The sequence below is a fragment of the Anabas testudineus genome, chromosome 2 (assembly GCF_900324465.2).
Source record: "Anabas testudineus chromosome 2, fAnaTes1.2, whole genome shotgun sequence".
NCBI lineage: Eukaryota > Metazoa > Chordata > Actinopteri > Anabantiformes > Anabantidae > Anabas > Anabas testudineus.
The window spans coordinates 25,771,154-25,914,687 of NC_046611.1; the positions used below are offsets into that span (position 1 = coordinate 25,771,154).

A 143,534-nucleotide genomic window follows, 5' to 3' on the forward strand; every position below is an offset into this window, starting at 1 on the left:
AAACAGACCTAGAGAAGGCTTTATTTGATCGTGATGTAATGATCATGAGGTATCTCTACTGTCATAAACAGTAGTGACATTTCAACACTATATAAATACTAGAAATGATGGTACTATCAGAACTGTAAGCAGAAAGAGAGAGAAAGTAGAAGATACATGGACTAGTGACAGCTCATCAATATGGCTACTAACAGAACAGGAGAAAATGAAGAAAAGAGAAGGTGTCCCCCTCTCTAAGACACCTTTGCCTAATTACACTGCACTTTAAAACATAGCCATAAAAATGCTCCAATGTGCGTTTACACAGAACATGATCATGCATGAGTATGGCCAGCAACTCAGTTTCCTGCGGCAACATGTAGATAATGAAAAACTGGAGGAGAAATGCTACTGAATGCAATGCAAGTTCTAATTGAGGAAAGACTGGGATATGGTAAATCATAATGTTACATGACTGGTTGGGTTATGTCAAATAACTGATCACCTTCTTCTGCTGCTTTCATCAAACTACTTGGACATTGTAGCAGTGCTTTAAGTCTCTTCTTCTCCTGTTAGTTTGCAGCATATGGTGTGTAGACACGCCTGTGACTTTTGTAAACCCTGAATAGCAGCTGAGTTAAACTAAGGTATAACTGTTTTAGATAAGCATGCTACTTAACCAGCACTCAATCCACCAGAGCCATAAAAATAGTTTCACCCAATATCTCTAAACTTTCCTGACTGTCTCACCCTGTAATTGGCCTGAAAATTGGCCTGTTTTGGAGTGTGAGAGAGGCTAACTTTAGCCACCATTTAGTTAGAGCCTGTTATCCTAAAATTTCATTTCACATTTGTTTCTGAGATTATGAATATCTCAGTTTTGAAGTGCCCTCATTGGCGTGAAGTAATTCAAGTGAGGATGGGAGAGTGTAGGTCTGTCTACTGCTCCAGTGTGACTGTTAGTATTAATGGTGGTGTCAGACAGTTAACCAGCACTTGTTGGGATTTTTTTCAGTAGCTGTGTCCTAAATACTTGTTGCCCTGATAAGCCAGCTGCACACTGACAACGTATAAATGCATGTCATTTGTCATTGCCTCAGTCTTCATCAACCTGCCACATCATCATCATCCATACCCGCTTCTCACCTGCCATGACCCTGCCACAAGTTTCCTGGTTCTGTGTTCCCCCCAGGCCTTGCCCTTGCCTTCCCATATTTTAGATTCTTGCCTAACAATATATTTGCTTTCTCACAGATGTTTGCATCATAAGGCAAATCTCACTGTGCACTTATGTTTCTGCCAGTTTCTTGACCAGAAGCCCATTCTTTGTCTGTCAAAACGCAAAGAACCAATTATTTGCTGCTATAAAACAAAGTACTATGCTGATTAACAAAATCAGCTGAGCTTTGTTGTAAAGAAAGATTTATTACAGTAGTTCAAGTACCGGTACTACAGTACAATACTACAATGTGACTGATAAAATAAAGCTAAATCTATTTAGCTAGCTTGCTCTAATTAGCGTCACATCAAAATGAGCAGTGAATATGTGGTGACCCAGCAGTGTTTAGATTAGAGTGGAGGCGTTCAAAGTCAGGAGATAAACATATAGCAGGTGAAATACTACAGACATATATGATGTAGTGGCTCAGTGGTGGTTCTCTAGCCTATTTACTGGTTCTGAAAATGTTGCTAAGTGAAAACTATTTTAAACCAGCGCTAGCACAAGCCCGGAACTGCATGTGTATTAGTTTAAGTACCTGCCATACGCCTCGCCTTACCTATACATACTCAACTGCTTACCTAGCTCAGTTCTTATTATTTGAGTGAACTTCCTTCATCTCTTGACCTCTGTGTTATGAATCTGCATTTGTGTGCTTATTTCTGTTACAGTTTGCACCACATTTTTTGCATAAAAAAGAAAGATGCCATGTCTAGAGCCAAGATTGAATATTAAACTCTGTTTTATCCTTTCTGAACATCAGCTTGTTGTTATAAAGAACAACAAGCTGTTGTTATAAAGAACAACAAGCGGAATCCAACTCTAAACAACATAGCTCCAACTCAGGCATGCTATAATGGTTAATATTTAGCTTGTTCAGCTTGTTCAGTGTGTGGAGTGCAGGATGTTTAGACAGTCTTCCTCCGTTGTTAGTCAAAATTTTATTTGTGATAGGCGTGTGTTAGGTAGCACTCTGACAGAGGAGATCTCAGCATTAGAGGGGGGTATCCAGACTTTAGGGAGTGTTAGAGAGCATTAGAGCCCTCACAGCGGGGCGAGTGGGTGATGGCCACAGGTAGAAAGAACCTCCTGTGGCGTTCTTTGGAGCATTAAATGTTAATGTGTCTTTGGCTGAACGTGCTCCTCTGTCCAGCCAACACAGTGGAGAGGGTGGGAGAGATTGTTCAGGATTAATTGATTGGGACAGAATTTTTCTCTCAGCTACAACATGTAGAGGGTCCAGCTGCACCCCCAGAACAGAGCCGGCCCTCCTGATCAGTTTGTTCAGCCTGTTGGTATCCTTCATGTTGCGGCCCAGCAGAACATAGCATAGAAGATGACACTGGACCCACAGACTCTTAGAACATCCTCAGCATGGTGCTGCAGACGTTGAAGGACCTGAGTCTTCTCAGAAAGTACATCCGGCTCTGCACCTTTTTGTACAATGCTGCTGAGTTCTTAGTCCAGTCTGCTGTCCAAGTATACTACCAGGAGAGAGATGACAGATTTTCTGAAGTCCGTCACCAGCTCATTTGTTATATTGATGTTTAGTTGAAAATGGTTGAGTCCACACCAGTCAACAAAACTTTCCACCACTTCCCAGTACTCTGTGACATCTCCACCCTTAATACATCCTACAGAGTCATCAGAGAACTTCTGAAGATGACAGGAGGGTTACGGTCTGTTCTACAGACCACTGTGGGTGTAACTGTTACACTGTGGTGTAACTGTGTCATACACACAGTTCTGCAGGCGGACGTCCTGTGGGCGGTTAGTGAGGTAGTGTCTGTTCTCTATTTTACTTCGTGTAGTTTATCGTCCACCCTGCATGGCTAACACCAAACATTGTTGTAGTCATGGAGAGAAGGAGGAAGGAGAACAAAAAAAACACCTGTATCCTCAACCAGCTGATTCCACCACTGCCACCATATGTGAGGGACTAAGCAGGCAGGCAAGGGGAAACACAGAACTGTTGATGCATTTTTTCTCCATAGTACACGCTTGCACAAACGCGGTCTGGTTTTGCAAATGAGAAGGGATTATTTTTTTGTACACCACATGCTTCCCTCTTGATCACAAGCAGGGTTATTGCACTGAGCAGTTCAAGGCTCAACATAAGGGCAAATGTTTTGCCCCGAAGTTTATTGTTAATTCTGCTTATAACCTGGATTATCACAAATGCTTGCGCAGAATTTGCTCAACTTGTGTTGTTGAAATGTCCAGTGCATTTTTGTTTAGGAGTGAAACTTGTGCAAATGTCACTCTGAGAAGCGCGTTATAGACCGGTGGCCTTTCATATATTGTCAGAGTTTGAACTCTGGAGGCTGCTGTCTATTCCAGGTGCTGGTAGACAAGCTACGTGTCATGTGGGAAGGGTATGGTTGGTCTGGAGTGTTTTTAATATGGTGTTTAAAATTCACTCTAAATAGGCAAAGGCACCTTAAGGGCCCACTTTCTTACACTTTCTTAAGAGGGGGGTTTTGTGTTGAAATGACTATTGAAGCTTCAGATTCCACAGAAATGCCATCATCAACTGACCTTTATGACAGGAATCCTTCAGGAAGTAACCTCTACCATTAAATATATCAGTGACTCCACTCAAAGGATGGAAACTCTCACTTCAGGCTATTACAAACGCTATTTGACACCAAATTAACTTAACCATTTCATCTATATAAAACTGTGAAGCCATAGCATTTTAGGCTTGTATGTTACATCAGCATACAGCATAAAGGGATTATTAACAATCATGCATAATTTTGTCTTGTCAATTGAGTAAAATAAGTATATTTATCTTTAATAACTTCTTATGAATGCAGATATACATGTGAGTATAGTAGATTGTAAATAGCATCTGAAATATCTAGGATGAGAAAGAGAAGGGGAACAATTGTTTCATAAAGGAACAGGCCAAAACTATGTGGGGGAGACACATTATCAAGCTGAAGTGCAGAAAACCTTTTCTTGTAACCATGTCCTCGTCCAGCATTTTTAAAAATGTTTACCAACTACAGTATTCTTAGTAGCATCTACACTCAATTTAATATGTGCACTAATTTAAAAACTGTACATACATTTTCGTATAACATATGGATGATGATGATGTTTAACGCACATAAATTATTTATACATATATTTTTAAATGTAATAATTAAGTGAACTTCAGCTTTTGTCAAAAAGTTTTGTTTGGATACTGCTTAACTGGATCCATACTGTCTGTGTCTGTGTGGAGGCTCACAGCCAGAGCAGCAGCCACTGAGCGGGGGAGGGGAGCTCAACTGAACACCTGCACCTCCAAACCTCTCTCAGCTTTTATGATGCCTTTACTAGAACTTGTGAATTGCAGATTTCTGGGTTGTGGCTGAACATGTTTCTTGTTAAAATGGTAAATTACTACATGTCTTAAGCTGTATTAAAAAAAAAAAAAGTATAGCAAAATTTTTAAATGATTTTTTACATGGATGAAAAGAAAATATGAGTCCAATATATCAATATCTTTTAGACTTTTTAAATACATAAGTAATGCATGTAGACTTTCCTTAAAACATCATTATTATAATGTATTAATTTCTATTATTCTAAATGAGAGACACTACTTTATTTCAGGTTGAAATGTATTTTAAAAGGTGGAGGGAATTGAAATTGAAGTGAAAAACACTAATAGTTCTGCACTCTTCTGATGAACCTGAATGCTTCAACAATGAGCAGCAGCTGTGTGGTCTACACTCAGAGTGGGGGAGGGGAAGGAGGCGAACAAGTTATCAAGCTGAACTGCACCAATCTGTCTCCAAATGAACTTGATCAGGTTTTCTGTTCTACAATGTACTAGTTCAGCAATGGGGAGAAATCAACAACATCAAAACCACAGTATCAGAATTTTTTTTATGTTAAAAAGTTAAAAAAAAAAGAAAATTAAAAATCAAATAAAATTATATTAAGTGCATGTATATTATAAATGACAATGATTAAATTTAATAATACGTACAGAAAGGTAAAGTGTAATTGTGCTTTCACCAGAAGTTGTGTGGGCTCAGTTTCCCTGATTTCATACTGACTGTGTCTCTAAAGGTCAGAGAGGACATCAGGCCACTGAGTGGGGGAGGGGAGACAGACACAGGGTGATCAAATAAACACCTGCACCTCCGAACTTGTGATGCCTTCAATGGAACGTGGGAAATTTATACGCTCACTGAACCTGTTTTATGTTAAATGTAAAATGTACATATGGATATAAACTGTACTCAAAAACAGCGACTTTAACTTAATGGGATTAATTAATTCTTTGGCATGGACAATGTAAAATATCACTAAAATGTCAAATAAATCAATTTATATTAGGCTTTTTGAAAAGATAAGTACAACAAATATGTAACTTGCCTTAAATTACTATCATTATAAAGTCATATTTGTGCTTATTACTAATGAGAGAGATTAAATTCATTTTAAATTGAAAGATATTTTATAAAATCCATTTTACCACAAAAAAACACAAATAGGTCTGCTCTATCCCGGTGAACCTGAATGCGTCATCAGAAGCATGCAGCGCATGTTACGGAGACTGCAGAGACTGAGGGAGCACCACCAGCGGTGTAGTGAGAGGTACGAGGAGGAGGTGAAGCAGGAGAACGACAGAGAACATAAAAGAACTCTGCAGTTGATTGAGGTAAGATATGTACAGTTTTTATTAAACAACTTTTGGCAATTTTTGGTAAAAGAAAAAAGTGTTGGGTTAGCTAATGCTAATCTTCGATTTAGCTAGCTAGAAAGCTAACCTAGTGCTGCTTAGCTAACATTTTAATATCTGTTTCAATCGACATTGTTGAAGAAATATGTAAAAATATTCTTTCTTAATTTTACTCTTATTCCTTTAAACGTTTTACCTAGCGTTCAGACTGGATAAGTAAATGTACAGTTTAGGTTTAGGTTGAGGTTAATTGTGGAGTATTTAAATGCTACAGCTCCTCAAGGCCAAGCTAACATTTAACATCTTCGATCTGTTCAGTCAACACACCACAAACTTTATGTACATTATTAAAATCATTCATACTAGAAATACTACAGTGCTACCAAATAAACATATTTACTGCAATTTCTTAATTATATTTAATATACAATTTTATAAACATTGTGGAAGTTTTCTCTGGTTTTCTAGTGGCTTAGTGACCTTGCTGTCATTAGTAAAAAAAAACATGTAATGACTAGGCAGATTTTTTATGAGGATGGTGACTTTGCATTTAGGAAGGCAAATATAGTCAGGTATTAGATGGCAGCTGTGGAGTTAAGTAAATAAAACCTTTTTGTTCTTCATTACTTCTTTTGAATATTTCATGTTACACATGTTGCCATGTACAGGTGTTAACTCTTTTGATCACTGAGTGCATAGTGATGGTATTATGATGGTAATTATATATGGAGGTGTTCCTTAAATTCTGAATTTACACATTTATGACAGTGTCAAAAACACTTAATTGGTAATAGCACAATTATGAATTCCTGTAAATTTACAAATGTACCTAATACAATACTCACTAAGTATATGTTTGCTTTACTTCTGATTGTTTGTTAGTTTGTAACATTGCTTGTTTATTTTAAATTGTGCTCTTAGGTGATGGACAGACAAAAGAAGCCACAAGACGAATTGGTATGTAGACCTGTTTATATTATTGTAGGCAAGTTTATAAATTATTTTTGGATAAAGGCAAGTACCATATCTATAGCATACAACCTTTAAATCCTTAAGAAACATGATTTTTAAATTTAAGTGCAAAACTAAATGATTTCTTGTTCAGATTTAGCTTTTTCTCAAAATGTTTCTGCACACTCTGCTTTGCTCTGTTCCGTTTAAATTCATATGAATATGCAATATTAATATGCATGCCTGCAACAGCTGTGCTCAGATTTTGCTGGCCTGAAAAGGCTCGTTAGATGAAACCATGGAAGGGGAGGTTGTGAAGGATGTAATACTCACACCTTGGCCAACCCCTCCTGCCCCCTAAAGTGGTAGGAGTTTGGTGTGTCCAACCTGGTGCAATCAACACTCACTCAGTTAACAGAGGTGGAGGCCTTAAAACCTTAAAAATCTCTTTATTCAAATGTGACAGCAAAACAGCACCGACAGCCTAATGCATTTTCAGTATATTGTTACCACGCTTTTTCTGTGTCAAAACTTAAGTGAAAATGCAATCTGTCAGTCCTCTTATCAAGGCGGAACCACACCTGCATCTGCCATCTCTTATTAGCTAACTCAACCTAACAACTACCAGCCATTAAGCCACTTGCAAAGTGCATTGTAAATTGCATGACAAAATCACACATTAAATTGCCATCTGACAAATTAATTGCCATGTTAATAATTACACTTAAAAACATCCATATTAAATAACTAAGTTATGTTCTTATAGTCAAGCTTGTCATGATGATGTTATATTTAGTGTTTTGAAGGGTCTTCGAAGATTTTCAAGTCAGCGCAAGATTCAGATGGTATGAAAATAACTTGAGGTTTTGTTCATCCATTACATTATCTACTGTATATGGTTTACTGTACAAAATATTGAGGTGACATCCTATTTTGTTGTAGAAGAACCAGACATTTTTACTCAGGAAATTTCAATTACACAACCATCCAACAAATGCAAAAGGATTGCGAAAAAAGGTAAATCTTACATTAATTGTTTGCTTTACCATCTGTGTTGTAACAATCTTGTAGTGTCCAGTCCTGCATTACATATGTCTAGAGTAATGGTTACCAGCTGAAGTGTGGTGTGAAAGATGGTGAATAAGGAGAATAGAGGACATGCACACCAGCAGACTGAGTTCTAGTCCAGATCATGTCTGCAAGTTAAGTTTTTTGTATTAACCCATAGTAACAAAGAACACTGCTGTTTTGATAAGTTGTGTGAAGACAGTAAGACAGGATCAGTGAAATGATTAAATCCTGTATTATGTAAATGTCAGTCCCACATGAAGAGGGCACATCTTGTGGACATTTCAACATTTACAGGGCTTTAGATGAGATATTCACCTTGTCTTTACTGACCCTGCTGAACAAAATAAATGTCCAGAATCACCTGATCCATCTCTAACTATAAGCTTTACATAAAAGGAAAGTTTTAGGTCTAGTCTTAAATGTAGAGAGGGTGTCTGCCTCCAGAACCTGAACTGGGAGCTGGTTCCGCAGGAGGGGCGCTTGATAGCTAAAGGCTCTGCCTCCCATTTTACATTTTGGAAACTCTAGGAACCAAGTAAACCTGCACACTGAGAACAAAGTGTTTTGATTGGAAAATATGGAATTATGAGGTCTTGAAGATGTGACAGGGCTTGATTATTAAGTGCGTTAAATGTGACGAGAATAATATCTTCTATTTTTAATCTGCTTTAAATAATAATGGGCTACAATAGAAAGTTAACATAGGTCGGAGTGACCTGCTTTGGGGGTTGTAATATTATAAAAAGAAATTGTGTAGAAGCTTGTTGTATCCAAGACGAGGATACTCTCTCTTCACATGTGACGTCAACATAAGTAATTTAATAACTCTACTAATCCTATGCTGTCTTACTGTTACATATACTGCCAACGAACGTTGTCTTATGGTCCCTTCCCTTCACCTTAAAAGATCCAAGGCTAAGTTTTTCACCTCAGTGGTTCAATGATCGTGGAATGACCTACTCACCTTTGCACTCTCAGGAGCCTTAGTCCCAATTTTCAAAAATCTGAAACTCGTCTAAAACTTTCTCTGCTCTTAAATCTTTAAATCTTAAAATATAATAACAATTTAAGTGGTTTTCGAAAAAATAACTTTAAATAATTTAATGTATCATAACACCAGTGTTTTGTTATAATGGTTTAATATAGAAAAACACTAAAAACAACATCAGTGGACAGGTTTGATAACTGGAACTCAGTGTGCTGGTATAAAAGTTCTAAAAACTACTCCTTCAACAGCATCCACAACGCTCTTTAACAGATTTTTATTTGTAAAGCTTCGTTCATTAACAAAATTACTTACATCTTAATAAAATCCAACAATTACATGTTTCGTAGTCATAGTAGAATGAACTAGTACAAAACAGGTTTAATCCCAACTACCAGAAGACTCACAGAAACAGAAGAGGCAATTATTTCAGGGACTTACAGTACTGGATTATTGAGGTTTAAAAGATGTTTAACTGTGTTTTGGTATCATACAGTAGTTGTATCATAATAAATATGTTGAGAATTCATAAGCCAACTAGACTTTACTGTATGTGTATTTACACATTATACCTTTAAATATAACCTGTTTTTTCTCATGGGTTAATGCCTGGTGTTTTTATTCTCTTCTCTTCTCTTCTAGGGTCTTCCAAAGAAAAGATACCAAAGAGAGTTTTGAAGTCTCCTAAAGATTCAGATGGTATGAATATAGCTACAGGGTTATCATAGGAGAACTGCAAGAATTACCACAATATATGTCAGTATACTCTGAGCTCTAGAATGCAGACACATATAAAAAGTGAACATTATATCTTATAAATGTGAAAAGTTAATGATGGAGTTCCTAGCTATGTGTCTCAGTTTTTAAAGTGCATTATATCTGTTTTTGACAAGGTAAAAGAGATTAGTATAATCCAAAACATGCTGCTGCCTCTTTTCTCTGCTTGTCTTTGCTTGGTGTCTGATAAAGGGTGGGGCTCCACTATTCTACACTAAGAGTGGACAACAGTCGGCAGAGAAAAACATTAGATTGCATTAAAAAAAAGTAAAACCTATTACTTGTTACTAGTGTATTTGTGTTCACAACTATGTTACAGTAAATGAAAGAAAATGTTGTGAGCGAAAACCTAATAAGAGTAATTAGTCATAGTTTGAGTGAGTTAAACAAGCATAAACACAGAGAAAAACAATATTTTAAGCCTCTCATCTGCCACTTGTATGGTGGTAGTTGCTGTGATATGAACGTGCTAAATCAAAAGCTGACTGTAGGACTGTGTAGCCAAGATCTTCAGTTAGACTCAAACTACGGACAGTGGGTTATGTGGTTTTTGCTGTGACCATTTGGTTACCAAGGACTTCATCTTTATTTTGTAATTTGGTAACCTCATATATTGTAACATATCCTGATAATGATATTGTCTGTTGTTGGTTTTCTTCTCCTCCACAGGAAAGAGGTCAAAAGAGCCAGCTCAAGATTCAGATGGTATGAGTAGTTTTCTTAGTTTATAGAGACACTGTGAGATTAAATATTAAAGCATCTGTCTGTATATGCTAAGATTACATTGTCTTTTGCTGTAGAAGAAGCAGACATTTTGAGTCAGAGAACCTCAACTCCACGATCAACCAAGAAGCTAAAAAAGATGGAGAAAACAAGTAAGTTTCTTTTCTGTCCGCTTGCTTCTAGTTCCTCTTGCTCCTATGCATTACAGCAAATGTAATGTGGCTTGTTAGTGTAGTGGTAACATCACCACCTCCCATGTGGGAGACTGGGGTTCAAATCCCAGCCGTGGCCTACTACCAGTAGGGGTCCTTAGGCAAGACCTCCTCATGCTTACCCTGTCTATCCTTGTACCCTACTTGTAAGTGGCTTTGGATAAAAGCGTCTGCTAAATGTAAATGTTTAGTTTTCAGTCAAGCTTTTTATTAAGGTGTATGTTATTTTTGTCTCTTGTAGGGTCTTTCAAAAAAAAGTGCCTAAAGAAGAACTTTGAGCCAGCTCAAGATTCAGATGGTAGGAAAATAACTTAAGGAGCTCTTTAAGGTTAAATATTATTATATTTTTGTGTATAAGTTTTTGTTATGTTCTTTTGTTGTAGAAGGACCAGAAGTTTTGGCTGAGGTGACCAACAGAGATGATTAAAGAAACAGAGATAACAGGTAATGCAATAATGGACAAAAATGTTGGTACCGCTCTGTTACTGGAAAAAAAGCTCACAAAGGTCACTGAAATAACTTAAAACTGACAAAAATAATAATAAATCAAGATTTACCAAAAATTAATTAATGAAAATCAGACATAGATTTTGAGCAGTGGTTCAAGTTTACGTTTAACAAAGACAAAACAAAAAACTAATGAAACTGGCCTGGACAGCAATTGTGGTATTCCTGTACCTCAGTTGTTTGTGATTAGAGAGAAAAACGTAGACAAACGTGCTGTAAAACTATCTCCAAGCAGCTTGATGTTCCTGTGACTACAGTTTATTATTTATTTTATTATTTAGAAGTTTAAGGTCCATGGGACTATAGCCAACCTCATAGGACGTGGCCATAAGAGGAAAATTGATGACAAATTAAGTAGACAGGAAGTATAAATGGTAAAGAACCCAGAACAACTTCCAAGGTCAGGATACATCGGAGTCAGATCACACCATCAGTAACTGATTAAGCCACAGTGGACATAATACAAGAAAACCGAGGAGGACCATTGTGGGTTTTTCCTTTATTAACCGAGGGTTACCAACAATTTTTTCCATGTGTGTAGGCAGTATTCAGAGTCTGAATGACTATGAATTACAGTTGCTGTGAATTAGTAGTTTAATACTTTGGGAATACAGGTGATCAGCTGTATTTTAAGATGACTTAAAACATTACATTATGTATCAATTAATAAGTAGGGGGGAACTGATCAGATTTTCAGTATTAAAATATCCATATTTTGTCCAATATTGGACAAAATCTGTAGATATCTGAACAACTTTTTAGACTCTCAGGTATAGGGGTCCTGCATGTGCAGGTGCCGTCATTCTCCGAAAGGATTTGTTAGTTCTCACATTCTATATGTTATATATTATTATATTTTATATGCAATTCACAAATTATCTTGCATTATTATATAGCCTAGCAGTCTCATATGTTTCCTACAAGACAAATTTGCAGTTGTAGTTTGGTTGCACAGGAAAATTGCAGGTACAGGTATCTTATCTTCTGTTGGATGCAATATTGCAAAGCAGCTGCAAATATTGCTTAGCAAAATTAAAATGTATATGCTTTTGGATCAATGTGGTAAATAACTGTCTATATGTATTTATTCATGGTATTGGCCAAAAAATTCTTATGATTGGCATACAGAAACAAATATAGTATTGGCTCTAACTGTAAAGTTAGATAATCTTTGTCACATTTGTGATTTCTGTTTTAGCTGTGGAGCTACAACCTCTCGACCTCTCAAGACAAAACGGATGTCATCGCAGACCTTGAAGTTCAGCAGAAAAAGCAGCAGTTTGGCAACAGCTGGGGCAGTATATCACTCACATCACAAAGAGATGTTGGTAAAGAGTTGTCTCAGAGCACACTACTTCACAGTCACAGTTGGAAAGATGCACCAATTACACCAAAGATACACCAAGTAGTTGTTACATGTTGGTTTTGTTTGTTTTTGAAATACTTGTTGGAGTGACCATAATTAGTATGTTAGAATTTGTGGATTAGTGGACTTTAAGGATTGTTTAGACTTAGTGTTGTGTCAGCAGGACTGGTGAGCCTGAAACGGAGCATTGCATGATCAGATTAAGCATAACTGGTGAACTTGCATGCCATGTTACCTAAAACAATATAGACTACAGTGGAAAATTGTTCAAAGATCAGTTTTGTAATTAAGCTGATTAATGTGTTGTTAAAATAAAGTCATTTTGGAATAAGAAATATCATCAAGACTTGATATTTAAAAAGACATGGTTGCATTGTTGGCTCCTCCTGTCATATCTCTAAGTGACAGTGGGCAAGAGACTTTTAAATAGGACTAAATGGAAAAGAACGTTTGTCACCTAATCTGCCTAGCAACAAGGGCTGGTCCACACAACTACACAAGAAAAAGATTTTTTTTACTTTGAGTTTTCTTACATTTGAAGTGACTTTCTAGCTCTTTACTCCCCCCTAGTGATAGCTTTGAATGGCCCACCATTGTAGCTATAGTGGAAGTGGTGGCCCTCACAAAGAACTTAAGGATCGTGGTCCTCACAGAGAAGTAAAGACATGTATGTGTGTGTGTGTGTGTGTCTATCCGCCGTTAAGCTATAACCTTACGGAGTTAATGACCTCCATGTCAGTTTTTCAGGGAGAGTCAATAGTGACTTGTTAAAAACCAAACAAGTGTAACCTCTGCAAGGCCACTGCAGCCACAGTTTCACTGAAGACCTTGAAGACCGTCATGAAACAGTGAGCACTGATTCTGAACAGGAACATCAGTGTCAGTCTGAAATCCATCTTGGCAACTTCAGTGTGATCAGGTGACCGATTTTTGGAGTTTGACTATTTGTTTTGTGTTTGAATCCAAAAGAACTTTGATCTGAAAGTCTGCTGTACAGTTGAAAATCAGACGGTGCTTATGTCCCAAGCACAACTGCAGTGTGCTGAGTGTTTTTAACATCATCTTAACAGTTTGTACCTTTTAAACCAATGACTTGTTCCAAATGTACACAGAAAAATAAAAATTTAAACAACGTGTAGCGTCTTTTGAAAGGTGAAACGTTCCAATAAACAGCTTCTTAATAAAGCTGAGCTGTGTCTCAGGTTTGCTCTGTAGATTCAAAGGTTTCTATCAATTTCATAACTTGGGCCAGTCGTGACAAGATGCTTCTGATGCATCCGAGAAGTGTCTCAATGTAGCCAGAAACAACAGCCAAGTCACCGAGGCTTGATTGAAATGTCTGGTCAAACAGACGCAGATCACACAGTGCAACACAAAAAAAAAGTTACTACTATCCTAGCTGACACACTGTGCACTCATCCTCCTTGCCTTTATGCAGTATGCTACAAAAGGTGTATTAGCTTACGCAAACCTGTGTCCTTGTTTTTATGCCCCACAAACATATTAGTCATTCCTTATGTGTGTCTGCACATGCAGCGCCAGGATAAATGGATTTAATAGCTGAGCATAGCAGAAAACAAAGGTGGTAAAGTTATGTTAACCTCTGAAAGCCTGTAAGAGGAGGAGGACGAGTTGTTCCAGGACCAAAAGAAAGAGGTTCACTGAAATCGAAGAAGGTTAGAGCCGGTTCTCATCAGCGTTGGAGAAAAACCTAATGAACTGCTCTAATGAAAGCTGGCTTGAATTCAGCGATGCCTTGAATCTCTATACAGGCCTCTCAGTGTTGTGGAAAATTATTCAAATGGAGCCAAGGGCGCAAAAAGATTTGCTGCTGGTGCCTCACATGATCACAACCCTGCACATGTTACCATGGGAATGGGGGGCATGTGATGTAAGTGTCTATGTTGTCCACAGGCTGGGGTCCTAGCTCCCTCCAGCACTCACACACACACACACACACACACACACACACCTAATGCTGTTCAGCTGCACCACCTCCCTCCTCCCTTGTGTTACTGTGTTAAATCCTCACTGTTAGTCTGGGACCCTCATATGACAGGAGCAGGTTATAAAACCCCCTCAGAGAGACCCAGAGGAGGTCTTTCAGATACTTCATCGGTGCACCACTGTGGGTCCAGGGGACAGCTCGGAGGACAAGGACGTCTCGTAGCCCTCCCTCTCCTGGCAGCCTACCCTCACATCTGTTGCAGGCGAGGACAGGCTCGATTGTGAAAACGAGGAGACACTTGAGGCAATGAGAGGACTTCACCGTCCAATGACAGCAGGGAGGAGGCGTGTCCTGGATTTGAAGCGTGTAAGAGACACGGGAGACAGAGATCAGTCTGTGGGAAGCCTGTAGACTTTTGAGCAGGAGAGCTGCAGGGGACACCTGGACTTGGTGGCATTAAGCGGAGCTGAGAGATCACTGGAAGTTGCACTCGTGTAAATCCGTCAACAGCAGCCAGCATGAATAATGGATCCAACAGAAGCACCGAGCAGAGCTGCCCGGCTCAGCCTCCTCTGGCCATGGACATCATCCTCCGTGAGTAGACTCACTACTTCCAACACATCTCCCGGTGTTTTCCCTCAAGGAGCCCAGCTGATGCCCTTCATTAGAGGGGGTGCACTTAGTGTGGTAACAGTAGGAAAGAGAAACGGATCGTGGTAAACACGAGAGGAGTCCATCTGGTCCTGTGAGGCTGGGACCTGATGGACTCCTGGAAGCTGTGGGTTCACTGGACGTCTCATCTTAACCCTTCACACTTTCACAGAGAGAAACTAAACTCTAAATGCACACAGGCTGGAAGGGATTTTCTGTTTTAACGAGGACACATGTGCTGGGTCGTCTGATCCCAGGTGTATATGAGTGATATCAGAGCAGCAAACTGATCCATCTCCATATAAAACAGAACTAATACTAGTTCCAACTTTTCAACAAGCAAAACTCAGCACACAGCAAACTGAAGTGGACTCAACATGAATAGAGTCAGTCTGCAGATAGAAAGTCGACTTCAATAGATTTATGCAACATTTTAATGACTTAAATTCTGTTTACACCGTGCTAAATGTGTTTCTATGAAACCTGTAGAACCGGTGTTGTGGAGTAAGTAACCCTTTGTTGACAACTTGTAAAGTTGTAATATAGTGTTTTCACTTTCCGCACTTTCCTTTTTTGTTTCTGTTCATTTCCTTTTTTCAAAATCTCTTTTTAAAATCTTCATCAATCATGCTTAAGGCTAAGATTAAACAATACTGTGAAAAAAACTGTGAACTCTAGAAACAGTCGAGTAATATGTTTTTCGTACTACTCGGATCACAGTGACACAACATCTTCAAGAGTTATAAGACCAATGTTCACATTTAGTTTTTCGACACTTTATGCATTTTCCACATCACACAACTGAAATGTTTACTATCAGCACACGTAAAGCCTAAAAGTCACACACAGAAAAACCAACAATAACAGTATTTGTTTATTTGAGTTAGTTTGTTTGTTTTAAACAAATACATTTTTTCAGCTCCTAATACTTGTTGTAGTGTCAGTTTATGTGTAATATGTCATTTTCCAAGAGGAAAAACTAAATGAAATGCTAATTACTCCATTGACCCATAAAATAATCCAGTGCTCTGTAGATTTAGTTGGAATATGTGGAAACCAAAGCAGCACTGTGGACCATTGGCTGTCATTAGAAATGCTGTTGTCCAGTGGAGATGCAGATCAGTAACTACTGCCTATACAAAGGTCTGCGCATCAGAACTGACAAATGTGGCGCTGAGAGATCGTAATCATAAACTCTGGATCAGTCTTGTCAGTTAAACAATCAAAGCTCAGTGTGTCGCTCAGATCACCGAAGGGTGGACATATTTAATTCATGTTGATGAAGGAAACATTACAAAACACTATTAGCTTATTCATTTAAATGTAACTATTGAAATGTCACGTTTTTGACCCACAAGCAGTAAAAAATACAAATAATTGAATTAATATGAAGAGGCCATAGTGAGGACCTTGAGGGAGACGTTGATTTGACGGATAGTTACTGGTGGAGACCCGAGAATAAAAAGCTCGGACTGCCAAAGTACTTTCACTTACAGGCAACATCTTGAAACCATTTGCTCCGGCCTTTTTTTCTGAGTCTGATTGCAAACGAGAATGGAGTTTGGTCATCACTTGTCTTCCTTTGTCTGACACATGTGTTTGAGCAATCTGCTGGTTATCGCATGTGTTTTCTGGTGGATTTCCAGGAATCGCCCTCTGATGGCTACTTTTTTTTTACACTGTGCGTAATCTCACCCACACATGAAGGTGATTTACAGCCAGATTTAGATTCATCAGACCTATCGGAGGTTTGGAGAAACACAACTAATGCTGTTTCAGGATGCAAAACCAATTACCTTTTCCATCTTGCTCAGGTCTGTTTGCTTCACATGGCACGAGGGAAACAGTAAAGTTAAAGGATTTATCCATCCTCTAACTTATTTTCTTTTGTCAACATCTCTATGACAACAGTCTGCCCTTGATTTCCTGCATTCCTGTTTTCACTTAAAGTGAACATTGATTCATTGTTGACTCTGTTTCCGTCATAGAAACACAATCAAGGAGAACAAAAGAACCTACACTGAGACCTTGGCCGGTTATCACAACTGTACCTCCTCAGTGTTTTTTTTTCCTGTTGTATTGTTAGTTCAATCTATTGTCCAAATAATGATGTTTTCTTATGAGGACAATGCTCCAGGTATTATTAGTTTGTACTTTCTAAATGATACTCGATAAATACAGTTATGATTTAGAGGTAGTGAGATAAATAATATGTTTACCTTATATTTAGCTTCCCATCACTTTCCCTGTAGCTCCTTTTCTTATTAATGCAACATTTTTATTAAACCTGCCAAACATCTCAAGGGCTTGTTGAAGGCTATAACAGCACATGTACTCATTACACTTATATATTATCTGGCTTCAGTTTGCAGTTTTTTTTTTGTCAAATAATATTAAAAAAATATTTTTTGTAAATGAATGTATCTAATGAGGTCTTGTTGGAGTTGTTCTTGTCATATACACTGTACAGTGTTTATTTGCTGTTTTAACTACTGTTTCTAACAGTATTGTATTCACACTGCCCGAACAACAACCTAAATACCTCCTCATAATAACAGAGATAGATCATATCAAGTTTCTGAAAAACTACTTTTAGGTCCAGAATTCCAGCTCCAAGAAAAAAAACAAACAAAACAAAAAATGGCTCATTTGTTGTAATTAACTTTCTTTCCTTCCAGAGTTGGACACATTTGGTATCATCCTGTACTCCCTCCTCACCTTCATGGCGGCGGTGTCCATGCTGGTCTTCATAGAAGAATGTATTTACATCTATAGGAAGGTGCCCAACAATAAGAAGAGTGTGATCATCTGGGTGAATGGGGCGGCACCGGTAAGAAAAACACAGTGCTGAGACAACACTGACGTGTCCAGGTCAGCTCAAAACGCCCCAGCGTTAGTCCCGTCTGTAACTTCACATGGACCATATTGTTTCTTTTTTCAGGTGATTGGCGCCATGTCGTGTTTAGGGATGTGGATCCCCAGATCCACCATGTTTACTGATATGACTTCTAATTGGTGATTTTTTTTTTCTTCTCTCATTATGCTTTGTGTTTTTCCAAGTCTAAAAGTGTGTGTGTGTGTGTGGACGTTTCCGTTTTCATGTTCACTGTTTTTCTACAGATTCTTTCTGAACCGTCTTTTTTTTTTTTCATGCTTCTCTTCTTCTTCCTGCCTCCTGCACTTTCTTTCCCTCATTTCTTATTCTTTCCATTCAATTATCTTCTTATCTCTTCGTAGCTACTTTGCAATTGTGGTGTTCAAGTTCCTGATCCTGATGCTGGAGGAGGTGGGTGGTGACGAGGTGTTCCTGAAGCGAGCAGGAAAACATCAACTTAAGATCAGCACAGGACCGTGCTGCTGCTGCTGCCTCTGCCTGCCACATGTGGCCATCACACGGTAAACACTCCAGTAATATACGCCCTGTGGTTTCCATAATAATCTGCCTTTTCCTGGCTTGAGAGCCAAAATGTACGCTGTTGATTTCTGTCAACACCCTGGGCATGAACAACATCTGAGGAATGTTTAGCGGTTCGTTAGTTTGATACCAGCAGAAACGTCTTATCTTTGCCGGGAAGATGTTTTTTTAAAGTAAAGTGGAGGAAAATCTGTATTGTTGTACGGAGCCTCAAGATGATGGAAACTAGAAACTAGAAAAGAAGCCCACAAGAGTTTTGATTACTGTGCACTACATAGAGGTAGAGAACATAAGAGTTACCTAACAAACAAAGAAGCCTAGACTCTATAAAGCTCACTAATTATTACCATACATCGTGTTTGTTCAGAAATACAAATACGACATAAAACTCCCTGAGACACTGCTTCATTCATTGTTTTGTAAAGATTAAATCCTCATGTCATTTAGTGAGTTTTAGAGGTGGTCTGAGAGCAGTATGAACCTCATGAATTAACTCTCGTCAAGAAAACATTCCCCAGACCTCTAACTGTTCCTGTCTGTATTTAAAAGCTGCTGTGACCAGAGTCTCTTTTCAGAGGATTCGAAAGAAGAACGCTAATGGAGCGCAGATCCTGTGCAGCTTCTGGTTGCAGCCACGTGTTCTTTGAGGGCACAGGCTGGTGCACAGGTGGCTTTGATGGAATCTTTGGTTTGTTTGAACACTGTTTAATAGTCACACATCCTCTGAACAGAAAGTATTGAACTCTAGACGCTACAGTTATTCCTCTGGTCTGTACAAGTTGAACACACTCTTGGTCGTTCAACTCTGTCAGGGGCTGGACAGCACACCGTGCACAGCAGGGTGATGCACCCAGTGCGACTGTGTGTCACAGTTGGTTTATCTGTCCAATATAAATAAAGTCTCCAGTCAATACAGTTTTTTTTACACGCATGACGTTGTAGCAGAGGCAGGTACACTTTCATTTCAGGTTGGAGCAAAAAATAAGTGAGCTTATCTTTAAGGCTATGCTACGCTTATAATGATTGGTGTGTTAATGATACGGAAAATCCTTTGGCATGAACTGGGGTGTGGAATAGACAGCCACACCACGATGATGATGATGATGATGATGATGATATGCAACCCAGCACAAGCTCCAACCTGTCGCTTTGATTGTCAGTTTACATAAAACCAGGGTGTGACAGTTTGTGCAGTGTTCCGAACATCTGAATGAATCGACTAACTTTTTGATAAAAACGTGAAGCGTCTGTCCAATGAACCTCTGAGGAACAGTCATGTTTGTTGTTTTGCATGCAAGGACAATCAAGCATAGACCTTCCTAAACCCAATAAAGATGTGCCCAAGGCTGTTTAAAATAGTTCGAAACATCTTGTACCAATAATTCAGGATGGGGTCATGCCAATGGGGAATTCCACAATGGACTTTTAATAGTTTTTGAATTGAGACTAAACCATGTTTCTCATCAGCAGCTACTGTTAAATAGTTTCCTCTGTTCCACCTCCAGGCGCTCTCTCTTCCTGCTCAAACTTGGCTCCTTCCAGTTTGCCCTCCTGAAGATTGTCTTTACCATCCTTTCTATTGTTCTGTCGACCAACGGGAACTTCGACCTGAACGATGTGAGTTGACATCTTGGAAATGAAGTCTTTTGTACTTTTTCTTTTGTTCGTTTTATGTGAGTCATAAAACTTAGCGTGTCAGTGCTACTGTTTGGTTATTTCCTCACATGCTCTCAGTTGGATATATACTTTTAGTTATATAGATTGTATCATGTTCAAACATGTCCACGAGTCATTCGCAGTGACATTGGCTCTCTTGTCAGATGCAAAATAATTTAGTTTGTAAAAGTGCTGTAGACAAAGACTGTCAAGCAGCAACATATAGATATTTGCATCTAATATCTTTATATTTACTTCTTATTCCTGTGGATTCTAGCCGGTTCAGTGATGTATACATTAATGCAGAAATGTGACTGTGAGTTCAAAATCAACAACAGATGAGCCATTATTCAGTGCATACAGTGTTGTACACCCCACATTACATCATGCATTCAGTCATTGTATGATTTATACATTTGCATTACTAAAGCTGGTGTTTGTACCCTTGTTATAGAGGATTACATATATCCCCATTCATCATGTACTGCACATGCTCTCTCTCAGACTTATTTTCTCTGTTTTCTCCTCTGACCCTGCGTGTGACCACACTTCAGCTGACTATTAGTGGCGCCGTCATGTGGATCAACCCAATTGTGGGCATCTTAACAATCATAGCTCTGTGGCCTGTAGCAATATTGTTCATGCACCTGAAGGTTGCCCTGCGGACGCTTAAGATCGTCCCCAAATATGCCATGTACCAGGTAAGACGTAGGAAGAATGTTTGCACACAAACAGACTGAACTATACGTGGCTAAAAGTTTCTCCAGAAATTTCTAAAAAGGTCAGAAAATGGTCAGAAATCTTAGTCATATTTGTGGTAAATGCTAAGTCACAGCTGGTTCAAATAAGAACTCAGCTGAGAGACCTTAACTCCTGTTGCATATGAATGAATGTTGAACTTTTTCAGGATCAGAACAAGAAGCAGCAAGAAATAAGCATTTGCTTTTTCACTTTTAACAGGGTTGCTTTTAGGTCTCTTACAAGGTTTTCCAGCATTGTGGTTAACGGTATACTTATGTGTGTGTGTCTGTGTGTCTGTGTCTGTGTGTGTGTCTATAGCTGGTACTAATCCTGAGCCAGCTACAAACAGCTATCATCAACATCTTGGCTTTAAACAGAATCATCCCTTGTTCTCCACCTTTCTCTTCTACAGCCAGAGGATACAGTGAGTCAACATCCATGTATTCATTCATGTCAATCCATGGTTTTATCTGTTCGATAAGCAGTGAGTCAGTCTATTCCCGCGTTTGTTTGCCATGACCGACTCCTTAACGTTAATCCTCATTTATCAGTGCTTCTATTGTGCTCTGCCCCACAGTGATCAATCAGCAGGTGTTAATCTTGGAGATGTTCATCATAACTCTGATAACACGTATGCTGTATCGGCGACAGTACGACCCCCTACCTGAAGAAGAGCCTGACGATAATGAAAACACCAAGATGGTTGCAATCCCATATTCTGCATGAGAACTACGTGCGTTTGAGTGTGTGAGTGTGTTTGAATGAGTCATTTATATTTTTCTTGCATCTATTTGATTAATTGATTAAGTCAATACGAATAAATATAAATATGAATTGTATGTAAATTATTCTTGTGGATGTTCTTTAAGAGTCGCAGACACAGTTGATCGTTGACTGACAGGACGCTGGGGTCACACTTCCATCCATTGGGATAAATTTTTGATTTATTGTTCCCACTTTGTGTCCTCTCTGTCTTTTCAAGTCATTTTTTTTTTTTACTGTGAATGAGACTAACAGCAAGAAGTACATATACTGTACTATATATAGTACAGCTTTAATTTACAAGTCTGTAACTTGCTTATAATTCCCAAGGAACGCTCCTGGAAAGAAGTTACTGTACATACTTTAGCTCTAGTGGCTCTAGTCCAATTTGAATTCAAACATGAAACTAACCAACAGCGCACTGATTACAGAATGGAACTTCTTTGTTTCATTTTTTTCATCATAGCTAATTTTGCTTTTCATTAACAAGCTTCTCCATTTAAAACCAAAGTAGTAATCTCTTCTCTACCCGTTTGTCATGTGTCGCCACGGAAAAATGTATTTTCCGTATATGTTGATGTGTGTGCCTGGTGGTAAACACACTTTGTGCACTGTGCATTGTGCACTGACTGAATTATTTCATCAGACGTTTATCCTACCATTTTAAAAGTCTTAATTGTTTAACGTTAATTGTAATACACAGCACTTTCCAAGAGTGTTCCCTAAAACAAATATAGAGCATTTTCCTAAAATGCGAGAACCAAAAATGAGACTTTTATCATGTATTTATATATATTTCTATTTTATAAGATGATGACAAAGTGTGTTTTTGTCTCTGTATATGCCTTCTGTATTGCAGCTTATGGACCTGTATCGTCTCTATTATCCATGTGCACCATGTCAGTACTTTAAAGATGCTCAGATGAATTGTCAAACACTGAATGTTTCTCTGGTCTCGTTTGTTTCCCTGTGTTCAGTCACACTGGTTCGTTTGGATCTTGGGCCACTAGGTGGCAGGAGAGAGCTGCAGACAAGTTAAGACTGTGGGAGCCTGATCATAAGCTCTTACTGTAACAGTTATCACCTACAAACAGTCAGAAAATGTGTGGCCTACAATAATATCGTTATTTCGTATATTTTCACATGTAAACACGCTGCCTGTGTACCACACACACGGTATGACACCGTGTGCTTTACAGTAAATGGCTGCTGATAAACAAGCTAACGCAAACGGCGTTGATTGACACGCCTCCATCCAATCGCGTTGTTGTTTCGTGTCACTTCCGCGTTTCGGACCAATCACCGCAGAGCATCAAGCAGCCTGACACAAGTGCGGTTGAGTGGAGACTTTCGAACGTGTGTACGTCAGAAGACGTCAAGTCTCCGCAAACAGAGCGGAAGTCCGGGCAGCATCTTTCAAAATAAAGTTTTTTTTTAGCGTTAATACTTTATTAATTTACTGTTAAGCTTGACCCAGCTCTTTTCCTTGCTCAAAGGTTTCATAAGGATTTATTAAACAACCAGAGATTGTCACAGTTCCAATTATTTAAATAAGTATAGGGTATGACTTCTCTTCTCAACATATACACGCTTTTAATTTACATAATTAATTTCAACAGTTGTGAAACCTACACACACATATAACTGATGTGGGTAGTCTTAGAGAAAATGAAAGAAGAGTAAAAAAGTTTCGTATTGGGTCCTACTTTCCCCCACAACTGTATAAACCAGCTGCATGTTCTTGGTTTTTTCTTCACAGGAAACACAGAGTTTAATATGATCATTTACCTATTAATGATCACTATAATAAAGTTTACTCTAGGAGATGTTGTCAGCTGAGTTAATAAGTACTATTGTATTTACTAAGTCACAAAGGCTCAGAGCTTTCTCAGTATTATAAGACACTAGTTACTACCTGCATTTAATAAATCAACCCTATGTCATTTTCATCTTATCCATCCAGTTGTCTTGGATTCATTTGGCCATTTTTTGTCACCTTTCATATAGATATGAAGTGTAAGACCTAGATGATAGTGGGTTTGCGTCTTTATGGTCGGGTCAAATCTCTGCATCTCAGTAAAAACTTAATTATAAGCCTTTTATCAAGGTTATATCTGATTAAAAAGTGTTGCTTCGTTTGATCTGTCGAGTGGCAACGACAACAAGTGTTGTTTTATTTTGAAAAATCCCAACAGAAAGCCGCGGGTTGACTGTGACAGCTCGACGTCTGAGTTGCTCTGGTTGTCCAACGATGTAGTCAGATCCAGGAAGCCCTGATCAGGGCATGATGTTTCTATGTTATCATATAAGCGCATGGACATTTATTTATCGCGTCGCTTGGTTTCCACCGGAGCTCTGCGGGCTGGGACGCATGTGGACTCCGCCGACAGAGGACTGTCCGAGCGTCTGGCAGCGTCACCGGGGATAAAATGCTGTTGTTCCTCCCGACTCTCATTCAAACGTTCACATCCCGGCAGCATCATTAAACTTTCAAAATGAGGATCTTGACGTGTCTGCTGAAAAACACTAACCCCAAAATCGAGTATTACTCGAAGTTCTCTCCGTCTCCTCTGTCCATCAAGCAGTTTCTGGATTTCGGTAAGTCGCAGTAACGTAGGCCTTACAGGACTTCCAGATGTGTCACCTGGACTAATGGCAAGGATGCCAGCACCAGGGCCTGTCGTTGCCCTTGAGTTACTCACTTTATTCGCTGTGTCTGTGGGTTTGAAGTGTCACGGGCAGAGCTCTTATTAATAGAGCAGCCCTGAAACCGGACACTGAGCTGGGATCGGACGGCCCTGCTTGGATTTAGTGTTTACTTCTAGTACAGGATCAGGAAAGTGGGTGACTGTGCATCTGTTGCAGCCTTGTTTACTACGGGAACAGGTGGCACACACACACACACACACACACACACACACACACACACACACACACACACCTGCCCACGCTGCGTGCAGGTGTGTTTATCCACACGTAGATGGACACAGGGTGGGTTTTACTTTTCTTATTACTCAGCAGGGCGTACACCTGTGTTGGCATAAGTGATTGTGCAGTAGTTTAATGGGAAAAGTGAAATGGAGGGCATCCAGCCAATATGTTGTGCTACAGCCTCTGTTATAAGACTTGACATGCAGGATGACAGTGTTGGTAGCTACACTTGGGACTTCTGTTACGCCTTTGTCAGCAGTAATTGTTCATGTCAAGAGGGCAATAGGGCGAAATATATCAGTGTTTCCAAGGGGGAAACGGAGGAATCATCCAAGGTTCACCAGCAGCAGATGCAGAGTGCGTCTTTCCAGGGCTGAGTCAGTTTCACTACCTCTATTTTTAAAGTTTAACAGGCCTCTCCTCATATTGCTGAATCAGGGCTGCTGTCCATTGAGCTGAGATGATGGGACACTTCCTGTAATTCTGGATGAGAGTCAATTTTTTACCCGCATGACAATAAAATAACATAATTGCCTCTACTCTTCTGGTGTGTTGAGACTCCCAGGACATTACAATACCCGACACAAGCTGTGATTGTGTCTCTGTGTGGTGCGATTTACTGGGACTTTACTATTTTCCCCTTTCTGGTGACTGGAAGAACCTGGAAGCATTTTCTTCAGCAGAGTTTCAATGTGTTCAGTGGTTTTCTGTGCTGAGAGTTAATAGGGTTCACATGCTTCTGTGGGCATAATTGCATGCACGCACAAGAGGCAGAGGTGTTTTGCACATTGTGTAAATAACATTTTGGTTGAGTCAAGTATGTAAAAATGCACAACTGGCTTCATTTTCAAGAAAGTCTTTTAGAATAAATTGCAGTAATTCTGTTTTCATTGTTTAGATCTAAAACATAAATCCCCATGACCTTCCCATGACTCCCTCCCCCTGCACTGGAAGCAAGATTCATGATTTCCTTGTATACAGTTCCTAAGCTTTTGAACAGGGACACAGTTGTCTTTATTTAAGCTCAGTTCGCCGCCACGTTTTGGATTTTAAATGAAACACAACAAGGTGTGTTGACTGTCAACTTTAGTTTTGCCAAAAATATTGTGTCAGGTACCTCACGTTACCTTGGTTTTCACATAACATGATTACAGCAGAAGGTTTTTAAAACCAGGGCTTTGATAAATACCATTTTTCTCTTAGGCAGGGACAATGCGTGTGAGAAAACATCCTATGTCTTCCTGCGTAAGGAACTTCCTGTGCGGCTGGCCAACACCATGAGAGAAGTCAACCTGCTGCCTGACAAGCTGCTCAGTCAGCCCTCCGTCAGACTGGTTCAGAAATGGTGAGCCACTTCCTCTTCATGTTGCCGCCAGATGATAAGGTTTATTGTAGCAATAGTGCTAAGATGTGCCTTTTGTCCCTCGGTTTTGCTTTCCTAGGTACATGCAGAGTTTTGTTGAGCTGCTGGATTATGAGAATCGAAAGCCAGAGGACCCTCACGCTCTGAACGAGTGAGTGAATAGTGGCCTTGATTAATGATTCATAAATGAAGTTACAGTATATCTACAGACAGTACAACACCCAGCCGCTATGCACTGTCTTTATGACCACAGTTAATCCCTTTAGTAGAGATAGATGCTGACTGTACAGGTAACACGTACAGGAGTGAGTATTTATACCAAAACTATGCCTTCGTGATAAACGGCCCCACATAACTAATAAACACAGACAGGAATTTGGATTATCTCTTATCTGTTCAGAGAACACCTTCTCAGCGGTTGAACTAAAGAAAAGGTCGTTATTATTTATCATTATTAGTGTAAGATAAGAACGATCGCGCTATCAGTGTCCAAATGTCATCCAGTGATTTTGACTTCTTCTAGTTTCCTGGAGCTGTTGATTGAGATCCGTAACCGCCACAACGATGTGGTTCCCACCATGGCTCAGGGAGTCATAGAGTACAAGGAGAAGTTCGGCTTCGACCCCTTCATCAGCAGCAACGTCCAGTATTTCCTCGACCGCTTTTACACCAACCGCATCTCCTTCCGCATGCTAATCAACCAGCACAGTGAGTCCCAAAACTTGTCTACATTAGAAACTCTGAACAATACTGTGAGTCCTGTTGGGTTTTGTTACTCACGATTTGTCACTGTGTTTCTGTTCAGCTCTCCTGTTTGGTAATGACACCAACCCTGCTCATCCGAAACACATAGGGAGTATAGACCCTAACTGTAACGTGGCTGAAGTCGTCAATGGTGAGTCAAAGAAGGTCAAACTGACACTCGTGTTTTAACACAGTCCTTACAGTTTCCATTCATGTGACTGTATACGGAGCACTGTATGCTTTAGGTGTGAATAGTTTTGTATTGGTTGAAATGTTTCGCTATTCTGCAAACATTTGCATAGTTAACTCCTGTCCTGACCTGTGCCTCGTAGTACGACAGTCGTCCTCAGCCGCGCCACAAATGCACCACAACTCATACTTCACATGTACACATGACGACATAGTTTAGAAGAATTCCAGCAGTGTATATCCAACGCTGCACTCTCAGTGACCCTATGAACCACAGCTGCTACAATAGTGACCTGTAATTGTCACAAATCTAAATATAAACAATGTTCTTATTCACTTGCTCTGCCCTGACTTGTGTTGCTTTGTCTCCTCCATCAGATGCCTATGACACAGCCAAGATGCTGTGTGAGAAGTACTACTTGGCTGCTCCCGAGCTCAAGATTGAAGAGTTCAACAGTAAGAAATGCTTGACTTGTGCGCAACAAGCCATCCATCCATGCGTTTAACAATTTCGCCCTGTAATTTGTTATACAGCTGTGAATGTGTTGTGTTAACCAGCTATTTAGAGCTTGTCGGTGCAGCTTGGGGATCCAGATTTAGTCCTGTAATGACAACAATGTCTACCATCTCATTAACTTCAAAATAACTAGCTATTGGTGTGTGCACGTTGCATTTTGTCTTCCAGTGAAGGCCCCTAAAAAGCCCATCCAAGCGGTGTATGTGCCCTCTCATCTGTTCCACATGCTGTTTGAGCTCTTCAAGGTAAACAGTGCGCAATCGTTTAAGCCAGACTAGTTCAGCGCTCTGTAAATGTAATTAATCGGTAATGCGACTAATAAATCTGTAATGATTCATGCCGAGCTGAGTTAATTAATTCTGTGTTTGCAGAACTCAATGAGAGCAACCGTGGAGCTTCATGAGAATAATAAAGAAGGATTGCCTCCCATAAAGGCAAAAGTCACTCTGGGTAAAGAGGATCTCTCAATAAAGGTATAGCAGACACAAATACACAACATAGTTATGAAAACAAAAACATGGTATTTAAATGCTGGGTTTTCTTTTTCTTCTCTCCCACTTTCTTCCTTCAGATCAGTGACAGAGGGGGAGGAGTTCCCCTGAGGAAGATAGACCGTCTGTTTAACTACATGTACTCCACTGCCCCTACACCAAGCCTGGAGCCAGGAGCTGTCCCACTGGTACACCCTTTCATTAAATCAAATCTAATCATTATTGACCTTGTTGACCACTGTTTGTCATATATGACACACACACACACACACACATCTGGGAAAGAGAGTCTGCAGTGTTTCTTATCTGCTCATGTGCAGGCTGGTTTTGGCTATGGCTTGCCCATTTCCAGGCTCTATGCCCGATACTTCCAGGGGGATTTAAAACTTTACTCCATGGAGGGCGTTGGCACAGATGCTGTCATCTATTTGAAGGTAAAGTGAAAAAGTCAAGCGAATGGAATGGTATAATGACTTTTCTCTCTCCTAAATATTATTATAAATTAATGATGAGTAGTTTGACATTCTTGCCAGGAGTGAAATTAGAAGAGCAATGGCATTTACACAGAAGACCAAGGAGAGAGTTAGTTTAGCTTAAAGACTGGAAGACTGTTCAAATGTTAAAACATCAACAACAAGTATGACAAGTTCATATTACAGGTGTTACCAGGTTGTTTTGCTGAGTAGCCTTAATTTCTTTTATTTATTTAAGATCACAAGACAAGCACACAACACACACACATCTCTGCAACAATGCAGTAAATCTTGTTAATCAAGCTGCCACGTTAATCACATGTAGAAAGGTGACTAACCAGGACTTGCTGCTGTGATTCAGAGGCAACACGTTTTAATTGTCACAATGACTTTGAAAAATCTGATGCACATGTTGGGACTGATGTTGGTAGAAGAGAACATTAGGTGACGTTAATTAAAGGTTGTTTTCCTCGTAGAAACTGTCAACAGCCTGTGGACACATGGTACTTCAGGTTTTGTTTCGTTTTTTTTAATTTGAGCTATTAAATGTGCAGACATTGCCTCGCGCCTCCTTTTAAAGGAAGCAACCGTTCTGTTTCCCAACTTCACAGTGTTGGTAAAGAGCAGATGATACAACCACACAATGTGATAATCTAAAAGCACTACCACCGCAACATGAAGTCCACACAATGAGTAGAGAACATTTCATAATTCTCTTAAACGTAGCTTTAGCAGAGCTACGCTTCTGGTACCTTGATACACCTGTTATGTAGATCCAAGCAGCCAGAAAGTGCGAGTTGACTAGCCGAGCAAAGGATGAAGACTGGAAACAGGGAGAAGCCCAAACCGTTTTCCTTTAATGATCAATGTCTATGAGTTCTCCCTGACTAGTGTTTCGTTCCTCCATTTAAAGGCCCTGTCCAGTGAGTCCTTCGAGCGCCTGCCTGTGTTTAACAAGTCAGCGTGGCGTCATTACAAGACCAGCGCCGAGGCTGACGACTGGAGCAACCCCAGCAAGGAGCCGCGTGATGCCAGCAAGTCCAAATACAAAGCCAACAGATAACTCTGCTTAGCACATTAGCCCAGCCCTGTGCTGGGACCTGATCGCCTGCAGTCTGCCTAGAGCATGAACGATGAAATGTTGCCCTTGGGAAAACACTTGGTGTAGGCAAAATGGCTTTTACATTCCAGTGGGTAAAGCTTTTGGAGAAGACGAATAACCTCGACTCAAATCTGAACCCAATGGCAATGACCTTCATCAGCGTAGCTTTCATTGTTGTGACATTAGCAGTGGCTCTCCCACGACGGGGTTTAACGCCATCCCTGTTATAGAAACCCGTTTAGAAGTAACTGGTTATTTCGGTAAATAGTTACTAGTGTAGATTCCATTTTCTCCTCCTTCTAATCATTCCTTCAACCTAAACTCACTGCATCACTGTTATCTCTCCCTCTGTCTCGTGCACAGTGTGGCTTGCATCATGCTTGCTGCCTAGACTGCTGCTCCCTGTGGCTGAATAAGCCATGCACTGTTGACTGAGTGTTTTTCTCACCATCAGTGACGGCTTGTATTCGGTTTCTCCCTCTCAAACACAAACAGAGTCAGGGGGTTTGGGTTTCGGTGCAAATGGGAAGAGGAGGAGGTTCAATTTCCTTCCTTTGAGAGACACTTTTGAGTGAACGCACAATTAGGCCAGTGTGTCATTGGCATAGTAAAGACTTGTTTTGGTTGCACTCTGTTTAAATTTGGGAAAATGAAAGAGAGCATTGCCTATAGGAGCAAGAATATTATAACTCTTTTGGAAGAATAATAGGAAGTGACAGAAAGACACGTTATTCAAAAGACAAAGAAGTCAGGGTTTACATTTTATGCCACTGAGAGAAATAGTTACTTCTAGAAACATATAACTGTTTTTTTAAAATCTGCCTTCAGGGCTTTTTTTTTATTTTTATCTTTTTCTACTTTACTCTTAGAAGTTAACCAACTGCCCACTTACAGACTGTTAACAGGCAATGCGTATTCTCAGACATTTCTGCTTGCAAGAAAACTCTACGCCCTTTTTTTGCGATTTACTAAAGTATCCAAGGCACAGCTGTAGGATGCTTATGTAGTGCCACCATGCCACCTTGTCTGTTAAGTAGCTTACTCCACACCAGCAAAATGTATTGAATGAATCCTCACAGACAGGAATAGACCTGATCCATCTAGTACGGTCTTTAAATGTGGGATCAGATTATTACATCTTACACCCTTTTTGTACACCGGTGTATTTGGAGATGGTGCTTTTATTTTATAATGTTGAGTGAAAAAATCCTTTATCCATGAACAAAGTCTCAGTTAAGTTACTTCTTAAGCACTGAGCATTGTTTTCTTTGACTTTCCCAGTTGAATAGAATTCATTTTAAGGACGTTTTTCTGATTATTTCTCTATTTCTCTTTATTTATATAACAGGAAGCACTAAATTTTTACTTTTTGGCAAAGTTAGCAGAGGAAATTCTAGTTAAAGGAGCTGAGCTCCAAACTGTAACAGTGCACTTTACCAAGTCTACACACATATGTTCCCCCTAAATAACTTCGCATCAGATCCCAGAATAGCACTTTATTATTATTTTGGAGCTACTGACAAAGATTAAACTTTAATCTAAAATGGCCCAAATCTGGAACTGTTTCTTAAGACTGGAAGGTGGGGAATTTCAGTAATCTGAAGTGACTTCCTTTTCTCGTCTCTTTTAGCTCTGCCTGATGTGAAAAGAGTGTAGATGAAGAATTTTGAAGGGATGCTTCCGTATGGAGAATTTCCTCATCCTGTAGCTTCTTCGCTTTACAGGCACACTGTAAGATTTTCCCCATCCCAATGCCTTTGTGACCTGCCAGTCTCACTGAGTGATGATCAGTGACGAACCTGCTGTAAATCACCTATAACATGTTGTGTTATAGGCTAAAGACAGTTGTCTTCATTGTTCTTGTTCAGGCCTCAGTTCAGCATCTTTTGTATGTGGTCTATCTGTAAACTAGTCACATTGAACTGCTAATGATCAGTTTAGATTTCCATGATTCAGAGACCAGAGGAACTTCCACCTTTAGTAGTTGTAAACCTTTTCTGTTAAAGACTGTCTCTGTACTGATCTGTATTTTAGAAAATACAGTTTGTATAACTGTGTAAGATGTACATACAGCCACTGTGGAGTGATTGTTCTGTTTTCCATCGTACTGTACCTCCAGCTTAAAGTGTTTGCATGTATTGAACTCCTCTGTGTGGAGGCATTCATGCAAACATATCCAAATAATGCATCAGCATCACCAAAAAGGTAATAGAGCAGTCTAATAATTTGATTCAGCATGAGATCAACTTTCAGTACTTACAGTATTGTCAAAGCTGACAATAAAGAGAATTGCTGTTGTGTGTGATTTGTCAGATTTTTTTTTTTTTTTTTTACACATCTTAAAATTAGAAAATGTTGACTTTTAAATCACATTCAGTTATCCTTTTGTTTTATTTACATATCAAGCCAGTTTAACATTAAGATTTAAAAAATAAAAAAAAGACACATTCCCAAAGTTTGTACATATAGTGCAGATTAACATGTAGTGCGTACAGGACATTATCTCTACATTGCATTATATATTGTATTGTTGGGGTGGAAGAGAGGTTTGCTCCAGCCTGGACTGGGTCAGCAGACCTGAGCAAAAACAGTTGTTACATACATTTATAATAATAGCAAATTAAACATTGGGGCTGTGTTTCTGCGTTTGAAGACCTGACACCTCGCCTGGAGGATCCAGCTGTCATATGTATGTATATATATATATATATATATATATATATGTGTATATATATATATATTTCAAGTATCATCAGTGTCCTGGAGAAAGGCTTTATCAGCAGGGTTACCAAGTTTCACTAACAGTTGACATCATATCCAAAAGAGTAAAATGTCTGATATAACATGAAAAACGCATTTTAAGGTGAAAATCCATGTGTTTTTACTAAACATGGCTGTTTGATGGATTTGAATTTGAAGGATTTGTGTTTGGCATGTGACTACAAATTCGAGTCATCACATTTACTCTCTCCCAGATTTCTCTTATATTCTAGAAAAGCGTCAGGTGTCCGGGTTATTTTAGAGGCGTTTTACAGATTAGGTGCAGGCAAAAGTTTGGATGTTTATGTGTTTCTTTTACCATTTGTAACTTGGAACAACTTTATTAAGATAAGTGAAGATTTTAAAAAATGTTCAGTCTCCATACTCAATATTTTATTTTTTATTGCCAATCATTTATGCTAAAATGGTGCAAACTATAAGCGACTATGTGTTTGTGAGCCAAGAGGTTGTGCAAAGCTTCACCTCCACTATTCTAGGAGTGCAGTGTCTCTCGTTTGATACCTAACTCTCACTTCAACAAGTGCACAATAAATTAATCCAGGTCCTGTCAGTTCACACAACCAGTTGAACTATTGTGCCTATTCACCCCTAATGATCACAAGTCACAGATAGTATTGACATCGTAAAAAGAAAATGCTAAACTAAACAGAACAGGACAAAAAACAATGAGGTGATATTATGAGCACGCTCTGTCAGTGCCGGACACTTCAAATTAAATCTTCTTGAATGATGCTGGAGAGGAATCTGGACTGTCTTACAGTATGTAACACTGTGTACATGAATCCACATCCCTTTTAATCTGTCTGCTTTGTTGCCCAGACAACAGAGACAGATGGCTTACAACTACATTCCCCATGATCACACTTTGCAGCATCAACATCCTTAAGGGTAACAGTTTCAGTATCCAGTCGGTGTTTGTAGGAGGAGTATATCCATGTGCATGTGTGTGTGAGCAGTCCCCAGGCAATGTACTGTGAGGGAAGTGTGTGTGTGAGTGTGTGTGTGTGTGTGTGTGTGTGTGAGTGTGTTCAACAGTCTGTTTACTTCTCATCCTCATCGCCTTCACTCATGCTGCTTATAGAGGCAGTTGCACCTTTCGGGGAGCTTGGAGGCGAGATCGGGGGCCGTGCATTGTGCCAGCGGGCGAGGGGAGAGGGGGGAGAGGGGGGTGAGGGAGAGCGCAGAGGCGACAGTTCGCGGGGAGGGCTGTTGCAAGGTGACTCTCTAGGAGACAGAGCGTAGGACAGCATGCGACCACTGCGCTCCTGAAACACCTGTTTCTGTACAGAAATAAAGGTTGGGGGGCGGAGGGTGTTGGATATGAAAAGACATTAGAAATTAGATTTTTAATGGCATCATATCATCAATCAGCATATAAAGCTGGAGTCTTTTAAGCTACCTTTAAATATCAGTTCTCGTTTACAGTTTAAGTAGACACTGTTAATGACGATGGCTGTTTTTACTTTATGACAGCATAGAGTTTCTTACCCAAGTCCCGTCTGGTCCAAAAAGTTCCAAAAAGTTGCCGATAAATTCCCTGGATTTCTCTTCCCACTTTTGAATAAGGTCGTGACTCTTCTCCTCCACACGGTAAACAAAATGCTTGCTCTTCTCCTCAACGTTGCGAACCTTCTCCTTCATACGATCCACTTGGTTTTGCAGCCGGTACTTTTTCTCCTGAGGACTCAAAAATTGAGGAAAAGCCAATAAAGACAACCATTAAAGAACAACAATCTCTACAGTTGCACCACGACTCCTGCAATTCATGCATTGCATGATGGATTATATCTAAATAAATGTGGTCCTGCAGGTCTGGGGACCTTTTTACATGTCACATCACTTTTGTAAAACTCTGGTATCAAGAAAAATATGTGCACATAATCTTAATGGAGTAAAATAACATTTCTTTAGATTTCTTATGTATTTGGCATTGTGTAGTTGCAAACTGCATTCAGAGCTGTCTGTAATCTCATTTCTATCCTCTCTGGTGTTTCTTGACACTTAGCTTTACGTGATTTTAAAACAAACCAGGTTGCATATAGACAATCATAGAGTATTATGTAATCTATAGCTAGATTAATGTAATAAAACCTTATTAAGATAATGTTAACGCAGTAGCTATGGTTACATGTGTTGAACGTGCTCTTACATTAATGTAGCTGACATTAAGCTCCTTGGCTGTGTAGCCACGTTGGAGGTTGCGTCGAGCGTAGACGTCGTAGTCTCTGACAATTCTGGTGATTATGTCAGATGTGGAGATTCCCTCTGTCCGTTGTGTGGGCACGAACATCCCTGATGTACACACACAAATCCACACAGAGTGTGAAATCTGCTTGTGAAATCCAAAAGGTTCTTATGGACAAATCTTCCGGCGGCATTACATACTGACCTGCCTCCTTGATGTGTTTATAAACGTCCTCACTTCCTGCTGAGGAGTATGGGATATCATCGTGAGCCACAAAATCGATCTGAGGAAAAATCAAAGAACACGTTCTGTATGGCAGAAAACACTGCACTGGCACAAAGATGTGAGGTAAAAAAGTTAGATATGATAAAATATCGATAACGAAGCATAAACACGTCACATAGACCTGGGACCGTATCCACAGAGAGGAGCACAGAATCTCTTTAGACCTTTTTCATAGGGACTGTTTTTCTGAATTCACTCACCGCATGGTGATGTGTGATTAAAAGAAATTAGACTAGAGTTAGAGTTAGAGAGATTGGTCACATTGAATTAGATTAAAAATGAACAATCCATTTAAACTAATTACATTTAGTTTCAAGAAGGAGTCATTCATTTAATAACCATTTTAATTCAGAAAATGTTAAAAAAAAATATTTATTTATTTTATTTATATAGAGTTACATTTAAAATGGTTGTAAATTAAATGTTCAATTGATTTAAGTTTAATTAAGTCAGAAAGTAAGAAGTAAAATAAGAAACCATATGAATATGCTTATTAATTAAAACAGATCCTCTAAATTGTGCCACAACTGACTGAACAAACCTTCATCCTTAGGTTCATCCTTAGTTTATTCTATATTTAGCACATATTCCTCTGATAATCAACATGAGACTATCTGGCCATGTCTATTTAATATGCACTTAATGTACCGTCAAACAGCTGTGAACCCATTTTGGTTTTTGACTAGATCAGAACCACAAACTACATTTTTCCAGTGTCTGAGAATTGGAGCGTAACCTCTGGTGTTACTAGAGTCTGTTTGCTGGTGAGCTGACTCCATTCTGCCGTCAAAATATGCTTTTAGAAGTACATTATTGGTGCAATTAGCTAAAACCTTGGCACAGTGAGATACATTACCTGCAGCATTTAGCTGAGTGTGAGCAGATGTTTGTGACAGATTCTTCTTGACAGATTTAGGTCAGATTTAGATTTAATAATGAAATGCTTTATAAACATTACTGGACTGGAAATATAAACTAAAGACTTTCATGTAACTCGCACTGTTATGAGTTACTTTAAGTGTTAGGTTATTTATGAATAAGGCCCCTGGATGTTTCACGTTTACCTCCCGAAAGTGTAAAGACCTACGTACCTTGTGCTTCTCTAGGAACTCAGGCGTCAGAGTCCAGGGTGCGTCTCTTAAAACCTCATCAACATAGCGGCAGTGCCTCAGCGCTTCATAACGTTCAACCTCCGTCATGACTGTGAATCCCTTGTACTTATGGGTCAGCTCGTCACTGCACACTGTTCCATGCACAAAAAACACATTGAAAACAGAGTCAGAGAAGTTCTTCTGGGTTATTTTGAACAGGCATTTGACTCTGCAGGTGTTCTCGGTGGGTTTGTCTTACCTCCTACTATGAGGTAAGTGTTGGGGAAGAGGTTCTTTGCCTGCATGAGAGCACGAGCGTGTCCAGAGTGGAACAGGTCAAAGATACCATCTGCATACACTCTGACTGGACGGTCCACTGAAAACATGCAGAAATACAGTCACACGTGAGCAAAACCTGTGGCTTTACTGTATACTACTCTTTTTACAGCTGTAAACTAATGTGGGTGTGTGTTAGTGAAGTTCCCCTAATATCACAAGCATGGCTGGACCACTCTGATAGATAGTACTGATATTAATAATACATTCATAATAGTAGTAATGGGTTTGGAGTACACAACTATACTACAACACTATCAAGGTTTGGCTACATAATAATACTTAGTTGTGGGTCACTTGTGTGGTGTGTAACAATAATGCCACTACAATCCACCCCACTGCCATGTTGAAATTAAAAATAGATAGATAAAAAAAGAGGATTCTCATAAATAAATTAAACAGAAAACACAAATAAAACTAGGTAGTAGGTATCTGTGTGCAGAAAATTGTAGGAATAAAATACACTATAGCAATGTAAATAACTTCCAAAAATAGCAATAATAATGATAATAGTTTACCTCTTTAGTCATAATTTTGTATTATGCTGGTTCTGTTGCAGTGGCAGTTGCAGTAGTAACAGCAATGCAATACTAGGAATAGCAGAAGTAGTACTACTTCTCACTACTTACATGTACTGTAAGTAGTGAGACTGGCACTAGCAATAGTACAATCTAGTAGTACAAGAAGTAGCCTTAATACTACCACAAACAGTAATAATAATAAATAATTAAATGGAAAAGCTGGAAGAGAAGAAAATAGAGAAACCAAGCAGGAAGACCTGGGGTGCCTCTGCGAGCCTGAGCAATGGTGAGTTTCTCATGAGGGGCGCGACAATCACAGCTGGCCTCTCTGGCAAAGATGGCAGGCTCTGTCAGAGTCTGTGACAAAGAGAAAGAGAGAAGGACTGAGGTATAGAGAAAATAAGGCACATGTAGTTTATTCTGGAAGAGGACTGAATGATAGAGAGGGACAGCATGGAAGGAAGTCACCCACTCCACAGTAGGTCTCCCTGCCCAGGTTTACGTTACAGCTGTAGTAACCTCTATTAAGTTATCGACCACAGCTGGTGTCTGCTTCGTATTAGGATGGTGGATTGAGAGAGACAGAGCTGCACTCAGTGTTATTGATCGCAGACGTGTACAGCACTTCTCTGTATGTAATCAATGGGAGTATGTGCGCTCATGTCTGTGTATGCATCAAAATGTATTCTCCAAAATTTGGAGAACTGTGTGAGGCGAGTTAACCAGGAAATAAAAAACACACCTCTTTCAAATTTTCAGACAATCAAAATGTAATTTAAGCTGATAAAGAAAGACTAAAAGATAATAGGATGCGGAAAGGCAGAGCAAGAAGTGAGACCTGATTAAGTGACATCAAGGTTAAAGCGTTGTAGCCCGACTTAAAAATGTGTCTGTGTGTGCCATCTGTTGACTGCAGGGAATACACGCTGAATCTCATTCACACTAATAAAAGAGAATCTGAGTCAGAGCAGAGCAGAAAGCTGTGGGAGTGTGAGAGGAGGATGAAATAATGGAAACAGATCTCTGAGGACCAGACGAGAAACTGACGTCAACGTGTCCTCTAGGAACGGCAACCAAGCCTGGCATGACAACATCCTCCATGAACATGGACGGGGACAGAGTGAGGAACATGACTATCAGCGGTTTTGAAGAAATGCAGGTTTGGAGAGGGAGACTGAAATAAACTCCAACCCATAGCTGAAAGGAAGCGACTGAACTAAATCAGTGCATCAGACGTTTATATGACCTAACACCAAGTGGTTTGTAGTAATGCAGATAGGTTGGGTTTTATTTACGCAGGTTTTTACATATCTAAGATTTACTATGTCTCTCAGCCCGAATGCAATTCCTTAGAAGCATTGAAGAAAAAAATATATTTAAAGATATGGTAAAACATTTGTGGGCTTTTACAACAACAACAACAATCTATTTAAACATGTTCACAATCTAACTAAAAAAAATATTTCCAAAATGTGACCTATGAAATGAATACATATTGACCATCATTTCACAAAATAAAGCTTTAATCACCAGTAGCTCTGTTCACACAAAGTGTTTCCAAGAATGAGGATGAAGAAGATGAATTTCCAATTCATTTTCATGTCATTATATGAATCACTGAAGAGATGTGGGCAGATATTTAGATATCTGGAAACAGGCTATTTACAGTAGCGTGGACAAGTGTATTTTTATAACCATGTGTGCAACTCTAAGTCTAAGACCAGGATTCATAAAATCAGGCAACACAAAAGCAGGTTGAGATTTACAGCTAGGTGAGGAATAGAAATAAATCATTTTCAACACTGCCTTAGATGGAAGATCAGTTAGTGTCTATTTCCCCTTTACTTAAACATTATTCAATAATTTGTTAGCTGACATTTCAGCTTCTCAGAAACGCTCCTGTCAGCAGTCAAAACAGTAACAATGTGCTGATCACCCATGATTCCTTGGGCACAGCGAGAGGCAGCTTCCAAACAGACACAGCACAGAGCAGGTGGTAACGCTTCAACTAACTGACCAGCAGCAGACGGGACTATTAGGACCGGTGCTGTGAGCATGCTCAGTAGAGGACACCCTGGCACAAGCAAAGAACATCTGGCATAAGAAGGATTAAAGCTGTGGAAAAAAAAAAGGATAAACACAGGACCACAGGGGCATGAGAAACCAACAGCAACAAAGATGAGACCCCCCTCACAAGATGAGTGAGGACAGAATAGGCGGCGATGGAGAGTTTGGAGGAGGAAAACAAGGATGCCAGGAGGAAGAACTGCACCAAAGAAGAATAAAGCAGAGTATCCAAGCGCAGGAGGCTCACGGTCCTCGCTGCTGCAATGTCCTCTCACCAGGACATTTACACTACGCTGTCCTCTGTGTAAACCTCCAGCTTCTTTCTTTGGCAGCGCACAGACACACACAGACCAACACTGTCCACTCAGCATTCTGAGCATCTCCCACAGCTACATGTTATAGGGGATCGCCTTCATCACGGGGGAGGAGGCAGGACCCTTTGTCTTCCTCTGACTCCCTCTGTCACACACGCCAGACATCTGTAAACAGCAAAGCACACAGATTCCCTACCGTCCGAGGATGGGGGCAGGTATGTTCAAGCTCCTCCATTATTCCCAAAGACTCATGGGATGCGGCTGTGGTCCCTCAGTTATGTGACTCAGCATCAGTTAGATGATGCCAGGCTCCTAAGTGCTCGCTCTTTCTCTTTTCCTCTGTTCCCCCGCCCACTCCCTGTTCTGTCTCCCTGTCCTCCCCTCTCTTCCTCCTCTCTGATCCCCCTGCTGCAGAGAAAGGAAGGCAATGAAGAGGTCTCACTCTGAACTATTTCTTGGTAATTGAGTACTGATTCAACCTAATAAAAAATAGTGTTTAGATCCTTCCGCAAGGGTGTATATAGCCTCGTGTGGCTGGCAGTGGAAGCAAAGAGAGCCATCAAGTTGAATTGATGTAGATAAATACAGTATGTATAACTTTACATTCAGTAAAGACAAAATACAGGCTTCAAATTAACCATCTGAGAAACAACAAAGCATTATGGTTTGTTTATATGTCCATGATTTGCTTGTCACGCTTTTGGAGAGATGTGAGTGAGTCATTGTGTCAATAGACGATCTGTGCACGTCCACCGACTCTCTGCTGAGCTCTCGCCATGGCGACGGAAAAGAGGAGAGAGGTCCGAGAAGCAGCCAATCAGAGAAGAGCTACGGCCGCTCAGCAGTACAGACGCTGAGGATTGGTGGAGTGGTCCATAGCACCATCAGTGAAAGATGGCTCATGGTACAGAGTAGATGTAGCTGTCTTCTCACTACACATGGATTCAGTGCAACAAGAGAGCTACCAGATTATTAACATATATCAATAAAGTAGCATATGTTCAGTACAACCATACATTATCTACACATATGAGCAGGTCTGTGGACAATTCTGGCAGGAAGAGACAAGACAACCGCGCCTTGCAGAGCTTCACTTCAAACTTCAGTGGTACATTTTCAAATGCACTTCACTAAAAAAGGATTTCTTCTATCGAGCTGAACAAGTCGTCGTAGTTTTGAAACTTGCGATTAAATACTTTTTGATGGGATGCTTGCTTACCTTCACAAGTCCTTTTCCACAGCAAAGAGGCGCAGCAACTGTGCAACATGACCGCGCTTTGCGTCGCTGTCTCACCATAGTGTCCACAAATAAAGCAGGAAAGTACGCACAGTATGAAGGTGAGTCGGTTTCTCACTTGCTTTCTAGGCTGCTGACTCCAGGAGTGGAGCTCCTGTCTCTGCTCCAGCACAGCGGGCAAGTGAAACGGGGACGAGGACCGCCCGTCTCTCCACTAGGTTCAAAAGACAGATGCTGATGAGCGGCGACAGCTGTGGGCCACAGCAGGCCACACATCTAACGTGACGCCTCCAACGTGGGGGGGTCGTATTCATGCAACTGGTGGCTACACTCATCATAAAAGGTGAATAATAATAATAATAATAATAATAATAATAATAATTATTATTATTATTATATAAAGTTACAGACCTGCATCACATTAAGTGTCTCTACTGTACACAAACAGCCTCGGTTTGATATCATTTTGTTTGTAGTCTATCCTACCTGATATGATCAAAACTGTGGCCCAAACCCCCACTACACACTCCAGGCCTACTCTATGAATGATCACAGTGATTTATAGTATAAAATGCCAAAATAGGCTGTGAGCATGAAGGACAAAACATCCTTTGTGCTCTGATTGTTGGATGTACACTGTAGTGTCTCTGTGGCCCCCAAATCTGGGACAGGATCTATTGTGTCCTCCATAGTCCCGCTGGTCGCTATGGAAACGGGCTTCATATGGAGTCACACATTGAAACTGTAATCCTATCGTTTGAGGATCACTGTAGTGTCACTGTGATCCCCAGGAAAAAAAAACAAACACAATACACTCGCTATTCAGAAGCTCAGACTATATTTGACTTGTTTAAACGAGGGTCAGCTAAATAACAGGGGCACCTCTAAGAATGATGGTTCATAATGATCAACAGCACCAGAGAAACTACAACCTCCAAAATCACCATGAAGTTCAATCAGAGTTTCTGAACGTTAACGATTGTGCACTGATATGAAATACTGAGTAATCTACTGTTTCCTACCTGTCAGATACATGTACCGATTTATAAGCTAATAAAGTTACACAGCACTTCCCTGCTGATCCCATGTAAACAACTCTACATGGTCCAGCAGCGCCACCTTGTGGACAGAGTGGACACAGCGCCGCATTCTATTGGCTGATAGCGCCGTGATGTCACTTCCTGCATATGACTTTTCCCGGGAAGGAGAATTGGCGCGGATTGTCGAGCAGTGTTGACCCTCCGCCTTGAGCAGCTGTCAATAAACACACGTTAGAGTTAAAGTTAGAAATATGGCTCCGGTGTCAAACCCAGAGAAAGACATGGACGGTCCGGACGGCGGTGGGTTTTTCTTTTGTGTTGCTTTTTCGCTGAATTAAGCGGAGGTGTACTAGGAAAGAGTATATGTTAGCTAACATATCTCGATGGGGATTAGCTAACATGTTAGCTAGCTTTCATTGTCATGGTTCAGCTGGGAACAGGCTTAGGCTCATATAACTGCATGTGTTCAAGTTCGTCGACTAGCTAACAGATTATTAAGGCTGTTTGAGTTCAGTGTTAAAGCTCAAGAGAGGTGAACATACAACATAAAGACAGTAACATTGGCTGTATCCAGTGCGCCGCCTTCGTTGTTTGTCATCTTCTGATATAGATTAGAAATTAGCACATCACTGTGGGCCCTGTGATAGACTCTTCACTAAAATCATAACAGTGGAAAAAAAAAACACGAAATCACAAAATGTCTGAAATTAGCAAGAGCAGAGTTTCCTTAATGTTAAAAAATAAAGAGTGAGATCAAACCGAAGAAAAGGCAGTGCACCTGCGCTGGTCAAAGGATTTATTCAAATATAACTATCTACATCACGTTCAGACCTGCCACTGGTTCGTCATGTCGATGTGTTCCTCTTCTCAGATGATGGAGGGGACGCCTGTGGTCTGGCGAAGTCTCGCTCCAGACGGGAGAAGAGGGAGAAGGTGGGGAGAAAGTCTGCGCTGGAGCAGCTTAAGAAAGCAAAGAAGGGGGAGAAGATCAAATATGAGGTACTAAAGTTCATACATCACTGTTGAACATGCTTGTACACTTGATGTATTTAATGTAAACAGTGTTTGACACATACTATAGTTTGTTATTTAGGTTACTGTGTGATGCACAAGCAAAGGACCCAGCCTACATGTACTGAAGTTTGTAATAATTATTCATGTAGAAGAACCTATTTAGGACATTTTAATAAATAGTGTTATCCTTAACTCATCACATATGAGCACGTAGTCTTCTCTTAAAACCTTTTCGAACAAGACCTTATATTCTAGATCTTTTTCACCACATAATATGTTTGTGGTTCAGGTTTATACCAGTCAACAACAGATCACCGATCAAATCATCTTGAAAAATATATTTCTCTTGAGCAACAAGTTTCTTCCAAAGCCAAATTTTCTTACATGTGGTAAGAAGACGGTTCCCCTCAGGAGAGCATGCCTATACTCCTGTATTTAAGGCAATTGTCAGCCATTGTTCTTGTTTTCCAGGTGGAAGAGTTTACCAGTGTGTATGAGGAGGTGGATGAGGAGCAGTACTCGAAGATGGTAAGAGAGAGGCAAGAAGATGACTGGATTATTGATGATGGTAAGTTACCTTTTCCCGTATCCACTGCAGGATTGTGTGTGACAGGCATGTCTAGATGTGATGATATCTTCTTTTCTATTAGATGGAACAGGTTATGTGGAGGATGGAAGAGAAATCTTCGATGATGATTTGGATGATGATGTAGTAGAAAACAAAGGTAAACTTCGTGGCACTTTTATATTAGAAAATATTTATTATTTTCGGTGTGAGAGTGGGACAATGGACAGTTCAAGTGTGTGATTGCATTTGTTTGTGTTTACAGGAAAAGCGAGCGCAAAGGGAACAGACTCGAAGAAAACCGCAAAGAAGTCTGTCGTAGCCAAGCCCAACACAATCAAGAGCCTCTTCATGAACAGTAATGTCAAGAGGCCTGCTGAGGTGTGTGTTTGCTGGCAGCATCTGCTTCTTTGTGTGTTTGCAGCTGCTACAGATATTTCATTCCTCTGCATGTCTGCATGCTTATATTCTGAACAGCTTTTGTAGTTTCTCTGTATGTTTTATACTTCATGTACTTTCTGACATTTCATTAAGTAGAAAACTATGGACTTCTAAATTTGATATTAAAGAAGGTAGTGGAACCTTTTTTCATGTTTTGCTCATGCATAAGAAGTATAATGTTGTTTCTTGCAGAAAGATGTAGACCTGTCCAAAGATGACTTATTAGGAGATATCTTGCAGGACCTGCACTCTGAGGTTTGTACCGTCTAGTCTGTGCAGAACGTTCACATAATTAAACATGTTTAATGTCAAGTAATGTTTTTGACATGTAAGTATTGTGCAATTAAACATGGTTCATGCACACGGACATTTGCATTTTTTAAGGAATTTAACTGATTTAGTGTTTAAAGAGGGGGAAAGATACACATGTGGAAGTGTTTACAGACAAAATGTTACAGTCACAGTGACACTTGCCTTTCCTTTCTTTATATTTGCTTTTAACAACTGTCTGCTTTTTTGTCTTACTAGAAACCCATTACTCTGACGCCTCCACCAGTGGTTACTCTAAAGAAAAAGAAATCTCTTGGATCACCCATGAATCCCTTTTCCATCAAACCTCAGATTCCAAAGGTATGTTTTTTTGACTCATCACAAATTTCCAGGAGACAGAGACAAGAGACAGATCTGTAAGTGAACTGGCATTTTCAATAAGCTGATTGTGAAATATGTTACTTCTGTAATACCAGGAGTCACCCTCAACAATGGGGTTAAAGGCCAAAGTTATCAAACCGCCGCCTTCTGGCACCACCCCCAGGCCATCAGCCCGTCCTCCTCCCTCCGCATCAGCTGCTTGTGTGGAGAAGCAAAAGGTTAAAGTGGAGGAGCCAGATGAAGAGGATGGTATGGAGGACAGACACTTCTGAAAATGTGCTTGCTTTCTCTGCTTTACGTTGGTCTCTTTGAGGAAAAAAAAAAAAAAACAATACCCACTTGCATTTTATGGCAATGTTTTCTCAGCAAATGATTCTCTGGTGTGTGATGGGGTGGACTTTGATGAGCCGATGGAGGTTGGACATGAGGAGGACATGTCTGCAGTCACAGAAGATGCTGAGCCTGAACCTAAAGTAGCTGCAGCTGTTAAAGTGGAGCCCAAAGCAGAGCCTCAGGATCCTGTCCTCTTGTGAGTTCATCTGCTTTGCCATTATTCTCTCAGGATACTTTTTTTCATATACAAATTTTATTTATTTATTGAAGGCTGAAATAAGAATTTCCTGTTTCAGTGTATAAATGAGACAAGTACAAGAGCAGCATAGTTTTCAATATGTCTAATGAGTGTTTAATGTGTGTTAAGCAGTGTGTACTAACGGTTAAAGGCTTAGAGATGAGCTTGGGTTTTACCGTCTTTGTTACTATGCTGCTTTCTAGGTCGAGCACAACTGGAAGCTCATGGGGACAAGAAGACGAGAGCGGAGTCAGCGAGGCTCCAGCAGAGATACAGGTTGACTCCAGCCAACTCCCTCTGGTGGAGAGGGCAGATGGGGAGCAGGTGTTTAGATTCTATTGGTTGGATGCCTTTGAAGATCATTACAGCCAACCAGGTGGGACATATTTTCACGTTGCGATTAAAATATAGGTTACCCTTGATGTAATATTACAACCCAAAGACCCTGTTCAAGTACAAGCTTCATATTTTGTAAGGTTTTACTTAAACTGTGCCCTAGGTGTGGTGTACCTGTTTGGAAAAGTGTGGATTGAGTCTGCAAAGTCTCATGTCAGCTGCTGCGTTACCATCAAGAACATTGAGAGGACCATGTACTTTTTGCCTCGTGAATACGTAAGTCTCCTGTGCTGTGACCTGACTCCCAATATAAGTCTGAAAGGACAGTTTGGATATGACATGTTAAATATTAAACAGTATAAATCATTTTAATGTTTGCTCTTCTTACTGTGTGGAGTCATGTGTTGGTATCCGTCTGATGTCATTGTTTGTCTTTTAAGTGTCTATTTATGTTTCAATCAACAGAAAGTCAACCCCAAGACTGGGGCGGTGACTGACACGCCTGTAGGAATGATGGACGTCTACCAGGAGTTCAATGAGCTCTCTGACAAATTCAAGATCATGAAGTTCAAGTCCAAGGTCAGTGCCAGCCTTAGACAGGCATTTTCTAAAAGGTAAGAAGTCTGGACATGTTTTTTACTTGTGTTTGTTTCTCTGTCTGTATTTCTCTGTGCAGAAAGTGGAGAAGAACTACGCTTTTGAAATTCCTGATGTTCCCAGTCAATGCGAGTATCTGGAAGTCAGATATTCTGTGAGTAGACACAGATATGCACGTCCCCAGGTTGTCTTGACCTATACCTGCTTTTGTGGAAAACGTAATCATCAGTTTGGTAATTATTGTTTTTACAGGCAGAGTTCCCTGCCCTGCCTTCTGATCTTAAGGGGGGGACCTTCTCTCACGTTTTTGGAACCAACACTTCTAGTCTGGAGCATTTTCTTCTCAGCAGGAAGATCAAAGGGCCGTGCTGGTTGGACATCCAGACACCACGTAAGTCATAATGAGATAAATTCCATAAGAATAAAATAATAAGGAATCTCTCGTTGGAGATATCAGAGCGGGTATATGGAAACAGTTCTTCACCTTAAAAACCACCAGATAAATTCTGTCCTAAGGTCACAACTTTGTTTTTGTTAGAGCTGATGAGCCAGCCGGTCAGCTGGTGTAAGGTGGAAGCTCTGGCCCTGAGGAGTGACCTGGTCTCTGTAGTAAAAGATCTGCTACCTCCACCTGTCACTGTTATGTCCATCAGCCTCAAGACTATCCAGAACCCCAAAACACACCACAACGAGGTCAGAACACTATCAGTTTTCAAATACACCGTTTAGCAAGACTAGATTTGAACAGTGAGAAATTGAAGATGCATTATTTTTTTTTAACTGAATTGAAATCTTAAATTACCCGATGATTATATCTGTTCCTCTGCAGATTGTGTCCTTGGCTGCACTTGTCCACTACAAGTTCCATATGGATAAAGCTCCACCTCAACCTCCATACCAGACTCACTTCTGTGGTGAGTTCATTATTTGTTTAGCTTTTTTGCATAGTATTGTACACAAATGTACACCAATATAATCACTCAACACGCAATTATGTGATATACCTCAGTTTCACATTTTGTGGAACGTTTTAAATACTGGTCAGAATTTGTGAAGGGTTAAATTAATAGTAATAGTAGCGATGTTCTTGTTTATCTTCCCCAGTGGTTAGTAAACCAGCAGACTGTATCTTCCCCTACGACTTTAAAGAGGCAGTGAGGAAGAAGGTAAGTGGCTACTTGTAGTAAAGCTCACATTGTTTGTGCTAGTCTTTTGCACAAAACAGGAAAATGGCCTTGTGTATTGTAACTAATTAACTGAAAACTGGAGGGAGGCTGTTAAGATACCTTCTTCAAGCATGCTATTGCGCAATCATTGAGGCTGTGCTACACATCTATCAAATGAGATTCTGCCAGTATTTTTGTTTGTTTACTGCAGAGAGAATGTTTTAACACCTTTCCATGGTTTATGTGTCTAAAACTTTAACACAACTTCCTTTGTCTTTTTAGAATGGCAAAGTGGAGATTGCTGCCACAGAACGGACTCTGCTCGGTTTCTTCTTGGCCAAGATGCACAAGATTGACCCTGATGTGTTAGTGGTGAGTGGTAGATGTTGGGACTTATCTGATTTTCATCAGATTACAAAAAAAGAACTCTAACCTTATATCTTTATTTCCTACAGGGTCACGACATCTTTGGCTTTGACCTGGAAGTGCTTCTACAGCGGATTAATGTGTGCAAGGTTCCACACTGGTCTAAGATTGGGCGACTCAGGAGGGCCAACATGCCCAAATTAGGGGTAAAGAAAACAAAAATAATTGGGAATAGGTTGGGTTGTTCTGTTTCTGTATCCTCACTAAATATTTCACATGTTTTATGCATTTGTTTTTTGTATACTTGCAGGGTCGTAGTGCATTTGCAGAGAAGAGTGCTACCTGTGGCCGCCTGGTGTGTGATGTGGAGATCTCAGCCAAAGAGCTGATTCGCTGTAAAAGTTACCATCTGACTGAACTAGCTGCACAGGTGCTGAAGACAGAGAGAATCACTGTTCCCCCAGGAAGACATCAAAAATCTCTATAGGTGAATGAATTTTAAGGGTCATTTCACCCCCAGAACCATAACTTGCACAACATGCATCTGGCAACAGATCCTGTCAATTAGTGACATCATAACTTGGCAATGTGAAGTAAATTGAACTGAATAGTAGTGACTCCTTAGATTTGTTGTAATTATTTAAAAAAAGTGCCCTTTCTTTCCAGTGACTCTCCTCACCTGCTCTACCTGTTGGAGTTGACATGGACAGATGCTAAGCTGATCCTCCAGATCATGTGTGAACTCAACGTGCTGCCACTGGCCCTGCAGATCACCAACATCGCCGGAAACGTCATGGTAATACTCAACAGCACTGTTTGTTCTGTATTAAACATTAAGCAGCCATATGCCACTACAAGAAAATGTGTCCTTGCTGCTGAAATGATTTCTAAATAAAACCACAGACATTTCAAACACACATGATGAAAGCACACAGGAATGGAAAATAATTGAGGTTTTTAAATTCCTCTAAACATCTCTGTCTCACTTTAGAACATTGAAAGTACATATACTGAAAATTGAAGTGAAAAACAAAACAGTTTGCACACAAAAGAGAAAATACTTCTTTTGTGAATCAAGAGAAAAGACTCAAAGCTTTAATTCATAAAACTCTATATTGAGGCTTAGAGCCAGTATGAAGTACAAAATACAAAGCAGTGAGGTAAGATGACATTTCAGACCTGGACTTAAAGGTACCATCACCTCTGAGCTTTGTGTCGTCTTAAGTCGTCTTACACAGCCTCTACTTTCTGACCTTGTTTCATACATTTTGTTTTGTTTTGCTTCTCTTTGTCAGTCTCGTACTCTGATGGGTGGTCGGTCTGAGAGAAATGAGTTCCTGTTGCTTCATGCCTTCCATGACAAAAACTACATTGTCCCTGACAAACCGTCCTTCAAAAAGGCCCAGCTGGAGATGGTGAAGACACATACAAACGCACACAGCTTTTTTTTTTTTAATATGCTGTCATGCAACAACTGTTCCCTGCTCTTTTTCTCTTTGTTCCTGTGTCACAGGTTGAAGGAGAAGATTTGGACGCCGGAAAAGGCAAACGGAAGAAGAAGGCAGCCTATGCTGGAGGTCTGGTGCTGGATCCTAAAGTTGGTGCGTGTTTCATTTTTAGTTTGAATTCTTCTCTCTATATCTTTGTGTGTTTTTTCTTGCGAGTATGGCTGTGTACATGCTTCCATTTTGGCATATTTCCCTAGGTTTCTACGATAAGTTCATCCTGCTGCTTGACTTCAACAGCCTGTATCCTTCAATCATCCAGGAGTTCAACATCTGCTTCACCACTGTGCAGAGGGAAGCTTACAACACACAGAAGAAGAAGAATGAGGTGTGTTTGTTGTTTGTTCAAGTGATGATATAAAAATTGATCCTGTTGCCCAGAAACAAAGACGGGAAGTTTCTCAAGATCAAGGTGCCCAGCTTAATTTTCTTTTCCCCAATTATTTCCATGGTAACAGGAGGATGAGGCAGAGGAGATTCCCGAGATTCCAGATTCCAACCTGGAAATGGGAATCCTACCAAAGGAAATCAGGAAACTGGTTGAGAGGCGTAGACAGGTCAAACAGCTGATGAAACAACAAGATATCAACCCCGATCTCTACCTGCAGGTACACATACACACACCTGCACATGCACTGAAACACATAGTCTGTTCATGAATTTCATTTGGTACAATGTGAATGCAAACTTTGGTGCAAAAAAACCAAACATGATTCATTGTAGGAGTTTGCATCCAGATGCCAAGCCACATATTTATTTAAAACAAGAATGTTTTTATCACAGTTACATTATATTTAAATAACCTGTATGATGTGGCCAACACTAAAACAACTTCACATCCTCCTGCCCAACATTTTGCATCAGAACACAAATTTCCTACTCTTCTTATTGGTCTTATTTGAGTTTCTTTGCCCTCAGTACGACATCCGTCAGAAGGCTCTGAAGCTGACTGCTAATAGTATGTACGGCTGCCTGGGATTCAGCTACAGTCGCTTCTATGCCAAGCCACTTGCTGCGCTGGTCACACACCAGGGTAGAGAGGTAAGTCAATCACTCACACATGCAGTAAATATACATTTGTGAGCTGCAGCTGTTTTGGACATTTAGTTTTGTTATCAGGAGTTGGGAGATTGCTAATCTGTAAATCAGCCATTGTGATGTCTTCCAGCAGCTAAAACTAGCTTCTGGCATCGGTGTGAGCAGCAAGTTCAGGCTCTTTGACTCTGGCTTCTGTGATTGGTTAGAAAGGGTAGAAGCTTGCACAAAAACCTCATAAGAAAATATTTCTGAACCTTTGCTGTGATGCTCAGTAATTATGGGTGAAAACACCTTGGACAGTTTTGTTTTAGAGCATATTTCAGCTCAACATATTAGAAAAAGGTTACATACTGCAGCTTTAAGCACACTCCAACTGACTGAAATCTGAGGAGGTGCTTGTGTGATTGAGATTCTGGCCTGAGTGTCAACATGACACCACAGTAGAAGTTAAACTACTTCAGCTTTCATCCACAAGAAGGCGCTGCTACATCAATTTCCACATCAAGCACCTCTCCCTTCTCTCCTTTTTTGCCCAACTTTGTCCTCATCTCCTGTTCCTTTCATTATTTTTCTCATGTCTCACATTTGTCATCCTTTGTCTCTACAAAATTAATATTTTCCCTCACACACAGAGCCCTGTCCTGTTTAAAATATGATTATTCCTTCAAGTTAATTTTGTTAAATTGTTGAATAACATACCTCTTGTAGTGTCAGTGATATCAATAGTCCTGGGTAAGTATTGTATAACAAAATGCCACAGACACACACAAAACTCACACTCTGTTCACGTTAAGTCTGATTATGTAATGACTTCTTGCAACACACACAAATGGAACCTCATAGGCGTGCACTCTCAATAAATTGGAGCAAAGTGGTATGTGTACTGCATGACATAAATGGCTAAATCTGGTATTGTAACTGAACACCCCGCACACTGCCCCTCTCACCATGTCAGCGCTAGTACTCATGTTCATTTAATGAGCTCTAACAGTACACATCCTCAGCAGAGGCGTCAGGCTTTGCCTCAGGGGAGTCCTTCATTAAGATCCCCTTACACACTCATTGTGTCCCGTAATAGAGGGCAGGGCAGTAACTCAGTGTGTGTGTTTGTTATTTTGTCAGTCCGTTTGTGCCTCCAGTCACGCTCGTTGTTCAGCTGACAGAGCTACATTGTAAAATGTGTGTATTTGATTCGCTAGAACAGGTGGGAGTTGCTCTCCCTCCAGACTTGTATCTTTGTCAACAGCCAGAAGTGGATGGGTTAATTACATTTTTCTTTTTTATTCTTTATTTAATCCAGGAAGCATCACCAGTCACTAACAAGAAGTAGGCTACGTTGCCTTTGTCACTCCCCACTGGAGCCTGCTCTATAAATAAAAGGGCACCAAATGAAATCAAGTACCTATACAGTAGTTGATATTCTAAAATGTTGTCATTACCAACAGGTCCCATGAAAAGACCAGAACCTTGTTGGTCTCAATACTCAGCCCAGCCTGTGTTGTTCTTCTTTAAAAGTCAGAAAAGAGACTCACAAATATTTTTAAACACTTTAAAAAGTGATGATGACCTGCTTTTCCAACATTTTCTCACACTTCTTCAGTTACCCGGTGTGCCAAAGGGACAATAAACAAATTGGATTGTGTTTTCTTAGGACTTTACTACATTAGTACATTGCTTATGGTGGCGAGTGATGTGACAGATCGGAGAGACGTGCATTAAAAGGTCATCAGTCAGATTGGTACATAGCACGGCCTGTAACCCGCTGATGTAGCAGGAGATTCCACTTTGCTCGATCTTGGTGTTTTGTTTACTTTGTATCTATGAGCCTAGACCCACAGCTATTTTTACACAGCTGGTGCTTTTGGCTGGAGAACGACATCAACACAACCTGGAAGTCCCATTGTGAATAACACACTGTCAGGATAATGTAGTACTTTCCAAAATCACAAAATGTGTTGACTTATTAAATGTAAGGAGCCTTCAAGTTAAACAACCGTAGGCTAAGTAGTTCTTGGTAGTTTCCATCCGCAGAGAACCAGGAATGCCAGTGGGCATTAATAGCTGGGTTTCTGGTGTATTTGTGGGTATTGGCATTTGTACCTCTGTTCCCATTTTAATCGTCTCATTTGCACCCTACGGTACTTTCATATCATGATTTAGGAGGCTTTTTATTTTTGTAATTGTAACACATACACCGAGCACTTCTCTGCCCGCAGTGTAAATCCAACCTCCCACCCCTTGGCGCATTCTCCTTCATCTGTTTGGACGGGTGTCCGGGTGAATGTGCATGTGTTCTGTATTTATTGATTGGCTTAGCTCTCATCTTTCTCTCACTCTTGCTTTAATTGAGGCCTAACCCCTCCCGTGGCAGGCTGTGTCGGACCAGGGACCACAGTGGTTTCTCACCCTAGGAAGGGTTCAGATGAAAAGGCTTAGTGGGGGATGACAGACCCTTGGCAGATTTGCCAAGTCAAGAGGGGAAATCCCCCACTCAGCTCTCCTCCTTATGCTTCCGTGTCTTTCTTGAGTATGTCTTCTAACTATTGGAGTCTGCATTTACGTGTTGATGCGCGTGTGTGTGTCTACTAATGCTCATCCATGTGCGAGCACAAGTGCTACTGGCCGAACTCTGGCCTTTGTCGGGCGACCATTTGTTGTGGCCCTCCTCTGTTCTGGTATGTGTGGGTATTAAGGAGGGGGGGGTGATGGGTATTAAGAGGAAGGTGAAGGTTTTGGATTACACAGCCGAGGGTCTACTACGGATTGATGTCCCCCTCAACCCCTCGGTGTTATTTTGGGTTCTTTTGTATGTTCGCCAGAGAACAGTTGTGTGCAGAGAAACAGATATATGAAACACACACACACAGTTTACACGCATGTGGTTATAATAGGCTGATAAATAAATTTGTCACGCCAGGAAGGCTTTTATTATCCACTGACCACTTGCTGGTGGATCCTTGACTTCATCTGACAGTTTCATTTAAACAACTGAGAGAATTAAACTATCAGTTTGTCAGGAGAATCATTTTCTGCAAATGGGCTGGTAGATAAGGGATCACTCTGGAAACACTCTGCAGTATTTGGCTGCTAGTTGATGTTAATTTCTCATGCTGGTGTTAATGTTGCTAGCCCTAGTAAATGGAGATGTGTTTGGTAACAGTCAAGGGCACCACAAAAGCAGCTTTTCTGAAGTGGGGTTCATTTTTCTTTTTTGTGTTTGTTTTTAAATTGTAAAAAACAATTTAGGGCACAAAATGATCAGAAGACGGTTTTGAAAGCTTCAGTTTTTGATGTGCTTTGTTTTAAAAAGCATGCAAATGTTCTCTTGTCTCTCATCACAGACTGCATGTGTTTGTTAGTGTCTGTTTCCTCTTAAACGAGTGATGTTAACAACAGTGGCCAGTGGAAGCCACTGATTGTTGTGGAACGCAGATTAGTTCGACCTTTGACCCTTTTGCCAGCAAATCTGACAACCATTAGCAGGTGTGTGTGTTTCAGGATGGAGGATGACTCCTGAAAGCCATTTAGCTGTAATTGAGTCTATGTCCTTGTGTTTAAAAACAGCCTGACAGGAGCTTGTAGTTGACATTATTGGATGGCATGCAGAGTGAAGGATGGAAGCAGGCTTGAATAACAGATCTAAGGGTGTGGAGAAGTCAAAGTTTAGCATAGGTTAAACCTCTTTATGTACCTGTGTGTGTGGCTGTAATGAATCATGTTCCTTTCTTATTATATTATATTATATTAAATCAAGATTCATGCATCATTTTTCCTAAAAATGCATGAACCTTAAGCACCTAAAGCACCTTATCATAGTGCGTATGTGTGTGCTTTTGTGTCTGTGTCTGTCAGACTAAGTCCATTTCTTTCATTCGAGGTCTCTATTGCTGCTCGCTCCGAATTACAGGGGTCATTTTTACTTTTCCCTGAATTAGATGTAAGAATTCATAAGCCTGCCCACACTCTGTGTGTGTGTGTGTGTGTGTGTGTGTGTGTGTGTGTGTGTGTGTGTGTGTGTGTGTGTGTGTGTGTGTGTGTGTGTGTGTGTGTGTGTGTGTGTGCACATGCATGCTTGTGTCTGGGGAAATGAGGGCTGCATGTTTCCATGGTCCTGTAGTCCTCTTAAAGAGCTGGCTTTACTCCTGATAGGAGTGGACTTAACAAATAGTCACATGGGAGTTGTGCTGCTATTTTGGCTGCATTAGCTTGTCTAAGAGGGCTGACAGTGGACAGGACACAGTTTTAGAATCTAAACTGCAACTTTAGTAACACCTACTAATGAGGCCAAGTGAGATCGGGCTAATGGCAGGGATTATAATTGATAATGGATTGATCTGACATCTGCTGTCTTTATCAGGGTCACTGATGTAGTTGTAAATGAGAGGATGATTAGTAAATGGTTTAACTGACTTGGCAAGTAGGTGGTATACTATAAAAACCATCAAATATATTAATATAAAGCGTGAATTAACTTGATCTTTTAATTTTCTTGAAACATGCATCAGCTAAATTACACATGTAGCTTTAGATGGCTAGTTGATTGTTTTTATTTTATTTTTTTTAAGTGATAGTTTCCTGTTCTTTGCACAAATTCAAGAAATGTGTTTTAATCCTCACCAGAAGCACCAATATCAACAAACACAATATTTCTAACCCAACACCTATTAAACATACGGAGTGATGGTGGAGAAATAAGTGAACCTGTGTTATAATAGGAGGTTGAACTACCCATTTTAAAATGTTGTCAATCAAATAAGTAATGTGTGCCTAGACAGGGGAGAGCCCTCAATGCAATGGCTGTGTTTACATGCACTCAAGTGACCAGGTTACAGTCAGCTTTCTCGAATAAGCTGATTCTTCCATAATCCGCTTTTTACAAGAGTGCATGTGAAAGACAAATGTCGCAGACACTCGCAACTCTACTACTATCAGCAGTAACCAGGTTTCTTTAGTGCATGTAAACCTGTTTCCTGATTACCTGAGAAACCAGGTTTCTCTGAGTAAACTGGTTACTTAAGTGCATCTAAACACAGTCAATGTAATGAGCACTCTTCACTGCCAAGGCATATGTTTTGCTTGATAACTTCTAAAAACTTTATTAGTGACAACTTCAACTGTACCAGAATGAATGTAGTGACACGAGGAAGTGTCTTTTACAGTTACTAAAATACCATATTTGTAATTGACTAGAGAGCATGAGGATTGTATTGATGCCAGGTGTCAGTCGGTTGTATTAAATCAGACGCAGCTTTACAACAGATTGACCCATCTAGCAGCAGACATTAAACGCAGCTATGGCCTCTGCCAGGACAGGTGTGTGTGTCTTTGTGCTCTTACATTCTTGCATGCAAGTGAAATCGTTTCGGTTAAAGAAGCATTTCCATTCTCTGTGGGTACGTATGGAGATGTGTGCACACCAGACAAACGAAGGGACTGTGAATGTTTTAAACATCGCCATGTGTTAGTGAAATAGGTGGTCTCAATGCCTGTGTGCATGAATTCCTGTGCGCCTTGTGTACGTGTTGTGCGTCCGACGCCCCCCGGCTCCGACAGCAGTGTGTTCCTCCACAGGTGCTATTTCAGTCAGCCGACTGTCATCCCAAAATGCTTTTCAGCTGAGTGCTTTTCAAAACAATCGTCACTGATGCCCCAGGCTCTTTTTACAAGGCCCCTCTGCTGCACAGAGGTTTAACATGCCGCCTCTGATCTGCTGATCAGCAGAGGGGGTCTATGGTATGTGGTGGGGATGAGGAAAGGGGCTTGAACGGCCTTTTGTCTGCTTATCAATCTGTCTGTCTTATTTTTATTGGTCCCCTTGAATCTATAAACCATTTACTACTCAACCAAGCAGGTGACTTAAGACCAATATCCTTATTTAAAATGACAGCCTGGCAAAAGACAAACAATATTTTGAGGTGGTGGGATTGGTGGGAAGTGAAAAATAAAAATAGTAATGACAATAAGACAGACAAATCTGTATTAGATATGGCCAAATTTTGAACAACAGCTCGGGATAAAACCAGATATTGTGGGTGAACCACTCATTAGGTATCATAACATGGTGCAGAAGCATACAACTAATGGGTCCAGCTCTTGTGTAGACAAATGTATGAGACATTGTTGAAAGCACCAAATTAAAAAGGGGTGCAAGCTGTGAAAAGTCGGAGACAGCGGGAAAGGGCAGATTTTGCAGTGAGATTTTAGGTCTGTGTATTAATGTAGGAATTTCAAAAGACAAAAATTAACAAACCTCACATTCATTGCTCTGCTTCCAGCTTATTTGTTCAAAAAATCAGCTCTAGTCAACTGGACAAGATTTGTTATTTATTGTGAACCTGTGCTCCTTTAGTTGTCTCCTTCGGTCACTTTGTGGCAGCTTAGAGTGTTACAGACTACGGTAGCACCACTTAACCAAACTACATCTCTTAGCAACTTTGGCAGGGGCAAGTGCCCTGAAGTTAGAGTGTTGGGTACATTATGTTTTAAAAATGGGGAGTACAAAGGAAAATGTCACCTGTAAACTGTGCAAGTCAGTGTTGAAATACTTTAAGAACACAAGGACCCACCACAGCACTTGCATGTGCTGTTGGTGGGTCTGAAAAAGCTGCAGCTACAAACTAAAGCTTCTTGAAGGTGTCGTCTGCTGCAAGTTGCAAGTTTATCTTAAAATGCACTTCAGCACTTTTCAGTTTAGTGGAACGCCAATTTTGACATTTCTTACTGTCACCATTTGGAAGGCACAGTGTACAGATGGCACCAAAGAATGCTTTGTTCCTAGGGAAGCAAACTCGGGTGTGTTTTACTGTTTTGCTTGGTACATTTGAGTTTGTGTGACACAAACCTTGGTGCAGACTAAACAACAGGATGATGAATTTATCATGAATATAAAAGCTACTAAACTAATGTCGAATCCAGTTTGTGATTGTAATTATCAATTATTTAAATTAAATGTGCATGGTCAGATTATGTGAATCCTTGCTTAGGATTTGTTTGTAGAGTCTCAATGTGAACATAGCTAAAAGGCAACAATGTTGTTCGAACTGCAGGAGTGAAAACTTCCTAATTGTTTGCAATTGTGTTGATGCTATTTGTTGTAACACATTAGTTAGCAGATCTATACTAAAACAAATAAAACTTAATGGTACGCTGATTTTGTGAGTTGAGCTATATGTGTTTGGGAAACTAGTGCTTGGTCCAGATATCTGCCTATTGTCCTTTCTCACCTTAATCCTGTTAAAGCACATTGGATCTATTGTTCTGGTTTATATTGTAAAGGTTTAAAGATATGTGAGCTGGAATAGTAAATGACAGAGTGGATGCATGCACACAGTAGAAGACGTTTTCTATATGTGTATGTACTATATGTAAGACAATACATGCTTTTTTTATTTATATATATATATATATATATATATATATATATATATATATATATATATATATATATATATTTCACCTTTGATTTCTTTGCTTTTACATATACTGTGGCATAAAAACGAAAGATGAATTATAATATAATTATAATTTATGAATGTTTAAAAAACAAACAAAAAAATCCACACACAAATCATCAGTCCCCAACCTTCACTCTGCAGAAGCACTTCTCAGCGAGCTGCTCAGTTACTGTCCAGTCTAATTACAGCACACTGTGTTAAGACGACAGAGCTGAGAGTGAGAAAGGCAGGATTATAAGAAAATTAAGAGTTCTTGTTTTTTATGGTGAGAGCAAGAGAGGTTGGAATTAATGAGTGATTGAAACTGATTTTATGAATTTATAGAGTAGAAAATAGAGTAACTAAGGGATTGACTTTGACTTTTTGAAATTTGGTTAATTATTGTTTGAACTTATTTAGGTTTTCATGTCAGCACATAGTGAGAAATGCCTTTCATGAGTTCCCAGAATTCACTGATCTTATTTTCTCAAAACTTAAATGTTTGCTTTCAGTTTTTGCTAAGAAAGAATCAGTTAATCAGATTGATATTCTGTCAGTCAACTCATTTATTAACTAATATTGCAGCGCTGCAATTTTGCTGATATATTGAGGAGAGTGACAGCATTTCGGGGCAGCATTAAGTAATATGAGTGATAAGGTTGACAGAGGGTCAAGCTTTTTCAGTTGTTTGCCCCAGTATGAGCGGCATGCGTGGTGGTGACGAGTGTAGTCATCAGAGGGAAGACATACACACACACGCTCTGTGTTTGCATTGGTGTATATAGTACGTCTGTGTTGGTATGTGTTTCAAGAATGACACCGACACACACAGGCTGTCAGATGCACAAATTCCAGTGTCATGGTCAAACGACTTGTCTTTCACACGGTCCATTCCTTAAAGCAGTCGCTCCTGCTGGAACTGACAGCCTATGGAAAACTTGTCTAAATGAGTCCACACATCAATTACATCAACACATTCTCACCTCGCTTGCTGCCCAAGACCACCCCCCACCCCCTCTCCGCCTCACTTTGCTCTGTCTGTCCCTTTCCCACAGCTCTCTATTCATCACACATTTCATACAGCTTTTTCTTTCCAACTATTCTCTGATCATTCCAGCCTCTGCCGCTATCTCTAATAACAAACACATGTCTTTTGCTTTTTTATGATGATGAAAAGTGAAGAAGAGTCCACAGCGAGTAATAAAGGTTATATTAGATTATAGATTTGTTGATGATAGGAAACACCATGATAAGACATGATAGAAATGTAATAACATCGTAGGGGGAGTGTGTGTGTATGCATGTGTAATTTAAACATGGCAACGGGCTGTGATGGTAGGTGTGTGTTGTTTCAGGTCTGGTTTCACGTCTGGTTTGAGTAACAGATCTGTGAATCCATAGACTTATCAATCACTAAAACACAGTGCAGTGATTGATTTACTGCAAAGCAGCATTTAACACTGGACCTTGCATTGTTTTCATTGTGGGGTAAAAATACCGTATTTATGTAACAAGGTCATCTGCTGAGAATAATTTCTGATATGAAATAAATGCAGCTATGATTAACATTATTTTCGGGGCACACTGGTGGCCAAATTGTTGGATACTATTGTTATTGTGTTGAATTACGATGTAGCATGTCCTGATTCATTCGGCTTCAGTACTGGTCTTTGTCACTGAGTTGAGGGACATCATGTCATTCAACATAAATATTTATAAAAGTTGTCACTTTGTGGTTTAAAAATTGCATTTATAATATTGTAATATTGATATGAAAATTGTTCAGCCTTAATTTGTCGTTAAATGTTATTGCTGCATAGTTAGTTTTGCTCTGGACATGTACTTGTAATATTTTCCTAAGAATTGTTCCATCTTCCTCTCTCTCCGAACTCCCAATCTAAACTAGCAGGAGACAGACTAGTCATTTTGTCTGTGTAAAAGCTCGACAGCACAGTTCAGTGTGTTTCTGTTTAAGCTGAGATTTGTGTGTGTGTTTGTTGGTGAGACCTTGACCTTGACTGCAGTTCCTAATGGAGGAGGCTGTTCTGTGAATGATTCAAACTCCCTTTGCCGCACACTGGCATGTATCAGCCTATAAAGCATGCTTAAGTCCCACTCTGGTTTCAGGGAGTGGAGCGGCACCCCCATCCCACCACTGCCAGACCCTGCCCCTTCATCACCCTCTGAAATAGCCACGTCCTTGTCCCCACATGGAGCACAGAGTGAGTCGGGGTGTGTATATATGCAGCAGTAGTTGATTGAGGAGCAGATTGCTGGTGACAGGTCACACTGCGTTCTGTCCCTCTGACCCCCCAGATTAGCGACACGGAGCCCCCACCCCGTTCTCCCCTCCTCTCGACTCCCACCTGTTAGGATCCCTCTGCTGCTTAGATCTGTCCATGTTACAGTCACACAAACACACAGTGGACAGCCTGCGTTAACAGAATTCTCCTATTTGTCTGTCACTCACTCTGCAGGTGATGAAGGCCATTGTGTGTGTGTGTGTGTGTGTGTGTGTGTGTGTGTGTGTGTGTGTGTGTGTGTGTGTGTGTGTGTGTGTGTGTGTGTGTGTGTGTGTGTGTGTGTGTGTGTGTTGCCCAGCCAGGATATGTGTGGGTTGAAAAGACGCCTGTCACGGCACGCTCTCATAATTGCCCTCTTAGCCAATTATCCCCCATTTAAAAGCAAGTCACCTGCTCCGCTCCCATGTCCACACAAATGCACACACACACACACACTACCACAATAAATAACACAGAAACTTAATATTTAATCATTGTTTGTTCCTCAGTAATATATTTGTTTACTGTGGCAGTGTGTGTGCTGTAATGCTTTTTGTTTATTTGCTGTCTGTGTCCATTCATACAGTTGTCTGCTTTCTCCTTCAGATTCTGATGCACACCAAAGACATGGTTCAGAAGGTGGGTTATTAACAAGGTTTTAGCTGTTCTGCTTTTGTAGATTAGTAATTTGAACAAATATATGATGCAAACTCCACACACAGAAAAGCCCTGACAGGTTCCTTTCTGCTGTGAGGAGACACTACTAACCACTGCACTTATAGTTACACATCATTGATTATTGTAGCTGTTCTGTGGGATAGAGATCATTTCTGTTTTAGAAATCGTCATATTACAGAATTTAGTTCATTCTATGTTCAATGGTAGATTATCTTCCTTAACTTTTTTTCGTTTGTATCATTTTATTCCAGATGAATCTGGAAGTCATCTACGGAGATACTGACTCCATTATGATCAACACCAACAGCAAGTCTCTGGAGGAAGTGTTCAAGCTTGGTAATAAGGTCTGTTATGTCTCATTGTTTTTTTCTCATATAATAAACAAAATGTACATTCGTTCTTTAGTCTTCAGTTGAGTTTGCACTTTTGCATTCTCACTAAATGCACATCTGGGTGGTTATTATTTCCAGGTTAAGGCAGAAATTAATAAGCTCTACAAACTGCTAGAAATCGACATTGATGGCGTGTTCAAGTCACTTTTACTGTTGAAGAAGAAGAAATACGCTGCCCTGGTGGTGGAGAGCCATGGAGAAGGACAATACGCCGTCAAGCAGGAGCTCAAAGGCTTGGACATTGTCCGTAGAGATTGGTGTGACCTGGCCAAGGAATGTGGAAAGTATGTTAGCTATAAACCTAAAAGAGCTTTATCTTTGATCATTTTGCACCTAATCTGGAACACATTTTGTTGCAACAATGACACAGGCAGAAATTATGACTGAACCTTTCAGTGGTCTTTCCTTCAATTTTCTGTTTTTGTATAAATCTGTCCTCTCTCAGCTACGTGATCGGTCAGATCTTGTCAGAGCAGAGCCGTGATGTAATTGTGGAGAACATCCAGAAACACCTGATGGAGGTGGGAGAGAAGGTAGCAAGTGGAGACGTACCACTCAACCAGTATGAGATACATAAGGTGAATATGTGTTCATGTGTAATATATTATACTTCACTCTTAGATAAGGCAGATCTTATTTAAAGGCTTGTTACTTGTCTTTATAACATCTTTATAACGTCTTTATAGTTTATTGAGTGTAGGTTGATGGGCAATTTAATTGCTTTCAGATAAAATCCACAACACAAAGTGTTCAAAATGTAATGGGCTTGAATACTTTCTGAAGCCACTGTATCCTCATCTAGGCCCAATGTTTTATTGTCCCTCTTATGTCTTTGCACTTCCTCTCCCAGGCACTGACTAAGGATCCTCAGGACTATCCAGACAAGAAGAGCCTCCCTCACGTTCACGTGGCTTTATGGATCAACTCCCAGGGTGGTCGCCGCGTCAAAGCTGGAGACACAATCTCTTATATCATCTGTAAGGTGTGTCTGTATGGGGAAAAAAAGACAATCATACTTAAAATCCTGCAGTCCACAGAACATTATAGCTTGTTATATACCAGATAGACCAGTGTACAAATATTCAAAGATATATTTTTAATGTTCTGCCTCTTAACATTTTCTTTCTCCCCTAGGATGGTTCTACACTGGCAGCCGGTCAGAGAGCCTACACTTTAGAGCAGCTCCAGAAGCAGGAGAATCTAAGTCTGGACACTCAGTACTACCTGGCTCAGCAAATCCACCCTGTAGTGTCTCGCATATGTGACCCCATCGAGGGCATTGATGGCGTGCTCATAGCCACGTGGCTGGGTAATTTAATTACAGTTTTTTTGTAGACTGTGGAAGATCAGAAATTTCGGGTTGGCCTGTCTAAACACAAAAAACAAAAGAAATTGAAACATTTTTATTCACTTATTTCAAGTATTCAATTAAGTTTTGTAATTTAGTTTCACGTTATGCTACTAATCTCTCTTTATATGTCAGACTTGTTCTGTTATTTGATATTCTGACAGCTGAGACTGACAACTTAGAAAAGTTGTCACTCCTAACGTCACAGCAACATAATAAAAGTACAAAATAGTTGTTCCAGTTGTGTTTAAAGTAACATTTTTAGATGGGACTCGCATTGAATTTTTCTGGTCAGCCCTGTCTGTAAGTGCTAGATTAGCAGCTTAAATATCACTGTTTCTATCTTTACGATGTAGCCCTTCTACATCAGAGCTGTGAGTGTTGAGAAAATCTGTCCATCTTAGGCCTGGATCCCAGTCAGTTCAGGGCTCAGCAGCAGTACCAGAGAGAGGAGGAGGCTGACGGTATGTTGGGAGCTCCAGTCCAGCTGACTGATGAGGAGCGCTACAAAGACTGCGAGAGGTTCACTTTCACCTGCCCTCAGTGTGGCACTGACAACATCTACGACAGTGTCTTCGAAGGAGCTGTAAGTAATTTGTGCATACCATGGTAGCTGCCATGCTAGTTCCTCCAAACATGTGTCCTGTGTTTAATTACAGAACTGTGAGCATGACATAACCTTTCAAAATTGTTTTATATCCTCAAAAAGTTAAAATTTTATGTCCTGTGTCTGTTTAAAAACTTCAGCATACCCGTTTACAGGGAGCTGTTTGCTAGACTCACTCTTGAGTTGGCGCTGTTACTTCCTGGAGCCTTGATGAGGTGTAGTGTTGTACAGACAGACAATACTCTCGTTTGAAGCTCTGAAAGTGTCAGACTATTACATTAAGTACAAATGATAGTGTCTGCATCTGTGTCACCAGTGTTAAAGACTCAGCACTGTGAATTGAAATTTACATTACACAGAGCTTGGCAGCTACTTGTATGGGCGTACTGCAGCTGGAAAGAACAACTTTTGTCACTACAGATGCGTGTCCAAGAAAAAATGAAAAGTATGCACAATATGTGCAACGTTATACCATAGTTTATATCACCCTAAAGAAAATGTTGCAACAACAGCTCCAGATGATAATTTTTCTTAAGTCAACACTGTTAAAATCCTTGACAGATCTGAACGGATTAATGCACACACAAAGAACCTCACAGAGAGAGAGTGACTGCATTAGAAAAGGAAGGATAGCTTTTCTCACTAATGGTGTGTTTCTGTGGTTTAATGGATTAATCGGTGTATTAAAGTGGAAGAATGGTGCTTCTGAAGCATTTCAAACTTCCTGTGAAGGACTCAGGCTTTAGTCATCTTCTATATTGTGTCTCTGTCTGTATTTTTAGACAGCTGCCTGGCTCCAATACGGACTCTGTTTTCATTGGCATAGTTTGGACTCCACAACTTTAAAAGCCTTTCCTTAACCCCTGTTGCTCTTTGGACACACACACACACACAGATCTTCTGCTGTATGTCAGACCAAGGTTATGTGTGAGCGTGCGTGCACGTTATCAGCTTCTAATGAGGAGCAGGGCACGCAGCTTTTTCTTGTCTGGAAGACCTTAATAAAACTGACAACCCTCTGTCCTTATTAGTTTGGAGAACTTTCGTTAAATTACAAAAAAAGGAGTATACACACACACACTCCCCCAAAAGTGGATGAAATCATTATACGCTCACACAAGATCCAGTTTAAGTTAATCTAATTCTTGGGAATATATAAATAACTAATATATGGATAACTTTTTCTACTTTGATGATTTAACTGTAAAATATGGTCTTAAAATGTTATATCAGGTATCCGTCACAATATTTTCAAATTTTACACTAAACTACACAGGATGTATGTTTACTGGTGTTAATTTTCCACCATGCGTCATATGCCGGTATGCATGCACACACAGAGAAACTGATAAGACACTAAGTTAATTAGGGTGCTGAACATGGTCTAACAGCTCAGTGAGAAGGGAGGACAGATGGGCCTTGACTCCAGCACTGACACAGAGCCAAAGATGGTAGGAGGAGGCAGTGATGGATGATGGAGGACAGACAGAGGAGGAAAGTTGTTTGATGGGGTGTAGCAGGAGGGGGGGAAATGTGGAGGAGAAATAAAAAGTAGAGTAGAGCTGCGAATATTTCCTTGAGTTCACTTTTATTGAGAGTTGGGTGTCCCACTCTGGATTGTTAAATAAACATGCTGTGAAAGCTGCATATTATCAGGTCATGACATGGTGAACAGTTGACACTTGAAACATTTTGTGAAAAGTTTTGCATAAGTCTGTTTTAAGATGACATTGTGGTGCTTGGATTGCTTTGAGATTTTTTTTCTCTTATGTGTGAAAACAAGACAGCTTATTTTTAATCGTTTAGTTATAAAGTAGCCGACAAGTAAATGCTGTTAGATTTTAATAGATGCAACTTGTTAGGGAGGAAGAGTTTTAATCCAGAGCAACAAAAAAACATGAATACTAAGATGGAGAGGGTTAATGTGTGTAGCTCCATATGAGGGAAGTTAAATTGGTTGATTGACTTGAACTGGCCTAAAACCTGATGGTCTTGATGTAAGCAAAGCCAAAAAAATTAAAAATAAAATACTGCGTGTGCCTGGGTGGGAGGGTGTCACATGGGTGCGTGTGTGTCACTGACTTCACTGCAGAAACCTTTTTTTGCTGCTGTCAATGTGACAGTTAAATTGAGTTGACGTTTAAAGGAGCCAGTGTTTAAAAGTGTGTTATATTTAGTGTAATTGTACCGTGGCTCCTTTTTTTAATTGCATTAACTATGCTGTCAAGTGGACTGGGGTATTAAGGTCATGTTGATCTGTTTTCTTCAGGCTGGTATAATATTAAAATATCCTGGGCTCAGGAGTGTTTTAAACCTTTATGCCTTCGACACTTGACATGTTCTTGTAGAGGTTTGCAGGTAATGACAAAGTTGCTATGTTCTGTTGCTTTTTTCTCATTACAGGGTTAAAATACCACTGTGATGAATCTCAGTTCACAGTATTTATGTACAGGACACTACATCTAGAAAGTGTGATGGGAGTGAAAGTTTATTTATTACGAGGCTGGAATAGATGCTTCCCCCTCAACTTTTTCATTGTGTCAGTGTTTCTTATTTTATTTTTTTTTATTTTATTTTATAATTTAGCGTAAATAACACTCTGATCATGACTATTATAACAGCAGGAGGACCAGCTGATCCCGGTGTTGTGTGGCCTTTAACAGATCTTATTAGCAGATGTTTGTGACTGCTGTAGAAAAGTGTCTCCACATTATTACTTCAGCTGTGCATCCTTCACGCTGCATGTTAGACTATAAAACTGGTCTAATGTCTGACAAAATGTTGGTGGAGGTCGATGTGTAAATTGTCATGTGGCAGACAGAAACTTAAAACACTACATAAAGAGTTGTGGAACTTCCTGGTTGCTGAAACACATAAGGTCAGTGTTCTTTTAGTACAGTGTGGTTACAGGGTTTACAGATTAGTGTTAAAACAATAATTCAGTTTCAGATCCTGTCTCAATTTTGGATAAATTTGATACTCATGGTGATGTCTTTTGTTCACAACTGCAACGTCGAAACCTTTTATTATGAATTCGCATCTGACTGGCTACTTCTCCATAGCAACAGCGGCTGAAGCTCTTCATGGAGCTGGTGAAGTTGATACTGTACATTAGTACTGCTTGTTTGTAAATATTGACACTGATGTTTGTTTTTGTTTTTTGTTTTTTTGCTTCATTGCTACATTTGAAATAATAATCTGTATGCATATGGATTAATGTGTTGCTTTTCTCAGATGTGACACATGCTGTATTCTCTCTTTTTAATTAATTTATTTGTTTATTTTCTTTCAGGGAGCAAAGTTGGAGCCCAGCTTAATGCGATGCTGTCACATCCCTTGTGGAAACAGCCCCATCGACTACGCTGTTAACATCAGCAACAAGCTGTTACTTGACATCCGTCGTCATGTCAAAAAATACTACTCTGTAAGCATTTCTCTGTTTGTATTCCAGTTTGCAAGTGTGAATGAGGTTTTTACAGCTTTGGTAAATACTACTAGTGCAGTAGATAAGGCACTGCTGTACACATACGTCACATCACATATTCATCCTTGTTCTTCCCCACCACCTGCAGGGCCACAAATGGACTTTTAGTTTTCATTTACTGTCTAATGCTGCAACTTGTTAGACTAGCACAGCACAGCTGGCCAGCTCTGTCTTGTTTACATCTCTTTCTCCAAGGTACAAATTATTTAACTACACTACATATTTTAGAACATGTGCTTCACTTCATTGAAAGTACACACAGAATGTAAAATGAGTATATGATTGGTCCATTAATACTACAGTTCAACTTTATGCACTTCTAAGTATAACCGCTTGTTACCGTTATTATTATTACTGCTATCTAACACATTTCTAAAAAACTAAATGAATGCTTAAACTGACAAAATACAAACTCAAGGCATCAGGAAAACAATTGTATGTAATGAAATAATCAAAAACGTGAAAACTGACCTTCCACAAAGTGTCTCTTTGGGTGATGCAACAAATGCAGTAATGGTACGAGAATCCTGCCAACAAAGAGATGCTGGACTAAAGATGATAGAAACCTCAGCGGGGCACTGTGCTGACATTTTCAACCAAAGAGCACATTATCCTTGCATAATGAAAAGAGCAGCAGAAAGATTTGGTAAGAGCATGATCCATGAAAATACTTAAATGGCCATTCTTATTTTGAATACCACATTTAACATGCACTCTTATCTGTTTTTTTAAGAGGGTAAGGGGAAATTTAAAGGACATGTCTGGGGAAACTGGGTCATTGGAGAATCCTAAAATACAAGAAATTTAATGTATTTACAACTGTAAAGATCAGCAGATTTGTCTCAATTCAGGTATTTGGCTTGAAAGAATATTTAAAAAAGAGTATAAGCTTTACAGATTCAGTTATTTTTGTAGACGGACATCTACAGGCGAACCTTAGAACACGTCTAGTTAAACAGTTTCCACTCACTTTCTGACTTTCACTGATTTTCATGTTACCCAATTCTACATATTAGGGCATTAATGCAATATTATTGCTTATTGTTTTTCACTTGAAACAAACTGTGACAGCAGCCGTGTTCATGTCATCGTCTTACAAAGCTTTTACCCATGTAGCACTAAGAACTGAGGGGTTTGGTTTGTTTTGGTACAAACACTGATTTGGTCAGGATTTAGGGTCTTTTTCTTTTTCTTTTATTTTATGCCGTGGTCATACATTATCCGTTGCCTCTTGTTGTCAGATGGTGTGTAAACAGCTTTAAACTTGGTCATCTGTACAACACAATACCACAGAGTGCAACTATCACAGTTGCCACAATGCTTAATTACACTACTGGGCAGGTGCATGTCGGGCTTCAGTGTAGGCTCCACGTAGGCGTGTTTGATGCAGATGCATAAATCAAGCTTTAATCTATATCATATAACCCTCATAAAAATGCCAATTGTTACCCTGATTATTTGCCATTGTAAACTCTACATACAGCTTTCAGCTGTTCTGATGAAACAATCACTGTGACGATAGCACCTTTAACTTGGAAAACTGACTTTAACCTTTGTTGTTAAGGAGGAGTTTGGTCATTAATTTAAAAGAAAAAATATTTACTCCTCGACATACCTGATGATAACAATGTTATTATAAATTCACACTGGCTACACTGAGATATTGTGTAGACTGACAGTGGGAATAGAGGCTGTGGTGCAATAGTATAGACGACAAGATGTCACTGTCCTGAGAGCAGCTTGAGAGTGAATTAAACTGGATTCCTGTGTTGCTCTCTCTCTCTCTCTTCCTCTCCCCTTCTCTCCCCTCTTCCCCCTGGTAGCTTCTAACACCTTGGTCTTGAGTGAGTGGAATGTACTGTCTGTAAAAGTGTGTGTGCGTATGTGGGGGTTACTCTCCCACAGTGCTGAACAGAAATCAATTAGTGCAGTGAATGTGTGGGGAGCGAGTCCCCCTCAACCCCTTTGTCATGATGTGTGAAACAGCTGCTACCACTGAATACTTACACCACACACAGCACCACACACACACACACACACACACACACACACACAGCACCACACACACACACACACACTCACACACTATTGGAGGCTGATCAGCAGTGGACACAGCACACACAGCGGGGCAATGAAGAGGGGTAATATTGTGTAATTAAGGATTCCTTTCAGGCCGGGGGAGAGTTCAAATAGAGCTGTTTGTCTGGTCAGATAGAGTGAAAGCTCCGCACCTCTGTGTGTGTGTGTGGTGTGTGCACACGGTATATGTACATGTGTGTTGGCGTCCTAAGCGAGCACCACAGAGACATTAATCATTAGTGAAATTACCTCCTGCCCCCACCACCACCACCCTCATCCAAACCATTATCAATAAACCAGCACCCTGAGAATGGGCAAACACTTGTTCACACCTCACACACACACACACACAGACACTATGTTGTCATCCTCTCCTCCTCTTGTCCTGCTGTCTTTGGCAAAATTAGAGATTCGGTTGTTTCCTGAACCACCCAATTCTTCTTCTTTTTTTTTTTAACCACTCCCACCTAACCACCGTTGCCATGGCATTTAACAAATTATTGCAATTACCCTCGTCATGCGGGTCGCCCCTGGAAACGGGCTGAGGGGCAAGAGAAGAAAGGGGAAGGGAGGGAGAGACAGGGTGAATGAAGACCAGAGAAGGTGATAATCCTGTTTTGAACAAAAGGTCAAATTGTTGAATAGAGAAGCTTTGATTAAGCGGAGGAGGTACAAAGTGGAACGGTTTGAGCTCTATTCACGGTGTGTGTGAGTGTGAGTGTGTGAATGTTTGCGAAGTAGACTGATTTTAGGTCTTTTCACTGGAAGTGTAGAGCTGGAAGTGTTCGCTGCTGAAGCACTGAAACAGAGGGGTGTGTGCGTGTGCGCGCGTGCGTGTGAGTGTGAGTGTGAGTGTGTGTGTGTGTGTGTGTGTGTGTGTGTGTGTGTGTGTGTGTGTGTGTGTGTGAGAGTGTGAGTGTGTGTGTGTGTGTGGCAGGTGGATTCCTCTAGTACAATCATGTCAGCCTCTCCCCTGTGTAGTCATCAAGTGATTAGTTCAATGATCAATTAATAGTTATTTACCACTACAACTGCCATTTCATAGATTAATAGGGTCATAAAGAAAATATCCAACAGATTTGTTAAAAGTAAATGATTTGTTAGTTATTTGTAACCCTTGTTAACAATACCTGACCACTAACTGCAAAAGGTAAAATCACATAGCTGTTTTTTGTTTGGGTTCCATATTTTATATCAATACAAAAAAATGCAAAGTGACCATGTGTTTTTTGTGTGTGTGTGTTTTTAGTCTCTTATCTCTAAATGGCCATCAGCAAATGAGATTTTAGTTGCAGCAGGTTCAGTAAGGTTTTCTAGATGTTCCTCTGTCCAGCAATGTCTTCCAGCTCCTATGGTGAGATTCTGTGGCGTTGCCATGCCTGATGAGGTAAATCATTTCTCTAATCTGTTCTACGCTGGGAGCTCCTACTAGCTGCTTTTGTCGATGTTGGCGGCAAAATTCAAGACCAAGAGGGTTGCAGTTGAAAGCAGTGATTATTTTCAGTTCAGTTTCAGTTTATCAAAAAAAAAACAAAAAAAAACAGAAAGACTCATTTGAACTTAGCAGAGCCAAATGTGATGCAAAGATCTTACTAGTTAGACTGCAGTCAAAACACCACAGCAAACTTTTTACTCAGCAAATTACTGAAATGGTTAATAAAGTTCAAATTTTCGTTGTGTGTTCAGGACTAAGCAGCTGTACTGGGACCAAACAGTTATTTAGGAGGAGATTGCCCATTTGCCACTATCTCTATGAAGGCTGTGCAGCTTCAGTGTAGTACAGTAATACAGAGGATGTTAAAGTATCTGTGACCAGACTGTAAGAATGTAACAGAGCACGTTGGTTTGAGAAGAGATGAGAGTTAAAAAAAAAAAAAATAGGACAAACAAAGAAGAAGCAGAGAGAGGGTATATTTCTCGGTGGTCCCTGTAGTGGCCTGGTCTTGCCTCTGTTTGGTTAAATTATGTGGAACTCATTTGACGTCTGCATTCAGTGTGTCGGGTATCCACTGCTATAATTATGCAATTATGAGCCTTTATTCTCTCACGTCCGACTGTACACCCCCACCCCCCACCCTTCGCTCTGGCAAAATGCCTCAATTAGATGTTTTTGTTTTTTTTTTTTTTTCTTCCTGCCTCACTCCTCATGTGCTCCTTGTTTTTAGTCTTTTCTCTGTGTCTCTTACAGGTCTGCTGCACTTAATCCTAACTTTTGTAGATTTGTGTTGCTTCTCTGGATGAGCTTTTCAGTCATATTAGCAGAGCAGAAGGGTTTTGTGGGTAGTAATCGCATGAATGTTCGCACTTGAGTCTTTGATGTGTTTCCTGTTAATTAATTTTAATGCGTGTGCATTGAAAGCGATTAATATGTTTGTGCTTACAATGAATGTTATGGGAACGGCAGTGTGTGCCTAGGCTTGTGTCATAAGAAAAAAAAAAAAACAAAGAATAGATGGAGCTCAAACAGGCTCTCACTCTCATGCACCTTATCTGCCACCTTCACAAACCATTGTCCTGCACATGCCTTTATCAGAGATGGCAAAGCGTTTTCATTTCCCATGATGCTCAGCTCTTTGTACAAGCTGGGTGGAGGTGTTTAGATAATTAGTCTTGGAGCTGGGATCTGTGGGTAAAGCTGTGAACTCTGGGACTTTCTAATTGATTTGGGACATATGTGTGTGTTTGTGTGTTTGGTTTTAATTTAGAAGAGATTGGCTAGATCTGTGTGTGTGTGTGTGTGTGTGTGTGTGTGTGTGTGTGTGTGTGGCTATGCGCGTACACTGCATGAAGCAGTTCTTTTCCTGTCTAATCCTAAATCTCCTGTTTAGTTGATAAAAAAAAAACAAAAAAAAAATTAGTGTAAGATATGCAGTATGTTTTTAAGTTGACTGTGTGGCAGAAACACACACTGCGTGACTGTCATAACTGGATCATTTTTATGGGTTTAAAAGCATTTGGATTCCTGGATAAGTTTGATGTTACAGAATCAAAAACGGAATTACATCTGGGCAATTCAGAAGAACAATTAGTCCAGCCGTGGTATCTGTTCGTATGGATATTGTCCCATCACACTGCGGCTGTGATGTAGTGTAGTTGACACTTACTTTACCACTTGTGCCACAATTGTGTCACACATCAGTGAGCCAGTGCACAAGTATTTTCTCTGTTGTAATTGCAGTTTAAATACAAAAATTATACTAATGTATTCTCCCCCTTAAAGTAAAAGTAGTAAAATATAGAAAAGCTCTGGAACAAATCTGCTGTATTGTGTAATAAGGTGATAAAAGGACAAACCTAAATGTAAAGCCAAAATTATAGTGTAACAGCAGTCTGACTGAGGTTAAAACAAGTTTACAATAGTTTTGCAGATGAATGGAGAGAAGATTGTAGTGTCCAGGTGTGTCAGGGGGGTACAGACTCATCCACTGTAATATCATGTACTTGATTTAGACCCATTTGAGTTGAGCGTGTGTTGATCACTGTGAAATTTTAATTACACTCTTTATTCAAAGTTTTAAAAATGAAAAGGTCTACTAAGTTGATTTGTATTAGAGGTTGTTTGTTTCTGACCCCCTCTATACACAGCTACAGTTTGTCCTGTTTGGTTTTCACCATCAAAGGTTCCTGCACAGTGGGAAAGGACTGATGCAAAGAAGAAAAATAACCCTTACTGTTTAGTTTTTATGTTCAAAGCTGATTAAGAGCATAGACAAAGACAAACCTAGAAAGCAATCAGAGAAACGGTGCATGCTTGTAAGTGTGCGGTGGGTGTGAGAGAAAGACAGCTGCAGTGGTTTATTTGTTAGTGACTGGAAGGAAGGAAGGAAGGAAGGAAGGAAGGATAGATAGGTAGATGGAGGAAAGAAGTACTGGCGTTGATGGTGGTGGGTCTTATGCTCTGTCATTAGTTGGGCATTAACCCCCTCCCCTTTAAACCCTTCTTAGTAATGACAGGGCATAAGAAGCAGAGAGAGTTGGGGGGTGCTAGAAGAATACAGGGAGATTAAGAGGGTTAGACCACAGCACCTGCCCAGGGTCACTACCTCACCCTAGGGGGTCCTAACTACTGCCGTTTTGGCTGTCCACTGCTCTGCCTGTCTGACAAATACTGAGAGCAGGACCCCGACCCACAGCAGCTGAAGATACATTCAAATGTAAAGAGAGAGAGGAGGCTGGGATGTAAGGTCAGATGGAAACCACCCTTTTGCTCTTAAAATTTTAAAAGTCAGGGAGTTGACTAAATGCTCTGAAAATCACAGAATGAAACGTAACAAACAAGTTAATAATTTTCTGCTTTGTTAATGTGCATTTTCTCTATAAATGTACTGTTTGTCTATCACTTTGAATAATCAGCCGTGGATAAAATGTCTGAATGTCTGGAAAAAAACCAAAAAGAATCTGTTACATTTTCCAGAGCATCTTTATTTCAAATATACCAAATATATTTACAGATCATGTTTTGTGTTGCTTGATTCAACAAGGAACATGCAGCAACAAATCTTACATTTTAGAAGTTGTAAGAATTAGTTTAACTTAAAACACTTAAAACAAAACTTAACAAGTCTGTCAGTCATCTACTACAGTTTTCCAATCATCAGATGTGTCTCTCGTAGGGCTGGTTGGTGTGTGAGGACCAGGCCTGTCAGAACAGGACCAGACGGTTGCCCATCGCCTTTTCCAGACATGGACCCATCTGCCCTGCCTGCCACAGAGCTACTCTCAGACCTGAGGTAAAACAACATCAGCATTCACACCTGGACGTGCAGATCTATGCATTCCTGTCAGAAGTACACACCAAAGTGAGAATAATATAAACAAAACCAAACTCTGGGTTCTGGTTGTGATGAATTCAGATGTTGGCACAAACTCTTGGATTCTGTATGTTTTGTCCAGGTGGTGGTGCTATGGAGCTGAAGTCCCTTTCATATGTGCTGTACATCTCAACTTATGAGTATCACATTTCAGCATGTACACAGTGATTAAAAAATGATCTTTGTCTTGCAGCACCTGGTTGTGTATGTGATACACATACCTACACATGTTTGAAGACAGTGGGGTAGTTTATGTATTAAAAGCATCTGTCTGTCCAGCTCTTGGAGCCACCTTATGAACACTTTGTTAGCTTGACCACTGGATTTAAAAGAAACACTCTCCCTTTCAATTTGAGTGTGACGGTTCAATCAGTTTCTTGTCCCCTCTTTCTCTGCCCCATTCTTACCATTCCTGTAGCAACCCTCGCCTTAACTCTCTTGTCAATTTTATATCTTGCGTGCTCTGCTCTTGTTTGTCCCCCCCTCGGCTGCTTTGCTGTGTCTGGCTCTGTGGCGACAGGTTGTAAACCAGAAGGCCAATTTCTGCTGTCACTGTAGCCACTTAGGCGGCCATTGCTGTGCCTGAGGGCCGTGGCACTTTAAACTGCAGGCTGAATAAAACATTTAACTCTCTGTGCTCACTCACCACACTTTTTTTTCTACCCTAAAACCTGCAGCCTTCATTTTACCTGGTTTCTACCACCGTTTGACTCCCCACTTTATCACTACATTGTCTTTTTATTCTTCTGTGGAGGACAAATGATGATGACAATAGATTAAACTAGATTTAACATTTACAAGCTGCATAAAGCTATAAGGTAGTGTTAATAAAATCACACAAACAAAATGGAAAAGGGAAACAGACGCTTGAATTAAAGAGGTCATTATCAAATACTCTTAAAGAAGTAACGATAAAGAATACAGTGGTCTGGCTGAGCACTTATACATCACAAGAAGTAAAACCTTCAGTGGGTTATGTGAAACAAAAGTGTACTCGAAAGTTATAAGTATTGTGCAATCACTCTGGTTTGTGATGTCTGCAGTATAGAAGACGATCAGTAGCAGTTTAGACTTCTGATTCTAAATAGTTTTCCCAAATTTTTTATTTCTGTTATTTATGGTTGAAATTATTTCAAACATAACAGTTAATTCACATCAAGCTTATCAGAAATGAAACATTTGGTCTGTAGCTCGGATTAATGGCTAAAGCATTGTCTGTTGACTAGGTGCTGGGAGTGTGCAGGAATTTAACAGTTTCTTATACAGGTTAACAAGTTCATACATTTTTCATAGAGCATACAGTGTTAGATCTATTAATTTCATATTATCTTACTTAAACCATTGACTGTGTTTAATTGACATAATAACATGCACATTCTCTTTGTCCTTGACGGTACGCTGCCATGCTCACATTAGCATCATTCTACTACTGCTACCTGTCATAGATAACATACATGGGAAACACACAAGCAGGTGTCCTACATTGTTTACCTTTGCAGTTAACACACATAAATGTAGTGGAAACGGCAGTTGGCAAAAATAGTGTGCCTCCACTGAAGGTGTTACTTTCATAAATTCAATGTGTGACATTTAAGTACAGAACGAGCTTTGAAATCAACCATTCAGGCAGCTGAGACAGGAAGTCTGAACTCTTCTTCTGCGGGGTTCTGATTTTCCTACTGCTCACTGCCATTGGTCAGGGATGCTGCACTGCCAACAAAGGGGCACTAAATACTAAAGGTCCTCTGATACGGTCACAGACCCGACTTAAAACAACTTAAACTACATTTTTTGTTCACTTCTTTTGTGCGCTGGGTCTTTTGATATTTAGGCTTCCACACTATAGGCTAGAAATTAGCTAGCTATGTAGCATCACAGCAAGCGTCTGACCTCTGATCTCCACCTGGGAAGTGAGATGTAAGATGAAGTGTGATTGATATTAGTCTACACTGACTTTTTTTTTTCCAGTGTTAGGTAACACTGTTGTCTGAATCAAGCCAGTGCACAGAGATTAATATCCCAGCAGCTTACATGTTAAATTGCTGCCAATTATGCAAAGTACTCAAGAGGCCATTCATGTCTGTTTGAGCTAGTGGTAGATAGACTGGGCTCAAAGAAGAAGAAGATGAGAAGATGATGCATCCACCTCCCCAAAGAGGAGCGTTTATTTCTTTCTTTTTTGGAAGCTCCATCAAATATCCAGAGCTGGATGCCTGGCTTTCTGTGTCTGCCTGCTGGATAACTCTGGCTGCACTCCCTTCATGCTTTTTATGTGCCAGTATCATCAGAGATTATCAGGATAATATCAGCAGCAGCCACAAAGACAATCAGAGTTTTTTCTCTGTGTACGCTGCACAAAAAAACACTTTGTTTGTGCCAGAGCTTTTGTAAAGGAGCGTCTTGTTTGTGACACTGCATTCCCTTTCCTCTCTTGCATCATGGTACATTTACCATCGCTGTGGGGGCTGCCTGTCCTCTCTTCTCCTCCCTTCATCCGTTTCTCTCTCACTCTGCCTCTTCCTTTTTTCGCCCTCTCTCTCCCTCCCTCCCTCTCTCTCTCTCTCTGGACACAGATTCAGAGCGTGATCTGATCTCCATGTAATGGGAGAGTAATAGGCACTCTGCCTTGATTGGTTGGTAATTTGGGGGAGTTATGCACAGGTGCAATTTGTAATATTTTCAGTAAATTAAATTTCTTTCTCTTCCTCTCTCCCTCGCTCTTCATCTCCCTCCCCCAGCTTCTCCCTCCCTCCACGGCGCTTAACTCAAATAGGCAATTTTTTTCTCACCCTGTTTCAAATGTCTGTCCTGGCTTCCCCTTTCTTTCCTCCTTTTTATTCAATGCTTTCTTCCCCTGCTCCTTTCTTTTCATTCTCTTTACCTCCCCTCCCTCCCTCCTTAGCTCTTACACTCTGTCTTCTCGTGGTTTACTTTTCCTCTCCTCCTCTCACCCTCCCTTTCTGTCTCTCTCTTTTTCTCCCCTCGTTTTATTGATGTACGCTCAGGCACCCATTAGAGCTCCCTTTTTCCCTCTAGTGGAAATTGCAGCATGTTAATTTTCACACAAATTACGGCAATAGCAGGTATCTCTATTTGATACATTATAGCGGGAGCAATCAGAGATAATTGAGTGCCTTTCAGAGGGAGACGGCTGCATTCACTGCCGGCTCAAAGCTGCCCCATTATCGCCTAATCGCTCTTTAAACACTGAATTTTGCCGAACAAAAATTCTTGTCATAATTTTGCTTAAGTGTATTTGGAAATCACAGTCCTTTGAGCGAGGATAATTGAAATCAAATCCCTTTCACTGGAGCTGACATTTCTACATTTCCCCCCAATTGAAATTAATTTCAAAAATTGAGCATGAATATCTTCAAATAGCAGGCAATTATGCCTTTCAATGGGGAGAAATTACCGGTGCTGAATCGTTGGAGGCTTGCGGGCGAGAGCACCAGTTAAATGCCTTTGTTTCCCGCCGTGTTTGCCTAGTAAAGATTTACATATATTGACTCATTATGGTGTCTTGTGAAGCTGATCGGCGTGACTACCACAACCGGCAATAACGTTCATCGCATCTAAAAAGCTCAAGAGTTTTAAAGCCTTGTGGCCTCACAGCTGAGGGAAAATGTATGTTTGTTTCTCTCCACCCCCCCACTCCCCCTTTTCTCACTCCCTCTCTCTTTCTGCAGCTGCAGTTGTGTGAGGACTTGGATATTGTAGCTTCTGTATTTACAATGCATGTTTGCAGCTAAGCTAGAGGAGAATATGGAGAAAAGTGTGGCCTTGTTTGTGCCACTGATGCTGCATGTCAGTGCATTGAACAGTGTGTCAGCAGCGTGCACACTTTCTATCCATGATAAACCGTGTTTTTGTTTTTGTTTGGCCTGCTGTACTGTCTTTCCTCACATGCACACAGAGGCATATTGTCTGAAAGACTACCTTTTCATTAGCTGCTTCACTGGTGGACTTGAGCGACGGTGTAGTGAGCGAAAGTTCTTTGGAGGTCAAATGTGTGTGTTTTTATGTGTGTGCATGTTAGTCCCTTAAAAGATAGAGACAGGTGTTTTTAGACTGGGGAAGTCTTGAGTGCTCCTTTTATTGTGTGAGCCATTTTAGACTGTTGCTCTGTGATTTGGATCAATTTGTGTGATTTAGCCTCCTTTTCTTATTTCTTATGTGTTTTTTTTTTTTCTTCTTTATTTTATACATCCTGTCTCTGTTCTCCCTTTCATCTCTCACATCTCCTTCTTCCTTTTGGCTAAGCCGTGTTTGTGCGTGTGTACATGTGCCAGGATGTGTATATGTGTGTGACGGGAGGGGTAGTCAGCCGGGGAAGGAGGCAAAGGAGCAAGGGGTACGAGGTGGGGGCTGGGGGGTCCTACGCTCCCAGGAGAGAGGCAATTTCACAGCTGGTTTGCTCCTTAGGCAGTCAGGCTGAAAATGCTGCAGATTTGTGGAGCAAATTGAAATGGTGTCAGTGCAGGAACAAAGCGTCGAGCTGAATGACGAGATACGTGTGTGTGTGTATGTGTGTGAGAGAGAGAGAGAGAGGAAAGAGTGAGGTGGGGTTGAGGGGATCTAAATTCAATAACAACCCTGTAACATTTTAGCCACGCCTTTCTGACACCTGTCAGTCAATCAGTGTGCAGCGACTGGCCCGCCCACAATCAGCATTATATTGTTTGAATGTGCTGCTGGTTGTGTGTGTATGTGGGGGGTGTTCTCTGTGTGTTTTATTTTTCAAGAGGAAGAAGTGGTGTGTGGTGTTTGTGCCGACCGAGCTTGTTCAACCTTGGCAACCGTAACCGAGGCTCCATTATGGGATGTGCATGGTTTGGTTGTTGACTAGGCAGTGCATCAACGGTCAACAGCTGTGCATGCCATGTGGGCAGCCATAGAAAGCCATTAAACACACACACATTCACACATCACATAGTTTACATTTAGTTGCATTAGAAACTCTTGCCACTTGATTATGCCACAGCAGCAAAAACTGAAATTACAATTACGCACGTTGCCGATTGGCAGGTATAATGGCTACACACAAACTCACTTCACTCACACACACAGATACTGACACACAGGAATTGTCAGGGGATTCTTCCTGGTGGTAATAATAAAGCACTCGGCGCACACCTGATGGCAGTGTGGGGTCGGGGCTTAGCATGCCCTCTCCAGCGTAGCAGGGAAATGACGAGCCAATAACTGCAATTAAACATGCAGTATAATGGCTAATCAAATTGACAGCCTCGGCTGTTCGCATGCCTCTCTCACAATGGCTTATCACAACAAACTATTATGAGGGAGGGTATTTCAGGCCTGATCCCCTCTTTTCTTTCTCTCTCTCTTCCTCACTGTCTCTGATTCTCTCCATCTCACATCTTTTTGTATTTTTACCCTTTCCCTCTCTCTTTTTTATTCTCTTTTTTTTTTTCACTCCCACCTTTCTGTCTTGCTCATCCTCTCCATCTCTCCCTCTCGCTCCTCTCTCTTTCTCTCCCTCTCTCCCTCTTACAGGCTGTCATGTGGCTCCAGTTAATTGCAGTGGAGATTAACAAAGCAAGCAAATTTGTTTTCTTGCTTTACTGTGTCACACAGAGGAAGGGAGATGTTTTCTGGGAGCTAAACTTGCATGAACAGAACCGGGTGCACATTTGTAGAGTCATGTTCAATCTACTTGCTTCTCAAATTGGTAAATATGGTTTATTAATCTGTTTTGGATATGTTTGTGCTCTGTCGTGATCTTGACTCAAACAATGTCTGACAGACTAAAATAACAGGAAAAATAATGTACTTACTTATTTCTGCACTCACACAATGTGAACACAATCAGGAAACAGGGAAAATCTTATGATTATTCCAACCTATTGTTTTTCATGTATTAAAAGCTTCGATAAATGCACTTACTTTCAATTACCGGTTAAATAATTGATAAATTGTCTCAACTTTTCAAGGCCTAATGTGACCTTGATCTTCAAATTTATTTTATCTGACCAAGAGCCCAATATGCATTAGATAGTAGGAGACTGTTTAATATGTTGTTGACACCTCTGTGTGTCTTACACTGACCTTATTAAGCAGGTCAGGTAAAGATGTGTGAAGACCATATTCTTTAAGGTCGATATTAATTTCTTTCTTGGTTTCATTCAGTCACATTAGGCCATCAGTCTTGATTTCAGTGCCTTGTATTACCCACTCTAAAAATAATTTCAATAAGTTCCATGTGGTACACAGGGTTTAAATTCAAGAAAAAGAGAGCACTGCTAAGTAATCGATATGTCACTGGTAGAAATTCCTACAACATTAGCTCTGACTTGCAGTTGGAAGATGTTTTTGCTTCTCAAATATTTAAATTCATGGTCTATGCAACATGACGCAAATGTTAGATTAGCTCTACAGAGAAGACAAAAGAATGAATGTGGTACAAAGGTTGGAGGACAACGGTGTTAAGGTGACTGGGACAGGTTAGCTGCTTTGCCTTACTTCATTCGTTTACACCGGCACTTTTGATGACCTATCTGAAGCCTCATATCACCACTACAGCAACACTTTTACCACAGTAGACTTGTACACTAGTACACTTCTTTGTCTTGTGTTATCATTGAAATAACACTGTGTGTGTGTGTGTGCGCGTGTGTGTGCGCGTGTGTGTGTGTTCTCTTTGCAGTACTCTGAAAAGGCCCTGTACAACCAGCTCTGCTTCTACAGATTCATCTTTGACTGGGAGTATGCGGTCGCCAAAGTACTACCACCTGATGAGAGAAGTAAGATTGTGCACACACATCATGTGTGTTGCTTGATATTGTGCTAATAGTGTGTCTGCTACAGTATTTATTTATATAAATACATTTTGTCATATTTATTCAGTTTTTGTTTTTGTTCTACAATACTGCCTTTGGCGCTAAAATCAACTTACTAGAAACACTATTGAAGTTTGAGATTTGATGTCTTAACAATGCTTCCTCACAAATACACATACAACATAGCATTAGCAATCAATGTCTCAACGTAAACCTTTTACCCAGGCTGCACTTACAATATTCACCAATGATGTGAGACACACACAAGCAGTGGAGTATGGGCATTGGATATGGGGAGGGGGTTAAGGACATTCAGCTCCTCGAGTCGACAGCCCTAATTTAGGAGACGGATTCAATCACACACACATACAGAATGCAAAACGCTCCAATCACTGGAAGAAAGGAGGAAAGAGCCCTCCATCGTTCTCCCTCTACCCTCACTGTCCATTTCTACCTCTTTCTCCTTTCTCTGTCTCTCTCTCTCCCTCTCTCTCTCTCTCTCTCTCACCCTCTCTCTCCCCCTCTCCCTCTCTTGGACAGGCACTCGTTTGGCTGTGTTGATTGAAAACAGGTTTTAGATTTAGGGAAATGATAGGGGGAGTAATGGGCGAGCTGACGAAAGGATAGCCCTTCTCCTATAATGGGACATGGAGCGTATATTTCCCCCCTTGGACTCAAATAGACGCTACTCCAGCTCTCTGGGCGCGCTCGGTAGGCGTCAGCTACAAGGCCTCTTTACCCATAGTTCTCCCTGATTGATGTCACTTGATTAGAAAGGGCCTCTGGGCCGAGTGATTTATTTATTTGATTAAATATTTATGTATGTATGTTATTTATATATGTATGCCCGAATGCTGAGAGTGTGTGAGTGTCAGGCCAGACCTGAGTGAGGCAGCAAAAGAGTGAGACAGCAGAGGTAAATATAACGTGTAATCAACAGATGACCACTCACAAGATGGAGGGAGCTGAAATAGGGGGATTGGACTGGTGTAGAGGAGGAGGCGAAGGGAAGGAGTACTAACATGATTATAGCCTCCATTTTTGCTTTCTTTTATTTCTGTCTTTGCCCAGATGCAAGAAATCATCGCCAATCAGTTCTTGATTCTCGTCCTTTCTTTATGTTCCTGTGCTTTGCAGTATTTTGGATCTACTCTGGGCTTTTTCTTCCAGAGTCCCAGTATTAGTTTGAACCTCACAGTTTAATACAAAACAAAACATTACAGGGACATTCTTTAGTTTGCAGCTAACTATGGAAATGTGTGCTCACAGTTTACCTAATAGCGGTTGTTTAGTAGACAACAGGTAAAGTTGTTGTGTCTTGTCTTGTCTGGTAAGGACTGCATTTCATGGTTCACTGACACCTAATCAGTGTTTAGTAGTCCAAAGACACGGACAGGCTAAGTAGACATATGCTGTCTGTTCAACCTTCAGACAATACTGTACACCATTGGTCCCGTTGTGTGGGCTTGTAACCATTCAAAATAATGTATTGGTACATGTTGCATGCTTACATGAGCCGTGCAGCCAATTAGGGATTTTGGCTTCTAGATTAGATAACGTTTAAAGGATCCGTTCATCTGTCCTGAAAGAATAGTCAGGGGCTTACATTACATACATTAGATGCACTGAAAGAGGTTGTATGTGTTCTTGTTCTGTGCAAAAATAATCTCTAAGGAGGTTTAAGCTTTCTAAGTCTTTAAATTAAGTGGATTTCTTCCAAAGTTAAAGTTTTTTTTTTCTTATTGTGAGATTCCATGGGCCTGAAGTTATTGGGGTTATCAAAACCTCAGGTTCATGACAATGTCCTGTTGACATATACTAATACCTTTTTGATTCCCATTATATAGCTATTACAGATTTAATTCATAATTATTATGGCTCTATTCCAGTGTTTAAGTTAAACATCTGTTTGTTTAAGCCACTGTAGAAAACAAATAGCTCTCCTACAATGTGCTTAAAATCAGTTTGAGAGACAGGATACGTGTCTGCATCCTGCCTGTAACACCCAGTACTCTTCTGCTACTGGTGTCGTTCAGCACCGCCCAGCACTCTGCACAGTTAACAGTCACAACAAGTCTCCTGTTTGCCTCATCGGGCTTGACAGCCACTAGATGTGACACGAAATTAGAATGTGGAGTTTTCATTTAAATATGTTTTCAGTATTAAGCCAAGTCATTCTTTAATAAGAGACTTAATTTCATTAGTAGTTGTATGTGGTAAGTGATTGCTAAGTGGTGCAGAACTCCACAAGTCCCAGTTAAACATTGCAATAATGCTGTTTTGATGATGTGATGGAGTTAATGAACAGGATGGTGTAACTTAATGGTGAAACATTCAATTGCAACCTAGGGTGCCAGGAAAAAACATAACTGAGCGGAAACAGACCTTACTCATATTTTGATGATGGTATTAATACAGATTTGATTGAAACTGGTACTGTGTGATGTAATTTAAAAAAAAAAACCTAGAGGAAGATATGTGAGTTTACAGATAACCTGTTAGTGCTCCTAGTATTGTAGTACTAGGATAATATCCAGCTTGGAGGCGTCATTGTGAGCTCTGGGCCTCCTTGTATTGTTGCTGATGGGTTACATCATGTGACTGTATCTGTTAGGCCCACTGGGCAACATGGACAAACCAGTGTCTCCACCAAATGGTTCATATCCAGCACTCTACACGCTTATCCCAGATAGGGCATGAATGTATTTCTATACACACCCATTTTGCTGTAAAATATAGGTTTAAAGCATTATCCCTCAGTCCTGGGGCAGTAATACCCCATATTACTGCATTACACACCCAGGGACCACACCTGGGAGATTACAGGGAGAAGACATACAATCCTAAGGTAAAGGCTAATGTTACTTTTGTTGTCTGCTTCAGGAGAGATTACTTTGGATCAAGGGAAATCACTGCACACTTAAAGCCGTCACATCCATGTCAATAAAAATGCATTAGTTATTTTAGAAAGTCTTCATAAAAAAAGGGAGTTGATCAGAAAAAATTCACACATGCACACATCTAAAACATCTACCAACACCACCAAAGACTCTGAAAAGTGTCTGAAAAAACTGATTCTAGCAAAGACAACAGTTTAGACCAGTTTAGATCTCTATCAATATGGACGCCTGTAGATTTACAGTATATGAGGTTACCTACCTAGCTTTTATCAGTTTATCAAGCAGTTCATTGTAATTCTCATTTCATTACATTGGAAATTAAAGCTACTGGCCTGTAGTCATTATTAAGCTTGGAACAAGATTTTATCATAACTGGAGTTTTAATAAACTTGTTTCAAAGCTTCATCACTGTGTTTGTATCAATAGAGAGCTGAAAAAGCTGATGCCAGGCTTGTGTAAGTTCCTCAGCAGATGTTCTCAAGAGGACGTTTGACATCCCATGTGGTCCCATTGCTCTACCAATGTGCATAGATTTAAAGACCTTAGTAACAAAACCTGGATCTATTATAGTCCCACCATCACAAGCGTTATAGTATACTCTATGTAAAACATCACAATGTTCCCTAGAGGTGTTAATTTCAAACCACAGTTAAAAATTATCCAGTTTATTTGCTTTCTCTTTATCCACGAACTTCTGTTTATATTTAGAATTAGTCATTTTTCAGAGTCCCACAGTTGCTTTGTATCACATATTGATAGATTTCCTTGTCTTGTTTCAATGCTGGTCTCAATAACTATTAAGCTCCTTTTGTGTAGCTTTTAGCATCTCCTGACTTGTTTTCTTCCTTTTAATGCAGTCTTCAATTTCTTTTGTAATATAAAAGATAGTTAAGATAGATAGATATATAATATAATATAATATAATATAATATAATATAATATAATATAATATAATATAATATAATATAATATAAAAGTTTATTGTTTAGAGATCTCTAAATGTTGATACAAATGTTGATAAAAATGGTGCAGATCTACTCAATAAACAAGGATTAAAACCACCTAACATCAACATAGGTGCTTGTGGCATTATCTATAAATTCCAGTGGAACGTACCACAGTGCCTGGCAAGGCTAAGAGTTCAGTCTTGTATGTTAGCTGCCTGGTGTGTTAGTGTGTGTGTCTGTAAAACATTGTGCAGCCTGGCTACACAATATTAGCCATACAAAAAGTAACAATTACAGTTTTCTTGCACAGAAGTACAGCCTGCAGTCCAAACTCAAGTACAGTCTAGTAGTGGCATATTCATCAAACTGTAACATGTAACAATGTACAGAAAGAACCTGCCACCATGTCGCCCGTAAAGCAGTGCCATACCTCATAAACTCTACTAGGTGTCTCTGCATTAACTGGTATTTGTGACTGTGTGCATACAGGACATACCTGAAACTATTTGAGCAATGCTTCAGTGTACACAATGTAATTTTGAATATTTTTGTATTGATTTTATTGTTGTGGTAGCGCTCTGTTGTGAATATTAATAGCTTCAGCCACTACTAGAAGAACTGCTTAGAAATTGTGCTGAGATGATTAATACTTAATTCATGTAATCAGTAGTTTTGGTAAATGCTTTTTTGTAAATAAGCGAAAAATACCCATATCTAAACTAAATCACATTTTCTTATTGTCAGCAAAGCCCTTGAAGAAACTGGCAACGAAGTGGTTCTGCCAGTAAGTGTCATCTATTTAGCTAAAGCCTGATACAGTTAAACTTTTCCACTAGAACACATTATTGGGGACTGGTTTTAAAAGATACCACATACACCATGCTGCTGTCAGATACACATAATGTGTATTTGTCTGCATTTCAAAATAGTTGCAGTTAATTATACTTTTTATTACCATTTGATTAACATTTGGTCTAGACTCAAGAAAATGAAATGTTATATGGTATTATAAGGTGATTGACAGTCCACTAGGATTCATAGAACTGCACTAACATGTGTAACTGTTAACCCTAACGTCTGTACTGGCTGGAAACCGTTTATGCTTGTGGCACCTTTCTTACGCAGCAACTGTGACTTTTAGTCTACCTACGCTCATGGCAGGACTGTGGTTTGAAGCTTTTTTTGAACTGCTAGATTAAGGTTAGCTTAGCAAGGCAAGTCTAGCCAGACTGAATGTGTTGGTGTCCGGAGGCTGAGAGCATCTGATGGGGTAAAAAAGTTAGAAAAGATTTAACAGATGAGGAAGCACATTGTTGACATCAGAAAAAAGAAGAAAATATCAGTTGCCATTTCCTTAAAGGTCTGCATTTGCTTTTGTTTACCATACTCATAGGTAAAATGTAACTTGAATAGGCTACAATACATCACGTGTTGATATCTGTGTTCACGGTTCCCTCCGTCATTCAGAAGTCTTTGCATGTACTGAACATTTACAATAAAACACATTAAAGTGAAATGCATAAAAGAGCTCTGAGTCAACGCTGAATGTAATTTGATCAGACTGAACGTGCATGTACTCTGCACTACTCCACTGTGTCGGCGTGTGTGCACATTTGCAAGCGTGTGCCAGTCTTATCTACATGTACATTGCATTTTTGTGCCTGATTGCTGCGACTGAGTAAAACATGGAGGTAATTTCATCCGCTGCAGGAGATCTCTAATAGATTATACACACACACACACGCACTAAGGGGGAAAAAAAAAACATGCTGTCCGTTCCTTAGCTGGGAACATCCCGTATCAATGACTTTCAAATCATTTCACGTCACTTTTCTTGTCTCCCTTTGCTCTCCCTTTTTGTCTTTCCCCTCCCTCCATTCCTCAGTCTATCTGTTGCCTTTCTCTTCTTTCCTTCGCCCCTCCTCTCCAGGTCTCACCCTTGAGTGTGGGCAGTATGATTGCGTGTGTAAGCAATAATGTAATTTTGCCGCATTGATAAAATATAAATTGTCCTTGAGCTACGCTTTTCTAATGATCCATTTACCGACAGTTTCCCAGCCACCTCTCAGCGCTCTGCATTTGTTCCTCTTCTACCCTCTCACTCTATCTTCTCTCTCTTCTCTTCATTTCATTCTCTCTCTTCTCCATTTTTTTCCCTTCTCTCTCTCTCTCCCTCTCTCTCTTTTCATCTTCCACACTCCCCTCCCTCTCTCTGGTGATACAAAGCGGGGTGGCAAAATCCGCGGGTACGATTGTCAAATCAATTATTCATTCTGTGCAATTACACTCACACAAAGAAGTTTCCCTGTGCTCCGAGTGGTGATTAAATTAACTGCTATTCCAGCTGCCCGTCGCCACCAGCCTAATAGAATATTCATGGAGGCGGCCGATGGAATGGCCGATCTCCATTAACTTCATCATGCTCACTTAATTACAGGCTTGTTATTGTATTTACACCTAGTTAGAGCGTGCAGAGCCCCGATCTACTCGTGCCCAGCATCGCCAGAGTATGCGCGAGTGTGTGACAACACCTAGTTAGAGCAAAGATAACCCCTGATACACTCATTGTGCGCATGTGTGTGTTGGAGTTGGTATGAATGTGTGCGTGCAATGGAGAGAAAGATGTCTGGGCTGACAAATTACTGCCCCATTCCATAAATTCTACAAAGTTTTCTGGATCTAAAACTACATGTGTCTGTCGTGTTTTCCATTTTTAATTTAAGTCAGCATCTCCTTCCTTCGTGTTATTTCCACTCCTCTCCTTTTTTCCGTCATGTCTCGGCCTTCCAAACAACACCGTCTCCCCTCTCTTCTCTCCTTCCGCCTCACACTCGCTCTTTCATGGAGGCTATTTATTTGAACTGCACTCCCCACTGTGCTCCGACTTGCAGCCAGATCTCTCCTTCTTTCTTTCCCTCTCTGTGACTCTTAAATCATTCTTTTATCTGTTCGCCACACAGTGATTGAGGTGGAAAAAAGAAAGGAGTGGGGAAGAGTAGAGGAGGGGGAGAATTATTTTCTCCTACCTTTCAGAAATGATGACATGATTGCTTTCGCTTGATCATGCATCATCACCCCCCCTCCCCTATTCCCCAGATAAATAGACTAGTTTGTCTCACCCAGCCTCTCTTCTCCCCTTTTCTCCCTCCATCCCTGTCCTTGCTAACATGAGGATTATCTGGTAATAGTTGCTGCAGGTGTTTAAGTCAACCACACCATCCTCTGTACGTTTGTGCATGCATGTCTGATTGTGACTGCTTGTCACATGGATGTTTTTAGTCACCATGACTGAGTTAGTGTGCTTTTTAAGTGTTTAACTACCATCAAGCGTGTGCGTGTGTGCGTGTGTGTGTGTGCGCGTCTACCTCACTGTTGAGCTCTGTGTATCTAACCTTTGTTCCCTTGAGCAGTCAGTGGACTGGTATTTATCCAGTGGCCACTAATGTATCAGACAGGAAGGACAAGACAGGAGATAGTGAGGACATGACAACCGGCCATATGGCCCGTGTTTTTGTAGTATCGTTAATAGATGGACCAAAAATGAGCTTTGATGATTGATTTTGACAATCGATTGGTTAGTCATTCAACAAGCAAAAATGCCAGTCACCGGTTTCACCTTGTTAAATATGAGGATTTGTTTTCTGTGTCAGAAACTGTAAAAAATGCCCGTCACAATTTACCAGAGCCCAAGTTGACGTCTTCAAAGGAACGGTCCAGAAATGGAAGAAAATTCACTTTAGTTTCATAGAGGAGAAATCAACCAATCCGTTTTTAGCAATATTTCTTGAAAAACATGAATGTCTTAAATCACAAATTAGTTAATAATAAATAGCTTGCCAGCTAATGTTTTATCATTATTTCATCTCATCAGAAAACCTTGAAAGACCTGCACAGAATGTATGTAAACAAAGCCAGGGGAAACTGATCCATCCTTTGACATTTAAATTCCCTCCAGAATATACAACAATATAATTTATTCTCCTTGCATTTGTAGAATGCATTTCAGATGCATGTGTACAGTTTGATTTTTAACGACAACTAGTTTTGTTTACATTTGGACAAACTGGTGCTGGCGTCCTCTGATTGGTTCTTGGTTAATGTGTCATTGATATCAAATGCAGCTCTGAGGACAAGTAATTGACCTGATGTGGGGATGTTTGCTTCTTTTGTTTTTGTTCATTTAAATTCATGATTGATATGAATCATATTTCATTAATGCTGTAACTTTCTCTTATTTTCATTTTCCTGCTTCTTCACCAGTGAGCCAGTTTATTATTTCTGGTGTATCTTGCTACACTCTTTGTGATAGTGTGTTATTACTTGGTCTCATTGTACTTTATCTATACTTGACCCTCAGTATGATATTGTAAAGATTTCATTTTGGTGGCTACGCAGCCTGGGACAGTCAGCTCTCAGTCTTTTCTCTGGCCTCATCACAGCCCACCTGAAGGGATAACAGGGACACGATATTGACTTCACGCTCTCATTGGGCTTTTTTATTGATCTTATGATTCTGTTTGTGTGTCTGTATGTGCGTGTGCATGCACATGCTGCCATCGACCCATCCGTCCAATTGTGTGCGATCCCTCTCAGAGCCTTCAGAGTGATAACATTACTGGCAGATAGCATTGGATCTGTTGGTGCTCCAGTTAAGAGTGATGCGCTCCTCTGTGTTTATTAGTGACAAAGCTGGTGTATGCACTGCTTCTCTTACACTTAGACTCAGCTGAACTGAATCAAACGGATGGAGGGAGGTGAGGGCCATCCAGAAGGGAGCTGCTCATTAGCTTAAAATGCACACATGGCACTAGCTTCCACTGTTGTGACTGATGCATTTGAGGCACTGAATGATCTTCTGTTGAGCTTTGTCAGTGATAATGATCCTCTTCCCTTTCTCTTCTAGATCGAGTTAGCCGGATGAACAGGGAAAAGGAAGTTTATCGGAGGCTGAAGGAAGTTCCAGATAAAGCCTTAACCACAAGTGGCTACTCAGAAATTAACTTGGCCAAACTGTTCCAGGCCTTCTCCACCCTCAAGTAAAACAACACACACACACACCTGGAAAGACGGCACCACCAAGAGACCCTAACGTCTGACTCTAACCCGGACATTTGCACAGTCAACTACATCTGTTTTCTCAGTTTGGTTTCTGAATATGGGCAACTTTGGGGATTTGACCTCCAAATCATCTTCCTTTAACCTCTTGAGTTTATCTATAGCCTAATACCCAATTGCAACTCTCTCCTGCTTCAATTTTTTTTTTTTCCCCATATAGACACTGCGCACACACCTGGACTGACCCCATCACCCTGACTCTGTATGGTAAAGGGGAGTAGCAATCAAACCTAAATGGCAGTCTATTGTGTGTGTGTGGAGGCTAGCTGTGCCTAGGTGTGTGTGTGTGTGTGTGTGTGTGTGTGTGTGTGTGTGTGTGTGTGTGTGTGAATGACTTATCCTCAGAGCAGTCAGTATACTCCAAAAGCCGCTAATTAGCCAGTGATAGTGACCCCGGCCACTAAGACCACTGGATGCCTGCAGCGATCGGACACTTGTTCTGATTACCACCATTCATCTCGTGTGCGTGTCAGATGAGAGGATGACAGTAAGGACGAGGCAGGGAGTGATTTTGTCTCTTTATCGAACAACTGATATCCTTCTCCTCCACTGCCTCTGTTTAACTGATGTCATTTCAGCCCTTTCACTTGTTGTTCTTTGTTTTGTTTTTGTTTTTTTAATCCCTCCCTCTGTGCAGATTGTGTTTTAGTGCATGTAATTTGCTATGTATGTGATGCGTACTGCTCCGGAGGGTTTCTATAATGACTTGTGTAATGAATACAATGTTATCAAATGTATTTTGATATTGATGCCAACCTTTTTGATAGTGAAACGTCAATAAAAAACTAAATAGAAAAACTGTTTTATTTGCAATGTATGGTCTGACAGAAATGTGTGGATGGGTATCCCATAGTGTCTTCATGTTTCCTGTGTTAATGTTGCACTGTAATACCACAAAACTGAAATTTATTAAAACAGTCACTCACTGTTATAGTGTAGAGCATCTGGTTAGGTAAGTAAAACATCGCTTCACTTTATATAATGATACATCTGGTCATCTACACTCTCCAGTACTTTATACGTATGTTGATGCACTATATTGATTTACATTAAGATTTAAAATATTCTTCTCTTTAATTCTTCGCTTTCTGGTGGTTCCTTGACAAGCGAGGTCGCCAACTTGCATGTGTTTGAGAAACATTGAATAGAAAACCTAATGTCCAGCAGATTTGTGCTTTTTTTTTTTTTTTTTTAAGTCTGCGACCTGCTATAAGAACTTACACCGTCAGTAGGAATGAATGGGCCACAGAAAGACAGACTAGGTAAGTAAAAAAAAAAAAGGACTAACAGATTTTTTGTAGGAACAATATCTATCACCCCATTGATACTTCAATAAGACTGACTTTAGGTTAGGTTGATTCTTAATACAAGTTAAAATAAGATGTATATTACTATGTGTATGTAATCGTATATTTGGCACAACAATTGATGCCAGATTATTTAAAAAAAAACAAAACACTAAGAATAATCTCTGACAAATGCATATGGTATCATGGTATATAATGGGATATTTTTCTACACTTTCTAAATACTGTATTTCAGTTAAAGTTCACTCTGTAACTCTCTACATTAAGTGTTTCACCATTTTCCTTCAAGAATTCTCCTTTGTGTTAATACAGTCGAGGGACTTTTTTTTTTTTTTTTTTTTTTTAACTCCATCCTGCAGTGTGCATTTCCATAAACACTGCACGCCTCACAAATCACTTCAAACCACTGTGACTTGTGAAGGCAACCTTAAGTGGGCTGAACACTTAAACCATGATTCACTATGCAATGGATAGAACATGCTGTGTGTGAGAGAAAGTGTCTAAGCCTATTGCTCATAACTTTACATATTTATTAAATCATATCAGCTCCACTACTTCTCCCACCGTTGCTTAGCCTCTTTCTGCTCTATTTTTCCCACCTTGGATTTAATCAACCTCAGCTCACAGTAGATGTACACAGTCCTGCTATTCCCACTAGCAGGCTCCAGGTTTTTAAGTGAGGGCCCCGTTTTGTCCTCCCTGTTTTGAGTAAGCCCAGTCAAATTGAGTCTCTGCATTAATTCGACCCTGCTAAGCTAATAAGGTCGAGCAAGTCTCTTTATATTGTCGTGTTAAGCTTTATTGCTTGTCGTTTTGACCAGCGATGGACAAGGTAGGCTTTGATGAGGGAATTAGTCCCCTATTCTGTCCCTGTTATTCATAGCGCGGTGGAACATACAAGCACCAGAGAGGGTGTCAAAAGGAGAGCTGGTCCTATTGCAAAGTGTCTCCCTTGTTGGAGCTGAAAGGGCGGTTATGAGACGATAAACCGCTTAATACACTGAGCTAATTGGATGAGAGCAAGAGAGACGGGGAATTAAGGGGCGATCCGAGAGGAGAGCGCAGTGCCATGGCCCTGCTATTCAGGGCTTTCATCTGGGCCGCGGTTCTCCGCCTGGGGAGAGGAGAGGGAGGAGGAGGAGGAGGAGGAGGAGGGGGGGTAGTGGTGTTCATCAAAGCGCCTTTTAGAGCGCCTCTCCCGGGGACTGAGTGAGGACTGATCCGGCTGAGGCTGTGGAGTGATTGGGCCTATTCTCCCAGGCAGGGACGTGGTGGGAGAAACGAGGCCCGGGAGAATCCAAATCACGGGCCAAATCAAGTCCAACAGCTGGGGGACGGACAAGAAGTGGAGGAATGGCAGTGATGAAAATGGGCACGACAAGTCGGTGGGAGGACATTTTCTGGACACCTGGATTAACCTGCGAGAGCATTAACCCACAACGCATTGACACAATCCACCAAATCATGTAGATTTGGCCTCTTTTTGCAGCAAATTTCCAAAAATAAAAAATAAAAAATGACCCAGCACGACTGGACTGTATTCACCCCAACATTCATTATCATGATCATTCATGCAATAAGGAGCCTCATGGCCTAAACCCGAGTACAAGCCTGTCTTGAATGAAAGAGCACACATCCAACAAGTGTGACTTTATAAATCCACAGCTATTCCTCTGCCACAGCATTTCAATTTTCTCGCCTTTTTGCGCTGCAAAGAAAGTTTAAGCCTCGCTCCCAGCAGGTCATCCGCCTCCCGGCATTCCCCAGATATTAGGGACAAATTGGTTTGCCATTCATTAGTTATATTCACAATAAGATTAAAACAGCCCGGACAATCTCGTCAAAATCCCATCGAGGCAGACAGGAAAAAAAAAAAACCCCACACGCTCCACCGAGCCTGAGCAAGAGAATGGGAATTTCAAAAAACACGGTGGTCTGTGCGCACAGGGGGGGATTGTTGTTGTTTTGTTGTTGTTTTGTTGTTGTTGTTGTTTTTCTTTTCTTTCTTTTTTTTTTTTTGCATAATGCTCCATAGAGCAGTTTGGTGACTTTGCATGAGGTTGTGTTGCGCATGTGTTGGAATAAATGGTTGACGTGCTGCAGACATAAATGTCCATCAGCCCTTTGTCGGATTTAATTCCCGCTTGTTTGAACTAAATTAGCTGATTAACAGCGATAGGACCTGTAGCCTAGAACGACTGCTGAAGGAAGAAGAGGAGGGTTTTCACAAATGCGCACAATAAAAAGAGGGACTACATTAATCCGCGGGGTAATTTCACGCGATTTGCTCGGGCAACAGATGGGTCAACCGGAGGAGAATAACCATTGATTGCTGCAGCGGTGTTGCATCAGTAGTGAGATCCGACTGGGGGGGGGGGGGGGGGGGGGGGGGGCAGTGAGGGTATTAACTCTGCGAGGTGTGTGTGTGTGTGTGTGTGTGTGTGTGTGTGTGTGTGTGAAAGCCGTTTGATGAAGTGGTTTGTTACTTCATTAATGACAAAGGGGATTCGCTTCCATCGACACGGCATTACAGATGTTAAGACCAATTTAGCGCCTTTAAGGGGTTTTAAAGGACGTTTTGTGACCCCCCCCCCCACCCCCCCGGATAAATTGGGCGATCTAATTGAAAACCTCTCGCCTTTGTCGCGCGTTTCTCGTGTTGGGGATTAAGCTCATGAATATATGGTCAGTATTTTGTCAACTCCGCTGAAGAGGACAGACGCACGCAGAGCTCGGGATTATTATGGACTAATACATTTCCTCTATTAACGCAGCGCCTCCGTCTCTGCACCGACTAATTCCTCTTTCAGAAACGAGCTCCTGCTTCTCAGCTGGCCTCCACACACTCGGGACAGCAGACAACCTGTTACTGAAGTTGGATTGATATTTATTTTACATTCCAGTAGTTGATCATGTTTAAATCATTCCTAATACATTTATTTTTTCACATAAGTTTTGCTTAATAATTTGTATTATTCAAAATTATTTTTCAACGTAAGACAAAAACAAAACAAAACAAAACAAACAAAAATAAAAACACAATTTCTTCGTAACACGTTTTATTAATAGTTCTATTATATTCTATTTCACATCGTTTATTTTTCCTGGTTTAGGCCTATGTCCGTCCTAAAGGAATTTGAAATATTAAAAGATAACTCATTTTACCAATGTAATTTATTCAAATTAGCATTATTAAACCAGGAAACTTACAATCACTTAATAAGAAAAAAAGCTGTCCTTCACTCAGTTCCTTGGGGGAAAGTTTTGACATAAATAATGATCTAAAAACCTAATAATTCATAAACACAGGTGAAAGTCTACACAGAGCGACGCTCATTAAACACTACACCGAGTGCAAATTATCAAAACACGGTTTCCTGAAATATACACGACCTTGTTTTGAAAATCATCCGTTTTTCCTTGTAGTTTTTTTTTCCCCTTTTTACACAATATGTACAGTTTTCTTTCACACAGTCAGGTCATTAGACACACACATCTCAGGTCTCAACTGTGCTCGCATGTCCTGCAGTCACACTCAGCGGAAATGCCACTGCTGGGATAATCAGAGAGGAGGAGGAGGAGGAGGAGGAAGAGGAGGAGCAGTGCATCACGGAAAAAGTGCGGAAAAAAATGTACAGACGTGGAGTTGAACGACTTCAAATTAGGAGATTTACAAATAGTGGCGGTGCTGAATGGGACTGTAGGACAGGCCAGCCGTGGAGAGGAGTCAGGCTTGTAGAGAAGGCTATGGAAGGTCTATGGACAGTTTTCCTTTGGTTCAGGGGGGGACCTCCTCCAACTCGCCTTTATTATAGAGGCAGACTGGCTCAGCCCACATCAATGCATACAGATTAAGCAGTGTTAATGTCGAGCACTGGTATTGTCCACATTTGAAGCTGCTCAAGAATCCTTTCTAAAAGTCTGGGTTCCCCTGCGGGTCTTCATCTGTCAGTGTGTGTGTGTGTGTGTGTGTGTGTGTGTGTGTGTGTGTGTGTGTGTGAGACAAACAGATCCTGTCCTTAACTAAAAGTGTCCAAACCCCTCTGTAAAAATACTCTTACATATATCACATTCCTGAATTAGTAGCTTATTTCTGATGCATCAGGCGAATAGCATTTTGTGGAGGTAAATCTAATTTCCTAAGTTTATAGTTTTTATACTGTTGAGTTGTTTAATAACAACTCTTAATTTTAGAAAATTCCAAATCTTAATTTGCTAAATAATAACTGAGAAATCTGATGAAGTAGAAACTGCAGTATCTCCCTCTGAAATGTAGTGAACTAGAAGTAACAGCAAATAATGGAGATACTCAAACACGCTACATGTATCACCAAGTATCAAGAAGTACTGAGCAGATCAAAAATCCAATGCTTCTTTTTAGTCATGTGTCCAAATGTAGTAATTGTTGTTTAAATTTAGATGTTGAAATTGCTGCAGAGTCATTCAGGAAGGAGTGTTTTTGGAGTTACAATAGCTGTAATTACTGACACACACAAACACACACACCTTTTTTTTTTTTTAGCTAGTGCTCTTTTGAATTTGGTCGTGCTATTCTGTTGGGGAAACATGAGGTAACAGGGATGGTTGAACACAGGGACATCAGCCTCCAGAGGTATGAATGGGTTTCTGGAGGGGAGGGGGATGTCATGGAATGGGACGCAAGCCCGGGACAGGGAGGCCTAAAGCTGGTGTTGAGTGTTCAGCACACCTCCTTCCCTGTGGCTCCGGTGGGTAGGATATTAAGCTGGGTGAGCTGAGCCGAGTGTTCCTTGGCCTTGAGGCGCAGCGCTGCGATACTGGAGGCCCTGCGGTCTGCTGCAGCTGAGGAAGAGGAGGAGGACGAAGTAGAGGAAGGGTCAGGGAGGACGGGACCCGCGTGGGAGGGGTTCTCTACAGGCGGGGCAGGCTGGCGTAGGAGAGCTGCAGCAGTGGAAGCACTGGTCAGGGGACCCATACTGGAGAAGAGCCTGAAAGGAGACAAACATTCAACCATCTGCATCATTTGTGGACACAGAACACTGTTCAAGTTTCAATTATTCAAACTAAAACAAAAAACAAAAAAAAACCATCCTCCTCACAATAAAGAACCGTGTTGACAGTGTTAACATTCTCTTTAACTAGATTTATGTCATCTATTGCATGCTAACTTCCCCATATAAAAGATAAGATGTAGAGTAGAAGGTTAATAACACCATATAATAGAGGACAAAAGCAAATGAGAAGCTAATTATGGCATATGGAGTGTGCAGTGTCACTCCTCCTCACAGCTTGTCTTGCAGGATCACACATTTAATTTATTAAGGCATTTGACAGAATGATTACACACCACAGTGAACGGTTAACTGTATAACATATGTATATTCAGACACTGAGATAAACAGTGATGCAGTGTGACGGAGGATTACTGTAACCGTCAGTCAGGAGAGTTGCGTGATGTATTGGGAGTTGAGTTTAAGCTGAGTCGCTGCTGTGCATTTTCCTGTACTGTGCTTGAATACAAAATTGTAGCAATTTACCGTAAATACAGGGATAAATGTGAAGTCCTACCGGTACAGAAATTGGCAGGTGAGTCAAAACAGTAGGTATCGGGTCCAAGGGAGGTCTATGCATAGGTGCGACCTACCTGCCAAAAGTGGGTCCAATGAAGGCAGGGTGGCGAAACATGGCAGCTGTGCCCAGGAAAGTGCCCAGGCCGACAGGGGTGGCCAGGGGTGGAGCAGAGCCGTTGTGGGGTGGTGGGGCCAGGCCCGGGAAGGCAGCGGCTGCAGCTGCAGCCGCCGTCCAGGCCGACTCCAGTGCCGGGTGGGGGTGAGGAGGGAAGGGGCCTCCCTCCAGGTAGTGGCTGAGAGGGTGGCCCGCTGCCAGGGGGCCTGGAAATGGCAGGCCCGAAGGGTGGGCCTGAACCCCAGCCTTCTCACGCTTCCTCCACTTGGCCCTGCGGTTCTGAAACCACACCTGAGGGCAGACAGAGATGACCAGGTTAATATAAACAGACTGCCACGTTTCCCAAGTTCAAATAAAACCAGATAATAAGAAAACAACATAGATCTTATTATTTTCTCGTTGAACTGCACCAGGTTCAAGAGAAAAGAAAAAACAATCAGTAAAAGAGTTGCTCAAAGCCAAGCTCCTCCTCGTTCAGTTGTGCAGTTTGGAAATACTTGAAAGTGTTAAGTCCCTGTGCTGCTATATAACAGCAAAGTCTCATTGTAATTAACAGGACGAGGCTATATTGAATGTTGTGTCAGTCTAATAGTTGTCTAGTTCAGGTGGTGGCCAATAGGCGGAAAGTCAGCGGTAATTACATGCAAGGTAAACCCTGCCGCTCACAGTCCCTTAAATCTACTTTCTGTCTAATAACCCCCCCCCCCGTGTCTGCAGACGGGCTTCAGGGTGGGGAGAGATAATTAAGAGCGGTGTTAACAAAAGGGCCAGAAAATCACCGCAGAACTGGCTCCGATAACAATTAATGCGCTTTAAATGAAATTCTCCAGAGATGTGGAACAAGTGACTTCCACCCGAGAGACTATTTAACTTTCCCACGCAGCCACTGTCTCCCAGTTTGCACTGCAGGAGCACGGGGCTCTCACAAGGAGGAAAGTGTCAACACGGGGAAAGTCGCTGAACGGGCTTGAGCGACAGGGACGGCGCGCACACGCACACGCACGCACACACATTATTCCCAGTGGGCTGTTTAGCATTACTCAGCCCCTCGGGAATTTATGAGTTTTTATCACCTCCTGATGGCGCCCGTTAAGTGATTTGTTCACCCTCGGCCCCTAAAGAGACATCTGTTGTTTTACCGTCGGCCATAACCTCCCGGAGCTCCCACCGTGTTTGAACTGTCTCTCTGGTTATGAGCCCGGGCTTTGGACATGCAGGCCACGCTTTGAGTGCGAGGCGAGGGAGAGAGAAGGAGGGATGGAGAGGGGAGAGAGAGAGAGAGGGAGAGAGGGAGCGTGATGATGGGGGAGGCTGGAGGGAGGGAGGGGGGGGGGGGGGGAGCAAACACCTTTAATGGTCTCTCATTCGCTCCCAAGTGCAAAGCATCGGATCAATGCAGGTCTATTGCAATCACATAATGGGAAATCAAATAGCATTATCCCTCCCCTCGTTCTCTCCCTCCCGTCTCCTCCCGTCCCTCGCTCTTATTCTCACGCGCATCTTTTTACTCACACTCACACACGCACACGCACACGCACGCACATCTTGGCCTCGCCCCCCTGTCAGTCCCCTCTGACGGGAATTCAAACACCATCTCATCCCAGGAACACAGACAGTGTTTGCTCCTGCACTAAGTGAGCTTTTTATGAATCGCCAGCGTCGCCTTAATTGCCACTAAAACGTCTCCCATTCGCGTGTAATAACATTCAATAACCGCAAATACCTTCCCCACACAGCCACTGGGGCCATTTAACACATTTTTACTGTAATAAATTACTGCCTCAAATTGGCCCATAATCGTTGATCCTCAATCAGTGACGCATATCACCGGTTATTATCCCGCAATGCGCACAAGGGGACATTTTATAGAGGATATAAAACATTAGAGGATGCTGTTCTTTCCCCCTATTTGATTTACAAGTCACAGGCTTCTCTTTTCACATCAAGATAAACAGAGAGACACTTACTTGAACGCGGGCCTCGGTGAGATCCAGGCGCATTGCGAGCTCTTCTCTGGAAAGAAGGAGAAAAAAGAAAAAGCGCAGAGGAGAGGAGAAGAAAGAAAAGGCAGAGAGACAGAAAGAAAAAGATTCAAGGTTACAGGCCGTCGTTTGGAAGCAACGTACAATTGTTGTTTAGTCCACTCCTGTTGTTCTCTGTCAACAATAGACCGAAATAGGCTGGATTTTTTCCCTCCTCCCCGACATGAACTGCAGAAAGACGCCGTAGCCATATTCTATTTTCCCTGTCACGGATGGGTAGAAATAGGCCTAGTGATTGTTAGATTTTCCTTAGCCCAGGCCTGTCACTGTAACAACATAATGGTTGGAATAATGACATCTAAACTAGCCTGCCACAAAGCAATTGACGCTCCCTTCAGCTGCAAGATGGGCTTGCTGTGCAAATTAGACCTACAAGTCGCTTTAAAGTAAATCGATTGAAAAATATGAATAATGCCAATAGTGAATCGAAAACGTAGGATCTCGTGTCCTGTAGTGTAAGAAAAGTCTTGATTTGGAAGCATCAAACGCGGGCGAGTCAATTATCCACATGTTCATTTAGCAGAAATTGTATTTAATTTAGTTCTTAGGCCTTCTGCATGAAAGTCAGTAAAATGTATTTTTCTGCAACAGATCCACCAACATGTCACTTTCTGAAAATAGTCTCCTACAAAGCACTGCACTTCACTCCAATACACCTGCTACCAGGCTGTGGTTCAGGCCCTGACAGACTATATTCAGGATCATGTCCAGCAGGTAACATGAGCTGCAGCGCTTAATTATTCCTCACCGCTGTCATCTGTATCAACAGGAACGGATACAGGTAACAAAACGTCCCCAGTGTCAGCACTTAAAGGCCTATTGTGTTCTTATGTAAGGACCGGGAGAGGGCTGGAGCCTTTTATGAGGTGTGATCCAGTCACAGACGAGAGGAATGACTGGGACTGTTTCAGGAAAATGTCCTGACTCAGTGAGGTGTTTATTTAAAATAAATGTAATTAATTATCGCGCTGAATTACTATTAGACACACACACACACACACACAACATGGTTTGCTGTGTGTCTTTTGGAATTGAGTTAGTAACTAGTAACACCGTCATGTGGTAACGTCGAGAAATCATAAGAATTTGCTAGAAGACACTGTTATTGTGAACTGACATAATTACACATATTTTGTTTGCATTTATATTTAAATGTATAATCATTTTTAATTTGTAAAATTATTATAATACAAACGCATTATGTGCAGAACGCATTTAAATACCAACACCAACAATATGTTTATTGTTTCTGATAATAATAATAATAATAATAATAATAATAATAATAATAATAATAATAATAATAATAATAATAACCCTATGAAAATTAACCGTTTTTAATGTAAAACAAGTTGCTCCCCAGACTTAAAACGAAGCAGATTCTGCAGTTGGATTTTCTCTTACCTGGTGAAGACGTCGGGGTAGTGTGTCTTCTGGAAAGCCCTCTCCAGTTCCTCCAGCTGATAACTGGTGAATGTAGTCCTGTATCTTCTTTGCTTCCGTTTCAGCATCCCCTCCTCTGAGTCACTGCCCGCCGACAGACACACGCTGTCCTCCCCGTCCCTCACGTCCCCATCCCCGGCGTTCAAGCTCTCCCTCTCCTCGTCCTTAGGTGACAGCGCGGCCGCGTCCCCGCAGCTCTCCTCCTCCTTCCCCGCGTCCTCCTCGAACTTCAAGGGGCCGAGCTCCACCAGTCCCAGGCTGCCGTCGTCGGAGCCCTCACAGGGGCTCTGATCGCCCTCTGCCCGGCTCAGCGACGCGTTCTCCCGGTACGACTTGCTGCGGCTTATGCTCACCTGCGGCGCCTGGCTGATTTTGAGGCTGTCGCTGGCTTGTTCCAGGAGGAGCCGCTCCCTGTCCAGCTTCTCTGCGTGGTCGTGGAGGTACTTCCCACCTGGTCCGTACAACCGGCGGAGCTTGGGTGGCAGGTGCATGTCAGCACTGAGAGTCAGAGGGTCTTTCGTTGGCCCTGAGGAGAGAACGCGTGCCAAACATGTCAAGATAACGAAATACAAAAATGGCAGTGAATAAACAGAGCAAACATTTCTCTCTGGACAAAGTTTAGTACTTCTGTAGGCCCAGAAACAACTCGCTGTCTTTGCAACAACTGTTTCGCTCAGGAAATATTTATTCTAACAAAATAAAACACGCTGTCTGAAAATAAGTCAAAGTCCTCTTCTGTGTCTACAGACACTGGACATACAACTAGCTCATGTCTCCTGCTTCACCGGGTCCAGTTAAAGTCAACTTACCGTCAGCAGCCTTGTCGAGCTCCCCTCTGCCGGGCAGACCCGTCAAACTTTGCGCTCCTATCAGTCTGACCTTACAGGGACTCCGGCGGCCCAGAATACTGTCTATGCAGTAGGAGGAGAGCAGCGTCGGGGATTTGCTGCTCTTCCTCTCGCCCCTGTCGTGGATATCTTCCTCAAACTGGCCGCTCATGTCGACGCTTCGGCTCGTCTAGTTTCGGTAGTGTAACGCCTGTCAGTCTCCCACTCTCCCTCTCTCTCTCTCTCCCTCCCTCTCTCTCTCTCTCTCTCGCTCTCGGGCTCCGGTGGTCTCCTTCTTCTCCTGCTCTCCCGTTAGGCCGGTGCGCGTCTGTTCGAGCCGGGACCTTTCTCTCCTCCCTCCTTCTCCTTCTCTCCTCTCTCTCTCATCTAATGACAGACAGCGGTTTGGCTGGCTCTCGCTGCGCTCCGCTGTGCCAGGCGCTTGTCGGCTCGGCGCGCTCGCTCAGCATACGTGTAGGCTGTTAGCGCGCGTCTGATTGGCTCGTACGTGTGTATGTGGGGAGAGAGACAGCGCGGAGCCGCTTTATATATTTTACGATTAAAGTTAATTTGAGGGAAAGGCAACAAGACCCGGCACGGAGTGGTTTTGATCAGTGGAACGAACTCGACAAACGAGCAAAGTCAAAAAAAAATAAATAAAAAATCCATATGGTCAATTTCTGGTTTCCATTTGACTCTGAGAAAAAATGTTCTACTTTAAAAGGTTTAAAATACTTTTCCAACACAAACAGCAGTGTCATAAACAACACTACAGACACTGTGGGTCAAGAAAAAGTACATCACTATACTTTTTTTATGAATTCAAATTAAACATGTCACAGCAGGAAAATCACAGGTGTAAATATTGGAATTAACAATGGCTGAATCTTTATAACTGCTGGTATAAGAGACACAACACAGAGCTGCTATCAAGGATATTATCCTATTACTGTCCTGTACATATATTATTATTAATATATATTGGTCATAAATAACCAATTAATTCTTCATTTATGCTAAAGTTCCTTCCAACATATATGAACACACTTAGTTGAATAACTTTGTAGAAATAATCATCATCACCACCAATAATAATAATAATAATAATAATGACAATAATAATGAAACAAGAAGAATTAAATGAAATTATTCACATACAGGGTGAAGGACTATGCTAACATGTTTCTTTGTTAAAGGGGTCTCCTGAATCCTTGTGTTGAACAAATTCTGGAGCGGAGTTTGTGTTCAACCCCAGACACCATGTGTGAAAGCCATGTCAGACACCGAGTCACACCGTGTTGGAAACGTCAATATTGGGATCAGAATTTTTACCTAACATAGTTGCAGCTTTAAGATAAAATATTGTGACAGAAAAGCAAACTCGGGAGGATTAATTATCTATCTATCTATCTATCTATCTATCTATCTATCTATCTATCTATCTATCTATCTATCGGCCTAACCCCCCCTCCCCTCCATCCTCCCTCCAATTGCCTGCTCTCTGCTGGAGTTATGGATCGACTTAAAAAGTGAGGGTGTCGAGGCGGTGATGAGACGCCGCACGGGGGAGCCGGGATAGCACGCAGGGACTCCGCTGTGGAGAGGGAGGGAGATGGAGAGATGGATCGAGAATGTAATTTTAAATGAAAGTCTATTTAACCCGCTGTGAATGGCATGACCCCTATCCTCGCCTCAGAGCCCATCACTGTTAAAAGGATCATTTTCAGAATTCAATCCAAAAACTTCAGCAAGCTGCAATTTACTCTCTCCTTCACTCTCTCTCTCTCTTCTTCCCCTCCGTTATGTATCTGCCGGGGCCAGAGCATTGCAGCAAACGAAAAATAACAATAAAATATATGTCCAGAAAATTGCACAAGCTATTCTTTTTCTTTTTTCTTTTTTTCTTTTATTTTTTAGGCGACAGTTTTATGACCCTTGTGTGATTGGAACTGGAATAAGAGCGCCATTGATCCGTGTGCAGTTTAGTTAAGGTGCAGGCCGCTTAGTAGATTTCAAGGAGGAAAACCAAACGAACTCAGTTTTTTTTTTAATTTAAAAGCCTCGTAAAATCTCAACAACACAGATGCTTTAAAAGTAGCAACAGAAATAACATTTAAGTGGAAAAAATAATGCGTTTCTGACACAGTTAACCGTTTTGTGTACGCACCTCCCCTGTGATAAGGTCTAGTACGTTATCAGCACATCCAAAGACAATATAATGTTGTCTTCCTGCAATCATAACATGTGCAGTGTTCTAGCAGTGTGTCACCACAGGGATGGATCCATCCGCAACTTTTTTTTTTTATTTCATTTTTTTTGGTGTCACAAACTTCCGAGCTTGTTTATTTGCAGTGTAATGAGTGTAATAACAATATGAAATGTTATGCCTTTTCCCTGCGCGGTCACAAACAGACGTGCGTAATACAGACGGGTATTTAGAGTCGCTCTGTAATTTGGGGGCCACAATTTGATTCATTTATCCGCACACTGTTATTAACCCTGTGGAAAAAGAGATGTCAGCCGCCATTTCAGCCAGCAGGACATCCGCGTTTTGTTTAAATGCACTAATTACACGCATACATTAGAGGGGGGCGAAATAGCCTGAGCGCAATTTTCACATTTTCAATTTTCCGTCTATTTGACGTGCAGGTGAAGAGATGGCGGAGAGAGGCCGCCTTCAGCTTCAGCACCACCTCACCACCGCCTCCCCTGTATTTTCATAACATCCTAACTTGATAATATCCAGGGGAAACACCGGGTTACATGCTTTCTGTTAGTTTATCGTTGCAGACACTGCTGCTGTGATGCTGTGTTACACCCCTGGAAGTGAAGCAGGCCTTTGTCCCTTTTTATGGACTCACGCACCTCAGTAAATTAAACATATTGAAGTTAGTGTGTTTGTCTATCAACTGCAGATGTTATACGTACGTTTACGCTTTTACTTTCACAGTGTCCGCTCCCTTCTTACCTGTCTCGTCCTCTCTTCAGTGGAGGCCATCGAAGTGATACTGAGGAAGTTTATTATTTAGGACCAGCAGGTTGTGTTTCGCCTTGGAGGTCATTCAACTGGCGCCATCTCCTGGACGGAATACCAAACTGCTCCAACAGGTAAGAGTTACAATGTACAGAATCAGAAACCTGCTGTTGTTCTGGATCCAGCACTTACTAAACGCATCGCACTCCTCCGTCCTCCTTCTCTACTGCTGTTGTCTATTAGTCTTTTTTGGTTTATTTCACTACAGATATATTTGTATGCGTGGGGCCGCTAAGAGAAAAGTAACTTCAACCCCTATCCACCTGTAGGAAACAGGTACCCTGCATTTGCGCACGCATGGTGAGGCAGGTCTAGCTTTATTCTCTTCTGTTTTTTTATTTTCCGCCCGTTTGTTCCTGTGCAACATGTGTAACAAATGGGTCCATAACATGCGCCCACTGGCTCGTGGCCTTGGCGACGACGACTCATCCTCATTCTCCATCCTCCATCATCCATCCATCCATCCTCGCGCTCCGACATAATTGGACACTTGCTCTGCTTGAGAGGCCAAGCAGGAAAAGAAGGAAAGGAGGGAGAGAAAGAGCGAGAGTGTGTGTTGGGAGGGGAGGGAGGCTTTTAAGGCGCGCGTAAGCAAAGTTAATTAGCGGTTATTAACAGCCCGCATAATGAGAGCGAGAGGGAGTCAATTTAATGACTTTGTTAGCGCGAGTTCAGAGCGACAGGCAATGATCGAAACAACAAAAGCGAGCGCGCACGCAGCCATCATCCGTAATTTCCAGCGGTAATGCGGTCTGATCAGAAACAAAGGGTTCTAATTTCGTTCAACTGACTCGATAATTTGTCCTTATGTAAGGAAAATAATTAATGACTTAATGCTTCAACAGAAGTAGTTTTCTTTGGGGGGGATTTCGAAGGCCTCGTTTGCTGGAGAAGGTCGTAAGGAAATCAATTTCCAGGCCTATAATTATTTACATCATAATTTTTAAACGTGGACGTGTGCCTTTGCGCCCGGTTAGTGTGCAGGCGATTGAGGGTGTATTTGTACGGGAGAGAAGGAGTCTCCAAATGTTCTTCTTCTCTCAGGCAAATTGTGTACGGCAATAACTGGCAGCATATGTCATAATGTAGTATTGTAGATTTTGCCATGAGACCAAAACAAAAAAAGGGAGAAATATAGGTCTTTAAAAGCCGCGCATACACACTGAAATTTAGATCACTCGTCAGAGCAGGTCTGGAGATTTAGAAGGCAGATGATCATACCTCGGTGCTCAGTAGAATTGATGACCCTCAAGCCTGTACATGTGCCCGAGAATGTACCAGCTTATTGAGGCTACCGCATTGCAAAATTATCCGAGGCGTGCGCGTCTTTACGCATGATTTCATCATTCCACAGATGGGGTTGAGTCGGACGAAAGATGTGAGCGCTATTATCGATTGGGGGGAACATGAGCTGCCTGTGGGCCACTCTTGGATTCATGGCAGGTGGATAGGTCACCCACACAAGAGCGGCAATTTCTTGGCCCCCATTGTCTCCACTGATTACTGCTTTGATCACAGGAATCAAGAGCTCGCGGATCTCGTAAACCCACAGCGGAGTAAGGGAGCTCGTGAGCTGAAGAGGCCATCATCATCATCATCATCATCATCATCATCATCATCATCAAAATATTCTTCTTCTTCTTCTTCCAGATCATCACCATAACCATCGCCACCACCATCATCACTAGTTGACCATACAAACCTGGGGTGCCGTATGTTTTCACAGCCGCTTTGCCCTTTTATTGATTGCGTGCCTTAATTTTAATTCGATTGCGCGAGTGTCAAAAATTCCGCAAGAATCATCCTAGTAATGAGATAATCAAAGTAATATATGCAAATCAGTTATGTTGCCAGCTTATCAAAACCGGAGTGCCCCCCCTTGAGTCTGAAGAAGTCCATTTATTCAGTTAGTGGCAATACCTTGCGCAAATGGCGCTATGCAAATGACAGTTGATTAGACTAAATTAAGAACCTCGTTTCTCCCTGACCTTGTCTGAGTTTTATGTAAATTCTTTTTTCTTGCTTTAATGTGATAAAAATGCATTTTACACCTTGGCCTTTATAAATCTCAACAATATTTTCCATGAGACAAACAATGGTCAGCTTCAAATAACTCACTGTGTCAATATCTAGGACGGCTGTCTGACTGTGTCTCTTCTGTCTCTCACAAATCTTAGTATATCTTGACCCCAGTGCAACTCCCACAGGGACAGAAAGTATGTTGTTATAACTTCCTTGCTGTGGGGGAGTGTGCCTCCAAGATAGACTAGGTGTGTGTCTGTCTCGGAGTGTGTCTCTGCATGTGTGTGTTTACAAGATTATGTGTACTCATGTGTGCACCATAACATATTGTCTTAGGGGACAGAGAGAGTGCAGTTGAGACTTCCTCTCTGTGGGGTGTGTGGGGCCTGTAGATGGGAAAGGAATAAATCCAATATAGATTGCAGGGCTGCGCTGCCTCCCGCTGGGGACCCTCAGACTTGCAGGCCAGGATCGAAGTGCTTTTCTCCCCCTAAATTGGCCTGAGAGGCCGCAGGAGCAGCTGAGATACACCCCCAACACTGGGACTGCCTACGACCTAATGATGGTGCTAGGGACAGACACACATATACACATGCATACACAGTGACAGAGATGGGCGCGTGCGCTCATACACACCGAAGCTCACATACAATCAAACCCTGACTGATATCGCGTCAGCCACACTCTTGCACCAAACACACACAGATATAAACACACCTTCCTCCTTCTTGAACACACTCATTCCTTGTCCAAAGACCATTCACCTCAAGTTTCCCTCTTCACATCTGAGACCACCCCTCTAAACTACCTATCTAAACTACAGATTTAGAATAGGCATCCTCACTCCCTGTCCACACACTTCAGAGGGAGGGGTGAATAGTATAACTGGCACACCCGCCTGCCCTTTGGTTCCCTACATAAGGAAAACGCCACCAGATCTCCAATACCATTTTGCTTCCTGCCAAACATCCAGCTGCTGTCATTTTGGTTCTGTCCGGGAAACTAATTCTATTTGTGATGAGGTGTCTGATGTGTTGCTGGGGTGGGTCCAGAGACTGTGTGACAGAATATCCTACATGCAGACATTTGTGACTCAGTATGCCTCATTACCTGCTCACGGGTCATTTTATGGTAACGACAGCATGTCACCACATAGCTGATCTCTGGAGGGTAACAGGTTGCAGAAGTGAATACAAAGATATAGAACAATGCATATGTATTCACAACTCAGTGTTTTCTTTTTTTGAACTGACAGCTGCAATTGCTTGGTTTTTGGATGTGTGCATTGCTTGAATACCATATTATTGCAGTGACTGTAGCATATAGGATGACATCACCACTTCCACTCCAATGCCAATGTGGGCTTTGAATGCACATACTACACCTTCATGATCATTAGAAATAATATCAAACAAATCGTTTATCTGTCCATCCGCTATTTATATTTACAGTTTCACACTATCATTATTATGATTATTTTTTGCAAATGAATAAAATTGCTATTTTTATTACTGTAAACTTAGTAACCTATAATAGCAAAGACATCGTTTAATAAAAAACTGATATCTGTTTGTGTCCAGACTCCCAATTCAGTTCTATTACAGCCCCTTCGGCAGCAACGACACGTCCAAGACTCTGGGTAATTCTGTACATGTTTGTCACACCTGGATTTAGGCACTTTATCCCATTCTTCCCAACTGATCCTCAGATCAGACGAGAAGATGCGAAGCATCTGAGAACTGCCATCTTCAGCTCTCTCCAGGGATATTCTAGGAGGATTAAATCTGGGCTTTGGTTGGGCCACTCAAGGACAGCCAGATACTTGTCCTAGAGCCACTCCAGTATTGTCTTGGCTCGATGCTTCAGGTCAACTCTTGTCTCATTCTCAGGTCACATGCAATCTGGAGCAGGTTTTTCTTCAAGGATTTCTCCATATTTGGCTCCATTCAGCCTTCAGTCCCCTATTACCTGTCTCCCTGAATATTTTCTCTCATACTCGGTCAGTTCTTACATTTAACCACTCTACTATTAAGGGTCTGATTGCTGGAGTGCTGCTGAGATGATCATCCTTCTGCCAGGTTCTCCCATCTCCACAGAGGACATTAGCAGATTGACTGTGGGGTTCTCGATCACCTCTGTGACCAAGGTCCTCCCTGTCCAGTTGCTCAGTTTGGCCAGGTGGCCGTCTGCTGTCCTTCTGGTGGGTCCAAACTTGTGTCTGCAGAGAGTTACTTAGATAAACACGTTTTCACTGTGCCATTATTGGTCATCGATGGGCAGTTTTATCCACTTAAAATGAAATCAACAACACAATACAAAGGGCTCTTTCTAAAGTATACTGAAATCAGTTTAAGAAACCGAGATGAGATATAAGCTTAGCTACAACAAATGCCACAAATGATTCTGCTAGCATAATATTCAAAACAGGAATATCTGCTCACAAGCCCGTTAGCTTTAGGTTTACATCATTTTGTCATGTTTGGTTATATGGAATAATAAAGTAAATGATCACGATAACGCTTTATTTAAACAGTTATTTTTCATCTGTGAATGACATGTAGAAAAACACATCAACTAGTAAATGCAGTTTTAGCTCATGCTATCTATGTCTCTGACACTACAGCAGCCTCATCTACATTCTGCTCTTTTGAACATACCAAGTCATATCTCATCATACATCATGGATTTTATCCATCTACTTATGTCCACTCCAAATATCCTTGACTCTACTATTTTGTATCTTTCTCTCAGTCTTCCTTTCTTATGTGCTATTTTCCACTTTCGTCTCCGTCACACTGCTCTTGCCTCTTGATGCTCATACACCTTTCACCTTGTTGTCTTTAATCCTCCACTTGTGTCTCTGCTATGGTGCATTACATTATGTTTTCCCTTCATCAACCTGACTGTTTGTGGCTATTTTCATGTCTTGTTTTGCTTAATAACTCATCTCTGGCTATGCAGAAAGAAACAAGCTGCTATTCACATGTGCACTATATGCTGTGCGCACACACACGTACACAACAATAGACAAAAATGCATACTAAATACCTGCAATGCAAAGACAAGCACATGTAACACATAAACATAGGCCACAAACCGATGCGCAACAAAATCCTTTTGACATCAATAATTGGTAAATCCTCTGATTAACTTGTAAGAATTGTCCTTAGAGTGCTTAAGTAATTGTGTTTGTGTGTGTCCTTTTTTATTGCATGCGCCCCCCTCTCTTTAAAGCACATCTTTATAACCAAGCAATTCCAAAGCAATTTTCTCTGTGGGAGGAGAGTGTAATTTTCTATTCTGTGACACTGTGATGTGTAAGAAACTGGGAGCCAGCGCTAAAAGGCGTCTGTAGTGTGTGTCTTGGTGTGGGTGTGAGCTGCTTTAATGGCCAACGCGGGGCGGGTGGCGGTGGTGGTGAGCTGGTGCATGTCAGGAAGGCCATCATTTAATGACTCCCAAATAGTGCCCTCCTCGTTAGAGCTATCGTCCTGGAAACACAAGGATGTGAACCAGGAGAGTGCCACACGCTGCAACAGTCTTTTATCTTCATATTAAACCATTTGCATAACATTAGCGCAATAGATAGGACTCAGGAGATACTCAACCTACTCAGGGAGAGACAGAGAGAGTAGGCACAGGAGACACAGAGAGGGTATACTACATGTCCTTGCAAATCTAATCAGCGTTAAATGGAGCTGTCAGACACGCGCGTATCTGTGTGTGTATGTGTGCTACTGGATGGCTCGTGTCAGGAGTCATTTAACATTAAGCTGCAATAGTGTGTAACAGGACTATAATTACAAAATACAAGAATCAGAGCTATTTCTTGTTAGATGTGACATCCAAATACGTCCGTTACCTATCAGTGATACACAGGATCCGGCCAGATGGTAACAATTTACATGTCATGTGCTCGTATGTCCTTCACAAAGTTAAGTTTTTATATTTGTGTTTTTTCCCTCCAAAGTCATTGAGCAAATCACGCCCAGTCGTAGCAGCTCTACACAATACATACTGTAGAAGTAGGCAATTAGAACAAATTGCATCACACCATTTTTTAAATTGCTGATGTGGTTTGCGATGATGGCGGAGTTTTGTGAGATATCAGAGGAATAACAAAAGGCACAGTTTTATGTTTTGTGTAGATTCAGCACCTGTCTATACTGTATAATGTGCTGTTTGGCTTTGCTTTGCATCTAAAATAATATATCTGACTGCCTTATTTTCCTCTGCTCAAAGAATAAAGAGACTACGAAAGAATCTCATTAATGTAGTGAAACAGGAGCAGGAATGTGTGTAAGCACACACTAATTAGTTGTTGCTAGTCGCTACTGCCTGATTAATTTAATCAAAAGTACACTTGATCTATATATAACAACTGTTATGAATGTACTGTGTGCCGTTTTGGCAGATACAATGAACTGCTTACATGTGACTCTTTGAAACTCCCTTAATGAATTCTGGATTATACCATATGTATGGTACAACAGAGGATGTGCTGGAAACATCAACACTGAGCTGTTGAACTATAATACTTATAAAAGAAGTGCTGCTCATTTATAAAATCCTCTTCTCAGGACCTAGTGAGCATAATTATACTGTCATCTTTCTTACATGTTTAGGTCATGTTTATGATTGTTATTGGTGCATACCCAACTTTCACCTGCTGTGACTAGAAATACCTGTGTGGGTGTGCTGGCAATTTAAAGATATAATTCACCCAAATATAACAATATAGAAAAAACAACACACATCTGTGTTCTGTATGTTTGTGGTGCTCATCAAAACGTGCTGCAACAATTGTCGACATAGGTCTGAATAGTCCATAACAACACTGCGTGAGTTTTCCAATTAGTTCATGTTCTTTTATTCAGCAGTAATGACAGAATGACTCTCTTGACCATCCTGCTTAAATACGTTTTGATGTGGGCTTTCAGTGACCTTTAAAGGTCAAACTGTGGAATAAAGGGGCCAAAAATATATAACATCTGTTGCAAGTATATGTGAAAGGGCACTTGCCACAAATGGCTATGGGTGTTTGTGATCACACCGCACAATGGGTTTGTGTGTGAAAAGAGAGATTGCCTGTTTATGCATATGGGGATAGACTGTGCCAGGTGAGTGTACCGTTTACCATCAAGCTATTGAGTTCAGCAGGCATCTAATAACAAAGCATTTATGGCCCACTTACTCATGCATAGATATAACTGTCAGTAGCAACAACAGTCTCCTCTCTCCCGTCTCCAGCTATTCCCGCCTCTCCTAAAACACACAGACACCACCCGGATTGGACCAAAATACTCTAGAATTCTATCATCAGACTAGAGGATGAAATTAAAATCGCTCATTTTCTTTCTCCGTACAAGGAGCAGATCAATTTCCGGAGACTGGGACGTGATATTTTCCTGCCATTGGGCTTTCTCGTCTTTGGCACAGCACCCTGACTGCCTGCCAGCGGGGGGCCCGGGCCTGACTGCACGCCTCGCCGGAGAACAGTTACTTCTGCCGCGGCGAGTTTATTTGCGCCTCGCTATGAGAATTGCCATCATTTACCCTTCCCCAACACCTCCCTAAAAGAAAAGAAATAGACAACAGGGGAAGCGAGGCAAGGATGCGAAAGGCGAAATTGATTCTTTTTGATACATGCTGCATGGGAGACATTAGGTCCCCCTCGTTTGACCTCCATTTCAAGAAATGAACTGAATACATTTTGCGTAAAGTAATGTATGGGCCTTTTGAAGGCCTTTGCTGTCGTATCATATCAGGAATGAATTGCTCGCTGCAGCGTGCACAGGTTATCCGGTGTATTAGGCTGGTTTAAGACAAGTCAATTAATTATGCAGCTGGGATGATAACTCACTTTACATAAACCAGTAACTCAGCGTGTGTTAAGCAAGACAAAATTAAGGACAACTTGATGAACCGGTGGAGCATTAAATACACAGTAATAGTGGCCCCAGCGTTCAGGTTGGTGGCTCTTTGAATCCAGTGCTGTGGAAAGGTTCAACTTTGTATTCAGCCTGTGTAAAAGCACGGGGCATGAGCTTATAGACTACTGGATAGATTTTAGTCCATATGTTTGTTTTGCAGGACGTGAGGATGTGCATGGCACCACTGTTTGCACAAGCAGTCCCATATAAGGTCACCGCAGTCTGACCAGGATTTCAAGTCACTTTCATAGATTAATATTGGTCCTGTCACCATAATGTGTAGCTACCCATAACTTAATACATGCAGCTTGTCTTGATTGTAACCCAAACATGCATGGGATGTTTTTCTTAGAAGACTATAATGAGTGTTTGTTAACCCAGTATCAACCTCTCTTCATGAGGTCTAAATATCATTTCGGGACTACAGCTGCCTAGCTCTGCTGTATTTGTTACCTGTATGCTGCGCTCAGAAGTTGTTTGTCTTGGCAGTGACACTGATCCTTGTTTGCGCACATTTCCACCATCCAACCCGTCCTTTCCCCTTTTGCTTAAGACCCCTGCTATTGCGTCACAAAGCCAGTCCAGGCCTAATTAAAACCATATCGGGAAAGAGTATAAATCCAACCCCTTTTCCTCTCAGCCCACACCAGCACGCACAAGTCCTGCACAGGGTTTTGGTCCAAAGGCATGCATTAGGAGCAGACACGGGTAGCTGAAAGTTAATTTGTAACCCCCTTTGAACAGAACGCACCATGGCTGGACTCAAGGTAAGACGGCACAGGCTGTTTAAAAACTTTTCTAATGTTGGAAATCTATCAGTGCTTAGAGCGGGCATCTGACAAACCCCTGAAGTTTCAGAACAGTCTGAGAGCCGTGGAATGCAAATGCATGTTGTAATTATAATACAATATAATAATACAGTATTATTGTGTTACTTGAGTTGCTAATGTATATTGTGCACAAGGATTCCGCAAAGTTAAATCGCGCATCGAGCCGTCACTAACCACAGAAGCCGAGCGGCTGACTGAAGGGCGGCGGTGCCTCCAGCCAATCAGTGGGCTCCGTTCAGCAGCTGCCCAGATGCGCTCTGTCTGAGATGCTTTGTAGCTTTGTAGAGCAAAATCACTTCAGTGGGCGATTTATCGCTTTTATAAACCATGGAAACCGTGTACATTTATATATTCCCATCCAAACCAAGTTCCTCCAAACGTCGTCCAGCAGCTTAATGCTTTTCCAGCTTTTCACTCAACAGCCAATGATCAAGTGTGGTTCAAGCTTTATCTGTGACACCAGTTGACCTCTAGGCTCAGCAGCTGTATCTAAAGGTCACAGCAGTGGGTACAAGTGCAGTCTCAGGGGTTTTGTTTCAAAATATTGTAAGAATGGACTTGATTCATGACCGGTTTGACGTGAGCTTTGACCTTTACTGGCGTTTTTCACTCGTCATGAAAAGACAAGCTGAACGAAGCCCGTTTTGCATAACACTGCGGTCTTTACGCACGACCTTCATGAACGCGCACACATGGAAAGCATCAGTTCCTGTGTTTGTTCGCTTTTCGCAGACTAACAGTGACTCAGCAACATTTCATTACATTGTGCGAAGTTCATGTTTTTCAGTTGCAGGATGACAGTGGAGGGATGAGCCTATTAGAATCGAAATATTGATTAAGTGCTGTGGGTTTTTAACATAATAACACAATATAATCAATGATTGGTGGTAAATTTGACATAACAGCATTTTGTTTAATCACAGATCTAATGTGAATCAATATGACAATAATTAACTAAAAGTCAAAACCTTAACGACAAGCCCTCACATTTAGTTTTAACCAGCTTGGACACATTTGTGCTGCGCTTTTCTACATATTTTACTTTACGTTTGTCTGTTTGTTCCAGTACATGAGTGGTTTTGGAAATGAGTTCTCGTCTGAAGACCCTCGCTGCCCAGGAGCTTTGCCTGAGGGACAGGTAGGATATTCACACCGACCAAAAGCTCCATGTTCCACAGGAAATATAAAATCCGATTGTCAGAAGGTCCACCTTAATGAATCAGCTTGCTTTGTTATCATGTGCCTATTTGAAAGAACCTGTCAGAGTTTCTTCAGACCTGCTGATCCTGCACTTCCACAACATAACACTTCTACTTATGTCTCTACAGAACACCCCTCAGGTCTGTCCCTACGGCCTCTATGCTGAGCAACTCTCTGGATCTGCTTTCACCTGCCCGCGCCCAGCCAATAAAAGGAGGTATCAATCTCAGCCTGAAGCTTAAATCAGCTCAGGTAAATCAAATGGATGCTTGGTGTCATAAAAACGTATTGGTCCTTTTTCTTTTTTCAGCTGGTTGTATCGCATCCTGCCCTCTGTCAAACATAAGCCTTTTACCCTCGTACCATGTGGGAATCTAACAGAGAACTGGAATGAAGTGGAGCCTGACCCTAACCAGGTACATCAAGGCCCAGTAGGAAGAGATCCTGCTTTGCACCAGTTTAATGGAGGTGCATTTTGTGACTTTGATGTTTCTTTCACAGCTGCGATGGCTGCCATTCACCGTTCCCAAATCCACAGAGAAGAAAGTGGACTTTGTGGCTGTGAGTTTACCTCACTTACTTCACATTGTTTTTTTGTTTTTCATGACACATTTTCAGGTGATTGATTTGGGATCTCGTCTTTCTGTTTGCATGTTGCAGGGTCTACATACCATCTGTGGTGCCGGGGACACCAAATCCCGCAACGGTATTGCCATCCATGTGTACACCTGCAACAGCTCCATGATTGACAGGTGAGTCTGTGTGTATGTTTTTGCAGACGATTCCCATAAAAGATATATTTTCACCTATCAATATGCAAACAGAAAAAAAAGAGCCTGTGATTACACTATGATGATCATTAGAGCTCATCCATTTTTCCTTGTTCCAGGTGCTTCAACAACTCCGATGGAGACTTTCTGATTGGTGAGGAAAGGAGATGTTGATGTTTTCACTGTCATCTATCACAAGAAACAATGGCAGCTCAATCCTCAGTCCTTTTTCTCCTTCAATTTTCCTTTTCATTGTTGTTCTGCTTGTCTGTTTGTCTCTCTAGTCCCCCAGCAGGGAGAGATCTTGATCACCACAGAGTTTGGGAAGATGAAGGTCGAGCCGAATGAGATCTGTGTCATCCAGGTAAGCTCTATGTTTTTAATCTCCACTGCAGTTTTCATTGAAATCTACCACTATGTCTGCCCCCAGAGCCCCCTAACCATATTTTAAAAGACATAGTTTGGTGCTTTTCAAAAGTGACCTTACAAATAAAGAACAATGTAAAGAAGTGTGTGTTGGGATATTGGTATTGTAGTTAGACACATTAGTCCAGGAACCTGTGTGTCTCTTCAGCTTTGGTACATCCCACACTGAGACATATCAGCAGTACATTTCCTGTAACCACCACTTGTCATGTGTTTTTCTCCAGCAAGGGATGCGCTTCAGTGTTGATGTGTTTGGAGAAACCAGAGGTTATATACTGGAGGTGTATGGATCCCATTTTGAACTTCCTGACCTGGGGCCCATAGGTGTGTGTCTGTATGTATTTGTAAATATAAATATGTGTAATTTATGTTCATCCTTCCTTGAATATGAAGGGATGAAAAGTATCTATCTATCTAAGGATAGATTGCAATAATAGTGTTATTACTAGTAGTAATAACTAGCACTTAATAGTGACTATTAAGTGCCTTGAGATGACGTCTGTTGTGATTTGGCGCTATACAAATAAAATGTAATCGAATCGAATCGAATAGTGGCAATATAACATGGGCATTCGTGACTTTAGAGAGCACCTGACTTTTTTCTAGCCGTGGAATTTGGTACACATATTCCTGTTTCCCTCAGGATCAATTATTATCACATTGGTGATCTCCACGAGTTTTCATTTAGCACCATCATCAATTCAAAATGTAATTTGTCCAAAGCTTCAGTTTATCATATACAGGCAGCACTAATTATTATCAACATTAGTCGCACTTTGCATTTAGTGTTAATTAACAACAGTGAGCACACCAATATGCTAAACTGGTAAATGAACCTGGTGAACATGATAAGCATTAAACCTCCCATCAGCATGACAGCGTCGTCATTGTGAGCATGTTAGCGTGCTGATGTCTTCGTAGTAATACAGCAAGACATCATCTCCTTGTTGCCTCATTCGCTCTTCCATACGTAACAGACCATCAGTAGTTTACTTATTAGAGAGTAGTAAATTAACACTTAGCTTCAACTCATCATCTAACTCGTCATTTCTCCTTCTATAAAATGCAGCTGTTCATTGTAGATGTTTGACTCCTTACATTACGCTGCATGATGTCTGATTTTCGACAGAACCATAGTCTTAAATGTAACTGTGTTGATTTTTTGTTTTGTTTCTGGGCAGATGTGTAATATTAGGTGCATTTGTTTTGCAGGAGCCAACGGTCTTGCCAACCCCAGAGATTTCTTGTGTCCAGTTGCTTGGTATGAGGATCGCAAAGTGGCCACGGGTTACACCATCATCAACAAATACCAAGGAAAACTCTTCGCCTGCCAACAGGTGTTCTTCTGTGGCATTTCAGATTGGGTTCAGCATGCTCACACATGTATGACAGGAGCACACGCGTATGACATACTTGCCCTATTACCCTATTTAGGTTTGTTTTTGCTTCAGTAAACACCATCAAACCGCAACAATGACTAACAGGAAACTGTCCAAGTGAAGCATATAATCCATTAGTAGCTCCTGCCGATTGAATTGCCATCCCTGATGATTTAATATTGAAGCGTTAGCTGTTCCATTCAGCAGGTTTTTCCGCCTCGACTCCCTTATGAGTCTTAATCACTCATAATTACTTAAGGCATTCTGGAGTTACAGACAGTGTACCTGTGAAGCTTTGCTTTGTAGGAAAAACCTTTCACAAGTTAAGCATTAATTTCACCATATTTCACTCAGGGAATGATCCTCCCCCTCCCGAAATGTCCTGTTGGGTGCATAATTGGATCGACACATAATGTCTGACAGGAGGTTTTTTACTGAGACAGGGAGGAGGTGGGAGGAGAGGTTTGTCAGCGGTGGGTGTTGGGGGGTTGTAACCGTGGAAACCATGTCAAACCACACTGTTATTATTCATCGTAGGAAGTACACAAGGGTGAGATACTGTCTTTTTTGTAACAAAACAAACACTTTTCATTGCTCTTGCTGCCTGTGCGTGAGTCTCTGCCTCCTGTTATGTGCTGGGGGTTAGAGAAGGAGGCCGCAGGCTGCACCTGACACTCTTTTATACCGGATTCCACTCATTGCAGAGCCCGGAGGTTGAGGCGGGCGGTAAGAAAATAAGGTGGGGGACGCGGGCCTCATCTCCAGGAAGATGCTGCTGCTCTTGTCTGGTCCTGCTGTTTCGTTCCCCTGCAGAGCGCTGAAATTGCTCAAATTAACTTATTATTTGCTTGACTGGGCCAATATGTTTGTGTTTTGTGTGCAACTGCTTGCTCTCCTCCATTTTTCCCTTCATTTTATCAAATGTATTAGAGTTGCCACAGATGAATGTCCAAAATAATACTTGCACTGGGTTCCACCAAGTGCCTTTTTTTGTACAGCAACTACTGTGAACTACTACAATGTTGTTTTTGGTGTTTATTTGTTATGAAATGAGTGTAAATTTACATATACACAAGTCTGTGCACGCATATCTGCCTATTAGCAGTACGTGTGTACGTGAGCGTGCGTATAAGGAGCGAGGAGGTCAGTCAGGAGGCAGCTCGAGTTGTAATGAACTATATTGATTTTAGAGCTGCTGTTGAATGTCTTTTTCGCAGTGACATTATCAGAACAGAGAAACTATATAAAATTGCTGTGGTTTTAACAATCAAGATAAAGAAATATCTCTGCACCCACTGTTACTGCTGCTCCCTCCCCCCATAACTGCAATACTGCGAGCGCCAAAATGCTCAAAGTTTGGGAAAGTTTGATTTTGAAGCCAATTACCCCATAATACCTGGAGCCTCGTATCACAAAGAACAGGGGAATGAAAGAGAAAAAAGAATGAAAAGAAGCACACCCTCTTTCACAATCAACCCTTTTCATTATGACCATTTTTTTTCTCTATGTCAAGAAGTACTCTATCTGGGAATTTAAGATTACAAAGACATTATTCATTGTTCGTTTTTCCCTGTAAAAAGCTCAATTTAAAGTCTTTTGTGTTTGTTGCTTGGGTAGACTCGTCTTATTTGTTTTGTTCTCTGCACGTAGGATTTTTCTCCATTCAATGTGGTTGCCTGGCACGGGAACTACACACCTTACAAATACAACCTGAAGAACTTCATGGTTATCAACTGTGTGGCCTTCGATCATGCGGTGAGAGTCATGCTTAAGGATACAGACACGTTCACTATATTTTTTAACATATGTAGACCATATTTCATTAGCAATTTATGCCATTTAAGTGAAATGACCCCCCCCCCCCCCCCCCCAATACTTGTTCACATATTCCGTTATGATCTCTCTACAGGATCCATCTATCTTTACTGTGTTGACTGCCAAAACCACTCGACCAGGTGTAGCCATTGCTGATTTTGTCATCTTTCCCCCACGTTGGGGAGTGGCCGATCACACCTTCCGTCCACCGTATTATCACCGTAAGATCATCATAACACACATAGCTGGCTTCAGTTCTAAAGTGGGATTTTTCAGCAGAATAGGAGAAGACTTTAGAAAGCAGAAACTGTGAATTGTGAATACTAGGTTGTTCTGACATGACTGAATATAATCCTAGTTTGAAAGAGTGTGGTGTTAATTCTAGTTTGCCAAAGAATGAAACAAGCCAACCAGAGGCCAACACATTCATTTACACAGCCAGTATCAAGACAGGAGGTGACAACAATCCACCTGCTGTAGAATCCTTCAACTGAAGCCCCAGCCCAGAACCTTTTGTCTGTTTTCACCACAGATCTTTAAGGCCATCTACTGGAAGTCAGTGTTACAAATTTGTATAGATTGTGTTACAGCTCCTCCTGTTTGTAACTTCAGGGAACTGCATGAGTGAATTCATGGGTTTGATCCATGGCCACTATGAGGCCAAAGAAGAAGGTTTCCAGCCAGGAGGGGCCAGTCTCCACAGCATTATGACCCCACATGGACCGGACGCCGACTGCTTTGAAAAGAACACCACTGCTGAGCTCAAACCTGAGAGGGTGGCTGAAGGAACCATGGTAAAAAAAATATTTATATAAAGTCTGAGAGTCAACTAGAGAAGCAAGATTAAAAAGCCACCAAAAAAACGTATATTTCACTTGACAGAAGCATCATCAGTGATAATGTCTCTTAAACCTTCTGCTTTCCTTCAGGCTTTCATGTTTGAGTCATCCTTCAGTATGGCTGTGACCAAATGGGGTTTGCAAACATGTCAGAAGCTTGACAAGAGCTACTACCAGTGCTGGGAACCTCTCTGCAGTCACTTTAACCCCAACTGGAAGCCCAGCAAAAAGTAGAAAGATTCGCAAGAAATCTGACACAAATATAGTTACATTCCTAATTTCACTTTATAAAATGCACCTACCACATCATGCACAATAAAGGCAAAGTTTCTCAGTGCAAAACACTCATTTCATGATTTAACAAGTGGTCTGTTTTGATCAGTAGCTTACCTTAACCCAGTGGACTAAATCATCTCGAAATTCTGCCTGGAAAGGAGATAAACACATCCTGAACAAATGTTTCCCGTCCTCACATTGCATTAGAAAGTGTGAAGACACACACACACTTTACTTTCACTGTGCATGTTTCATCATTCTGGTCAAGATTTCAGCTGCTCTTATTGTCAGCTACTACATTTTCACACTATCTGCTGGTTATTATGCTGCTGTAATACTTGCATGTGCATTACCCTGGTCTGTGGTTCTGTGGTCAAACTTTTGCCTCAAAATTTAAAGTCACACAATTTGTTTTTGACAATATAATTTTATTTGATTAATAATAATTACACAACGTGACATCATCACTTGAACATACAGAAGGTCTTTACACATCTGAGCTCAATATGATAAACTGAACTTGCGCTCGAGGGTTCCAGCCTTAATCTTCTCCTCCTTCCTATCCTATAAGAAAGATGACAAACAGATGATGAGTTGGTACAGTTTCCATGGCAACAGTCTTATCACCCTCACCCTCTTCACCTTGCAGACATTTTCTCAAATGCATGTTTTATGAGTGAGCGTTTTATGATTTTCAAGCAGTTTTCTTCCCTCCCAGTGGAGAGAGGAAGAGATGAACATGATATCCCAGCGGTGACAATTGCACCAAATTCTTACTGGAATTTCTATTGCCAAGGATTTAGAGGGTGAATCTCCATGACAATGGGGATAAAATTGAAAGCAGGCTGCATTTTGAATGAAGCATTCAATTCTAATGTAAATGGAACAGTGACAAGAAAGTAAACCAGCTCATCTGTGAATCTACAAGAAAATAAATAACACTAATCCTCAACTTAAACGCTTTTCACATCACATATTACACGTTTCACATTTTTAAAAATGTTTCTAATGCTATGGCAACTTAGTTTATGTTACAGGTTGGGTTTAAGATTAGAAACACCTCATATTAATATGCACTCATGTATGACTTCACCACCCACTGTGACCTCAATAATAAACATAGTAGAATCATCACCTTTCCGATAGTTTGACCAAAAACTGAGAAATAATGTAACAGCTGAAATCATGATAGAAATGCTGTGCTGAAGTGCGTTAGATTGTAGAGGTGTACCTAATTAAGTGGTCAGTGAGTGTAGATGCAATGAAAAGGTAGTAGTGAGTATAAGAAATAAAACACAAACACCTCCAACACAATAGGAGACCTTAAGAAAAGGACAGCAAATAGATTTTAAAAAAAGGTTTCCAGCCAGGAGGGGCCAGTGTTCACAGCATTATGACCCCACATGGACTGGATGCCGACTGCGTTGAAAAGAACAACGCTGCCTGCCTGCCTTCCTTCCTTCAGCCACTTGAGAGGGTGGCTGAAGGAACCATGGTAAGAAATTATATAAAGTATAAAGTTTAGTCTCCTAAACAGTCAAGTATATTTGGTTGTCTCTGTAAAGACATTAACAGATGGCACAGTCTCTGTAGAGCATAGATAAGTGAAAAATGTATTGGTGTAGTTATTAGGCCAGATGTTTAAGGAGAGACAGGTAAGTTGTGTGATTCATTTATCAGTGTAATGCCCTGTCTGTACATACCCTGTCTGTCTTGAAGATGAAGTAGAGGGTAAAGAGTGGAACAACTCCAAACATGGCACCCAACAGAGATGTCTTGAATGAGGGCCTGAAGTGTGAGTAGGGGTTGGCGCGTGCAAACACCCAGCGTGTCAGGGCAGGGTCTTCCTGTTTGTGGAAGAAATGTTTAAACAGAAACATCTAAACAGAAATGTCAGTTGTGTAAACTCTGTGTAAACTCAATAGGTTATGTACAATACCAAAACAACAAGTCAGCAGTGCTTCCTATTTATTTGATTATATGCATATAGCCTAAAATCACAACCTTGTTTCAGAGAGTCATGTCATGTTTTATTGGGATACTTTAACAGGACAGAGCCATTGTTAACTTTAGGTAACACCAATACTTCTCCCACTATGATAATCAAGTATGTGTGACATGTTTAACGGTTTCACACTAGGTTTAACAGTTTCATCTATCATCTACGCTTATTTCAAGTATAACTGTAACACTTAACTTACAGAGCGATTGATGTTGTTCATAATGTAGACTAGTGCGATGTAACGTTAGCATTGGCGTGTGCTAAATTACTGCACGAAGAAAACATATTAAACTTATTTCCATGAACGGAGCATTTAATAGTATTTAGTTTAACGAAAAAAAGCTTGACCGGGCTACCAAGATTTATCCCAAGAAATATAACGTGTGCAGTTTTCAACCAAATATCCTTGTTAGCGTTATGGCTTAGTTAGCTAACATCTGCCACAAATCAGGTCGCTGCAGATAACATGAACAACATGTTAGCCCAGATCAGTTCTATCCATGTTCTGTTAAAACGCAAACAAATAAATATGAGCTTTGTATAGTAAGTTGGACCTTTGTGATTGTTGCGTGCACTGACACGCTATCGTTAGTATCATAAGAAGTAGCCTGAGCCCACCTCAAGGGTGACATTGCTAGCTAGCAACTAGCTACTTACAATGAGCTCTTTTCTGTGCGGGTTATTGAGTTGCGTCAGATACTGTCGCTTCAAATTGGCTCGTATTCCAGCCCGCTGTTCTTCAATACGCCTCTGCTCCGGAGAAAGGTTGAAATATTCATTTGGATCCAATGTTTTTGGCCGACTGGCCAAGGGCGCTTCTTGATAATCCGCCATGATTGTTTGATGACGGACAACTGAGCTAACGTGAACTCCTGAAATCTCGCGTTGAGTGACCAAACGGTCACCATAGCGACAAATGAAACGATCTCGTTGAACGTGTCAAACAATGAGCGGAAATAGGAAAAACGCAGAGAAAGAGGATGAGACAGTTTCCAACGACGGCGAGGACGACTTTAAATATGAAGAAGTACCTCTAGAGGACGAATGGAGTTTATCAGAAGGGGAGGAAGACTTGGAGGCGACGGTGAAAGCTATCAAACACCGAGCAGAGGACAGAGCTCGGGCCCACGCAGCCATCGGCGCAGAGCAGCGTCAAACCGTGGAGGAGTTTCTACGCAACTTTCTGTACCAGGAGGGCATGACCGAAACACTGCACTGTTTCCAGGCTGAGTGGACGGAGGTGGTGCAGAAAGGGCAGGTGGATGCACTGCGGGTCGGCGTGGTACCGAGCATTTACACTGAAAACCAGCGCCTGGACAGCGAGCTGAAAAACGCCCAGAGAGAGATGGAGGAGTACCAGCTGGCCGCCGGCGCTGCCGCGGAGACGCTGCCGAGGGTCCGGAGAGCCAGAGACCTCCATCGGATGCAGCACAAGCGTGTTCTCCAGGAGAAACACAGGCTGATCGAGGAGATGAGAAAGCTCAAAGTGCAGTGCGACAACTACGAGCCCGTGGTGAAGCGTATGAACGATAAATATGAAGCACTTTTAAGGCAGACCACGTTGGTGACGTTGGAGAGGGACAAAGCATTAGCACAGGTGGACTGTCAGTCAGCTGAGCACAACACCCTCCTCTGTGGGGACGGAAGACCTCCTAGATCTCCAGGCTGCCCCAGGACTCCGACTGGTGTGCAGTGAGGGCAAACACTGGTTGAAGTAAAGATCAGCTACACTTTCCTGAAACAACTTATGAATATTTGTGTGATGAATAGCATACGTTTTTGTTATTATTCCCCAATGGGATATTAATAAAACTTATTGCAAGAAATAATAAATGTGCTGTTTTGATTCTGATGCTTGCATGTTGGATGTAAAAACATATTATTCATTATTTTGTGGTCATCATTGTTTACAACATATTTGTATACACAGTATATATTTATTTCCAAGATAAAGGTCATTGATATTTTTGGTGCTCTACAGCTAATCAAGCCCCCATTAAATATGATCTTAGATATATACATAATTAAGATAAAGCATCCTTAGCTGTAGAAACCTGCTGATTGCTCTGCACTGTGTCATTTCTTGTCTATTATAGTAGAATATAGCCACAAGAGGGCAATCTCTAGCAAGGTTTGGTTTTCAGACACAGAGTGAGCATCAAGGCACTGGGTCTGTTTAGCAAAAAAAAAGAAGAAGAAGAAAAAATAGAGGGACGTGATGAGCAGCACTCACAAATGAACCTCTGAACCAGTGACATGAGTTTATTTATTATTCTACTGACAACCACAGCAGTGGCGTCTGTGCCAGGATGACTTGTGCAAGCAAAAAGTCATTAACTGTAACAGACAACAACAGTGTGAAGTCAAGCGATTTGTGCTGAAATTACACTAGAAGCCTTGCACAAAGATTTTGTCAGAGCTTTCGGGGTGATACTCTCCGCTGATGAAGCAGCAATTGCATCATTCCTTTTAGCAGAGGCATTTTGTTTATCTGCTTGTTAAACTATTCATTCGAGGTTGAAGCGGTGAAGTTTCAGTAAGGCTGTTCACAGTCCTCATTGACTTTACAGTTGGATCATGCAATACCCAGACATACCTTCTCACACTAAAGGTTTCTGTATTCTTCTCGCACTTTGTGCTTTTAATGTGGAGTAGTACAGAGATGCTGACAGAGCTCTTTGATCCAGTAAGCTCAGGGCATAGCTACAGAACACGTGACCAAATGATTTATTGTCCTCTCAGGACCTCTGAAGTCTCACCCGCTCTGCAGATTTAAATACAGTCAATTCAGTGTGACACCACACTCCTATGCCAACAAGCTTCACTCTCTCCATATGGTCAGAGAGGGATTTATCCTCAAATAAATATAAATATATTTCTGCCCTGGCTGGCACATGTTAAACCTCACGGAATTGGAGCTGAACTTTGGAGGTTTCTGGACTCGGTGGCCACAAAAACTTGTTTACGCTCCCATATTTTTCTTATCATATACCTGCGTCCTTCACTGTCAGCTCTCGCTTTCCTTTATGTCTACTCCTCAGAACATTTGGTATTTTATTCTTTATCATACATCAGTGATGCTGACTGAGGTTTATTTTGATGCACTCGCTGTGCTAAGCCTTTGACAAATAAATGAGATAAGGCAGTTATGGACTGAGTGATAAAGGAGGAAATGAAAAGGATAGAGGATTTGTATCAGCAGTCTGTTACTACTGTTGCAAGACTTAATCACTCCCAATAATCAGTCTTTTGTGCTGCTTTGGTCTTTTTAAATGACTTCTACATGTGAGTCTGGCTGGGAGAAGTGGAAGCAGGTTTCTATTCCAACCACAAGTTAAATACTTTTCTGCTTGTTCTCCACCAAAGGTCCCTGAAGTGGTTTGTAGAGTTAGAGACAATGACTTAATATGTTACGCCTCCTCTTTGGTACTCATTCATAATGCATCCTGGCCATCCAGATTCCATTACTTTGCTGCCCTTGAGGAATGTAACTGAGAAATGTAATGTTCATTTTCCACCCTTGTTTTCATCTACGGTGTATAATTGTGCCAGTTTGCCTTTGCAATTTTCACAAATGGTTACAAAGTCAATGAGGTGGTGGCTAGAGGCAAATGTGTGTTATTTCCAGCCAACATTTTTTTTTCTACGTCCCGAGCCTAGAATACCTTTCTCCATCCTGCCTGTCTCCTCACTCTCTACTGACTCTTCAGGTCTGAGGGGACATGGCTGTCTTACCGGCTGCTATAATAGCTTTTCAGCTTGGTGGCTCCAGCTTAAATTCCTCGGGCTGATTTGAATTCCTCCCTTGCCTGCCCAACTTCCTGTGCTCCTCTCTCAGTTCTCTTCACTGACAACCCTGTCCATTTCACAGCCTGCAACGACCTTTGTGTCAAACCAAAGTGAATGGAAACTGAGAGAAGGAAAACTTTTTTGCCTCTGTGCATGTTTGTCACTCAATGAGTTGTCTGTGTTTGTGCAAATGAATTACCCAAGTCTTGAATTGTGATTAATTTAAGATTGCTTATTATAGTATTTCTTGACCAACTTTATAACAACAACAACAACAACAACAAAATCCTTAAAATATATTTTTTAATTAAGAAATTATCCCTTCACTTAATTATCAGTTCTCTCTGCAATCATCATGTTTATATTATGAAATCGACTCCACCATGTCTCAAAGGATTTCATTTAGTGCATCAGGTCAGACTCAGGCGTATTTCCTAAGCAAGACAGAGCTGGGCACATATCACTGACACAGCAGGCATCCATCATCTTCAAGGAAAACTGCACAGATGAATTGGCCAGAGATGAAATTGACAAAACCTTGCATTTTTGTGGACTTCTGATGCTGCTGAGTCTATGGTATTGTGGCTAGACTTACTAAACTACTAGCCTGGTTCTTAACAAAATTCACCTATTAGCACATCTAAAGCGCATGTGACTGACTTCTTGTCGCCGCCATCAACCGACACAGACTCTAGTTTCCTCCAGCTTCCTGTCTTAAAGCTATAAGTTTGGCTAATCAGTGGACTGAAGTTTGCATTTAGTGACAAAATCAGGTGATTGCAGGTGTTAGACTGCCTCTGGATGTGCAGACAAAGGCTTTATTTAAGAGAGTGTGAGCGCCTGGAAAATACAGTGAATTTTGCACTGGCCCATAAATAACTCTCTCACAGCCATACGTGCTGAAAGGTCAGCAGGCTGATATATTGAACTGACATTAAAGCACTGTTGCAATAACTTATACACACCACACATACATCTCTGGTTTTTCTTTTTGCCTTTTCCTCCATTCAGCCATGCAGGGTGACGCCACAGGGCCGGGCTGTCGCGGCAACAGTTAGAGGAAGGGACGCGTTGGGGGGGAGGTGATGTCAGACCAGAGAGGAGTGACATGAGGTGAAGAAAGACAGCCAACACCCTGTATCTGATCTGATGGGAAGTGGCAGGAGATGAAGAATGGAGCCAAATTCAGCCTGAATGCATGGTCGCTGTCTGATGTCAGGAGCAACAGAGAAGACATGAGAAGAAGCATTCCAGGAATACCGAGTAGGAAATACCTTCATTTAGCTGTCAGTCAGAAAGAAATCACACTTTACAGAAGGTCCTCAGTTGATACAATATCTCATTTACTTTCTAGACCTGATTCAAGCTGTCAGACTATCAGGCAAGTTGTTGACAAGCCAACAGTTTGCTCAGATCATTGAAATCACAGAAGCTGGTGTAGTGGTTTGAATGTTTTATCACATTAATCAAATACAAATGTTAATATAAATGTCTGAAAGAAAGTCTGACATTTTGGAAAATGTCCTTATTTGTCTACATGCTAAATATGAGGAGTCATGGGGGGCTGCTAGGTATTGTCGCTTTCCTTCTGAAGCTCACTGATTAATCTCTTATCTCATGTGTTTAATATGTAAAAAAACAAAGTGTTAAACCTGATATGTCAGATATATGACACATCATATCTTCTGTTAACATAAGATATAATGTGTAATTTAAAGAGCTTTAGACTGGTGAAGCTAGTTGTCTCCACTGTTTCCTGATGGCTCATTTTCAACACACAGATATGATAGTGGTGTCTGCCGACACAGACAATGAGCAGATTCAAACAATTCTCTTAGTGAGTCCAGTGTTGTTGTTAATTATAAGAACAGTCACCCAAGCCACAAAACGAGTCCTAATTCATTTAAACTTGAATTATTGGGTTGATTAAAACACTGACTAAATTGGGGACAATCTTCTGTTCATTTGTAATGTATAAACTTGTTTGTGACTCTCGTTTTGAACATTGCATGTTGTTTGGGGGTGACAGCAACAACAGAATACTGATGCACCGGTTTCTAGTCACTAACTACACAACAACAACCTGACCAAGCTTTTATGGGAACATCTGACATATGAGTGCTTGCGTTGTTTCCTACCACACTCCTATAGATTGAAGGCCTTCAAATGATTTTGTTAATACTGATTACTGTCAGCTTTGTTCTCAAGTGGATGAATGAACCCAAAGCGTGGTGGAGACAACGCCACACTCCATTACACAACCGCTACGAATGAAACACAGCTATAAGGATTCCCTTTGGTGTTGACCACACGTAGTGACACACAGTCAGATTGAAGACTGATTTAACATTTACGTCACCAGAGGAAGTGACTTTATATGGCTGATTTCTATTTATAACGTGTCTTTGTATACAGCAACATAATATTGGTGGAAGGATCTGCTTGTGCATATGTATGTGCAGTTCTGGCTATGATAGTGTGAACTGTATGTGTATGTATGTAAAGTTACCTGTAGTTAACTGTACATATTGTTTACAGAATCATACACATGTGTTCTCAAAGATACTGACTCTAACTCTGATTCAGTACCATACAACTTTTAAAAAGACTTTTCAAGGTCTGGATTTAATTTTAGGCTTAAGATCAGAATTAGGTTAGGGTTTGCTTAATGTCATGGTTAAGATAAAGGGCTGTGGAATGCATTCTGTAAAACAGTGTCAAACATGCTTGTGGATGCAGTTGAATGTGTTGAGCCCATTGTGGGAACTCTCCTTCTTTTTGGGGACAAAATGCATATTCCCTATAAACATGTACATCACATTTTAGGGTGAGGTCTGTGAAGGTACAGTTAGCTTTACAACAGGCTAATGTTAGTCAGGGGTAAGTAAGTAGTGATTATAGGTTAGGGTAAGTCTCCAGGAAATCAATGTCCTCTGAAGTCATGGAAACGTGACTGTGTGTTTGTGTGTTTATTTGTTTTTTTCTATCTACGTAGCCTCTGGTTATTAGGATGTACTGGCTCAAAGGTACAGTCAGTCAGTGATACCCTGCTGGCAGCTGTCACAGCTGTGTGTGAATGAGATGATGACAGTGAAATGAGATGAGCCTGTGTCCATCTGATCCTTTTAAATAGGAATAAGAACATCTGTATATCTTCAAAGAAATCAGAATTGCATCCTGTGGTTGTTTATTACTAAGACAAAACCAAGACAACTCACAACCAGCATATGTGGTGTCTGGGTGACATCAGATACCCAGCTGAAGACCTTACACATGTTTGTATTGTAACAGAGCTGCTGAAGCATATTCAGCACTAATTATGTGCTTCTGAGAAAATGGCAAGTTTATAAATAAAACCTTGTTGTCATTTGTTCTCTCAGTTTTTCTCTATGAACCCTATAAATGGCTGTGTACTGCATACGGTATCTACGTCATGAGCCGAGGGCTTTGATCAGTAAATGAACAGGGGATGAGTCATCCCATTCACTTAGATTGCCTTCCTCTTTTACACAAGCTAATTTTCCTCATCACATTGCCTCATAGCCAGGATTTTCCGGTGGCTTCGCTTTGGGTGGGCCCAGTAACAACCGTCCTCATTTTTTACATTTACATTTAGTCATTTTGGCAGACGGATCTTTTACTTATTTTAATTTGAAACATTCAGGCTTCATCAAACAGGTGCTGTTTTTTGTCTCTGAGGTGCGACACAGGTGATGTAAAAACATAGAGATCCAAACACAGAGCAGCCCACGACTTTGATATTGTACATATGTTGACGTCAGAGTCCTGTTACGGTGCTCAAACTAATCCTCTGGTCCAGACCATACTGTGTTCCATTCTTGGCCTAATTCAAAATAACACAAGCTATTTTAATAGGCTTTTTATTTTAATAGTTTGACTCCTGAAACAGATGGTCTGGACTGGATTAATGTTTTTTCACACATGCAGAGGCTTTTTGGCTTCAGTAGCTGTAATGCAACTGTAATGTAACCCACACTTAAAAAGAGGGTCCAGCAGGGTTAACATCGTCGCCAAACCTGCACTATGCATATAACAGTTAAAATCTGTAATTAGGGACTTAGTGGTATTTCAGCCTCCCCATACTTAATTTTATGAATCAGTCAGGCACTTTTGCAGACCCTGTGTGTTATTCTGGGAAAGAGAGAGGGAAAGACTGAGCTGCTTAATAGAACTCAGAGCGCAAAAACTATTATTCAGTTTCATAGAGAAGGCTCCAGTGAAGCATGAAGTGCTTAATGTAAAGACATTTACACCACGTGTCTCTACTAAACTTTTATTGAAATCTGATACAATAACACCAGAATTATTTCTGCAAAAATATACCCACAATTTTCAGAAGGAATCTGATTAAATAGGTTACAACAAAATGGCAAAAATACAATATTAATATGGGATCATTTGTAATGTTATAACATGCAGGAATATATTAGAGACTTAAAATAGTATATAAAAGTATCCATAAGTGCATACTAGCTGATAAGCTGACTAACATAGTTATGATGAACACACACACACACACATTAAATACTAAAGCTGTTATTTCAAATATCAGGTTTTTACAACAAACTTAAGTTTGTTTTTGCGTTTTTATTGTAAAACCTTTTTTTCCGTGCACAACCACTTGTTGTTGTTGGCAGGACATGTCTTTAATATGTTTATTTTGGGTCTGTTCTTCCATCATTCAGTGGATCTCCCTGTAGAGCACAGAAAACATAATGTAAATATGCATCAAACATATGGCAAATTTGCATGTAGGAGACTAATTGTTACATATCGACTCACCAGAACAGAGAAAGCACCAGAACGACTTGAGTCCCTCTTGGGGGACATTGGCTTCGCTTGTCTCTTCACTCTGGTTACCTGGAAGTGAGACACAGTGTCAGCGTTTCACAGATGGGACACTATTTGTGAGGAAATCGACTTATTCCAGTATGTTGAAGGAGATTATGGTCTTCCACCACAAAACTGAAAGTACCACTGTCTAAATATCTACACAAGCCCTTTCAGAAAACTGGTTATGCTGGCAAGCCCACCAACTGATCCAATAAAACCCTGTGAGGTGGCCTTTTAACTCTGTTTGCACATCAGGACTTTTTTTGCCCCAGTTGTTCCTCCACTCAAATGTTGCCATGGAGACTCACCTGTAGGGGGGTGGTTTTCTTGTCGTTGCTAAGGAGAGAGTAGGAGCCGACGCGGTTCCTTTTCTTAATCGCAGCTGGAGTCAAGTGTCTCCTAGACCTATCAGCCTAAGAAACCACAGACATGGGGACTATTACACACACAGATACACACTCTACACACATCTGTGCTCTGTTTGAAGCCATTAAATAAAGAAACACACACACACTTCCCATGTGCTTCCCTTTTAGTGTACTGTAGTTATTCTAACTTGCATGCTCTTATACAGCATGACTCTTTTATCAATTAAGTGAGCAACTAATGTGGTTTCTGTGCATCCTTCTTGGATGGTAGCACACAGATGATGCAGTATGACTAAATCTTCTCTGGACCTTGGTCAACAGCAGTCACTGCTGTAAACCGCCTCCCCCGCTTTTGGCTTTTGCTCACTCTGACTCCCCTCCCGTGTCTGTGTGTGACTAACAAGAATGGTGTACCTGGATGAGAGTGTTAGGGAAGCCTTTGACAGAGACAGCCCCGGGTATGCTGGAGTGACTGAGGTGGGTGGGACCCCTCCGCTCCAACTGTCTCTTACGTCTGAACAAACCCTGCAAGAATGAGACAGTCACAATCACATCCACAACCACAGAGGGAAAACAAGAAGTCTTATGTGAGATCCTGCTTTGTCCTGTCCTCATCACTCTCAGTCCCCCTTGTTTTATTTGCAAACTTTAGCATTAAGAGGAGGAAACAGAAAAAAAAATCTGTTATTGTTGTTGGCTTGGCCATTTCCTGCATTTCTCATTGATCGCACATAAACACAGCCCTACTATTGATCCACTTGTTTTCCTAATAAATGGTCTGTCACTTTGAGAAACAACAGGTTTCAGTTTGCCAACCAGGACTTTGTGGTAAAGAGTACTGCAGCAGTTTGACTCCACAAATACTTATTTTTTCCAAGTTATATAAGTGTGGAAGTAAAAAGATTGTTTCCAGTATTGGATAATAACTTCCTTTCCACTCTTTTTCCATCCCGTTGAAAACAAAGATGTCTACTTAAGCTACAAAATATCTGCCTCACAATCATTTATGACTCCATTTAAAGTGCTTACAGTGATTGCTGTTGACCTACATTGAGGAGATTGTTTTAGTTTTCAGCATTGTGGCATGGAATATTTAAGAATCGGCCACAAGACAACAGCTGCATAGGTTAGAGTAGAAGGACAATTGCAATATACTATAGGCTACATGTGTTAGAAGGGCGCAAGGGTGCACACATCTGTGTTTAATGGACAGTCATTAAATTGTGTTTGTCTGTTTCTCTCATTTCATAAATGGCAGCGATGAAGTAGTCACTGCCAGATAGCTCAGTCACAATTACATCATTTTATAATATAAGCAACATAATTATCTAGTTATTCAGTTTGCATTCATTAACATAACTAAGTTTTGAGTTGTATGTAAGAAAAAAATGAACTCAGCCACCCTTCACGCCGCACCTCCCTGTTCCACACCACTGTATTTCACCTCTGTCTGTCACTGCCACCTCTCTTATGTTATACTATGTTATACTAACTGAAAGGGGTGACATTTACCAGTCCTTCAGATGAGGGTAGCGCTCTCTGCTGCTTCTGATCATCGTACTAAGAAGAGGGAGAAGAAGACAGGATCAAGAGTCAACATCCATGCTGTATTTATCATATGTGAATTTATGTTACAGCATAACTAATGTACTCCCGAGTTATAAATTCATGCAAAGCAGGAGTATTCCTGCATTATTACACCATCTTTTATTTTCACCGAGTTAAAGTAAAGCACTGATCCAGACTAATCCAGTTATACTGTCCTGTTTAACACAGATTGAAGCAATTCCTTAAGAAAACAAATATTCCTCAGCACCCTAGTCACCAAACATAGCAGCATTTCTGTTGTGTGAAGCTAAAGCTGTGATCTTCTGGGTGTAGACAACCTGGGTCTGTAAAACCAAGCTGTATGTTTTGTGTCTGTGTGGGTGTGTAAAGGATATTCATCAAAACCTGCCACAGTCTATTTGGATTTCTGCTGCTGGGCATATTATGTGCTGATGACTTCCATAAATTACTAATTTAATGTATTCCACTCCATTATAAACACAAGTGACAAGTGGTGGGAACAGACACAAGTAAACTAAATCAAATGGACCAAATATAGCCTCCTAAAAGATGCTGCCTCTGGTATTAGTTGGTTTTCACCACATTTAAAGCTTTTAATTGTATGTGCTGTAATTACATCACAAATAACAGCTGCAGAAATGCACATATGTGGCACAAACACCCCCAGATGGAACTAAATTCCCGTCTCAAAGTCTTTCATGTGGGGGTGAACATCCTCCTTTCTCGTCCTGCAGCTGCTGAATTTGTTGTCTAACTGAGGGTGATTACTTTGGACTTAACACGAGGATTGTCCGCAGAAAAATGCTAGCCACAAGTTTAAAGGATAACAGCCGGTAGCCACATGAAAAAACGAAAAAGGGCAGTGGAAGGATTTTGTTCCACAGAGGGGTATATTTTTGGTGCAGTGGCATTATGTCTGTAAAAAACCATTACAATGAGACTTTGTTTCTATTGGAAAAGAAAAATACTTCACCGCAAGTCAGGTTTAGACTATACACATCTCCTGCCATCTTCAAACACACTTGACCACTATTATTGCCACAGCAGCCTCGTTTGAAGTAGTGAATTTGCATTCCAGCAAAGTGACCACACTGTGCCTGAGCAAAAACTAACTAACTCAATATGTGACGGATCATTTAAACTTAAACACAAACTACAAACTCGTAAAGATACTTTTCTTTACACGGAGTGATGAGCTGAAGGTTTTTTCTCCCTCTGATTAAATCTAGTCCGATTGAGGAAAGTAATGTAAGTGATTGTGGATTGTATTAAATTTAAAGACAAATATACAATCTATACGATCTGTATAACCGTGTTTTAGTGCCAGCTTACGTTACATAAAGTGTTAAGCAGAAAGTGTCCTTGGCGGAGAAAATGCTGATAATTCAAAGTTTTCACTTTCATTTGAGAGTACAGTTGGTTATTATGTAGTCTGCTCCAAGCAAACAACATTTAAATAGGCTCAAACAGGTTGCACTTACTCACGTAGTGTCACAACAGCACACACGATGACAGATACATAATGAACACCTTTGTCCTCCCATAACTATCACATCCATTAGAAGTGCGTCTCTTACCTGTCCGTCTGCGGTCTGGCCGCTGACACACAGCTCTCCCTGAGTCACTCCTGAGCAGTCCAGGGCGTGTGACAGCAGGCTCGCCTGCAGGCACAGCACACACAGCCAGATAGTAAACCCCATGATCCAGGCAGGAACTAGACTGTTCCCAGCCCCTGTCAGCTCCCTGCTTTATACTCTCGGCTCTACTAATGGAGAACAGATGCAGGAGAACGGGAGGCCATGCCAGTTTCACGCAGACAAACAGCCCACCACAAGCCTGTGCTCTGCGCCAGCCAGTGGCCTGCGGTCCTGCAGAAACATGTCAGACATCTTGAAGGGCCTCCCCTTTGAAAAAAAAAAAGAAAGAAAAAGAAACACCTCCACCTACCCTACTGCCCCAATCCAAAAGAGGAGTATGAAGACCATTTTCCACTTATGCCAGCACAGCAGCTCCAGCCAAAGTGTGTGTACTGTACTTGTGTGTGCTTAATCAAGAGAGAGCACAGAGAGCAGAGGGGAAACTTATGTTGTTGTATAACAAATTTGGTTATTCAGCTCATTCTTGAAGAAATGCTGCGTCTCCTGGCTCAGTACAAATGAACCTCTTTCTCTCTGATTTCAGAATATACACACACAGTAACTGTTTATACAGTTGTTCACTGATCCAAACACTTCAGTAAGCCTGGTAGAATTGCAGTAATTACGCCTCAGTAGACCTCTCAGTGGAATATACAGCAGCTATCAACACTGTCAATTCATCTGTCAGCCAGCAGACTGCAGTTGACTGAATGCTGAACTGTCACATATGGATAAAAATCCCTCGTGATTCTTCAAGAAATGACAGAAAAACTGACAAAGAAACTATCATTACATTCATTTTCTACAGTATGTTTTACCGTTTTTGGTGAGCATGTCGATCTGAGCTTATGTATTTTTAAGCTTTAAAGTGCTGAGTGTTGTACATGAATAGCCACCCTGTCTCAAGGTGTATTATAGGATGGAAAGAGTGAGTGGGAGTGAGAGAGAGGAGAACTGAGTTTAATGTCTTAGGGCTTTAGGCACTTGGTCACAGAGGAATGATCTCCCACTGGGACTGGAAACATACACTGCCGTGAAAAGTGTAGAAATTAAATATGTAATTATTATTTAATTTCCGGTCCACAACATGCTCATATACAATTGGAAATCGCTGTTCTCTAATATATCAGTAAAAGATGAAGCTTCTTATTCGACAAACTGCTTTTACAAACTCGTAAAGTATCTGTAATTTCCCAGTGAGTCACAGTTTGAGTGGGGAGAATCAAAGTTGGTTATTCAGCTTCATTCCCAGCTCCCACTCCTCCAATTTCTTTTTTGCTCACACACGTTTGACCCCGTGAAGGAAGTGTTGTTGAGAGCATCTCCCTGGCGTTTCAGCAAGACCACTGGCTAGACGGCTGCAGTCTGACGGTGTGACTAGATAGAGTGGATGTTTAGTCATGAGGAAATGGAAGGAAGGAGTGAAAAACAACCTCAAAACAGCAAACGCTGCTTTACTTGGCAACCAATCCAAAATGGGATTGGAAGAGGGATAAACGAGTGAGCCATTTTACCGGACCAACAAAATAACTCATGTCGGTATCGTTTCCACTGAGAATCACAGTCTGTGCTTTAGTTTAAGAAAACATTAGATGACGTTTTGTGAGACGTGTTGATGCCAAGGTCAGAAGTTTACATTAACCTCACACAAACCACAGTGGATCACAGTAATCACACCGAGGGAGTGTTATTTCATAAAGGCCTTGTTATTTGCTCCATACTTTAAAGTTTAAAGTTTTTAAAGCGTCTCAGGAAGTCGACTGTTAAAATTGTTATGCAGAGCCATCCTCATCATTTGCCCTCCTCTGGCTCCCGATGGGAAGTGTCATTCAGCTGCAGCTCTCCACTGAGCTGCTGTCAATGTGTCTGAGGATGTCGCTCCATGACCAGCAGCTGTCGACCTTGGAGAAAAAAAACCAACAACGTTTCAACTGAACAGGCTCCAATCAGAAATGAGAAGGCCGGTTATTTGTAATATATAAATACTTCTAGAAATGTATTTGTGTGGGAGAGGGTGAGCAACAAAGCTGTTTGACAGCAGCGTAATTAATGAGAGAAAACAGGAAATGTCATCTAGGAGAAAACATCTGGATCATTCATTCAATAACGGATGTTTTGGATTATGTGATTCAGACGAGGACTCTCCCACTGCACCGTTTGTTAAAGAGTTGGTTCGCCCACATGACCCAACACATTTCTGACTGAACCCCAGTGATAGATAATAGCCTGCTGAGAATTGAAAGATCTAAACTCATATGCAGCCATCCCTCCTGTACAGACTTACACTGGTCTGCCGATCAATAATCCTCTACAGCACATTTTCCTCTTCTTTGTGGCTGCTTTGCCAACAGCTTTTTTTGAAAGGTGCAAGAGAGAGAAAAGCAGCAATCCTCTCATGTGGAAACAGTGAAGCAAACCAAGGACGAAGGTGATGAAAATGAACAAAGTGTTACTGTGTTGCCCGTTACGTTTTACTTTCTGTTTATGTGTCCTTGGCTATTTTAACATTAGCATGCTCACAAGCAGAAGAGCTCAATTGACTCAAAGTGAATCTTAAACGTATCATCAGCTGCCAGCATCATTTGTCTTTAATCTGACATCTGTACCCCTATCTGCCCCCTGCAGTATTTCACTGAATAAAAAGGCACTCAACAATCACAGCCCTCATTTTCTCACACTAGACAGATGAAATGCTGCTTTATTCCAATTGCCACTGTCATTTTCATCCATCTACAAATTACCAGAACATATCATTTTAGACATCAAAGCTCCCAGAAGGAGAAAACATTCAGTCTGTAGACAATCAATTAAATCTTAAATCAGTGTGGCTGGGGGCTCTGTGGAGACACGACATCTCAAAAGAATCAACGCATTCGCACAAATACCTCATTTGCTTTTAACATAGTAGAAAACTCTGCTCTATCACTACACAAAAGCAAGAAAATAGGCCAGGTGCAGTTGCAATCATCAGTCTATAACAGGAAAATGGCACAGTGCAGAAGTGATGTTGCTGTGCTGCTCTTGTTTCAAATCTGCATTAAAGCCATTTTATGACTATGAAATTAATTTTTTGAGGTTTTGCCCCAATTCATTGTGATGTAAAGGTTGTGATGTAATACTGTTGACAGCTAAAGGATAAAACCAACCTAAAACATTTCACCACTATAAATGATAGCTGTTTTAATAATGTTCCTTCCATTTTTAGGTCACTATAGATTTTTAAATGATGAAGCTGAACCAATGAAGCTAGTGTGCGGGTAATTTAAATGTAGAGTCTTTTTTTTTTATTTTTAGCTCTCAGGATGTCTATTGAGATCTTTCCATTGCTTGTTTTGTTGGGCGCCAGAAGGTACTGATGTGGCAACAGGCAAACATCTGTACTATCAGAGCAGAGTTGTTATTACTATGTCTTTTGTTTTAATATGGCTTAAAATATAACAAATGCATCAAATTGTCTGAGAAATTTAAATAATCAGCACATAAGGAGACTGAACTGGAAAGTTCAAGGAAATGGGTGAACAGTATTGACATTTGGGGAATCAAATGTCCTCATATATTCTCCTGACATTTTTCTTCACTCTTTGCTCCACTAAGCAGAAATAAGACAGCTTGGGACAGTTTTCAGGCTAAAGGACCCGAACAACCTCCAGATTGAGTGAGGACTGAGGAGCAAAGAACAATCAAATAAGGCAATTGAGATGTACTACTTCTCATTTATATCCCATCCTGTCTCTGCTCCGGTTACCATGGCAGCAAGGAGTTAGATTCAAACAATGCCACTGAGGGCTGAAGCCCTTGATAAGAGGAGAGAGTCAAACATGTCTGTATCTGGGTGAGACAAGGTGTGGACAAGCATAGTCACATTAATGAAGCTTCAACCACACACAGTCACCTATTATAAGCACTGTGTCTAATTTTCTGGTTTTCTGCATTAATCGGTCATTAAATGGGATCTCATCTTCGACAAAGTCACAAATATCAACAAACACAATATTTAAAGGTTGATAAAACACAATCAGTCGTGATCTTTTACATACCCATTAAACATAAAGAGTGATGGTAGAGAAAGTGATGGCAACAGAATATTAATTGCTGGTTGAACCACCTCTGGTAGCAATAAACACAAGCAATGGATCAGACCTGCACAATGTTTAGGAGGAACTATCGACCATTCCTCTTTACAGGAGTGCTTAGGCTTAGACATACTCTGACGTAAATGTCTCTCCTAAGGTTATTCCACTGCATCTCTAGGCTGCTCCAAAAAGTAGATCTTGTGTCTTGTAAACCATTTTGTGGTAGATTTACTTTGACTTTTAGGTCATTTTTCTGCTGCATCTGTTCAGTGTTGATCTTAATGGGTCAATATGGATTCCTACGTATTAGTAGAGGAAAACAGAAGTCTTGTCTGTCTTTGTCAGAGATCCCACAGTCATTTTGATTTAAAGCTGACTGGATCGATTTTTGTTTCAAAATTAGAACACCGATGACCCACAGAGTTGGGTGGTAATTCATTTCAGGTTTATCACTAAGTCCTGCTTTTGCATTACACACAGTCATTTGATCCATTGTTAATAAAAACATATTGATTAGTGCACATATAGCTTTAATTTAGGTCAATTTTGCATGAGAAATGAACTAAAACTAGGGAACAGCATGCTTTGAGAGAGCCTAAGTATTTGCAGTTATGAATAAATCTTTGAACAAGAAGATGAAGTCAGTTGAACCCATTAAAGAGGTTCTCCACCAGTTTGTCACACTTAATCTGTGATGTCCTCTCTGCCTTTGGAAGAGCTCTCAACAAAACAACTCTAGGTGTGTCACAAATATAATCAAAGTTATCTCAGTTTGGGTTTGAGGCTACAAACCTGCAAGAGAATTGAAAATCAGGATTTCTCGCCCTCCGCTGCTTAGATTTTGACAGTTCTCTCGCTCTCAAGTCCTTCAACTTCATGCAAGTACAAAACTCAATGTGAGATCTAGCTGGTAACTTTCATATTCTGCTGAAATAATCATAATCCAGATTGAATTGTGTGCTGGTATGTGTTAATGAGAAGTGTTGCTAAATCTCAGACCTGTTATATCTTACAGGGCTGCAGTGGCTGAAACAAAAACACCCCCTTTGTAAACAGCTGTGACTAAGCCTGGCTGAAGAAAACTATTGGCAAGCAAACTGGGAAGTGAAGTGGCTGGCAAATTTACTCTCACTCATTCACATTTGCGAAATAAACACAAGAAAAGGAAGGAGGTTAGCAGGCTTCTGTGCTGTGTGACTAGTATAGTCTGGAGGGGACTGAACAGACTATTAATAAGTTATGGTTTCAAAACACTGGAAGGGAAAATTGATCAGAGGCTACTGGGGGCTAAAAGAAACATATTTAAAGTATGACTGCTAATCCAGAAAGCTTTGCACATGAAAAACACCCTCAAGTGGCCAGAAAATGCAGAGCAACATTCACAGTCGGGGGAGCTTAAAAAGCTACAGTATTTTTCCCTGCAGCAATATCTGACCTCCTGATATCCAGACACCTTACTGTCCTTGACCTCTTATGGTCACGCATTGTTTTTTGTTTTTTTTACTTGATAATTAAATGTAAAAAGGCCTTAATGAACATGTGCTGAGAAAATATTTTGCAGCACCTGAGCAGGCCAGCTCTATCCAGTCCTAACAACTACACACTAATAGTGGCGCATAGTGCTTTCAGGAAGTCAAGCAGTTGTTTTCCTACAGGAGTGTGATCTTCCCTTGCTCCTGCTGTAACTCATTATTCAAGCCAGAGGACAATTAGCACTGGTTTATTGGCAATAACAGGGGAAATGACTCCTCCTCCATGACTTCTTTCCTTTACTGAAGCTCCATCCACCCAAGGGATTTCTGGGAAAGCATTCATCAAATGAGTCCTTTTCCCCCATCCCTAGAAATTATCTACCTTTCCCTCCCCAAACTTCTTACTGTAAATAACAGTGCAATGCATGGATGGAGTGACTCACTATGTTTGTTTGGTATTTATAATGCTTTGTTTCCAGCACTGGAATGGCCACTTATGGGCAATTAGTCATGCTGAGTAGGCAGAGGCTTCACCTCCACTCTGTCACTGACACAAAAGACAATGTTTAACTGAAATAAGCTGAATCACAGCAGACTGAACAAATTGAGACAGAAATATGATTCTAATTTTAGTAATATGAGATAGACAGCAAAGACCTTAACACACATATTAGATTAGCTGTAGAAAGTAACTAATTACATTTACTTAGATACTGTACTAAAATATTAATAGAATATTTTAATGTTAATTAATATGAATATTAATATATTTACTTACTTTTACTAGTATTTCAATTTTGTCATTCACTTTCCAATCATTTTGTTTAGTATTTCAGAATTTTAATTCATCACATTTTAGAGACAAATATTGTACTTTTACTCCATTATATTTAGTATAGTTACTTTATAGTACTTTATAAATTTACAAATTCAAAATATATGATGCTGAGGGTCTTTACCAGCTGCAACATAAAAGTGATGCATCAAAATTTATAATGCAGCAATATGATATTCACTGATAGGAAATGAGCCATTCTACTTGAAGACAATTTTTACATGAGGCACTTTTACTTCATATATTCTGACATTTACTTAAGTAAATGATCTGAGTAGTTCTTCCACCACTGCATTATTGTGGGATTAAAAGGAGAAGCTTTAATCCAAAATCAATACCTTGACCCAGAGGTCTGTTGTATCTCAGGCCTTTAACACTTTCACACATGAAGTAATTTCAACAAGTAAATTTTATATTTTCATCACATAATCATATGCAAAAGTCACAAATGAACTACAGTATAAAATAGTCTTTCAAAGATCAGACTCACTAGAGTTGCATTCCACAATTTTTCACAGGCAACGTCAGAAATACAGAAATGTCAGATACACTACTTAAACTCATTAAACAATAAAACATTAGGAATACCAAAACTCACAAAGTGCACTGTCAAACAATAAAAACAAAACCTTATTATTTCTAGAAATGGTGACTTTGACACTCACAGTGAAGGGAAAAGTCAACATAAATAGGACATTCATTGAAAACAAATTGAATAGAACATTACAATTGTGACCAGATGGACACACAGCCACTTACGTAAGTTAATATGGATCGTAGACCACTGAAATGTTAGTGAAATCCATAGTAGAAACAAATAATATTATAAAATGGTGTCACTAATTATAACAATTTTCATATACTTTTGCTTTTTTAATATGTTTATTTTGCAAATCATAGACTATATGTTAATTTTAGAAGAATCTCTATCGTTGAAGTATGTGTTTACATCTTCAGGGCTTTGTATAGCAACTAAATAGGATCTGGTTTAATGTGATATGATGATCAACTCCCCAAATGAGTTAAGTTTGAGTTTTTCAATTTAGGGACATCAACAACATCAGATTTTACATTTATGATTCAGAGAGACAGTTCAATGGCAGTTAGCATTTTTGGAGGCCCCCTGGTGGCTGGGGTTATATCTTGTCATTAATTTATCCAGCAGGTACACAGCTGAAAGGTGGGTGTTTTCTAAAGTTACAACTATATGACAAATTGTTGCCTTTTCCATAAGACTCATTGTTATGTTTTCCCTGACAAAACATCCACAAATCTACTCACACTGCCTGGTGAGTCATTGTCCATTTATATGGTTTTGAAGGCTGAGATCTGGTTGAAGGACGAGATCATATACTGTAGTGTGCAGAGAAACCCGGAGAGGAAAGGAACCTCAAATGATAGCTGCGGACCTATAATCTATCTCTATATCTAACACACAAAGGAACTGAATATTACTAAGATATATTCATACGTTCATGTGTTAGCGCAAGAACACACAACTCCTGCCAGCCACTTGAATTATTCCCCGTTAGCAATCATAACACCACCACAGGTTTTCAGTAGTACTAGTCAGTCTGACTTGCTGATAGCTTTTTCATATTGCTGAAGTTCACATGAATAAACCCTCTGTTCCCACCTCCAGGATTGAGGTTCTTAACATGTGCCGCCGTCTTGTCATACCCACTATTTGCAGCCTTTTTGCAGGTAGGAAAGGGTCACAAAATTAAGAGATCTTTTTTTTTCCACCACAGATCCACTGATGTAAATGCACAGTAAGTGACTCAGCAGCAGAGCGTAAAGCTTAAACAGCAGAATTACTGAAGCATGAAGCTTTCATAAGCTTTACTCAAACGTATGCGCTTGTGACCAGATGACTGCTGACGTGAAACCCTAGAGTGACCCCTCACTCTCCAATGAAACTACTTACTGACCCACAATAGCAGGCTGGATTCGAAGTGACTGGACAGAAAGGCGTGAACCATAATCACCACACTCATTTTAAGGTGCGCCGTTGATCATACACTACACAGTCTTATTTGCTGAAGTTCAATATTTGGATAATCCCCACCATGGCCATACATTTCTTAATGCTACTGTCCCAGTGTGTCAAGTATCTGTTTGTGATATCACCCAAACATCTACTTCTATTCAGGTCCGGGGTAACAGGAGTGAGAGATACTACAGAACTACAGATACAACAGACAAAAGACGAAAGTTAGAAAGAAAAACAATGTGGGAGTTGGGCACTGCATTTGAACCATCACAAATACTGGCAGTACATTTGGTGTTTGCAATAACTGTGTGAATTGAAACTCTGATAAGAAGCAGATACAATACCCAAGATTATAGTGCAGCAGTACTGTGACTACTACTGCTTTTCCACATAGGCTATTTTATATAGACCAAGGGTGTGGGCCACACAGATGTTTCAAATTTATATACACTTTAGTCTTTGTTATGTGATAGTATAGTTAAACATTTTGATTTCATGTTGTATTTCATTAAAAACGTCATGGAAGTGTCTGATTCAACAGGCAGAGACACGTGGATCTGAGAGCTAGATGCTGGATTGTTTGGGATCATGTCCCTCTGAGGGTAATGGCACAGTGACTGGCTTTGTGAATGGATCAGAGCTCTTCCCACTCAAAGGAGCAACAGTGCCAACCTGGAGCTCAGGCTGCCCAGGTGCCAGCAGGAAAAATGGGATTAAAGATCAGACGAGCCAAGCACAGACACAGACTGAACTATCTCTGTTTTCCAACCTGCAGATCCCCCTAATAGCTCCATCCCAAGACCGCTTTGCCTCACCACGAACACAGGAGGAATCGAGGTTGGGTGCCAATCCCTCACCTCGCTCGCAGTGCGCCCTCCCCCCTCCTCCTCCTCCTCCTCCTCTCTCCGTGTAATACAAACCTCGTGATCACCCATTCAGCGCTGCCTGCGTCTGCTCCTTTGGGGGAAAAATAATAAGCCGACTAGCCGAGGGGCAGCAGAGCCAAAAGTATCCGGGAGACAGAGTGGTGTCGCGGAAGTTTACAGTCGCAGCGGCGCATCCTTCCGCGTCTTTTGGTTATTATCTGGGATAACGTGAAAGAGACTGTAACTGGCAATCATCCGGGACCCACTGATCCTGTGTAAGTGATTCTCCACATCAACTCACTACGAAAGCCTGTCATAATAAGCAGGAATTAATGGGAGATTGAAATAGGAGCCTCAGTGTCAGGTGTCTGCTTCCGATTTGCAGGCTACATGCTGCATGTTTGCACACCTTAATGTGGAAATGCACGTTTCTGTGAGGTGCCTCGGATCACCTCTCTGCTGCCGGTTGCTACAAGCTGTGATTCACTCTCCGTGTAGGTGCTAGAGCTGACATTTGTCACCGCAGGATTTCACGCAGATGTTATCCTACAGTCACCGCAAGCGCGGCTGTCTGGTCGAGATGAATAGGTGCTGCTGCTGGTGGTGGTGCTGGTGGTGGTGGCTGAGCAAAATGCGGCATATGTGCGGGATGCGAGGTGGATGGAGTCAGGTGAAGCTGCCTCACAGAGTGCTCAAAGCACACCTCAAAACAGATGCAAACGACTTGTCTGTTTGAGTGGAGACATTAACACGTTCAGATGGGTTCAGCACAAACTATTAGAAATAAAGTCATGTTTTGTCTCAGAGCTGCAGGAAAAAAACAAAACAAAACAAAACCCTTTAACCCAAAGGAATGCAAGCTGAGAAGTGTGCAGGGAGCTGAAGTGGTCACAATTCATGCCTCGTTTTGTTTTCTGATGATGGCTGTCACCTGTTGATAATAATACTGGCTCATCTTGGGAAGCTTTTTAAGGAGACACCAGGAACACATTCACCCACACACTGGATGAATCAGTCTGCTATTCTGAGTAATTCATTGAAGGAAAATAGAGATCGCTCTGCCAGATTTACAACCCATTCTCAGTGTTTGTGTCTCAGTAGTTCTCCACACTTTATCACATGCACAGTGACTCAGACGCAGACTCAATTAGCATGTGTTTTGGTTTTAACAAAACGTTTTCCCGTGTGTGTGTGTGTGTGTGTGTGTGTGTGTGCGAGCGAGAGAGAGTGAGAGAAAGAGTGTGTGTGTGTGTGCTGGCGACATTCTCACCTCTCTTGCTCTGCATATACAGCAGTGGTAATTGGACAGGTAGTGATGGATGTGACACAGCAGGTGAATGTCAAACGGTGAGAAATGATCAAGGGCTCTTCCTCAAACTGTGAGCGTTTAAATGGCAGTAAAATCATCTTTTGTTGCCTCTTCACAATGCACGACGCGTGCCAGGCAAGTTTCTTAACCTAAACTTTACTTAAGATTCAAGATAAAAAAAAAAAAAGACATGACATGTTAACTTAGGATAGTTTAGTGTACTTTAAATTTGGTGTAGAGGGCATTTCTGGTCAGATGTAAGCATCCACAGTCTACTGACTATTCACTCCAGATCATCCATCATCATTTTGACATGTCCCTCTTCATCTCCTTATTCATTGCAGACATAGCAGTTATGTCAGGGAGGTTTTACTGCAAAAGAAGTGATGTCAATGCATTCAGCTTGTTGGACTGGTACCACTATTGCTTTATTAAAGTAATGTGGGCCACCGTTCTCTGTTTTGTGCTGATTCGCCATTACTCGTGTGCAGGTGCATGTGGTATTTGTAACCACTTAGTC

At 40.9% G+C, this 143,534-nt stretch overlaps 8 protein-coding genes across 10 annotated transcripts; 4 read left to right on the plus strand and 4 right to left on the minus strand.

The window, feature by feature from the left end:
- The first annotated feature begins 14,618 nt into the window (after positions 1 to 14,618).
- slc51a (solute carrier family 51 subunit alpha) lies at positions 14,619 to 22,589 on the plus strand. The gene is made up of 8 exons (XM_026363330.1): positions 14,619 to 15,016; positions 17,752 to 17,903; positions 18,015 to 18,088; positions 18,311 to 18,469; positions 19,994 to 20,105; positions 20,699 to 20,845; positions 21,204 to 21,309; positions 21,463 to 22,589. Exons 1-8 carry the CDS (start codon positions 14,941 to 14,943, stop codon positions 21,609 to 21,611), a joined length of 975 nt encoding a protein of 324 aa, XP_026219115.1. The 5' UTR covers positions 14,619 to 14,940; the 3' UTR covers positions 21,612 to 22,589.
- Positions 22,590 to 23,865: 1,276 nt separating this feature from the next.
- Positions 23,866 to 31,762, plus strand: pdk3a (pyruvate dehydrogenase kinase, isozyme 3a). The gene is made up of 11 exons (XM_026363356.1): positions 23,866 to 24,245; positions 25,782 to 25,923; positions 26,021 to 26,092; positions 26,465 to 26,649; positions 26,747 to 26,836; positions 27,253 to 27,330; positions 27,560 to 27,636; positions 27,763 to 27,864; positions 27,963 to 28,070; positions 28,203 to 28,316; positions 29,269 to 31,762. The coding sequence occupies exons 1-11, from the start codon at positions 24,143 to 24,145 to the stop codon at positions 29,416 to 29,418; spliced, it is 1,221 nt and encodes a 406-aa protein (XP_026219141.1). The 5' UTR covers positions 23,866 to 24,142; the 3' UTR covers positions 29,419 to 31,762.
- Positions 31,763 to 32,222: 460 nt separating this feature from the next.
- Positions 32,223 to 41,367, minus strand: pcyt1ba (phosphate cytidylyltransferase 1, choline, beta a). Of its 3 annotated transcripts, none has more exons than XM_026361457.1 (8): positions 41,297 to 41,367; positions 36,914 to 37,013; positions 36,059 to 36,175; positions 35,800 to 35,951; positions 34,628 to 34,706; positions 34,388 to 34,530; positions 33,727 to 33,915; positions 32,223 to 33,518 (listed from the first exon to the last, which is right to left on the minus strand). In XM_026361457.1, exons 3-8 carry the CDS (start codon positions 36,102 to 36,104, stop codon positions 33,279 to 33,281), a joined length of 849 nt encoding a protein of 282 aa, XP_026217242.1. In that variant the 5' UTR covers positions 36,105 to 36,175; positions 36,914 to 37,013; positions 41,297 to 41,367; the 3' UTR covers positions 32,223 to 33,278. The 3 variants fall into 3 exon arrangements, with proteins under 3 accessions (XP_026217242.1, XP_026217243.1, XP_026217241.1); XM_026361458.1 differs by lacking the exon at positions 41,297 to 41,367 and adding an exon at positions 40,257 to 40,474; XM_026361456.1 differs by lacking the exon at positions 41,297 to 41,367 and adding an exon at positions 39,234 to 39,368.
- Positions 41,368 to 41,478: 111 nt separating this feature from the next.
- Positions 41,479 to 89,229, plus strand: pola1 (polymerase (DNA directed), alpha 1). Its single transcript, XM_026364107.1, is given in 38 exon segments — positions 41,479 to 41,614; positions 42,186 to 42,313; positions 42,800 to 42,896; positions 42,979 to 43,053; positions 43,159 to 43,274; positions 43,527 to 43,589; positions 43,863 to 43,964; positions 44,081 to 44,234; positions 44,352 to 44,514; positions 44,760 to 44,932; positions 45,056 to 45,168; positions 45,358 to 45,471; positions 45,569 to 45,643; positions 45,742 to 45,880; positions 46,028 to 46,182; positions 46,319 to 46,403; positions 46,594 to 46,655; positions 46,938 to 47,027; positions 47,111 to 47,227; positions 47,332 to 47,484; positions 47,486 to 47,508; positions 47,688 to 47,817; positions 48,317 to 48,436; positions 48,535 to 48,622; positions 48,727 to 48,854; positions 48,985 to 49,134; positions 49,445 to 49,567; positions 59,886 to 59,918; positions 60,209 to 60,301; positions 60,428 to 60,633; positions 60,795 to 60,927; positions 61,200 to 61,331; positions 61,484 to 61,658; positions 62,102 to 62,283; positions 65,597 to 65,728; positions 72,481 to 72,597; positions 79,346 to 79,442; positions 88,229 to 89,229. Coding segments are annotated over 38 exon segments (4,422 nt in total). The 5' UTR covers positions 41,479 to 41,565; the 3' UTR covers positions 88,366 to 89,229.
- A 4,499-nt stretch (positions 89,230 to 93,728) lies between these two features.
- On the minus strand, positions 93,729 to 100,052 carry arxa (aristaless related homeobox a). The gene is made up of 5 exons (XM_026361579.1): positions 99,706 to 100,052; positions 98,858 to 99,422; positions 97,379 to 97,424; positions 95,371 to 95,702; positions 93,729 to 94,714 (listed from the first exon to the last, which is right to left on the minus strand). Exons 1-5 carry the CDS (start codon positions 99,893 to 99,895, stop codon positions 94,447 to 94,449), a joined length of 1,401 nt encoding a protein of 466 aa, XP_026217364.1. The 5' UTR covers positions 99,896 to 100,052; the 3' UTR covers positions 93,729 to 94,446.
- An 11,277-nt stretch (positions 100,053 to 111,329) lies between these two features.
- On the plus strand, positions 111,330 to 118,313 carry hgd (homogentisate 1,2-dioxygenase). The gene is made up of 14 exons (XM_026363689.1): positions 111,330 to 111,479; positions 112,609 to 112,680; positions 112,871 to 112,959; positions 113,053 to 113,158; positions 113,244 to 113,303; positions 113,403 to 113,494; positions 113,632 to 113,666; positions 113,797 to 113,876; positions 114,163 to 114,262; positions 115,151 to 115,275; positions 116,968 to 117,072; positions 117,227 to 117,353; positions 117,745 to 117,926; positions 118,062 to 118,313. Exons 1-14 carry the CDS (start codon positions 111,465 to 111,467, stop codon positions 118,203 to 118,205), a joined length of 1,332 nt encoding a protein of 443 aa, XP_026219474.1. The 5' UTR covers positions 111,330 to 111,464; the 3' UTR covers positions 118,206 to 118,313.
- Positions 118,314 to 118,654: 341 nt separating this feature from the next.
- Positions 118,655 to 121,121, minus strand: ndufb4 (NADH:ubiquinone oxidoreductase subunit B4). The gene is made up of 3 exons (XM_026363690.1): positions 120,907 to 121,121; positions 119,951 to 120,094; positions 118,655 to 118,811 (listed from the first exon to the last, which is right to left on the minus strand). Exons 1-3 carry the CDS (start codon positions 121,081 to 121,083, stop codon positions 118,749 to 118,751), a joined length of 384 nt encoding a protein of 127 aa, XP_026219475.1. The 5' UTR covers positions 121,084 to 121,121; the 3' UTR covers positions 118,655 to 118,748.
- A 7,195-nt stretch (positions 121,122 to 128,316) lies between these two features.
- si:dkey-12l12.1 lies at positions 128,317 to 132,720 on the minus strand. The gene is made up of 6 exons (XM_033326847.1): positions 132,407 to 132,720; positions 130,773 to 130,820; positions 129,675 to 129,785; positions 129,201 to 129,305; positions 128,842 to 128,919; positions 128,317 to 128,753 (listed from the first exon to the last, which is right to left on the minus strand). The coding sequence occupies exons 1-6, from the start codon at positions 132,527 to 132,529 to the stop codon at positions 128,715 to 128,717; spliced, it is 504 nt and encodes a 167-aa protein (XP_033182738.1). The 5' UTR covers positions 132,530 to 132,720; the 3' UTR covers positions 128,317 to 128,714.
- Between the last annotated feature and the right edge of the window lie 10,814 nt (positions 132,721 to 143,534).

Coding starts and splice junctions, on each gene's coding strand:
- slc51a (XM_026363330.1), top strand. CDS start 14,941: ATGAATAATGGATCCAACAGAAGCACCGAGCAGAGCTGCCCGGCTCAG. Junction 20,106..20,698: donor GGAACTTCGACCTGAACGAT/GTGAGTTGACAT, acceptor ACCACACTTCAG/CTGACTATTAGTGGCGCCGT. Junction 21,310..21,462: donor TTCTACAGCCAGAGGATACA/GTGAGTCAACAT, acceptor TCTGCCCCACAG/TGATCAATCAGCAGGTGTTA.
- pdk3a (XM_026363356.1), top strand. CDS start 24,143: ATGAGGATCTTGACGTGTCTGCTGAAAAACACTAACCCCAAAATCGAG. Junction 27,331..27,559: donor CAAGATTGAAGAGTTCAACA/GTAAGAAATGCT, acceptor TTTGTCTTCCAG/TGAAGGCCCCTAAAAAGCCC. Junction 28,317..29,268: donor ATGCTGTCATCTATTTGAAG/GTAAAGTGAAAA, acceptor CTCCATTTAAAG/GCCCTGTCCAGTGAGTCCTT.
- pcyt1ba (XM_026361458.1), bottom strand. CDS start 40,334: ATGGTGAGACAGCGACGCAAAGCGCGGTCATGTTGCACAGTTGCTGCG. Junction 35,952..36,058: donor CACTTACCTCATAGTAGGAG/GTAAGACAAACC, acceptor TGCATGGAACAG/TGTGCAGTGACGAGCTGACC. Junction 34,707..35,799: donor AGTTCCTAGAGAAGCACAAG/GTACGTAGGTCT, acceptor ATTTTTCCTCAG/ATCGATTTTGTGGCTCACGA.
- arxa (XM_026361579.1), bottom strand. CDS start 99,895: ATGAGCGGCCAGTTTGAGGAAGATATCCACGACAGGGGCGAGAGGAAG. Junction 99,423..99,705: donor GCTCGACAAGGCTGCTGACG/GTAAGTTGACTT, acceptor TTCTCTCCTCAG/GGCCAACGAAAGACCCTCTG. Junction 94,715..95,370: donor ATTGGACCCACTTTTGGCAG/GTAGGTCGCACC, acceptor GTCTCCTTTCAG/GCTCTTCTCCAGTATGGGTC.
- hgd (XM_026363689.1), top strand. Junction 114,263..115,150: donor TCCTGACCTGGGGCCCATAG/GTGTGTGTCTGT, acceptor TTTGTTTTGCAG/GAGCCAACGGTCTTGCCAAC. Junction 117,354..117,744: donor CCGTCCACCGTATTATCACC/GTAAGATCATCA, acceptor TTGTAACTTCAG/GGAACTGCATGAGTGAATTC.
- ndufb4 (XM_026363690.1), bottom strand. CDS start 121,083: ATGGCGGATTATCAAGAAGCGCCCTTGGCCAGTCGGCCAAAAACATTG. Junction 120,095..120,906: donor CGCACAGAAAAGAGCTCATT/GTAAGTAGCTAG, acceptor TTCCACAAACAG/GAAGACCCTGCCCTGACACG. Junction 118,812..119,950: donor TCATCTTCAAGACAGACAGG/GTATGTACAGAC, acceptor TCTTTCTTATAG/GATAGGAAGGAGGAGAAGAT.
- si:dkey-12l12.1 (XM_033326847.1), bottom strand. CDS start 132,529: ATGGGGTTTACTATCTGGCTGTGTGTGCTGTGCCTGCAGGCGAGCCTG. Junction 130,821..132,406: donor GCCAGACCGCAGACGGACAG/GTAAGAGACGCA, acceptor CCCTCTTCTTAG/TACGATGATCAGAAGCAGCA. Junction 128,920..129,200: donor AGAAAACCACCCCCCTACAG/GTGAGTCTCCAT, acceptor TCTCACTTCCAG/GTAACCAGAGTGAAGAGACA.